Genomic DNA, 127,565 nt, shown 5'->3' on the forward strand with positions numbered 1-127,565 from the left:
GGTGCTGTCCATTTCTTCTGATCATCCTTGAGATGGTTCTACACCTTCATTCGAGTCCAGCTGTGTTTGATTATACTGATTGGACTTGATTAGGAAAGCCACACACCTGTCTATATAAAACCTTACAGCTCACAGTGCATGTCAGAGCAAATGAGAATCATGAGGTCAAAGGAACTGCCTGAAGAGCTCAGAGACAGAATTGTGGCAAGGCACAGATCTGGCCAAGGTTACAAAAAAATGTATGCTGCACATAAGGTTCCTAAGAGCACAGTGGCCTCCATAATCCTTAAATGGAAGACGTTTGGGACGACCAGAACCCTTCCTAGAGCTGGCCGTCCGGCCAAACTGAGCTATCGGGGGAGAAGAGCCTTGGTGAGAGAGGTAAAGAAGAACCCAAAGATCACTGTGGCTGAGCTCCAGAGATGCAGTCGGGAGATGGGAGAAAGTTGTAGAAAGTCAACCATCACTGCAGCCCTCCACCAGTCGGGGCTTTATGGCAGAGTGGCCCGACGGAAGCCTCTCCTCAGTGCAAGACACATGAAAGCCCGCATGGAGGACTCCAAGATGGTGAGAAATAAGATTCTCTGGTCTGATGAGACCAAGATAGAACTTTTTGGCCTTAATTCTAAGTGGTATGTGTGGAGAAAACCAGGCACTGCTCATCACCTGTCCAATACAGTCCCAACAGTGAAGCATGGTGGTGGCAGCATCATGCTGTGGGGGTGTTTTTCAGCTGCAGGGACAGGACGACTGGTTGCAATCGAGGGAAAGATGAATGTGGCCAAGTACAGGGATATCCTGGACGAAAACCTTCTCCAGAGTGCTCAGGACCTCAGACTGGGCCGAAGGTTTACCTTCCAACAAGACAATGACCCTGAGCACACAGCTAAAATAACGAAGGAGTGGCTTCACAACAACTCCGTGACTGTTCTTGAATGGCCCAGCCAGAGCCCTGACCTAAAAATGGCTGTCCACCAACGTTTACCATCCAACCTGACAGAACTGGAGAGGATCTGCAAGGAGGAATGGCAGAGGATCCCCAAATCCAGGTGTGAAAACTTGTTGCATCTTTCCCAAAAAGACTCATGGCTGTATTAGATCAAAAGGGTGCTTCTACTAAATACTGAGCAAAGGGTCTGAATACTTAGGACCATGTGATATTTCAGTTTTTCTTTTTTAATAAATCTGCAAAAATGTCAACAATTCTGTGTTTTTCTGTCAATATGGGGTGCTGTGTGTACATTAATGAGGAAAAAAAATGAACTTAAATGATTTTAGCAAATGGCTGCAATATAACAAAGAGTGAAAAATTTAAGGTGGTCTGAATACTTTCCGTACCCACTGTGTGTGTGTGTATATATATATATATATATATATATTATATCTGGTGTCTGAATAATTTTTGGTTTGACTGTGTCAATATAAGATAATGTAAAAAAAAATAATAATAAAATAAAAAGTTATATAAAGTGTTTTATAAAAATTTAAAATGTTATATATTGACAAAATAGCTAACAATTAAAAAAATAAATAAATAAAGATTTCTCCCAATTCTTATAAGAAACAATGGTAACTGGATTGGTGAAAAAAAAAAAAATCTTACAGGACTTGGAAGCTCATCATCAGAAATTATTTTGTTAATAGCTGAATGTGTGTTGTCTAACATCTTACCGATAGGTGGCATCGTCGAGCTAATACAGCACGCCTTAAAGTTGTTGTCCTTCTTGAAAAATGCCGTTTTCTCCTCCTCAGGAAAAGAAGTTTCACCAGAACGAAAATTAACTAGACGGAGTTCATTTTGGTTTACCTCAGGAGTCAACTGGAGGATACTGACTAGAAACCCGCCAAAATAATGTTTTAAAATAACGTATGTTCATACACTTGTCAGGTTCTCATTGACAGTTATTTTATATATTATTTTTAATGAATTTATTTTTCAAATTATATTAATATACTGTTATATTTATATTTTATGAACAAATAAATGTGACAGACAGTTGTTTTTGTGTTTTTATTTTTTAAATATAATAAAAAAATAAACATGACTGTTGTTTTTTTCCTTTTTAATATCAAAAAATATAATAAACGTGACAGTGAACAGTGCAATTCATAAAGCGAAATAATCACTGATGGGGAGGCGTATGTTAATGATGAAATTGTCCGCGGACTCTGGCGCATGCTATTTACGTCAGCGTCCGAATTCGCTCACTTGTTTTCGTTCACTCTTTGCTGATATAGTCCACTCAACTGCCATACACTATATAGGGATTAGTGAATGAGTGAACGAGTGAGCGATTTTGGACACAGCTCAGGCTTCAGTCTTCACTCCCTCTGCGATCTGCTTTTTGAAACACGTCACTAAAATGAACTGTAACTCAGCAAATACTTCACACAGAGACATGAGAAATATATCTATAGAAAGCTCGACATGTCTACTGTTAAATGAAGTAAACAAACATAAATTAAGTAATCCGTATGAAACCAACGGCAGGTCCAGTTTTTCCGTCTGGTCTCATTATCTCTAATTAGGTCACGCCCACGCGCTGCTCACGCTATTATTATTAAGAAGTTATTACAAATCTCCACGCGAGACACGTGGCATATAAACGCCCACACCATCGTAAACAAAGCAGCAACGCCTTCATCTCGGATACTTTTCAGTTTTGGAAGAACAGGCTGTGAGGAATAAGCCTTGTATTTACCTCAGAAACGCGCTGAGAGGAAAAAGCTTTGTTTACCTCACAAACCGAACGCGAGCGCAGCTGGAGCCGTGGAGGAGATCTTCTATACCGAGTAAGTAATGTTTCTTTTCATTCGATAATGTGTTGTTGTAACAAAGTTTAACGCATTTACTAGTTGAACTTTTCCCAAACTATAACTCCAGAATAAAATGTGTGAACATTTTGAAATATGATAGGCAACGATGTGAGGATAGTTATATGTTCTATAAACAATTATATAAAAGTAATGTCTAAGAAAGTTTAGACCAATCTTTACTGTGAAGTAGCCTACTCTGTTTGCAAATACCTGCTCAAACATGTTTATAATAAGCTTAACAATAATAATTTAGTTTCTCAGTTATAAAATGTTGTTTTTGTATTGTATGATAATACATGCAAAGCATGTGTGCATCTATGTTATAAAATCACGTGGGCAATATTGGTGATTGCTAATGTAATAATATAGTTGCTCCTGATAAGCCTATCAACATGCTCACTAATTTATTTATTAATTTTAGTGTGGGAGTGGGGGCTTTATTTATTTTGAATAGTAACAATATATAGGCCTATATATTATAATAAATATAATGTACTGTTTTTGCTGTACTTTGGATCAAATAAATGCAGGCTTGGTGAGCTGAAGACACTTCTTAAAAAATAAAAACATTACAAATCTTACTGTTTAAATAATTAGACTGGTAGTGTATGTATTGTCACCATGTTTGCTTTGTCTTTGTCCGTTCATTGTGTTGCTCACGTCTGTTTTGTGTTTTCTCATGCAGTTTCTGCTGTCTCCTGTTTTCCTGGGTTCCAGTTTCCTGCCACTGTTTTGGATATTTTGGATATTGCACCCACGATGTCTTGACTCTTCTGTTGTTTATTTGTTTGTTTGTTCCTAATAAACTGTTTAACTGCACTCGCAAATGAATCTCAAGTTATTTTATGTGATAGTTATACGTATACACATTTCTTTTTTCCTCACATTCTTTCTTGTAACTCTTCTCTCTCAGTCACACACCTGACTGAATGGCTCATTATGGAGCTCATTATGCGGTTCTTTGTCTTCTCAGGTGTGAGTCACAGCATTATCCAGGATAGTTCACGTCCTCTCGCATAGACCCTTTCCACTCAAAAAGTGACTTAGAAAATTTAAATCAATATATTGTTTTCTCTGAATGAGTGAGTTAGATTATTTTCAGATCATTTTGAAGCAAATATTCTAGGCTACAAGATCCAGTTCTCAAAAGTCTTGTGAACAAATGTTCTGTATGTGTTTTATGGCTTTATTTCAGTTACTTTAAAATGTTAATTTTTTCTAAACACGCATAAAAGTTGTTTTCTCAAAAACACAATCACGTACGTACAAGCTGCTCACATATTATTGTAGCCCAGTTTGTGCTGAATACAGTGTTTTTAGACTTTAACCATTAAAATATTTATAAGCAACTGAAAAAAGCACAAATGTCAGGGCATGTCAAAACTTCTCCGGGGCCCCAAAACACCCTCAGACCCCAGAGGGTTAAAAGACAGGATCGTATAGATATAAATAGATTTTGATTAAATAATTTAACTGTGCTCTGATTTCGGAGTTGCAGTGAAAGAGCCTTCGTGTCATCTCCCTCAACAGGTGTAATTCACGTTTTGAGAGTTAAAACACTCCACTCTTTACCATGAAACTTATATTTAGGCATTATGATCACTTATACAGTTATACATTCAAAATCAGATACGTTATCGCGCTAAAAACCCGTCACTCATGAATCATCACGTCTCTCTGCTGATCCCTAGTGATTGGCTAAAAGTGCGGCCGCAACGTCAACATCAGCACCAGTTGTCTTTGCAGTGTGCATGTGTGATTAGTAACATCGTGATGACTGACTGGATGCAGGATGCAAAACTTCATCAGCAAAGAAGAATAGAGGGACTGATGATAGGGACTGTCAAACACTAAGAAGGATTGTCCAAACAACAGATCAACTGCAGTAAAGTGACAGAAAACCCCGACATTCACCCTGAACACCATGTTTACACAAAAACTGAAAACTTCACAAAGCCAACATCAATAAAAGAGCTGCATCTGCTAAAAATTTAATTTCAAACACCAATGCTAAAATGTGGAAAAGATGGTGCTATGGTCATAAAACAGTTGGAGTACAAATGGACCGTTGGAGTATCAATATGAATATCATCATCATCATCTGTCCTGGTCAACTTAATCCCCTTACTTGAATATTATTGAACTGCTGTGGTCAGTTTTGGAGAGGAGGTGAGAAGCAGATTTTCTCCTTTAACACCTCTGAAGCAACTGGCAGATGTTTTGATAGAAAACATTCAAATAAAGACTATTCAGAAGTTGTATTAATCTTTTATAATAAGGTTGGAGGCCATATTAAAACTGGCTTGGGACATCCCTAGTTTTGAATACTTCCTTTTTTTTTCGCTTGACCACATATTGCCAAATCCCCATGAAGATTATTTTCCAATACTTTAATGTTCATTTAGGATCTGGAGAGATTTTGAAGTCACTACATCCCATCCAGTCCAGAATGTGAGCATTGTCATCAGACCTGGAAGTTGAAGTTGTTGACTGTTCTTTGCCACAGGCATCAACATGTTTTTTAACTCTAAAATTATCTAAAAATGTGACAACATATGAGAATTTTGAGCGTGACCTGATGGCAAGCATTACTTCCAGTTACTCTGGTTTTGGTCAAATTTAAACACTTCATGCTATAGCAGTTTTAATGTTTTGAGAGTTTACAGGTTGCTTATTACCTTGAGTCAATAGTTCTGATGGCTGACACCACAGTTTGAATTACCTCAGAGCCAAAGTTGATGGCTATGGTTTCCTTTAAAAATTACCTCAAGTTGATGGCTAGCATTTTTGTGTTTTATATTACCAAGAGGCCAAAGTTATGATGACAGAGGTTTGCTTAACATGTTTTTGGTGATTATTTGTAATGAGTTATGATGAAAGTTTTCAAAAATAAAAATTCTAATGTTTTCAATGCTTTGTCTTCCTACTCTTTTATTTAAACATTGTGTTGTTAACTCAGTTAAAATTTCTGGCATTTAAACTTTCATTATATCAGACAATATGGCAACTGTTTCACTGAACACATTTAGCACATTGGAGAAAGAACCATGTGGCTCTGGCAGTCTCTGCACTTCGAAGTCAGTCTGTTGCCTTGGAAGGTGAATTTCAGGGACTGTAACTCCCTCATGATAGTGGCCACTTCAATGCCATGCTCTGGATCAACCTAATGTAAGATAAAATAATGTATTTGGCGATATATACATACTGTGTATACACACACACACACACACACACAGCAATGTTGGTCCTGAGAGCAGCAGTTTAGATAGATATAGTTAGATATAAACTTTATTGTCAGACAAAGTCTGAAATTTTTATTGCATAACAGTATGTTTCTTGCACACAAAACACAATTCACAATAGACAAACACATTAAATACAATAGAATTCCAAAAAAAAAAAAATCCTTGGAGTTTTCATTTTACGTGTACCTTATTCAGCTCTAAGACAGCCTGATGTACAAAAGAGTGTTTTAGTTTCACTCGATTAAATCTTGGAACCTTGAATCGACGATTAGATGGTAGAAGCACAAATTCATTATACAACACATGACTGGGATTAAAAAATTATACTTGGCCAGCCTTAAGAGGTTCTTACGATTAGAAAGTTCATATGATTTTTCAAGAGGCTGTCCTACTATCTTTGAACAGATTTTAATTTGGTTCCTCAACAAGACACTCATAATTACAGACATAAAGAATAATACAAGAATCTGTTTTGTTGATCCAAAAGACCTGAGACAATGAAGAAAATAAATTCTGTTTAACTACTATGTATAAAAATTTATATTAATTTACATTTACACACATGAGCCGCCGGCTAGAAAGGCTTTATAAGAAAACTGGCCTTATTATTCACTCCTTGGCATATACTGAACACATTAATCCGTACAGGAACACTCTTAATGCAGCTTGATCATCTTATTTCTCTACTTTCATTAATATAAAAAAAAACAGAGGAAACTGTATTTAGGTCAACATCTGATGCACATACAAGGCCTGTAGTTATACATAATGAAAATTTTAGACAGGTAGAAAAGTATAAGTATTTAGGTGTAACATTAGACAATAAGGTATCGTGGAAAGATAATATTGACAGTCTGTGTAAAAAGACAAAGCTGAGAATTGCAATTCTAAATATATGCATTTATGCAATGACTTCAGACAAATATTTAATCAATGCATTATTAATATGCAGCACAAATGAAGGAAGATATGTACATGGTGTCATTATTTATTTTAGAGGTAAAATATAAACATAATTAAAAGTACCATTTCTAAAAAGTAGTGAATTAGACAACACACTCTGAAATGCATTACTGCTAAATTAAATTATGTTTTTTGTTGTGTTGTTTTTCCATGCTTATAAAATAAGCTGCTATTGCCCTAATCATGTGTACATACGTAACTCTATGTTGTAATAAGTTGCATATTTTGAATTTTCTCTGAAAAGCAGTCCAGACACTTGAGTTACACTAAGCTATTCTTCATCCAGTGTTTGGTTATTGGAACTTTCCTTTGGAATTATGTTACTGCTTAGGTCAATATTAGCTTTAATTTTTGTCATGCAAAGACCTACATAGACCGTATAATTTTGTCTTTTTGAGATACCATTTAGAAAACACAAATCCTAAATTGCACTATGGTTTTAAATAAGGCAGCTCAAACTCTGAATAGCTTCCTGTTTTGTGTAATTCCTCCATTCATCTGGAATCTTCCCAGACTCCAGAAATCTTTTATTGTACTTATTTTCCAGATCTTTTTGGAATCTGCAGACAACCCACTTCCAGTATGGCAGCTCAGAATGGTCAGGTGTAATGCTCCAGTTAGCATATTTGGGACCTCCTTTTCTGTATTCTCTCCATGGTATTGCTATGGTATCTGAAGCATTTCGGGAAAATGTGTGATCGCTTGCTACTTCTGATGTGCAGATGTCAACGCTCAAGTTAGTTGTTCCACTGAAATACCATCCATTCAGCCCTACGTTACGATGGAACGGAACGCTGTGATCTCCTCCATGATTTTCTATGGTGTTTGTGCAGATGGCTTTACAGAAAGGGCACGTAACCCAACAGCACTGACAAAGGTGATCAATCAGAATCTCATCTGGCCTGTCCTTATAGTCTAGCTTACCTAGAAAATTAACTAACCTAAATGTTCTGCTTGAGTCAAATTTTACAGAAGGGAGTTCTCTTCGGATCACATCTACTAAGAGATTGATGTCAACATCATTATGACTCACTCCGGTGAAGATCTTTTCAGAGAGCATCAGCACATCTGACAGCTGGTTTGTAAAATGATTTAACCATGAATCAACATCGTTCTTTACTTTAACCAGTTTAGATGCTTCATGTGCTGCTTCTATGATCTTCTGCTGGTGCAGTTTAATGCCCTCTTTTATCTTTTGCAGAACACTAACATTGAACTTTTCACTGATGTACTTACTGACTTCATCTCTGATGAAAGTCTTAAAGAGCTCTCTGGGATTATGAATGTATGTCACATACATGTCAAAATTCTCCTTTTCTGCCAGTACCTTCAGGATGTGTTTCTCTAGTTTAGATCGGTTCCCATTCAATGATTCACAGTTTGATCTCATTTCATTTGCCAGGTCTCTGGCAGTCTTTTTGTAGACACTCTGTTGAATGGGCTCTTTTAGTTTATTACAGATGAACTGTCCAAAAATGGCAGATGATGTTGCTCCTTGACAATATTTCTGGAAAATATTGTAGTACTCTTCTTTCTTTTTTTCAAAATAAAGAACAGGATCATTGGCTTCCCTGAATATTCTGTGGAGATCAGTAAATGTCCTGTTTGCTCTCTTGAAAATGTGAAATGTGAGGTCCATGGTGAATTCCTTCTTAAAAACATATGTTACTGGCCCTTCCTCATGTTCTTTTACTTTCTTCTTTATGAAATCTGTGAGTTGTTGGACATAGACAATGTTGTAACCCATTTTTGATATGGGTTTTGACTTAATCATCTCATCTGTCTCCTGTGCAATGCCTGCTACTAATGCTCTAATTTTGTCTTCGTTCTCTTTATCCAGTGACTGACTAGAAAATATTTTTTTGGACCTTTTGAAAACAACATAATCTGCATATCCTGACACTGAGGCAAGATCAATGCATTCACTGCCCTTGATGCGGTCTAGAGGAACACTTTCATGTATGTCACTGAGGATATGCTTCATGTCTCTGAAAACATCGATAGTTTTGATTGGAGGCATTTCTCTCTTAATATCAGCCAACTGCTGATGCCAGAAGAAATTAAATTCCTTTTTCAGAGTTTCTTCATTGTTTGCACTGTCTTTGAACTTTAAGGCGGAATGTTTGCTTTTTTCAAAAAGAGTATTTTCATGATGTGTCCTCTGAGCATCAATCCTTTTCTTCAGGTGTTGTTGTTGAAGAACCTCATGCAACTTTTTCTTTGTTTCTCTCACAATGTTTTCCTGAACATCTTTGATTTTTATCTTAAAAGACGTTCTCCACTGAATCAGAATACAAGCATCATTGTCTTTCTCAAAATATTCTGACATTGATTTATTCACTTCTTCACTTATCTGCCTTAGTTCTGCTTGGAGATTATGTTCTAGAACTTCATGAATTGTTCCATTTTCTATTTTGTTAAGTAGTTTGTTTTCAATCTCTAGCATGGCAAATCGAAGACTCCAGGTCCACTTACTGTATTCTGTTTCAAGTCTTCTGTAAACAGCTATCGCTAAACAATCTCTGAAGCTGAATACAAAGTTTTCATTAAGTAATGCCTCCCAAAGTGCTTCAATACGATATTTAAGGTGTGTCAACCTCATGCTATCAGATTTTGAGGCTTGAGAAATAATTGTGTCCTTTAGATCTTTAACATTTTCACTGTAGTTTGGGTTTGGAGGTGCCATAGGTGGGTTCCCTTCCCAGAGCTCTGAAAAATACTTCACATCATTCAGAGCATCAAATTTAATTACTTCATTGAAGCACTGAACATCACAGACATCATCTTTTGCAGCAAGTTCTGTCATCTCATCCAGTTCCTCTAGCAGATTCATCCTTTCCTGAATGATTTTTTCTTTTGCCATTATGTCAACATTTTGATGCACAAATATACAGCTGGGATTCAGTTTGACATTCTTCATTCTCAGGAAGGCCTGAACAACAATCTGAAGAATTTTTTGCAACCCAGCCGGGTTTTCTCCAAAGATATTGATCAGTGTCACATTTCCTACACCAACAACAAATGTGGCCAGTTCATTGTCATGATGTGTCGTTTCCATTCCAGACAATTCTAGTGAACAAAGACCCTCAGTATCAACAACCAGAATATAGTCAAACTTAAGCTGTGTTTTCATCTCATCTGAGACTTTGACCAGCTGCATGAAAGCTCCTCTGGTGCACCTGCCAGCACTGACTGCAAATTGGAGTCCAAACATGGTATTCAGCAACGTGGACTTCCCAGTGCTCTGGATTCCCAAAACTGACAGCACAAAGACACTCAAGTTTCCCAGTTTCTTGACAAGTTCATCAAAAACAGCAGTAACCCATATCAGAGATACATGAGAAGCATCTCCATCCATCAGTTCCAGTGGAAATCCAGAGATCATTATCTCTGCTGCGAGACTTGGGAGAGAAGAAAAGTGACACTGCAGGCCATGCATGTTCTTCTTTACAGATGAACATGATTCATAGATTTGACCAATCTCTCGTAGGATGTGCACCAAGCCAAAGTTTGCAGAATGTAAATCTTCAGATATTTTCTTTAGTTCTGTTTGCTCAGCTGCCAGCTGTTCAGGTTTAACATTGTTCTTCTTTAGTTTTAAGACCTCTGAACACTTTATATTGTACTTGGAATGCAGAGCAGAAAGAACTTCTGAGGTGCGTTGATCTAGGAGAATTCCAAGCCATTTAAGAAAAAACACCTTTTCATCTGCATTAAGTGTGTTCATTTCTTTCAGAAACAACGTCATGAACTCACTGGTATCTGATGCATGTTGCTGTTTACGGATTTTCTTTAGGTCTGCGTTTTTGACACTTATGTCCATTTCAGTTTCATTTCTTTGAGGTCGATGCAGCTCTTTGTTCTTCTGACACCACTGATGCCACAGTTTTCCCTGACAGGGCAAAAGTAATTCTTTGCTTTGCGTTAGATCTGTCTTCTCCAGTAAGCTCATCATCTGCTGTGCTTTTTCTTTTCCTGTTCTGCAGTCATCATGATCATGCTCATCTACTCTAATCTCTGACAATCTGGCCACATCTTCAAGTCTGAAAACACTACATGATCTAGTAGATGAAAGTGAAAGGCCATCATTTATAGCTCTTACAAGTTCCTCCATTACTTCTGACTGATTTCTGTCTTTCAAGCCAATTTTCATTTTTCCATTTTGTATGTGTGAGAGTGTGACATTATTCTCAGTAAGAAGGAAGATAAGTGGAGTTGTGACCTGGCAGATCATTTGGATTTTCATTGCATTTTTGTCATATCTGTCAAGCTGTGGCAAAAGAACAACATTCACAGAAGCCATTTCAGCCAAGATATTCAGTTGTTTGTCATGGTCTCCTGCATCACCGTGCAGATTGCAGAATGCAACACAGTCAGTAAATGTATCAGTGTCTTTCCCGGAGGGACAGTACCAGGCAATCTCCACCACTCCGTCCATCAGTACTCTAGTTGTGCTGCTGCCTTTGCAGTTCCTGTGAAAGAATGTGTTGTGTTTCTCATTGATCAGTTTGTTCATCAGCTCAGACTTTGATGAGGACACCAGACCAAATCTGAAGAAAGCCACCATTGGAGTTGCTGCCTTGCAGACTGGCTGGGTTTTAGTGATAATTTCATTGTTATTTTTTATATTCCAGTTTTTGTTGATTTGTCTAAAAGTCCAGAGAGGAAACTCAAGCTGTTGTGTGAATGGATCAGGAACAAGCAGGGGCAGAGCATACTGACATTGTGAGAGTTTAGTTACCATCAGCTGCTTCAGGAAACTATCAGCACAATGAAACACAGCCATCTGAACATCCATTGGGTGGATTTTGCCTGATTTGCATCTTTCTTCATTAGACAAATGTAGTTCACTAAAGAGATCATCAAAAAGATCTATCTCATTTCTTCCCAAATCACTGATGCTTTGTGTATAACATTGCTCATTGCTCTCTTCAATGGTCATATGTCTTGTTCTATAGTCCATCATCAGTAGTCTTTGTAGAAACATGTGAACTAAGTCATGCTCTGCACACGTGTTATGGGACTGAATTACACCTGATTGAGCAGTTAGCTGAAGAAAGTCTGCAGCTTTGAGTTTCTGATGATATTTGTCATGAAGATGAAGCTGCCAATAAGATAATAAAATTTCTCTCCATTTGTTGTGGGTACATGTTCAGCATCCTGTAAAATAAATGATGTCATTAAATTTTGTGTTGTGTATACTAACATATACACAATATATATATGTGACCCTGGACCACAAAACCAGTCTTAAGTCAGCTGGGGTATATTTGTAGCAATAGCCAAAAATACAATGTATGGGTCAAAATTATAAATTTTTCTTTTATGCCAAAAATCATTAGGATATTAAGTAAAGATCATGTTCCATGAAGATATTTAGTAAATTTCTTACCAGAAATATATCAAAACTTCATTTTTGGTTAGTAATATGCATTGCTAAGAACTTCATTTGGACAACTTTAAAGGCGATTTTCTCAGTATTTAGATTCTTTTGCACCCTCAGATTCCAGATTTTCAAATAGTTGTATCTCAGCCAAATATTGTCCGATCCTAACAAACCATACATGTATAATCATCTCATTTTCGAAAAATTGACACTTAAGACTGGTTTTGTGGTTTATATGGTTATATGTGTGTGTGTGTGTAAGGGATAATGCACGGTTAGCTGTGCATTAAACGATTTAATTCACTTCGCGGAGGCAACCACATTCCGCTTCATGTCGAGTGATTCTAGGTCTCCATGTCGTGCATTAAAATCATTTAAGCCGTGCATTATCCCGCTTATACCATGGTCATTTGCCAGCATTGACAAGTTGCTGTTAATGATGTTTGCAGCACAATATTTGACCAGAAGGGTAAAAATGACAGTTATTTTCATCAGTTACGGCTCACTAGCGCTAGCATTCTGCCCGCTTCAAATCAGACACAGAAATGAAATAGTGCGGTAAGATCACATTTCTTTGAATGAATTATAGCTTTTTTTAAAATTAATTATCGATCGAAAGAGAGAGAGAGAGAGAAAGAGCTGACAGTAATGTGTGCATTACCTGTGTGCGTGTCTCTCTACAAAAACAATGAAGCTGTGTTTAGTTACTTCAAATACTGTTTTTATCACCTCGTTGCTAAGGAATATAATGTAGCGATCTAGTATCTAGGGTATTTTAATAATAAAAGTCATAGGGCAGTGTTGACAACAAGATTCTGTGTGTGCATAGTGATGCATGTTACTATAAAAGAATAAAACGTCATCAGCATATGCTAGTGGTAAACAAAAAGAGCATGATAAATCACACTTTAGCAGTTGTATTTTTTTATGTGTGCTGAAAAAAAATTTCATGCGTTGATTTCATGTCGCATTTTTATTGGTTGGTCAGTAAACGTGGATTGTATCAGCAAACACACTGTGCGATGATCATGCTGTATCATAGGCTATCTTTGGTCACAAGACCATGACAACGCCCGTCTTTGAACTTCTCTCACTGTATGACATAAGAGCACTGATTAGATTAGATTAGATTAGATTCAACTTTATTGTCATTACACAAGTACAGGTACAGGGCAACGAAATGCAGTTTAGGTCTAACCAGAAGTGCAATAGTAGCAAGTGCAGTATATACAATGGTTGAATAAGTGCAGGACAAGGATATGTACTGAGTATATGTATAAATATATATAGAAGATGGTTATTAATATAAACAGAATTTACAGGTGAATATGTATAGTGAATAAATATACAGAAATTACAAGTGAATATGTATAGTGAATAAATATACAGAATTTACAGGTGAATGTGTATAGTGAATAAATATACAGAATTTACAGGTGAATGTGTATAGTGAATAAATGTACAGAATTTACAGGTGAATATGTATAGTGAATAAATATACAGAAATTACAAGTGAATATGTATAGTGAATAAATATACAGAATTTACAGGTGAATGTGTATAGTGAATAAATATACAGATGGCTATTACTATAGGCAGAATTTACAGGTGATATGTACTATCAATATAATATATATACAGATGACTGTTACTATAAACAAGGTGTAAAAGTGCAGTGGAAGTGATTAACTGTACAAAATATTAATGTAAGCATTGATAATGTAACAACAGTCGGCAGTGCAAATGAGCATAGTCCAATTTAGGTATGGTAGTGCAAGATACAAAAGTAAACAGTTGTTACTGTGATAAATATTTACATTCAGTAGTGCAAATAAGGCAGATGTGAGGTAGGAGAGAAGAGTTAATAATATATGAGGAAGTGGATCAACGGGGTAGAGTTCAGTAAAGAGACAGCTCTGGGGAAGAAACTGTTCTTTAGTCTGCTGGTCCTGGTCCGGAGGCACCTGAAACGCCTGCCGGAGGGCAGGAGAGAAAACAGTCTGTGGGCTGGGTGAGAGGAGTCCTTAAGGATGCTGCGAGCTCGATGCAGACAGCGTTTCCTCTGGATGTGTTCGATGGCAGGTAGTGGAGTCCCTGTGATGCGCTGGGCAGTTTTCACCACCGTTGCAGTGCCTTGCGCTCCGCAACAGAGCAGCTCCCATACCATACTGTGACACAGTTGGTCAGGATGCTTTCTATTGCGCAGCGATAGAAGTTCACCAGGATAGCTGAGGAGAGCTGATTCTTCCTCAGTGTCCTCAGAAAGAAGAGGCGCTGGTGAGCCTTCTTGACCAGGCTGGAGGTGTTGGTTTTCCACAACATGTCCGCCGAGATGTGGATCCCCAGGAACTTGAAACTGGAGACACGCTCAACAGCCATTCCATTGATGTGGATGGTGTCGTGTGTGCCTCTTGACTCCTTCCTGAAGTCCACGATGAGCTCCTTCGTTTTGGTGGTGTTGAGGAGCAGGTTATTTTCAGTGCACCATGTGGCCAGGTGCTGGATCTCCTCCCTATAGGCAGTCTCATCGTTGTTACTGATGAGGCCAATCACCGTGGTGTCGTCTGCAAACTTGACGATGGAATTAGATCCATACACAGGCTTGCAGTCAGAGGTGAAGAGGGAGTAGAGAAACGGGCTTAGCACACAGCCCTGTGGTACACCAGTGTTAAGTGTGATGGATGTGGAGCAGGTGAATCCTGATCGAACATTCTGGGGTCTGTTGGTCAGGAAGTCCAAAATCCAGTTACACATTGAGGTATTGATGCCCAGGTCTCCAAGTTTGGCTATTAACTTGGTTGGGATGACAGTGTTGAATGCTGAGCTGAAGTCAACAAACAGCATACGTGCATAAGTGTTCTTATTGTCCAGGTGAGTGAGCACAGAGTGCAGTGCCATGGAAACTGCATCCTCTGTGCTCCTATTGCTCTGATAGGCAAACTGGTGTGAGTCCAATGTGGATGGTAGAGAGTCTTTTAGGTGTTCCAGGACCAGCCGCTCAAAGCACTTCATGACGATGGGTGTGAGTGCTACAGGGCGGTAGTCATTAGGGCACCTCGGACTAGAGTGTTTTGGCACTGGCACAATGGAAGTGCATTTAAAGCATGTTGGTACGGCTGCTTGGGCAAGAGACAGGTTGAAAATGTCTGTAAAACCCCAGCGAGCTGCTCCGCACATGCCCTGAGAACACGACCAGGGATGTTGTCTGGTCCAGCAGCCTTGTGCGCGCTGATCCGTTCAGTTCCTTGCAGACATCTGTGGAGGAGAGTATGATTGGTGGGTGGTCATCTGAGGATTGAGCTTGGTGGCAGTTTCTCTGTTGTCTCTTTCAAAGCGAGCATAAAAGTAATTTAGCTCGTTCAGGAAGTTGACATCAGTGGCTGCGGGGGTGGAGTGGGTGGGTTTGTAGTCACTGATGGCCTGAATGCCCTGCCACATGCGTCGAGGGTCAGAGTTGGAAAAGTGTCCCTCTATCTTTAGCTTGTAGCAGTGCTTGGCCTTTTGATGCCCCTCTTCAGGTTTGCTCTGGATGTGCTGTAGGCTTGTGCATCTCCTGATCTGAAGGCAGTGTTGCGTGACTTCAACAGGAGTCGCACTTCCTTGTTCATCCAAGGCTTCTGATTTGGATATGTGGTGATCTGTTTCTGGGTTGTAACACTGTCAATGGTGATATTGATATGATCCAATACAGAGGAGGTGTAAGAGTCAATGTCTGTGTGAGCGCCACTGGTGGCTTGAGAAGCAAACATACTCCAGTCTGTGTGTAGAAACCTTTCCTGGAGTGTGGAATCTGCCCCGCAGGCCACACTTTGATGGTCTTCACTGATGGCTTCACACGGTTGATGAGGGGTGCATATTTGGGGTGAGGAACAAAGAAAGGTGATCTGACTGTCCCAGGTGGGGAGGGGTGTCGCAACGTAAGCTCCAGCCATGTTTGTGTAAACATGGTCTAAGGTTTTGTTTCCTCTGGTGTGACAGGAAACATGCTGGTGAAACTTGGGTAGCACTGACTTTAAGTTTGAGTGATTAAAGTCACCTGCAACAATAAAAGCCGCTTCCGGTGATCAGTCTGTTGTTTACTGATGGCTGCGTGAAGTTCTTTCATAGCAAGCTTGGCATCAGCATCCGGGGAATATAGGCTGCAGTTATAATGGTGGAAGTGAACTCCGCGGTAGATAAAACGGTCTACATTTAACCATGAGAAACTCAAGGTTAGCTGAACAATGACTCCCAACAATAGCAGAGTTTGTGCACCAAGCTTTGTTAATGTAAATGCACAATCCACCACCTCTGGTCTTACCGGAGCCATCTAATGTTCTATCCGCCCGAGTGTGTGGCGTCCGCTAGCTCAATAGCGGTGTCCGGTATTCCGCTGTTTAACCAGGTTTCCGTGAAGATTAGGACGTTACAGTTCAAAAGTTTCTTGCTGTGTGTGATGCTGAGTCGAATCTCCTCCATTTTGTTCACTAGCGACCGTACATTGGCAAGGAAAATGCTGGGTAAAGAGAGCCGGTGTGGTGTTAGCCTTAGCTTAGCTCTTAGTCCTCCGCGCTTCCCCCGCCTTTGTTTACGATCTCGACGCCGCCTGCGAGCACTTCCGCCCGGCCGGTTAGGGTGCATAGCCTCGGGTGTCCTAGCGATCTCAGGAAGGAGTCGAAGATTGTCCATAAAAGTGTCGGAAGCACTGTGTAGGAGCACTGATCGCTACGATTGTTTCACGATACCAATCTTTCATCTGGGACAGCCGAAAATCGTGCAGTATGTTTAGGGCTTTATAGCATGGCAGGTCACACTGACATTTGTGTTATTTCAGCTACTTATAACATACTATTGACTAACATGTTTTTTTTTTGTGTTCAGCATAAACTGTGCTACAATAATATGTGAGCAAGACTGATGTATATGTTTGCATTTTTTTCTGCAAACATATACATATACTGCAAACATATACAACAGTCTACCGTGCTGCGTGCAGCTTTGCTTTTCTGTTGAATCTCTATATTACTTTCACTTTCTGTTCTTTAAAGTTAATTCCCACCATATTTCTGATATTATCTATCCAACTAAATTGATCGTTCGCTTTTAATCTAAAACCGTGAATGCAGCGCGTTAGCATTCATTAGCTTGACATTCGCGTTTCTATTCGCGCCTATTATTGTTTTCTTTTTTCTCACTTCGTTTCATTTCTCTCTCACTCCGTTTTTCACGAGTTCATCAAACAACAGTAGTAAGTGAATCATTCATCAATCACAGTGAGTAATGGCTTCTTCTCCTGCTATAGAGTGGTGGAACTATGATGCCACTTTGTAGGCAAAAACCCGGAAGCAAGTGCATTTTATCACTTCCGGTCCCAGAGTCAATGGGTTTTTTTAAATGGGATTTTGGTTAAATCCCTTAAATAAGGTCCGTGGTACACACGGGTTCAAGATACTTTCACGTTTTATTCTACGACATAAAACACACCAGTTACACCCCACTCATGATTTTTTAAAACTGTTATGTTTCTTAAAAAAGACGGTTGCTAACAAGTTGCTAAATGGGACTACAGGCGCTGTCGGAGACATTAAACGTCATCACGCCGAACAGTTTATCAATTTATAGTATTTTCCAGTTGTAGTATAATTTGTAATTCAATTAATTGTAGAATGTAAAATATAAAAATATATATTTTTATTATATTTTATATTAAATAGAAATTTTACAAAACAAGACTACCACCAAATCTTTAAGAAAATCAAAGCCAATAATCTGAACAAGTTTTGTGCCAAGTTGATATCTCAAAAAATGAATTTTTAAGTACGATTTTGTGGATGCAGTACAAAACATTTCCACTAGATGATATACAGGGACTCTTTATTTCCATTTATTGTTCTGAACCATATATTTCCATAATTTCCCAAGTATTTATGAATATTTATGATCCAAATATTTATTTATGAATAGTTTCCCGCATTTTATAATGTTTTTTTGCTTTGCCCCGATATGCGACACAAGTCTTCGGAGGGAAGATGCTCGAGTTTATCGCTCACTGATGCGGAGACTCTGGGTTCGGACCATAAGGTAAACTCATTTTATGATTAATCCATGTAAACACCACATTTACCGGCTTTAGGTGGTAAAAGTGAAACTTTAATGATGCATAGTGCTTAAAGCCAAGTTCAAATTAAATGTTTACGGCCACAAGAAGCTTTTCAGCAAGGATAAAATAACATTTTGTGTACCATTTCTAACAAAACGAGAGCTGAAATGTGATACTTGTTCACTAAAATAAGTTTAATCTTACCGTATCCAAAAACTTGTTCACTCTGCTGTTATTTAATAGATTAAATGCACTAGAATTTTATTGAATAGTATGTGGAGACACATTTTTAATTAAAATATTCATATTAATCAAGGATTTATTGACTTTTAATGCACCTAATTTCGAAATGTACAGAAATACGTGCTTTCAAATGTCCTTTAGTTAAGATTATTTCATTTATTCACTATACTTTATTACTAATGTCTCATTTCAGTTTTATTTTGGCTCTAGTTTTGTATTTATTCCAGTTTATATGAAAAGCTTCATGTAGCTTCATGTAGGATTAAAATTCATATACAGAGTAAATCCTTTTCACTGAACGTGTTAAATAAATAAGTTTGAGAAAGTTGTCGGGAGAGCCGTAGGCGAGCAACCGTGGTGCTGTAGTTCGTTTATAGCCTAAGTTTAGCTTTTTAGTTTTGGCGCTTTTATTTAGGCTTCAAAATTCATCAGTTATATTATTTTGTGAAGATTATCTTGATGGACAAAACGTGACAAAGTTTCATGAACTATGATTGAACACAGAGTTTATTTTTTGCGATTATCCAAAAGCCCATGGAAAAATCCTATTGGCTTTTTGTCGAGGGAACCAGTTTCATGCTAACAGCTGATCCGCCTACAAAGTGACGTCATAATTCCCCCACTCTATTGTTGTTTGCATTGCTTGCCATATGTATATTTTATGTCAGCAATGAGGGATTCACATGTGATAAATGCAGGGAAATAGTTAGGCCAGTGTTTCCCAACCTTTTTTCTGCCGCGGCACAGTTTTGATATGTAAAAAATCACATGGCACACCACCAGTGTTGGGGAAAGTTACTTTTAAAAGTAATGCATTACAATATTGCATTACTCCCTAAAAAAGTAACTAATTACGTTACTTAGTTACTTTTTATGGAAAGCAATGCGTTGCGTTACTTTTGCGTTACTTTCTAAATATGAGCAGGGCTTGATTGTTTTTAATATTAAGAAGTTCTATTTATAGCAAATGTAAAAGCCCTTTCACACCAAAAAGTGTAATGAATAAACCTCAGGCTGAAGGAAAAGTAAATTCACGTCTGTACAGTAGGATGCAGGAGAAGAAGTTTCAACACTCTTCAGCAATAAAAAAACAATGAAGCACAATTGTTAGTTTATCTAAAGTCATTTTTGCTTATTAGTATGATTGAACTGGATCAAAGGTCAGCAGCAAAGACATTGGTTAATAAAATGAGATTAGATATTATCATTTTGATGAATACTAAATCTTTTTGTGAGTGGGATGAATTAATGCACATTCACATTTAATTATATGTTACTGACACTCTATCCTCCAATTTGATACTGTTAAGTGCTTTGACACAATCTGTATTTTTAAAAGCGCTACATAAATAAAGGTGACTTGACTTAATCTAGAACTACAGTAACATCATGTTCACACAGCGCACACAACGCCTCTGCACTTCCGATTTCTCCCAATATGGGGAGACTTGTCAGTCAATAAAATAAAGTTTTTTTCCCCCCCAATAATTAAACACTGCGTCTTCAGAGTTGGTATTTTGGCTTTATATAGGATCAGACATTTGCACTTAATTTCTTAAAATCATACTCAAATGGAGTTAACAAGGTCTTCGACGACCGAATGACAGAGATCTGTGTTTTGTCTATCATTAGAACGGCCGCATCTGAGGTAGTAAATAAATAGCTTCACGTTTTCATTAGTTTGCAGGTTTAAAGTTTATTGTAGCTATATGGGCACTCAGTTTCTCTTGTTGTTTAATACATTTGACCAAAATCTCATGATATAAAAGACGAACCGCTATGCACAGGATATTTAAAACGTACAAAAGTGTATTGCCTACAACTAGCCCCCAAATTCTAAGACAGACTGCTCTTTAAACATACAAAAACATTAGCCTTTATAGACAGCGTTTCCTGAGTAAAGGAAACGCTGCTCTTATTCAAACATCAGTTCTTTATTTAGCTAACCTTGTATTGTGAAGACGTAGACGTCTGTCTTCAAACTGCACGTCACGGCGCTTCATTCTGAATGGAGGCGGGGTGGAGTTATGAGGTTTGACTGACAATTTGAGGATCAAATTACGTTACGAGGTTAAGTCACAAGCTCTTTTGAATGCTTTTCATTGGTTAAATATTTATAAACCCTACAAACAGACATAACGATGACCAATAGCAGTGATTTAAAATAATAATAACGAAATATAATAGAGATATGGAATTTTAGATAATTTTCCACGGCACACCCGACCACTCGAATGGACAAGGATGTGGTGTCCCCTTGAGGCTGTCTTTCTAGAAGTCAGTTCCAATGGGGAGCCTGTCTGATACAGGCGAGAGGCATTCCAAGGGGCCACAGCACTGATGCAGCGGTGGGTCACCTTGAGGCAAAGACATCCCAGGCACTATCTCTGTGTGGAGCACTGGCTGTTGTCAGACTATGTTGTGCATACAAAAATCGCACTGGTTTATTACAATTACTGGCAAAATAAATATTCGGTAATCTGATATTTCCTACTGACACACTAAAGCAAAAGATAGAAATAACTGACTTAAAATAATTTTTTTGTTGGTGAAAATACAAGTGGCCAAAGACTTTTGCATGTTAGTGTAAATATATATATATACAGTATATATACACATTTTGGCCACCATGTATGCCTTTAGGGTAGAGGGAGTCAACCCTGCAAAGAAATGATCTTGCAGGAACTCCAGCACTGAACTGACTGGGCAGTTGACTGGGTCCACCTGTCGCTCTCCACACCATGAAGTGAAAAGCTTCCACTTCAGGGAGTACAGTTTCCTCATGGAAAGAGCTCTGGAATGGAGAATGGTCTTAACCTCACTCGAGAGACTGCAGTCCATGAGATGTGCCCCCTCAGAGGCCACACCTATATCTTCCATAGTCCTGGGCGAGGATGTACAATCGCGCCATCTGCTTGAGTCAGTCTCCCACGGAGAGCCGTCGAGAAGGGACACAATGTCTGAGAACCATACTTGGGCCGGCCAGAAAGGGGCTACAAGCAGTAGACTGACCCCATCCCGGCGGACTCTATCCAGAACTCCTGTGAGCAGAGCAATTGTGGGGAAGGCGTACAGACGCAGCCATGGCCTTTTCTGTACCATGGCATCCCAGAGGAGCTGGATGTGTGAGGGAGAACCAGAGAGTATAATGCAAGGTCTCCCGAGATGCAAACAGGTCTACTTGAGCCTGGTCAAATATACTCCAGATCTGCCACACCACCTCGGGGTGGAGCCTAGACACTGTTCATGGCTGCGAGAATCACATCGATACGAGCAGGAGACAGACCTGCATCGTTGTTGAATCCCAGACCACACCAAGATAGGTGGTCCTGACACACTACAGCAAAAGATAGAAAGACTGAATTTTACTGACTTAAAATTATTTTTTTGTTGGTGAAAATATAAGTGGCCAAAGACTATTGCATGGTAGTGTGTATATGTATATACTGTATATATATATATATATAGGATGACATCTCACTGCTGAACCGCCATCTGTTCTGATTGAGGTAGAATCAACCAATCATCGATGTAATTCAATATGCGGATGCCTTGGAGTCTGAGAGAAGCCAGAGCTGCATTAACACACTTGGTGAAAGTGTGGGGTGACAGTGCTAGGCCAAACGGAAGAATCCGATATTGGTATGCTTTGCCAGCATCTTTAATCTGAACGTCTTGTCAGAGTGGTTGAGTTGGCGAAGATTTATAACCCCCCACCCTTTTTTGGAACAATGAAGTATCGACTGTAAAAGCCGGACTCTCTCTCAAGCAGAGGGATGTGCTCTTTGACCTCCTTTCTCAAAACAGTAGCCACCACTTCCTGTTCCATCACCTGAGCCTGCTCGGTCCGCACCACAGTGTGCTTGACCCCATTGAATCTAGGCGGACGAGAACCGAATTGGATTCTGTAGCCTCTCTCCACAGTCTGCAGGACCCACAGAGACACATTTGGCAGGCGCTTCCATGCTGCCAAAAAGTCTACTTAAGGGAACTAAGACTGGCCTCTGGTGAAGTCTGAGCAGCCAGCTCGGCACCTGAGGTGGATAACCGGCAGAGACAGACCGATCTGACTGCTCTAATAACCCGCCGCTACGTTTCTGGGCGGACACTGAGCACTGCGCTCGCTGGAGACCGCTGTGCCCTGAAGCACCGGAGGTGGCAGAGTTAACAGACCGGTCTTCTGAGGGCACTGAGGAGAGACGGGCACCGTATGATGAGGTGCACACCGCTCTTCCCCAGAGGGGCCTGCCCTCAGAAGCCTAGTACTCACGGCATCAGGACTTCCTCGCCGAAGCCTTCTGAGAAAGAATAACAGTCCTCAGATCCGCCTTCTCCTTAGAAGACTAAGTGCCCTGTATGAGGAGCTGGAAGATGGCTGGACCCCGGTGGGGATTGTACTGCTGGAATTCCACCTGCTTCCTAGATTCTTTGTGAAGCCTCCTTGATTAGCGTACCTCCATCTCTGTTAACAGTGGAAGGTGATTATTGCAGGTTCATTAGTGATTTCCATTTCATTGGACATCTTCTGTGTATTGAGAAAGAGATTATGCCCCTGGCACACAAGTTGTTGGCCAATCCTTTGGCTTCCCTGGGAGTTAGGGGTAGACATGTTAGATTCCCCTAGGTGACAGGTGGGGGTCTGGTAGGTATATAATACCCAGACACCTGGCCATATTCCCTTGAAGGAATCATATTATAAGATATGCCTTTGAGCTCTGCCCAGGGGCCAATCTTCTTTTTACTTGGCCCCTAGCAAGTAACTTACTTTAGGGCTTGCAGCTCAGGCTTTTTGACTGAAGGGGATAGTGTCACTGACAGCCGTTGATGCGTCCGAGGGGCCACTCCAATGGTTTCCTGTGGAGTTGGTTCTTAGTGCTTGCCTTTTAGATAAGATGGCATGCATTCTCAGCACAGCAGAATGGGTATTTTGTTCCCCATAGCAACCTCTAGAGGACACAGTGCAAGTTTCCTTGAAAGGGAATATGCATGTAACCATGGTTCCTTGAGAGGGAACGAGACACTGCGTCCCCTCACCATGCCTCTGGGATGCCTGCTTCGTCTCCTTCAAATTATGTGCTCTTCCAGCACCCTTTTATACTATGGTCATACTGGTAGTGACATCATAGGCTACCATCGGCTAATGTTATTGTTGTGTTTAGACATGTGCTTCAGACACGGTCACACTGATGGCGTTCCCCCATAGCAATCTCTGTATTGTCTCGTTCCCTCTCAAGCAACAATGGTTACTTGCATACCTGAGACGTTTTCTTTGTTACTGTTTTGCCTGATTTCTAGTTCATTGTTGCCATGGTTTCTAATTAGTTTAACACTTGTTCCTTGTTTCTCTTTGTATTTAAGTCCTTAGTTTTCCAAGTACTGCGTTTGTCGTAATTTATAGTAGCGTTGTGTTTTTCGGTCACACTTTATATTAGGTGGCCTTAACTACTATGTACTTGCATCAAAAAATAAGTACAATGTACTTATTGTGTTCATATTGTATTGCAAAACACTTTTGCTGCTTTGAGGTGGGATATGGGTAAGGTTAGGGACAGGTTTGGTGGTTTGGGTAGGTTTAAGGATGGGTTAAGGTGTAAGGGATGGGTCAACAATGTAATTATAAATGTAATTACAGAAATTAATTACGGATGTAACTACATATAGGTATTTGTAAAAAATATAAGTACAATGTAAAAACATGTATGTACACAATAAGTGCATTGTACCAAATAATTAATTTAAATGTAAGTACATAGTAGTTAAGGCCACCTAATATAAAGTGGGACCTGTTTTTCTAGTTCACTGTCTTTTCTAGCTCTCTTTGTATCACTGATGTACATCAAACAACCAACCAACAGTGCAATTTGCTAATTTAAAATAGTTGAGAAAGACGTGAACTCATAGAACTACACTAAAGGCAGAGAATACTCCTCTGAGCCACAGTAGCTCATCTGTAATCGGGTAGCCACCTCTAAAGGTGAAATACTAAAACCACCATTGGCAGCAGTATACTCCATAGTTTGCATGATGGCTGAGATATTTCTACTCTCCAATTCATATTTTGTAGATTTGATTAAGTTTTGTCAATGTACTCAAAATATTTAGACAAATGTTATGCAAAAATGGACAAACAACTTAAGACTGATGGTGATGCTGCACATACGTTGCAAGGTGTCAGTGCAGCAGAAAAAAAAAAGTTACTGAGTGAATCTATTTTTTAATTTCAACTTCGATAAGATCTTGAATCAGTTTAAATTAAATTATAAAGAATTTAGAAAGCACTGCATTTCTCACTGATGTACTTATAGTAAAAAAAAGAACAGCTAAAACAAACTGACCATACATTTGATATAAAGTAAAAGTCACACCTGAGTATTGAATTTTCTTTCTCTTTGACAAGAATCCATCTCCAGCCCAGTCCTAGCAGAAGATGGAAGTTCCCTGTTGAATATGTGTCTCGTTTCTGTCTGTGTGTGAGTGTGTGAGTTCTTATATACACATACCATGTGATGTCAGGCTTTTTCGCATTCTTGAGTTTACCTGACAAAAAGAAAATGAAAGTGTCCTTTAGTATTGTTGGCAGTGAGATTTTTAGTGTAAAGTATGTAGTTTATGCTAAAACTGATTAGCTGTCTACATGGAATTACAGTACTCAAACAAAAGAAAATGTTTTAACAGTCTAACATTTGAGTAATATGTGCAGTGGACTCACACTATTATCATTATGGACATCATTGTTTTTTGCCAAATTACTCTGCTAGTGGTGTAGATCTTAAAATGTAATCTATTGTAATAATTATTTCTTTAATATGGGGAATTAGGTGCAATATATCCTTATTGTGCTATATAAAAACAACTGCATTTATTAACATGAATTATGCTCGCCGCTATACCTTTAGTTGCTAGTTTTGTTTATTGAGGGGGATTACCTGCCTTCGATCCTGCAAAGTCTATGTCCCAAATGTACCAGATAATTTGGGGTAAATACCTGTATAACAATGTAACGGTCTAAACGTTACCTGTTTTTTTATTATTGTATTTTTCACTGGCTATTGCTTAAGAGGTATCTGGTTGAAGGGTAATACCACTAGGAGCCGCTTGAGGGCACTAGTGCATAGTGGTTACCGGGTATAAGCCTGGTCACCGACGAGCAAGTTAGTTCATTTGGTAGAGGGAGGGAAACCTTTTGGTTGAACTAATGCTACCTGCCTGCATATTTTAAGTCCTGTTCTGAGAACTCGTAGAGTTTACACTCAAACATGAGTATTGGCTGACCTTGATAATGACTTGGTGTATTTGTATGCATAATGACTGATGTTAGCTATTTTACTTTCTTTTGTGGAAAGGACTTTTCATCTTGTATATCATCTCATTTATATCACTATTGGATTATACTTCTTTTGTTGTTTTCATTGTGTTCATTATATGAGCACCATTTGGATTCACTGCACGTCTCCGGGAAGCGGAAATATGAATCTGTTAATCTGTGTATCAGCACGCTGTAGTGTGGCTACAGCGCATGGTAGAGGTCTGCGCGGGACTGTTTTTTAAGTCCCGCTCCCGTGAGGTTATATCCCGCACCCACCCGCTCCCGCGATATATTCACTCTTTGTTCACCTGCTGTCCGCTTTGAATAATTTTCTTCCCGACCCGACCGTTCCCGCTAAATTTAGATCCCATTTCCAAAATCACACATTTAAATTTCCTCTACTGAAAGAAAGATTGATAGGCTAACAAATAAAAGTGTAGTCTGCACAAAATTGTATTTGTTATTTTATTCGTCTTGTCAAGAGTCTTTTATTGACAGCAAAATGTTAAACGAATTTTGTGCCAACACAGTAGGAAAAAAAAGTGGGCCCCATACGGGCTGTAAATATGGCCCTACATGGGTTTGTCCATGGGTTCCATGTGGGCCCCATCTGAATCAGCCCACATGAATCTCATATGGGCCTGACTGGGGCTAATGTGGGGCCCAACTGGGCAACACATACAAGACCTATATTGGTCCCACTTATGAAGCACAAGTTGGGTCCAGTATGGGTACTGGAGTGGCCCCACATAGTGTATATGAGTGTTTTGTAGTGCTGGGCATAGATTAATCTAGATTAATCTCATCCAAAATAAAAGTTTTCGTTTATATAATATATCTGTGTGTACTGTGAATATTTATTATGTGTATATAAAGACACACACATACAGTATATATATTGAAAATATTTACATGTATATATTTATATTAATATAATTTATATGATATATAAATATATTTAATATATAAACATAACACATTTTTCTTAAATATATACATACATGGGTGTGTATTCATATATACATAATAAATATACACAATACACACACATATATTATGTACACAAAAACTTTTATTTTGGATGAGATTAATCTAGATTAATCTATGCCCAGCACTAGTGTTTTGATTAGGTTTTTGAGGCATCTCACCTGGACTGTATAATTATAAATAATTATTTGCTATATTGATAAAAGCAACATCAGTATTTCAGTTAGGTAAATGTTAGTTTTCTGCATGAACATTCCATTGTTTATTTATCTACAAAATATGAAAGTGTGCAATTTGAAAAATCATACATTAAAATGTTGTACAAGTTCAAGTTGTACAAGTTCAATATAATACTTTATTATCATTTACTGACAAATTTTCATACTTTTCAAGTTTTTGTAAAATGTTGAACGTCAGCATTAACATTTTGATAAACCAACAAGGTCATACCATCTCAACAACTGGTCTTATGTAAGTAATCTTACATAACAGAAAAATTGACAGTTAACAGTTAAAAGCTTAATTCGCCCAAAAATGAAAATTCTTTCGTCATGTCACTCCAAACACATAAGAAATTAATACATTTTCAGAACACAAATGAAGATCTGTTGCTCCATTGAAAGTTTACTTCCCCAAAACTCTGATGCTTCAAAACATTCATAAAGAGATTGTAAAATAAATCCATATGAATCGAGGGGTTTAATACAAGTTTTCTGAAGAGACATGATCACATTACATGGTAAACAGATTTATATTCAGCTTTTATTTACATAAACATTGATCAGTGAATATATAAAGAAGTTCAATGGTACTTGCATGAGAACAAACTTCATTGGTTCTCATGCTTCAAGCAAGCAGGCTTGACTTTCCGTTTATTAAATCTGAATGCTGTAATCATTGTCCGCTGATCAGTGTTTATGTGCACAAAAGCATAAATTGTATCTGTTCATATAAAGTGACTGTCTCTTCAGAAGACTTGGATTAAACAGCTCAATTCAAATGGATTTTTTGTACGATCTTTTTAAGAACATTTAAAAGTGTCAGTTTTGGGATTAGACTTTTAATGGAGGGCCAGAAACCTCTAAAAATATCTTCATTTGTGTTCCAGAGATGAATGAATGTCTTAAGGGTTTGGAACAAGTAAATGAGGGAGAGTAAATGATGACAGAATATTCACGTTTGGGTGAACTATCCCTTTAAGAAACATCAGTGCTCTTCTAAATTTGACACTGACACAATGAAGAAACACAAAAACAACAAACTCACCTGAACTTACAGTACAATAATAAAATATGTGACCCTGGACCACAAAACCATATAAAGGTAAATTGTTCGAAATTGATATTTTGTACCTGAAATCTGAATAAATAATTAAATAAGCTTTCCATTGATGTATGGTTTGTTAGGATAGGACAATATTTGGCCGAGATACAATTATTTGAAAATCTGGAATCTGTGAGTACAAAAATATATATATATATAAATATTGAGATAATTGCCTTTAAATTTGTTAAAATTAAGTTCTTAGCAATGCATATTACATATCAAAAATGAAGTTTTGATATATTTACAGTAGGAAATTTAAAAATATCTTCATGGAACCTGATCTTTACTTAATGTCCTAATGATTTTTGGCATAAAAGTAAAATCAGTCAATTTGACCCATACAATGTATTTTTGGATATTGCTACAAATATACCCCAGCAACTTAAGACTAGTTTTGTGGTCCAGGGTCACATATTCTGTCTCCAAAACTACATAGTTTAGAAACAAACAAAAAAACAACACAAACTGATAACACTCCTGGAGACAGTCTTTCTCGTGCTGTTCCCTCTTTCCACTCGTCTCTAGTCCCAGTACACCACTTGGAGCCTTTTCTGCCGCCTCCTGCTTCACATCATTAATCTTAGTATTCTTCCTCAGTCCACCTGTAAAAGCATAAGTTTAGATATAAATGTCCAGCTGCATATTTGGGTTACACTTTATTTTACAGTGTCCTTGTTGCAGTGCAATTTTACATTTAAGTACTGAGTAGGCTAATATTTATTAACATCACATACTTCCTATATGGTTGAAGTTTTTATTTTATTTATTTATTTTTACTGGTTTGGGTGTTTTATATATTTATATATTAAGAAATTTACTATGGAAAGATTTTCCAGACTATTTTCAAAAGCAATTGCGTTTTCCACATGTGGACGCATAAATTGGGACATAATCCAAATGCAGTTGCAAATCTTGTATTACCGTTTGCATTTTCGCTTTCGTGAACGCACAGTGATCTGCCACATTTCAAATGAAAACGCAAAGTCCATTTGCAACTGTATTTCCCATGTCTTACGAGATATGAGCCTGTCATATTTAAATAGCAATATTAATTACCACATTTGGTTTTTCACTTTCTCTGCATCGCGCATGTAACCTGCCAAAACTCAAATGAAATCGCAATTGCTTTTGCATTTGAATTTCCGATGTCTACACGGAAAGCTGTCAATCAATGTGAGGGGGCGTGTTTGTATTGGGAGGTGACGTCACTCACAGACGACCGTGCTGAATGCTTTGATTAATGGAGGTAATCAGTGAAGGCTCCACTAAAAGCCAGCTGTCAATCAGTTCGTGCCTGTGTGAATGAACAGACAACCTTCTTGGAACAATACATAATTCTGTCTTTTTTACCCCAAATTCAGCGATTATCCCCTGCTAACAGCGGGAGCAACAACAGTACGCACAATAGGTCAATCACTATTAACGAAATGCTTTTCACCTCTCTCAACAAAGTTTTAAATCTGAAAGTGCACAATGTATAAAGTTATTGTCTTTCAAAAGAAAGAGTCGACTCTGAGTCATGAAAACGAGTCATTTTTTAAGGCAAGGCCAGGCAAGTTTATTTATATAGCACATTTCATACACAGAGGTAATTCAAAGTGGTTTTCATAAAAGGAAGTGAAATAGTCATTAAAAATAATAATCACAAGGAATGAAAAAAATATATAATAATAATAATAATCACAACAATAAAAACAAAATGATATAAAAATTGATTTAAAATAATTTAAAACAGTGAATGAGTATAGAAAATGATTATACATGCTGTGGGCAGCATAATAGCTAAAAGCGGATTCCCCTTGTTTTGTTTGAACCCTTGGTATTTTGAACTGACTCGATTCTAATGATCTGAGTGATCTGTTAGGTTTATATTCAGTGAGCATATCTGCAATGTATTTAGGTCCTAGGCCATTGAATGATTTATAAACGAGTAAAAGTACTTTAAAATCAGTCCTAAATGTAAATGGAAGTCAGTGTAAGGACCTGAGGACTGGTGTGATATGCTCAGATTTTCTGGTTCTAGTCAGAATCCTGGCAGCAGCGTTCTGGATGAGCTGCAGCTGTCTAATGGTCTTCTTAAAGGCATGAACCAGTTTCTCCAAGTCTTGACTGGAAACAAAACATTGAATTCTTGCAATGTTTTTGAGATGATAGTATGCTGATTTAGTTACTGCTTTGACATGACTACTAAAACTAAGGTCTGTCTCCAAAATCACCCCAAGATTTTTGACTTGATTTTTAGTTGTTTGACTCCTAGAGTCAAGGTATGCATTCACCTTGAGAACTTCATCTTTGTTTCCAAATGCAATGACTTCGGTTTTCTCCTTATTTAACTGAAGAAAGTTCTGGCACATCCAACTGTTAATTTCATCAATGCATTGGCAGAGGGAGTCAGTGGGGCTATAGTCATTTGGAGATAAGGCTAGGTAAATCTGGTTATCATCAGCATAGCTGTGATAGGCAATTTGGTTCTTTCTCATTATTTGACTTAGTGGGAGCATATACAGGCAAAACAAGAGCGGTGCAAGAATTGAGCCTTGCCTTGTGGGACTCCGCATGTCATGGACGTCCACTTAGACTTATGCTCTCCTATACTCGCATAATAACCTCTCCCTTCTAAGTATGACCTGAACCATTTGAGTACCATCCCAGAAAGCCCGATCCAGTTTTCCAGTCTCTCTAGAAGTATGTCATGATCGACAGTGTCAAACGCAGCACTAAGATCTAGTAGTACCAGCACTGATATTTTGCCAGAATCAGAATTAAAGCAAATATAATTTATTATCTTAATTAGTGCTGTCTCTGTGCTGTGATGTGCTCCAAAAGCAGATTGAAAATTGTCCAGGTATCCATTTGAGTTTAAGTAGCTGATTAAAAACTACCTTTTCAATAATCTTACCTATGAAAGGAAGATTTGATATTGGTCTATAGTTGCTCAACATGGTTTTATCAAAATTGCGCTTTTTCAGAAGGGGCTTAACAACTGCAGTTTTCAGTTTGGAAAGTCCCAGAAAGAATTGAGGCGTTCACCACTTCTAAGAGATCTGTTTCTAAACAGTCAAGCACACTTTTGAAAAAAGATGTGGGAAGTGTGTCAAGATAGCAGGTTGACGATTTAAGGTGCTGTAATATTTCTTCCAAAATTTTGCTATCAATTGCTTCAAAAACAGACATAGTCTCTTCTTTTTGAAATTGCGGTTGAATCTGTGTGACCTCTGCATAACTTGAGGATATGCCAATCTCCTTTCTGATATTATTGATCTTCTCAGAAAAGAAGGAACCAAACTCATTGCATTTGCTGTCGGAGAGCATTTCACTGGGAATCTGACTTGGGGGGGTTTCTCAAAAGAGTGCAAGTGTTGTTTAAGTTACTGTTTATGAGGTTTGAGAAGAAGGTCTGTCTAGCTGTGGCTAGTTCCACATTGAAACATGAAAGCGGTCTTCATAGATGCTATAGTGAATTTCGAGTTTTGTCTTCCGCCACATCAGCTCAGCTTTTCTGCATTGTCTTTTCATACTCTGAACTGCTGTTGATTTTCTACAAGATGATTTTTCTCTGCCAGTCTTCTTGCTGACCTTTACTGGAGCAATATCATCAATAACATTCTTAACTTTTGCGTTAAATTAATCCAGGAGAAGATCAACAGAGTCTGCAGAAATGCTTGGTATTAAAGATATAGCCTTCATAAATAGCACACTAGTGTTCTTGTTAATGCATCTCTTTCTGACAGAGACTGATCTAGATTCAGTGATCAAAATATCAAATAAAATACAGAAGTGATCAGATAGTGCTACATCCTTAATAACAATGGATGAAATGTTTAGACCTCTACTGATGAGTAAATCTAGAGTGTGTCCACGATTGTGTGTGGGTCCATGCACATGCTGAATCAGGTCAAAAGTGTTTAAAACAGTTATAATTTATTTAATAGTTTTGATTTCTGCATTATCTATGTGAATATTAAAGTCAATAGTAAAACAGTCAAACTCTGAGGAAATCAGGTTGTATTCCAGAAAGCACGGTTAACTTACCTGCAGCTAAACTCTGAACTTTGGATTGATTAACCCCAAACCTTGCTTACTCGAGATATGTGGTTTCAAAAACGCGTTCAGGAGTAAGTTACTTTCCGTTTAGGGAAAGAATGGAGTGTAGAGATGAAGAGATGAGAAGAGAGGCTGCAGCTAGGGAAGAGAGATTCCTAACTTTAATGGCTGTTCTTACCCAATCATTAATTAAAAAAATAATTGTAATGAAGAAAAATACTAATAATAACAGTAATAACAAATAAATAAATAAATAGATACATGCAAAAATAAAAAGTAAATGTACAATAACACAATCTCTTGTGATTTTTTTCCCCCTATTAAAGTGATTATGATTTTAATACTTCCAGGCTTAAATCGTTCCAGGAACACTAATATGTAAGGTAATATGTAATGTAAGGGAAACAGGTCAATTTAGCTCAAAGGGAATCATTTATGATTTTATAGGGAATTTGAACAGAATCACTGTTTTGCGGCTGATCACTGAGTCGGCAGCGATTCACTGAACGAGTCGTATAACATTAACTCTGCACTGGATATTACAATCCAAAATATAGTGAAAACACTATTAATAAGCACAGTAACAAGATCGACAGATTAAGACATTAACTTGTAAGCACAAAACACAAGATACTTCTCTTTTCAATATAGACGGTTTCATCGGGCGCACGCGCCTGGACCTATGTTAACTTCCGGTCTGTGTTTTGTTTATCGGTCTTGTTAGTGGCGCCGGCTACAAACGTAGTTAAAGTTAAAGTGATAAGTAATGAAGTTGGGCTCAGGTTGTTGTGCTGTGGGATGTGTTTCACATACATTTATTTATGTGTGGCGACCCGCCACGATATCAAAATGGACCGATTTTCCAAATGGCTTCGTTGAATAAACATGAGCACGTAACGCACGTTTAAAAATCAAAACGAGGCGCGGGAGTTTTTATATCACTGTATTTCTGAAGGACAACTGTCTTTAGAAAATGTTCGATGTCATTTTCATTTCATCTAGCAAGTTATATGCCTGATAAAGCAGCGTTTGAGAGCTCAGCACTGCTTTGTGTAACGTACAGCCCAACAGCCGTTTCCGGGGAAACCTCTAGTTCTCCCGCTTTAAAGCGCCTCCTGCTGGCAGAGAATGAATTTGCATTTTTAATAAGTACAAGTAGTTAATCGCTGCATCTCAGTCTGTCTGATTTACGCAGCAAACATATTTTGCTTGTTATCAAAACATAATCTACTCTAGAGGGACTGTTGTTACTGATTGTATTTGGATGTCTACCGGAAGTTAAGTTAAGTGGTTAGGGCCACAAAAGCGCGCATGCGCAGTAACGGTTTGTTTGTTGTTGCCGTTGAAACCGTCTATAAATAAGACTTTATTGGATAAATCTAAGACATGTAAACTAATCTAACACATGAACACACACATTCACACATTGCAGAAAGAGAGAGTGAGGAAAGGATGAGTTTAGAGAATGAAAATGTGAAAAACTAAGTTTATAGCAATATGTGCTATTGCACAGACCTGAACAACCATCAGTCACTTAACCTGTTAGCCAGCACCCCCATATTGGGACTCACAGCTGAAAATGACCTACCTAACTTTAAATGATAACAGTTCCTGACTTCAGTCTGCTACACACACAATTTAGCTATCTTTGGAAAGAAGACGCTTTATGCTTTACTATCCATCATCCAGAGTTGATAATGCTCAAAAGATAAAAGTTACAGAGACTCAAGTGCCTTGAAAATGTTTTTATTACCACACTTAATGTTTTTTTTTAAATTTCATATACAAATACATGAAGTCAGTCCTGGAGCAATCCAGAAAAGTAATGGGTTGAAAGTCACATGTCTCATGAGTTTATATTTCAAATCTGAAGATGATACCATGAAAAATCAGATTCTCGGTAATAGTCAGTAATCACACGCTGATTAATGCAGATGATAATCATACAGATATGGGCCATATAGTTCATAATGGCCGATCAGCATTCATTCTGATAGCTGTCATTCAGTCAGAGTAATCACAGGCTGATTATCAGCCACACAGATGCTAATCATACAGATACAGCCACATTACCCACAAAACACAACACATGAAAAATGTTGAAAAAAATTATTTGTCCAAAAAGCCGATCGCTAAGTTACACCCCAATCAGACGACAGGTGCGTCACAGCGTGTGTCACAGCCGTCGCGAGAGAGCGCCAGAATTCAAATATACAATTTTCCGCGTATATGAGTAGCATCTGCCTGCAAAACCGGAGGCTGCATTTTCAGGAACGCAGTCCTAGGACTGCATTTCTAGGACCCTAGGTTTTTAGTGACAACGCCACCTACCGAATACGGCTTATGCGCAACAGACTTCCGTATTCTGCTAACCAGGTCTCGTTGCTTCCGGTTCGCGTTTTGCCCGTTAAATATGAAGCTTTGGTGAAAATCAAGTAAATCAAGATGCCTTCAAAGTAGACACTAAAATATGTCTATCGCCGATGATTGCACAGATTATCGCCGATTTGATTGCACAGATACTATTTAAACTAAACTGAGCTAGACAATGACATCTCTGAATTCAATAATGAAATGCCTTTAACTGAAAATTGAAAATTGAGTGTTTAATCTTATCATTATACATTACTGACACTCTATCCTCCAATTTGATACTGTTAAGTGCTTTGACACAATCTGTATTGTAAAAGCGCTATATAAATAAAGGAGACTTGACTAAAAATAATCATAACCAATGTCCATCACATATGTGGATTGATATGTAAAAGTTTAAAATTCTTATTCTTTTCAATAACATTTATATATAAAAGTTGAATGAAATGTCAACAATAAAAACAGCTAGCTGATTTAACTGATAACATTAAAAGTCCATTGATATCGCCATTTTTTAATACTGCTATTAATACGTTCTCCGACAAGCGGAAGCAATGAGACCTGTTTTCCGGGTTTGGTTAGGTGACGTTCGACATATAGCCAATTAGAGGACCAGCGAAGATGGATGACAGTCAAAGTGTGAGTATCAAATGTGAATCAATTTTTATTTGTTTAACATTAAAAACAATTGTGATGCATTTCATTGGAAAGTTAACTTGGCCGAAGTGATCGTGATTTGCTAAATAGTCTTGAATGCATAGCCGTCATATATTAGCCTCTAATGCTGTAAAATTAATTGTTAGCACATTCATTTAACGAAACTGTTGCATGATAAGCCTGTGTTGAATTATTGGCAGCACAATAAACTGTAGCACATTCGTTGTGAAAGCTTGTTAATTATTCATTGTTTTTCCATTTTAATTAAGTTAAAATAATCTTAATGTTTTAACTCTCACGTGCTCACAGTCAGCCTGTTTAACGTTACCCCACAATACATGTTATGAGTACGTCTCTTCATTTTGACATGGTTTTATAATGTTGGTTGAGACATATGACATTTTAATAGTCAGACATAACAGAGAGGCCACCATAATAATTGACTGTTAAAATACCACGTGTTAGATTGTGTCATTTCCTGTGTACTGTACTCTATATGAAGTGCTTTCAAGGACACAGCTCAGGGCAGGCAATAGTATGACAAAAGATAAATAAATAAATAGTTTTTACACAATGTCCAATGTATCCTTTTTTTAAGCGTTAACAGTATTTCTGTTAACCTAGCAGTGATTATATTCTCCATTTACTATTTCAGAATAGGGTGATAGAGAAACAACTGAGAAAAGGGGGGAGAGCATCCAGGTGGTAGGTAGTGCTGTATACATCACAACGTGTGCTTTAAATATTTAAAGTCATGTCAATAATATGTTATTTCTATTCAGATTTCTTGCATCTCTATTTTTTTTTTTCTCAGTTCAGATTAGCTTTATTGACATGAATATTTCAAGAACCTTTGTTCCCACAACATCAAAATAAATTTTTTCCAAATCTTTGAACAGTATGCAATAATAGTATTATGAACATTAATTGGTATGAAGATCGATATCATTATTTTTGGATCGTATATGTGTGTGCGCTCTGTGGTAACTGATCTTTTAAATATGAAATTTAAAATTAGAGAGTAGAACATGTTCAACTTAATGTTCCTTATTTCATTCACTTCTCTCTCTTTCTCTCTCTTAGGAGTCAGTGACGACGTCGTTTTGATTTTAATAATGTGTTAGTAAATGTTGAAATTAACATTAAGATAAATGCTGCAGAAGTATTGTTCATTCTTATTTCACTCACTCCTAACCCTAACCCTAACTACTGAACCTTATTGTGAAGTGTTACCATTTATATAAATGTATCTGTATACAATAAAGCCACAATATCAACTATCAATAGGAGGTTTCCGGCCGACAGTAAAAATTTGTCACAATTTGAGGTCAGTCCGGCCCTGTATTTGATACTGATTATGTTGCCAAACTGGTTTGGAACAGCTGTTGAATAAACAGTTAAACTGAACGTGCCTGTCTATCTGCTTGACTGACAGTTTTATTGAACACTGAGAGAGCATTGACTTGGTGTGATGTTGGTTCAATAGAATTAAAAAATTTGTTTTTAAATAGCTTGGATGTAGTGAACTACTTTTGCCATGTTGCCGTAGCTTAGCTTGCTAAATTTCCCAGAGCTGTAGCTTTAGTGTAGTTAAGCTTTATTTAAAGAAGAGTAACTGTTAGCTTAGCTCACTACATTTTCCAAGCAGCTCGCCCAACACTGCAAATTTATTTTGTGCAAAATTTACTTTATTTTTTTTTATTATATAAGCAGGCTACTTTTTTTTATTTTTTTATTTTTTTTTATTACTTATTTAAAATAAGTGTTCTTTTAAGTATCCGAAAGTTTACAGACAATAGTTCTGGGTTTTTCTTTTTTCCTCAGCAATTATTGTCTATTTCGATATATCAGATGTTTTGTCCTGCTCTGAAAACATAACTGACTGTGTGTAGCCTACATCAGTTTCGTATAAAAGTATTCGAAAATGCAAGTGCATTTAACCGCAGCCGCAATCGAGCTTCAGGACAAACAAACACAAAGCGCAAAGGAGGGGTTTGGAAAAATGAATCGTTGATCGAATAGTTTGGGAGTCGTTGAGCAAAAAAGGAAAAAACAAATGCATATTATAAGACAATGAAAGTGTTTTTTGACTTTGCATGCATGTCAACCTGTTGGGGACTCCTAAAACCAAAATATGAACTTTTCATAACCCATACTTTAATTTTCATTTCCATTTTTAGCTGAATGACACAAAACTACATTTTTCATGAGTTCATTACAGTCTGCCAACATTTTCTTATAAATGTGCACATATGCATGACATATGACAAAGGTTATTATGATTGGCTGATGCATCTGTTGAACCCAGTCTCCAGTGTGTGATGTGAAAACACCGAAACCTGTTTTACACATTTCTCAAATTGTTCTGAAGCCATAGATGCACAGAATGTTTATTTTTTCATTTGGCTGTCCTTCACATCTAGTCAGTCAGGAAATTCAGGCAAGAGATCAGGTGATCAAGCTGCTTTTTAAAGTGGATTGTTTACGGTTGCTGTCTTAGTTATCATTGTAATTTTAATTACTTTAACATAAATTTCACATCTTTCTCTTTAAAAAAAATAAATAAAAATTATATATAGATTTTTTTTTTTTGTCGTTTTTATGGCTCTATTTTGGATAAGACAGCAAGTTGACAGAAAGCAATGCCTGGGGACCGAGCGCCTGTCTAATATCAACAAATCACCATTTCCATTTTCTGCATTTTATGACAGCCAATCACCATGGCCTAGCTGAAACGTATTTTCGACAGAGAAACAAGCGATTTACATTGTTATAATTAGTAGGCTATAACGTTGGTATATCGTTGGAGCAATACCTGATATCGTGTTCACTTTTAACACCCAAAATGAATGGGTTTTGTGTTGTATTCAGGTGTTGCACCTGTTATAACAGGAGACTTTGTGTTTACCAACTAATAATAAACTTAATATGATTGTACAAAATTACTTATATACTGTATGTGCTACTACAGGGGTTTTCCTGCATATGCGATATATTGAATATTGAATACCAGTTATGTTTATGTGGTACATTTTTCTATGAATCCATTTTTATAAAATTGTTATTTTTCTAATATTGCTAAATAGTGTTTAATTTCCTATTTGTGCTTAAGAAGTGTGATGTGCATTTATTGAATTAATTATTTTTGCTTGGCATACCTGCATCATGACATCATCGCACACTTCAGTAGATGGCGCGCCAGTGATGTGCTTCATTCAGAGTAAATACTAGCCTGACTACGTCAGACTTCGTACTTCCGCTCAATTTCATTTCGCTTCTGTACTCAGTCTGATATAGCAGACCATCTCCCAGTTTATCTCCGGCTCCGCAGCAGCCGGCCAATCAGCGAACAGAGGGCGGGCTGAGAGCCGTGACGTAGACGCTAAGCGCCGAATTTAAGATTGTAGTTTAGGTTCAGGTGAGGGAAATCAAAAACGACAGCGGACATGGAGACACAGGAGACATTCGCTCTGTTGTGGAGAATATTCCCGGCATTTGCCAACCGAAGCCCGATCAAGAAGAGTGTTGGGTTCACATTTTGAATGGAGGTGATGTTGTGGCCCTACTCCCGACAGGTTTTGGGAAAATTTTAATTTATCAACTGTTACCGGTCATCAGCGAGAAACTGGGGAGGCCAAAGTCCGGCAAGGCGATAATTGTGGATGCGTAGATTTACTTCACATAATCTGCAAAAGTCGTTCACAGCCATCTTCACTCCAGTATTTCGCTCGATGGTTTTGTTTTCGCCGCATACCTGTGTTTACAGCGGAAGTTCGAGGCGGCTGAGCCGGCGATTAACATACGTCATAACCAACCGTTATGTGATTGACTTACAGGTACACCAATGATTTTAAACTTCAGACAAGCGCCCGCTCACGAGAAAGTAAACGCTTGTCAATTATGCCCTTCCAGACTCTGTCTACGAAGCAAAGCGAAGTAGCAGAGTTTGGTATTACCAGGCTAAGTAAATAAGCCATCAAGGAAGCCATCACTGCAGCGCTCTCTTTTTCATTTTTCTTTATACATTTCTTTTCAGGAGTACTACACATAGAGAATTATGAGGCGGCTGCCTCCGCCAAATTTTGTGCCGTCTCTGGTTGTCGATAAAACTCAGGCAGGCAGTCACGTGCACATGTCACTGAACAGAGTCCATTAGAGCTTTTAGTTCATATTTGGAAAAGTTTACTTGATATTTCTTTACACAGAATCATATACGCGATCCGATTGGAGCGCTTCGAAACAGTGAATCATTTAGATTGGAGGAGCGCTTTGAAACTGAATCATTTGCGACGCAATGGTACTGATTCGGAATTTCAAAAAGCTCCGTTGTGTTCTTTGCTCGCTTTCTAATTTATTCATTGTTTGAATAACCATGGAAATGAAATCATTACCATTAATAGGTCTAACGTACAATGTTTTTTATTAAACTGTGATCACGTTAAATACAGTTTCCATCGTATCATAAAAAGTTTTCAAAAGCATCCCCCCCTCTGTTTTTTTCACAATTCACACCCTGTATATATATATATATAGGCTATATTTTCCATCGGTGTAAATGTCTGCAGAAAAAAAATAACAAAATGAATAAACATATAGGCCATTAAACATTCGACAAAGCTCGAGTTAAAATGTTTTGTCAGTCATTGTTTTTAAAGCTTTCATCTTCCACTAATATGTAGTGACAGGCGGATAAAATAATTAATAAAAATAAATTTTAGTTACCCGGGTACAGTTACAGGCCTGTTCCACTCTGTGAGAGTGCATGTGCAGATCTCCGATTCCTCTGACCAATTTTCAACCTGTATCAGACGTTATGATTTCGATCAGATGCGTCGGCTGTCGGTTGATAAGCCAACGTGATTTCGACATTGAATCGATGTTTTATTTTCGGCGTAATAACGTTCTGATGTACCGATCAAATAATGAACGTTGATTCAACATCGAAATTTGATTGACAACCAATACTGACCGTTACAACCAAAAATCGATGTTGAATCAATGTCTGCTTGCTATCTGGGTAATTTCTATTCATTTTCCACTGATTTACACGATCTGATGAGCATTAACTCAAATTACGCGATCATCTCTGCATGAATGAATGAATGAATGGCGGAGACGCGTGGTTTCGTTTTCTACACACACAGAGAGAGAAGTGCGCATCGCTCGCGGTCATTTCAGCGTCTACCGTTTCTTGAAATGAGGACATAAACACATGAACAACATCTCCAGAACTGCTCTGAGAGTCACTTCATGAGTATTTTATCATTTCATTTGAGTAAAACTAGCGTCACACGGACAGAACTGTATTCACTTCCAGCCTTATAAATGATTAAATACAAAATCAATAGTAGTTATTAAGATTGATGTGGTTTGGAATCGGTAAAATGTGCTTGGAAAAAAACCCAATTTTATTATACCTTGCTGCAGTAAAGTTCATAGAATTAACCCAAATTTTAAATTTTGTCATGTTTCCGATTCCAGACATGAGTACGTATATTTTGAAGTATGTTGGTAACCAAACGGGAGAAAGTAGCCATTGTTTTCCATAGTATTTTTTCCTACTATGGAAGTCAAATGCTGTCAACTGGCTGACTACCAACATTCTTCAAAGTATCTTCTTTTTTAGTTCAATAGAAGAAAGAAACTCTTACAGGTTTTGAACAAAATGAGTAATGATGACAATTTTAATTTTGGGTGAACTAATAACCCTTTAATGTTTAGCTAATGTGCTACAGTTGAATCATGCAATAATGGGATGGTCTAACTGCAAATCAAGGATCTCCAACAATACCATTTAAATATGGGCTTCAGTATTCTGAAGTGAATACATCAGGCCAACAGAAGAATATTTACTGTAATTATATTAGATTTCTTGAGGGAGTAGCATAAAAAGATAAACATTGGCATACAGTATGTTATAAAATAGATTTATTTGATCTACCTCTGCAATATTCGCTTTTCTCCCTATTTCTTTCGTATCTTCTCTCATTCTCTTAGCTCCACTAATTTTTCTCTGGGAATGCTATCAACAGTAAGAAAATACAAAATTAATAAATAAAAAAGGAAAAAAGACAAGTATAAAGATTTCCGTTCATAAACTTAAAATGCATCTGCTCCTGGTATCTCTCCTATTCTTTCCTTCATTCTTTTCCTCACTTGCTCTTTCACTCATTTTCTTCTCTCTTCCCTACACCTAAAATCTGTCCTCTTCTCAACAATTCTCCATTCCTCTCCTCTTGGCTCATCAGCACACATTTTTCTCCTTTCTTTTTCTCTACTGCTTTTATCTTGCTTCCTCTCCTACTACACAGTTTTCTTCTCTTTCTTCTGTACATCCTTCCTGTTTTTTCTCCTCTTCTCTGTTCGTGGGGAAGAGAACAGAGAAGGCTGTAACGACGTTGCTTCAATTTGGCAAACCGGTCAATAACATCGTCAGGGTTTATGCCCTGCAGATTTTTCTTTTCAATTGTCATGATTGCCAGGTCGTTGAGCCTCTCTTGCCCCATAGTGTTTCTTAGCCATGTGTGCAGACGGCGCACAGCACTGAAATAGCGTTCACTGCTGCAGCTGGAGACTGGAATGGTCAGGGCCACTTCCAAGACAGACTCAAATGTTGGAAACATGTCTGCATCAAGTATTTGGAAGACCGTGGCTGTGTCAGGGACGATCTCTTTTTCCTTTTTTCTTTTTTTTTTGAGGAAACTTTTAGCCATCAGAAGCTCTTCTGGCTTCAGCTGAATTTTATAATGAGTGGCAAGACTCTGAAGAGCTTCTTCAGATAGAAAGGTCTCTGTGCTTGGGTTGCAGGCTTGAATACCTAACATAAGCTTTTCTCCCACACCTGAAAATCAATTGGTGAGCTCCTCTACCATCCTGTCCAAGCACGGATAAAAAAGTTGCTAAGGCAAGACGTTGATCCACAAGCTGACTCCACCACGAAATCATCAAATCTTTTTTGTTTCTGCCTTGGACCAACAGGGAGCTGGATGTTGTTTGCTTCACATAAGGCCATGGCCCTCTTGAACACATCTTCACCACCAGAGACTGTGCGGAGCTCTTTCAACGTTTGAAGGACTTCCATCTTGAACTGAACTGCTTTGCTCAAGTCCAAACTTCCCCCTTGCAGGTACCGGTGTAGCCCTTCAGTTATGCCAAGGAGTTTTGAAAACATCACTAGCATGTAGAGTGTCTTCAGCTTGCAGAGCTTTGACTTGATCCCTAGAGCCATGGATGTGTTCATGGTCCTGAGATATGTTAAAATGGCAGGAAGGTTGTTCAGGACTGCATTAACAGACTTCACTTGGCATGTCCATCTTGTTGTGGAGAGCTGTACAAGTTCAGATGGATTTAATTCAAGTTGTTTCTGGATTTCTACAAACTTGTAGTGATTCACAAGGGAACTGCTGAAAATGTGTACACATTCTCCAGTAATTCAAAGAATGCTGTAGCTTCAGGTATAGCTTTGCATGTATGGCATAGGGTAAGGTTGAGCTCATGTGCATAGCAGTGCACATAAACTGCTTCAGGGTGTCGCCCACTGAAGCGGGCTTGGACACCCCTCACTGCTCCACTCATGACAGACGCACCATCGTAGGCTTGTGCTACACACATAAGATCACCCAAACTGCATCTGTAGCACTTCCTCTATCGCATCTGCAATGGACTATTCATCAAAGCTCTGTAGTTTCTGCAGCCCAAGGAAACACTCTTGCACTGTACCTTCTTGTGTAACAAAACGCACACAGACAGCAAGCTGCTCAATGCGTCTGTCTTTAGCTTCATCTGCCATCACAGAGTACATCTTTGAGGTCTTCATTTGCTTGATAATGTCTTCTGTGATCTCTTGTGAAATGCTATTTATCATTTCATTTTGGGAGAAATGAGAGAGGTATGTGGTACGAGAAGGGGGGAGTATATTTTTGTAAAAATGGGTCAAATTGTTTGAGGAGCTTCATACATTCAATAAAGTTGCCTGCTCATCATGCTTTCCTAAAAAGGTGGTTACTGCCACAATGCGGTGAAGGTATTGGCGCCTCTCTGATATCTCTGCTGCACTAGCCATTTTTAGCTCAATTACATCCCCTTCGGTTTTCGTGCTTTTAAAACTCTGCCAACATGTCATGGTGAACGTATGAAGGGCACACTTCTCATGCTCCCGAAAGGATTCCAAAGCCTTCTTCCAATTTGAAAACCCAGAACCACTGAGGGCAGTCAAGCAAAATTACAGAAGCCAAGAGAAGCAAAATGCAGAGTTTCGCACTACAGAGTACTCCAACCATTTAAACTGCTCAAACCAATTCTTGTTAAAGGTGCCATAGAATGGAAAACTGTATTTACCTTGGCATAGTTGAATAATAAGATTTCTGTACATGGAAATGACATACCGTGAGCCTCAAACACCTTTGTTTCCTCCTTCTTATGTAAATCTTGTGCGTGCAAAAGACCACTGAAAAAGAGGTGAATCCCAACATAACACCGACTGTGACGTTACAGTCGGGATCATTAATGTTTACGCCCCCAACATTTGCATAAAGTATACCAGCACATGTTCTAGGCCAGCCGGACCTGCACAGCCGAATCATTGATGCAGTGTTGCCAGATATTGCTATTAAAACAAACAAAAACCGATAAAAAATAAACCAAAATTATTTCAAATCTTTTGCAATTAATATAAGATAAAGATATATCGCTAACCCTAAACTGCAACGTCCGACTTTATTAAAGATACCTCCACTTTCTCGCCCATATCTTCCCACATCAATCCCACGGCAACCAGGCGAGGAGTACAAAGACAAGTGTGCCTTGTCTACAGTCAAGCATGGTGGTGGGAGTATCATGGTCTGGGGCTGCATTCCCTTCGGAGACTGGGCCGCAGGACAGTATTCCAACATGATGACGACCAAACACACCTCCGACCACTGCCTTGCTAAAGAAGCTGAGGGTAAAGGTGATGGACTGGCCAAGCATGTCTCCAGACATAAACCCTATTGAGCATCTGCGGGGCATCCTCAAACGGAAGGTGGAGGAGCGCAAGGTCTCTAACATCCACCAGCTCCGTGATGTGGTCATGGAGGAGTGGAAGAGGACTCCAGTGGACACCAATGAAGCTCTGGTGAACTCCATGCCCAAGAGGGTTAAGGCAGTGCTGGAAAATAATGGCGTCCACACAAAATATTGACACTTTGGGCCCAATTTGGACATTTTCACTTAGGGGTGTACTCACTTTTGTGGCCAGCGGTTTAGACATTAATGGCTGTGTGTTGAGTTATTTTGAGGGGACAGCAAATTTACCCTGTTATACAAGCTGTACACTCCTGTCTTCAAGTTTCCTGCCTGTTTTGGATATTTTGTGTTGTTGTTTTTGTTTGTTCCTAATAAACTTTTTAAATTAGGACTACCATTTTTTTAATCTAAATAATTTAGGATTTTTTTTTTTAATGCCAAATTGTATATGACATGATTATTTATTATGTATATATTCATGATTGATATAAAGGATAAATTAATAATTAGGGTCTAACATTAATTCTAATCTATTAATTCATCTGTCTTATAATGTCTACAAATAAAATAATTATGTCTATCAAGCTCTGATAATGTATGGAACTGTTATATTAACAGACTACCCACATGAAAAAAATAATATAGTAAATTGTAGTATTTACTGTAGTAAATTATAGTATACTGTAGTATATTATAGTACTTACTACACTTTGTTAACTTATACTACAGCATACTGTAGTACTGACAATAGTAAGTTCATAAACTGTAGTAAATCCTATAGTAAACTGTAGTATTTACTATAGTAAACTATAGTAAATTGTTGTACACTGTAGTGTATTATAGTATTTACTACAGTTTGTTCATTTATACTACAGCATACTCTATTATTAACTACAGTGAGTTCGTAAGTGTAGTAAAATTAAGTTTTTACTATAGTAAACTGTAATACTGAAGTATACTGTAGTATTTATACACTTTATCTCTGTAGTTAATACTACATTATGATATAGTATAAATTAATAATGAGTTACTATAGGATAATATGAAAATACAGTGTGTTCTAGTGTTAAGTAAATGGTGCTCTCTGTACCACTCTACTTTTCGAAAACCGGTACAGATAGATACCACTTGTATCGTCGTCTGACATTTTGTAAGGCAAACAATAATGTAACTTTTATTTATTAATTTATTATTTAGCATTTTAACAATTATTTTAATTCCAACAATTATCAGCACGTGTGCTGTCTTGCGCTACAGATACACGTGGTGTATGTGACGTTTCACGGCGCGCTTCACTCCATTCGCACCGTGGCCGCGGTCTTCAGCAAACAAAGTTTAAGACGACGTTGTAGCAAGAACGTTTAATAATTACCGTCAACTTTATTCTGTTATTTTCCTACTGGTGAGATTGGGGAGCTACGTGTTACGTCCAAGGACGTATTTAATGTGTTTTTGTTTGCTTTCTTTTTTTTTAATCTCTTTTTCTCTCTCATCATGAGATAGGAATTCCAATCAGCTGTGTTCAATCGGTGATGCCTGCAGTGATTGGATGACGATGGGATAGGAAGTGGATATAAGAAGTGGTGGATCTATGAAGGAGTTGAGAGAGATTTCTTTTTGCCAGGGCTATGCTCCCTCCTGGTTGCCCAGACTCATTTGTTGGTTGATTTTTTTTTTTTTTTTTTTACTTCTGAGTAAGTGAACTCAAGAATAACACTAGATCCTAAGGAGAAAGAGAACTGAGGCTGTTTAAAACGGTTTGATTATTATTGTTTTATGTTAACTGGGTTTAATAGTAATTTCTTATGTTTACTTTTACTTAAGGGAACGTAGGGGGAGGGTGCCGTTTTTGTTTGTACTTCTCTTTTCTCCTGGTTATGGGAAGAGAGGGAAGTTTTGTGTACTTATTTTTTGGTTTATTTTCATCTAGGAAATGTATAAAAAATCTTTGGGTTAGTTTGGTTTTGTTTGTTATTTTGGCTTAGCTCTCCCTTAAGGTTTTGTTCCCTATATGTTTGACAACCTTTTTTTTTGTTGTTGAGCTTGTTTTTGTTGATCTATCTTTATTCAAATTGAAAAGAGATTAATTTGAATTGGTGTTTGTGTTGATTCTGGGACAGGAGGTTGGATGCCCTGTTTTTTTCTCCAAGGTTTTTTTATTCGTTTTGTTACTGGCTGCTCAACCCTAGATGGGAAGCATGTAACACAAGGAACACCAAATTGCACTTTCCAAATGTGTGTTCCATCCAAATTTGAATAAAACACAGGCCTATACCCTTAGAAGCACGGATGTGTCTGTCACTTTAAAGGTGTGGTTCACCTAGAAATGAAAATTCTGTCATAATTTACCCAGGTTTTACTAAACCTGCATAAAGTTATTTCTTCTGTTGAGTACAAAATAAGATACTTTGAAGAATGTGGGTAATTAAACAGCTGCTGGTCCTCAGTAACTTCCATAATAGAGAAAAAATGCTAACAGAGTCATTGCGGACTGTTTACTGTTTAAATAAAATAACAAAGAAAGTTTTGTACAGTATTTTATACAGTAACCTACAACAAGGTGTTTGAAAAAGTGTGGGGTGCATCTGGTAATTCAAACACTACTGAAGTATTTATGACAGTTACTGTTTAAATTGAAGAGATTTTGTCAATTTTAAAATTTGCTGTCATAATTAATGCTTAGAGACATACAGATTGGTTATTTTGGGGAATCTGATTTGACTTGTCTTTCACTTTAGGCGGCTGGGCTGTTATAACTTGCCCTTGTGGGGTTGTCTACTCTGTGAAATTTAACATCAGAGCAGAGAGCCCTCGTGATTACACGGACCTCCTGCTTTCATGGAAACATGCCCCCAACGTTACTGTATATGACAATATACACTATCTTTTAAAACATTTAGGGTCAGTGAATTTTTTTGAAATTGTTTCTTTTTAACTGTACTCAAAGAATCCTGAAAAAGTATCACAGGTTCCAAAAAATTTAAAGTATATTAAAATAGAAAACCATTACTTTAAACTGAAATATTTTTTGATCAAATAAATTCAGCCTTGATGCGCAAAAGAGACTTCTTTCAAAACATAAAAAATCTGACTGTTTTTATTTATGTTTATTTATTTAGACAGTTTTTACAAGTATATTTCTCTGTATTTTCTTTTCCACAGAATAGCAGCTCCAACTTCTCCCCCGGTATTTTTAAGGTGCAAGTGCGTGGACACCCGTTGCTAGAAGTTGCTAAAGTGAAAACGGAAATGGTCAGTGCATTAAGTGATGGTACAACTGTGTACCTTAATAAAAAATAAGGGCTCACCCCTGAATTTGAGGAAGGGGTGAGTTACATCCCACAAAATGACACCCTGTCCAACACGTATGGACAAATGTATTTATTCGTCGGGCCTGGAACGCTGAAATTTAAAACCGTGCCACTGGACATCAGCGAAGAGGCACAGAATGCTGCAAAAGAGGCCCTGTGTCCATCTTCAGCGAGTGTGACGGGTGAAGAAGAGGACATATTTTCAAGGGGAGGCTACCTCAGCCTCCAAGAGCAGATCAGAGAAGTGAGTGAATTTACTATTTTCTTTTGATCTAGTAAATTTTGCAGTGTTAAGTTACTTAAGGTTAAACTCTTAAAAGACTGAATTTACCAGTTTAACAGTGTTACCTCTCTATCATCCTGTTCCAAATCCAAGTAGCCTAGAATAGATAATTATTTAATTGTGCAATACCTGTGCCTGCTTAAATTTTATCGTTTTATCAAGATAGATGCTTGAGAGTGAACTGTTCAAATCTCAGAATTACTCAGACTGTAAGAAAGATCAAACATAAAAACAAAAATATCAGAATATATCATTATCATTATTAGTAGTACTAGTAGTGTTTATTATCATTATTAATTTTCATCTACTCCTATTTAATAATGTTACTGGGTTTGTAGAAAGGCGCAATTTAAAAATAAGACCTATGAATATGTATACATTATTGTCATTATTCTATTCAAAATGTCAATCACTCCCAATTAATTTTGCATTTTAATTTCACACCCCTGACAAAAAAATAAAATTGGTTGTAAAAAAATAATAATATTTTGATTACTTTTTCATTATTCTTTTATTTAAACACTAAAGTGGGTGTTAATCGTTTCATAAAAGGTTGTAAATAGAAAAGAACAATTCAAAAATTATGTTTGAATATTTCAGGGATAGCACAGTTTAAAGGCACCAAAAGTTTTGAAAACAACAAGGTTCGGAAATAAAAGTTAGAAACTAAAATGTAAAGACACCTTAAATATTTTATATTTAACATAGTAAAGTTAATGATGCAGAAGGTAAATCTGACAATCTTCACCAAAACTATTTATAAAGATTTAGAATTTAGAATAATTTTAAATAAATGTGCTTGATTAACACCACAAATTTTCTATCCATCTATCTACAGTAACACTATAGATTATGGAACACATTCAATAATAACCAGGAGTTTTCTGCTTATTGCTGCTTACTGATAGTATGGTAGTTGCAGTGGTTATGTTTAGGTGTGGGGATCCAGAATAAAGCATTAATATGTGCTTTATAAGAACTAAAAACGGCCAATATGCTAGTAATATACATGCTAATAAGCAATTAGTTCATAATAAATGTGTTCTCTAATCTAAGAATAATTAACTTTAATTTGGGTGAGGAACAGGACTGTGAAATGCTACACTCACTTGAAATTAAATTTTCCAGCTGCGTGGGGTGAGGATGACACGCACTCACGTCCCCATCCAGGATCTTCACCTCACGTGTGGTGAAAAAGTCTTTGAGGTTTCGTTGTGGAGGGATGAGGCGCTGAGGGACCTGTATGCAGGAGACGAAGTGGTTATCACCCACCTTCGTCCCTGCATCCTCAATGATGGCCAAGGAAAATTTCACTCCTCCACTTACACCTCTGTGAAGGTACATAATGTACAACAAATCCATCTACTGTGGCCATAAAACATGCATTTCGGAGCTGTAACTGTAAATGTCAATTAATGAATATCACATGAACAAACATGACTTTTTATTGTCAAATAATGTTAAATAATGTGCACTTTTATCTTTAACACATTCATATATGATCATAAATTAAATTCAGATATTATCAAAACAAAATATGAACATGTATACTCTTGTTGAAAGAACAAATACTTATAGTGCACAGAATACACTTTGGTTTGCAGAAACATTAACACGTGTAATTTCTAACGTACCATTAAAGCATATTTTTCAAAAACTTGAAACCGTTTTATTTTTTATTACTATTAGCTTCTGTTAACTACTGCCAACATACAAAACATCATTATAAAGTATTATCTTTTCATTTACAAAACAAAACAATATTTGATTATAACTCTGTTTCCCTATATGTTATGTCTGTCACATGTTTATGTAAACAATGAATTTGTTTACCCATCTATAACACAATTTGTCTCCTCGGCATCACAAGTCTCAGCGGCACTAGTTTGGGGCTCCTCTGAATTCAAACTACTGATTAGCGCCACAGGATTTGTGGAGTGGCTGGACCCCCAAATGGATTGACAAAAGTCATAATAGGCCCAGGAAATTCTGCCACTTCCACTTTATGACAGCCGTTTATTTTCAGAAATTTTAGGCACAATTTTTTCAGTTTGCTGATGACCTGACTTTCAGTCCTGTGAATGCCTTGCTCTCGAACACGGTTAGTCATTTTATCATACGTGACTGCATCACTCGTTGTTCCTCTAAGATGACGACAGATCTCTTCATCCGCCCGGATAAGGAGAAGCGATTTAATTTAATTATCGTTCCAGTTGGATGATATATCTTATATCTTACATACATCTTACATACATCTGCGTCAGAATGTTCTGATTGACCCGAAGTAGATGTCTTACATGAGCGCATTCTAACTCATACGTGCTTATACCGGTAATTTTCATTAGGCGTTCACATAAAGGCAAATTTCTGTCAATTTATTGGTAATGTTATAACTTCTCATACCGGTAAATTGCCAGAACGAATTTACCGCTATTTTTAAAAATGTCCTGTAAACACATGATCTCTTTACAGCAATTTACCGGTAATCTTCCAGTAAAGTCTGTATGTATGAAACGGGCTATTGACAGCTAATTCCTGTCACGCAGGCGCAGAACGCATGTGTTAGTTTGCAGTTGGCTGTAGTCTGTGCGGTGTGTTCAAGTGCAGCTTTTTTTTCCCTCTAGCGTGAACTCTCAAGTCAGCTTTATTTCTATTATGCTTTATATAATACAGATTGTGTCAAAGCACATCACAGAGATAAACCGGGAAATTGCAGAATCAATGGAGGCAATTCAGATTCTGCTGTAAAGCAGGTCTAAAAGACAAGAGTGTAATTATTCATCTCAAGTCAGTTCAGATCAATAACTGTGAAGTTCATCAGTTTGAAATAGGTTGTTTGCACATGACGTCATTGCTGTGGCGTGAGTGCAGGAAGTGATTTTTCTCCATAGGAATCAGTAGCAGAAACTCAAGATGCTACAGCAATGTAGTTATTCAATTAGAACCAGTTCAATGTTGAGTGAATTCAGTTAGGTAACAATGTCAATGTTGCAAGTGATTCAGCTGTAAAGCATCTCTAGGGAAGATGGTATGCCATCATCTAGCTTATATGAAACTCAAGATTTGCTTTGTTTCTGGAACTCTTTCCATGGTAATGGCACGTGACAGGCTTCTCTCCGATGTCCCTGCATGATTCCTAGGTTTTTTAGACATTTAAACAGGTCCCTCTTGAGCAAATCTTCATGTGGTATTTAAGGTTACCTTTTCGGTTGAAACTTCTCTCCAGTGTGAGATCTCATGTGCCTGTTAAAGGAACACTCCACTTTTTTTGGAAATAGGCTCATTCTCCAACTCCCCCAGAGTTAATAAGTTGAGTTTTACCGTTTTTGAATCCATTCAGCCGATCTCCGGGTCTGGCGATAGCACTTTAGCATAACAGCATAGATCATTGAATCAGATTAGACCAGTAGCGTCGCGTTCAAAAATGACCAAAGAGTTTCGACAGTTTTCCTATTTAAAACTTGACTCTTCTGTAGTTATATCGTGTACTAAGACCGGCGGAAAATGAAAAGTTGCGATTTTCTAGGATTTTTTCGCAGTGATATTACGCAGCGCCTGAAAGTAGTCCCCAGCCATATTATAACCAGTTACCCAGCTGGGGACTACTTTCAGGCACCGCGCATATCACTGCGCCTGCTGCGCCATGTTACGGCAGCAAAGTTCCTTGATTATTACGCCGGAATGAGAGTATAGTTCCTAGCAAAATCGGACTAGAAAATCGCAACTTTTCATTTTCAGCCGGTCTTAGTACACGATATAACTACAGAAGAGTCAAGTTTTAAATAGGACAAATATCGAAACTCTTTGGTCATTTTTGAACGCGACGCTACTGGTCTAATCGGATTCAATGATCTATGCTAAGCTATGCTAAAAGTGCTATCGCCAGACCCGGAGATCGGCTGAATGGATTCAAAAACGGTAAAACTCAACTTATTAACTCTGGGGGAGTTGGAGAATGAGCCTATTTCCAAAAAAAGTGGAGTGTTCCTTTAAGGTATCCTTTATGAGTGAAACTCTTTCCACACTGTTGGCAGGTAAAAAAATCTCTCCATAGCGTGAATTTTCTACACAGATCTCAGGTGAAGGGTTTCTTTCCAGTGTGAACTCTCATGTGGTAATTAAGGTTTCCTTTTCTGTTGAAACTTTTTCCACACTGTTTGCAGGTGAAAGGCTTCTCTCCAGTATGAATTCTCATGTGGACTTTAAGGTTTCCAGAATTACTGAAACTCTTTCCACACTGACGGCAGGTATAAGGCTTCTCTCCAGTATGAGTTCTCAAGTGCATGTTAAGGCTACCTTTACGAGTGAAACTGCTTCCACACTGTTGGCAGGTGAAAAGGTTCTTCATAGTGTGAATTCGCCTGTGGACGTCAAGGTTTCCACTTTGATTGAAACTCTTTCCAGACTGAGGAGATATTTTAGGCTTCTCTCTATTGTGAATTTCCATGTGCCTGTCAAGGTTTCCTTGTTGATTGAAACTTTTTCCACACTGTTTGCAAATGAAAGGCTTTTCTTCAGTCAAAACTCTCATGTGCCTGTTAAGGTTTCGTTTATGAGTGAAACTGCTTCCACACTGTTGGCAGGTAAAAAGGTTCTTCATAGTGTGAATTCGCCTGTGGACATCAAGGTTTCCACTTTGATTGAAACTCCTTCCACACTGAAGAGATATGTTAGGCTTCTCTCTATTGTGAATTTTCATGTGCCTGTCAAGATTTCCTTGTTGATTGAAACTTTTTCCACACTGATGACAGATGAAAGGCTTCTCTCCAGTGTGAATTGTCATGTGCCTGTTGAGGCTTCTTTTATGAGTGAAACTGCTTCCACATTGTTGGCAGGTAAAAAGGTTCTTCATAGTGTGAATTCGCCTGTGGACATCAAGGTTTCCTTGTTGATTGAAACTCTTTTCAGACTGAAAGCAAGTAAAATAACTTGTAGTTCCTGTCTTTTGAGCTCTTTTTCGTGTGGAAGTCTTTTCAGACTGTAAGGAACAAAAAGATTTTTCTCCAGTTATAAAATCATGAAGATTCTCATACTGATCGGTCTCTTCAGTTTCATTCAGTACTTCTCCCTGCTCTTTCAGTGCCATTAGGTCTAAAGTGGAAAAACAAACAAATAAAAGTTAACCCCAGTTTAATGGCACAAAGCAATTCACATCAAAACATTTAGATATGTAATGCATGTATGCTAGATTCTACACCAGGGTGTCCAAACCTGATCCTGGTCCCACAGACAGAGACGGACGGTAATGAAGTATTTTTACTTTACTGAAATAAATTTAAAATGTATTTGTAGTTTATGAGTTTACTTCTCTACATTCCAAAGCATAATATCATACTTTTTACTGCACTACATTTCATAAATAAAAGTTGTTTGTTTTACCTTAAGAATATTAAAAATGTAGTACTTTCTTGTACTCAAGTAAATATTTGAATTACTTTTACCCGAGTAAAAGAAAGCAATAGATTTTTAATGTAATTAAGTATTAAATGATATTTAATATGAAACGTAGTGCAGTAAAAAGTACAATATTATGATTTGGAATGTTGTGAAGTAAAGTTTTTTTTAAAGAAAAACACTATGATAAAGTACAGACACTTGAAAAGTACTTTTAAAGCAGAGTAAAAAAAACTTCATTACTGTCCGCCTCGGTCTACATAGTCTGAGTTCAGGAAATGTAGATATAGACTGATCTCAATATACCATTTATTATGTCTATTAGGGGATAAAATACAACAAATTTAGAGAGAGAGAGTAAAAAAGAAAAGGGGACAAACCATCAGCCAATAAACCATCAGCTCAACCATCAGATAAAAAAAATAATAAAATCGCACATTAATTCCTTGTAAGGTTTTATTAAAGGGGGCAATAATGTTAGCTAACCATAAAAGTGAGCAGTTACACCGACGACTTAAAGGAACACTCCACTTTTTTTGGAAACAGGCTCAGGCTCATTCTCCAACTCCCCCAGAGTTAATCCCCTGGGGTCGACAAACGCATATATGCGTTTTGAGGCAGATTTTCCTGATAAGGCCGAAATGAGCTTGAATTACTCTGTCGTTTTTGATCGTACAGATAAGAGCAATACACCATTCGAATCTGTAAGGGGTCTACTTTTATTTGTATACACTCATAATAACAACTAAACTTTGTGCTTCTGAAGAATAAAGAAAACAAACAGGGTGCGCGCTCTGTCTTCTCCGTCTCCGCGAACTGCTTTTAGAAACGCGTCACTAAAATGAAGTGTAACTCAGCAAATACTTCACACAGAGACATGAGACATATATCTATAGAAAGCTTGAAGTGTCTACTTTGAAATGAAGCAAGTCTCAGAAACAAACATTCTGTGATGAAGTAATCCGTATAAAACCAACACGATGTTCAGTCTGTCCCGTCTGACTCATTATCGCTAATGTGACCCCGCGCCCGCGCAGCTCGCGCTGTTCATATGTAAATAGCCACGTGGTAAGTGCGCACGTGCAAACGCCCAACAACACAAACAAAGAGGAGGTCCTTCATCGCGGCTACTGTTCGTTTCTGGAAGAAGATGCGCTGAGTAAAGGCAGGATTTCCCTCGAAAGAAGAACACGATTTCATCCAGCAGAGGAGATGAGTAAATAATGTTTCTTTTTTACATTAGTTACCGTGTTATTGTGACATAAACTTGAACAGATTTACTAACAGTTAGCTAGGTTTTCCCCCAAACGACAACATGATGAATGCTACGCGTCTAAGAATGTTTAGACCATGTTTATTATTAATACTCTGTTCACAAATAGATTTTAATAGCGTACTAAACAATAATAATTAGTTTCTCAGATATAAAATATTTTTTTTTATAGTACAAAGTACATCCTTTTATTGTACAAAGCTTGCTTGAGTCTGTGGCTACAGAATCATATCATAGACTACTATAAAATCATACATACTAGACTGTATGACTACAAAATCATAGTTGGGTTTTTCCCAAACTATAATTCCTGACTACAATGTTTGAAATCGTGTAAAACATTTTGAATATGATAGGCAGTTCATTGTATTTAAATTTCTTACAGCGATGATGTTTTCATGCTCCATATAAAACAATAAAAGTAATATGAGTGTACACTGTAACATGATGAATGCTACGAGTCTAAGTATGTTTAGTACATGTTTATTATTAATAGCCTACTCTGTTCAGAAATAGATTTGAATAACGTGCTAAACAATAATAATTAGTTTCTCAGATATAAGATTTCTTTCTCTTTTTTATGATAGTGATATATATGATATTTATGATATATATACAGATGTTCCTGATATTAACATGCTCACAAATGTTTTTTTTGTTTGTATTTTATTGAATCAGATACCAGCACCAGATGAATCCTGATGTCTCTTCAAACTGTTTTCCTCTGAGAGCGCTGTACCAACATCAGATGTTCAACTACACTGATATTCTATGTCAAAACAAGCTCCTTCTCTACTGATTGTTTTTTTTTCTTCTTGAATCCATGGAAAGAAGTAGAAACACTTAAATAACACACGTAAATATCAGGTATCAGGATTTACTTGTTTCACTTGTTGAACAGAATCTGTTGCAGGAATGACTCAAAGTCTGTTCACATCTCTATGGTTAGATCAGTGTGCACAATAATGTGTCTTTGACCTTCATTATGTATGTTTTGATTATACTGTGTTGTAAATAAAATACAAATAATTTAAAAAACCCTTTTTTTCAATCTCCTCACATTCTCTCTTACCTGCCTCAAAGTCACAGTCACACTGATGGGCCATTAGGGGCCATTAGGGGAGGGCCCTTTGTCTCTCAGGTGAGACTCACTTAATATTCATGGCCATTGCCACTCCCTCGCATATAGACCCTCGATCACAAAACATGTCTTGAAAATTTTAAATCAATATATTGTTTTCTGTGAATGAGTAAGCAGAATGATTTTCACATAATTTTGAAGTAAATATTCTAGGCTACAAGACTGATTACTCAAAAGTCTTGTTCAGGACTATTTAGTATGGGTTTTATGGCCTTATTTCAGCTACATTTTCCCCAAAACTTACAAACCACGCATAATATTTTTTCTAAAAATGCAAACATGTACATCCATCTTGGTCACATATTATTGTAGCACAGTTTGTGCTGAATACAAAAAATTACATGTTGGTCAATAGTATGTTTTAAGTAGCTGAAATAAGCACAAATATCAGGGCATGTCAAAACATCTCAAGGGCCCCAAAATGACCTCAGACCCCAGAGGGTTAATAAATTGAGTTTTACCGTTTTTGAATCCATTCAGCCGATCTCGGGTCTGGCGATAGCACTTTAGCATAGATCATTGAATCCCATTAGACCAGTAGCATCGCGTTCAAAAATGACCAAAGAGTTTCGATAGTTTTCCTATTTAAAACTTGACTCCTCTGTAGTTATATCGTGTACTAAGACCGGCGGAAAATGAAAATTTGTGATTTTCAGGCCGATATGATTAGAACTATACTCCCAGTCCGGCGTAATAATCAAGGAACTTTGCTGCAGCAGGCGCAGTGATACGCAGCGCCTGAAAGTAGTCCCCAGCTATATTATAACCAGGTACCTGGCTGGGGACTACTTTCAGGCGCTGCGTATCACCGCGCCTGCTGTGGTCATGTTACGGCAGCAAAGTTTCTTGATTATTACGCCGGAATGAGAGTATAGTTCTAGCAAAATCGGACTAGAAAATCACAACTTTTCATTTTCCGCCGGTCTTAGTAATACCTATATAACCACAGAAGAGTCAAGTTTTAAATAGGACAAATATCGAAACTCTTTGGTCATTTTTGAACGCGATGCTACTGGTCTAATAGGATTCAATGATCTATGCTAAGCTATGCTAGTGCTATCGCCAGATCCGGAGATCGGCTGAATGGATTCAAAAACGGTAAAACTCAACTTATTAACTCTGGAGGAGTTGGAGAATGAGCCTATTTCCAAAAAAAGTGGAGTGTTCCTTTAAAGAGAAAACACCCCAAAACCAACTGTTTGAGTCAGAGAATGATAAACAAGGTGGAAAAAGGTCATAAATTACTCAATTTTGAATGTTTTTCATCCCAAAAAACTTTAATGTTATAATTACATTATGATAAAAAAAGAAGAAAAAAAGTCATGACCCCTTTAAAATCAATCATTTATTTGTCCAAACAAAAAAGTTAGTTGTATGTAAAAAAATAAAATAAATAAATGTATTTGTTATAAATGTAATTTTGTTGGCAGAGGCTATTTACACTAACTCCGCAAACCGATGTGTGATTGGGGTAGTCAACACTACAAAAGACATTGTCAAATATCTGTTCAAGTGGCGTAGATGGTAAAGCATGTGCCTGGTTCCTTTTGACACGATCAACCCGGGTTCAGATCTGCCTTTTGCCGAACTTTTTTTCCCCCTTTTCAAATCTCATATCGCATCGGAAAGGCATTTGTTTTCAATAAAAATGAAGTAAAATAATCAAAAAGTTGAAAAAAGTATTGGGAAGGGGTAGGGTAGGTGTAATGTAAATAGCTTATTGCTAAAAAATACTGCTATTTTCACTAAGTGTAAATAGAATCCATCACTATTTGCAATTAGTGCAAATAGCCGCTGCCAATTATTAAATGTTATCAGTAAATTCATTTAGAATACAAGACACTATAGTGCTTTTACCAATCAAACAAATTGAGTATCAAAACAATCCACTACAGAAGAAACCCAGAGACTGCCATTTAGATGCACTGTTTAATGAAGCGCAGAGATAGTAGCATGAATTTATTCACCTAGCAAAATTACTGCATAATGTTGTGAGATAAATGGTTTATAACTGTTAAAACATTTAGATTAATATTCAAACATGACTTTTTTTTTTTTTTACAATATTGCAATGCAATACTTTTATACATGAAAGTAAACTGCCCAGTAGGTGTCGGCAAGTGACAAAGGGAGTCATTAGCTATGTTTTCATCCACCTATTTTTATGCGCATTTTGGAATATCGCATAAAACACAATGCACAAATTTAAAAAATGTGTATATATAAAAAAAAAAAAAAACTTATGCGCAAATTTGAGTAGGATACACTTTTTATCCGATAAGAAATAATGTGCATAAACTATGATGGAAACACATTTACTGAATAAGTTCCTCCAAGTGCATTGAAAAGTCATGTGACGGGATAACTTGACTAACCAGCGGACCGATCTCGTTCACAACATCTATATGTTGCTAGGGTCATTCTGAAAAGCCTGAGCAAAGTCTGTCATCAAAGTATTTCTGTATAATTGTCTAACACGACTGTTTCCCAAACCGCAGCATCCACCTCTGAAAGCAGTCACAGCATTTACTGTTTCATCTGCTCGCTCTGAGGCGCAAGTAATTTATCATACTTATTATTAATCTTCACAAAATAATATAACTGATGAATTTTGAAGCCTAAATAAAAGCGCCAGAACTAAAAAGCTAAACTTAGGCTATAAACGAACTACAGCACCACGGTTGCTCGCCTACGGCGCTCCCGACAACTTTCTCAAACTTATTTAACACGTTCAGTGAAAAGGATTTACTCTGTATATGAATTTTAATCCACGCTACATGAAGCTTTTCATATAAACTGGAATAAATACAAAACTAGAGCCAAAATAAAACTGAAATGAGACATTAGTAATAAAAAGTATAGTGAATAAATGAAATAATCTTAACTAAAGGACATTTGAAAGCACGTATTTCTGTACATTTCGAAATTAGGTGCATTAAAAGTCAATAAATCCTTGATTAATATGAATATTTTAATTAAAAACGTGTCTCCACATACTATTCAATAAAATTCTTGTGCATTTAATCTATTAAATTATTATTTAATCTATTAAATAACAGTGAGCGAGTTTTTGATACGGTAAGATTAAACTTATTTTAGTGAATAAAGCACCACATTTCAGCTCTCGTTTTGTTAGGGTAGATACACAAAATGTTATTTTATCCTTGCTTCTAGGAAATCCTCAATCTATGCTTTCTAACAGCTTCATGTTGCCGTAAACATTTAATTTTAATGTGACTTTAAGCAGTATGCATCATTAAAGTTTCACTTTAACCACGTAAAGCCGGTAAATTTGGTGTTTACATGTAATAATCGTAATATGAGTTTACCTTATGGTCTGAACCCAGAGTCTCTGTATCAGTAGGAAAGCAAAAGCAAATGTTGTCGAACAACAATATAAAATGCGGAAAACTATTCATTGGTTATTCTACAATTAATTGAATTACAAATTATACTACAACTGCAAAATACTGTAAATTGATATACTGTTTGGCGTGATGACGTTTAATGTCTCCGACAGCGCCTGTAGTCCCATTTAGCAGCTTGTTAGCAACCGTCTTTTTTAAGAAACATAACAGTTTAAAAAAATCACGAGTCGGGTGTAACTGGTGATACAATTTAGTGAGTTCAGCTTTGAGAATGAAAACCAACCTGTTTGTGTCTCAGTATCTTCATGTTTGACTCTGAATGTTTCTTCAATCTTCATGTCTTCACTTTCATCTTTAATAAATGCAATCTTTGTTTGTGTCTCAGTATCTTCATGTTTGACTCTGAATGCTTCTTCAATCTCCACATCTTCACTCTCTTCTTTAATAAACTCCATCTTTATAACCGTGTATCACGTGGATCTCAGTCGCTTCAGCTGTTGTTTGAACACTTTTTGTTTAAGATGAAAATAATTAAAGTTAATTATTCTCAAAAATAAATTGTAACTAAATCTCAGGGTGCGTCTCAATCAGCTCCCTACTTTCAGCAGTTAACACACTTGTGAGCAAGTCAAGAGTGAGAGTTAATGGACTTAAATTATGTGATTTAAATAAAGTTAATAGTAGATATTTATGATTTTTATTTGGTATTCAATTATTTTTACATAATATTTAATAGATTACGCTTTCATGAAAACGTTTTGCAGCTGGTTTGTAAAAGTTGTTCATCACACGTTTGTGTTTGTTCTTTTATCGTCAGCGCGCGCGTTGATTCAAACGCTTCGAATCACTGAATCATTTTACGAATGACTCGGTTCAGATGACTCGGATTCTCAGTTTCTCTCATCTCTTCTTTCTCGTACTTGAACGATGTATTTATTCACGATATAACGGAGCGAAATGAGACGCACCTTTTCTGTTATTAATACGAGGATGCGCTTTACTCACAAATATGACATTATACAAAGTATTACAACGTTATATTTAAGACTGATTCGTTTATTTTACGTAGCTTGTAAAACAGTGCAAATTGATAGAACAGTTTGAATAGATTAAAAAACGTAAAAACCACAAACCTTTCTTCAGGCGAATCACTAATGAATGCAGGAGCGAGGCGCAGCTTTATGACGTCACATCGCCAGAACAAAATAAAAGTCCCGTTTACACATAAGGTCTATTGTATAATAACGCATTTCCACAATTAACATATTAATTATAGATTTACGATATATATGTATATGTATGCATGTACGTTTATAATCTTGCCATTAAATTACATAAATCTATTTGTGTTTCTTTACAAAGGCTGAGGTAGTGACCGCAAATTTGACATCTTTCACTCTTGTGATTAATCAATCTCTATTTATTCATTCATTCATTCTCCTCTTTTGGAAAGTCATTGAAACACTTTAATGAATTTTTTTTTCTTTTGCTATTAGGGCAAATAAGAACACAAAAACATATTTGTTGCAGTTTCCATTCATTACTACAGAAGTTTACACAACTATGATGACTTTTACTTCCCTTCTGTGAGCCCCAGAAATGTGAAAACGTACTATACACACGAGAATAAAAACAAACAGGATGTCCTAAATACATTTTTATCTTTGCCTAAATGAGGCCAGCTAAAGCCTCAGCATGCTTGAACAGTCTGAAGTGTTTCTCCTCGATCATAAACTCACTGGTGAATAGTGAAAAGAGCACAGTGGACAGAAACAAAATATAAAATCCACAAATAAAACCCAGGCATATCCTTTAGGGTGCATAAGGTGTTTGTGTATTAGTCAAGGACAGCACAGCCTGTCTCTACGTGTGAACTGGAGTGGATCTAGCATAGTGACCACAGTGGAGGTCAGATGACTCCATGGTTTTACACAATATCAAGGTTATTGTGAAATGCCAAAAATCATTCATACTTGTGCCAGTTCCCCACCCCACAGGCCTGAATATTGAGAATTTATATAGTCTCGGCACTGTACGTGAAAATTGAAACAACCTTGCAGAAACTCCTTTTAGCTGAAGAGCACAGTCTTGAAGAAGGGACAGTGTTCTTGTTCGACTCGGAAAGTCTTGCAGAAACATTATCCTCATTAACACGTTTCTTGGTGTGTCTTCAGATTCCTTTACACCATCCACAGTATCAAATCTGCAGAAAAAGATCTAATCCAGGGTGTCTACAGAGTTTAACAAGTCAAATGTAAGACCTTTTTAATACCAACTTATATGAAATTTAAGACCACCAAACCTGCGATGAAAATACACACACGCACATAACACAAATCGCAAAATATTATTGCTGTAACAAATGCTATTTATTATTACAATATACAGTGAGCTTTTCACAGACAATATCCAAGAAATCAAAAATACAACAATTTCAGCAGCTGTTTAACTGCAAAGAAGCCACTGTACAACATTAATTACTATTATTAACCAGCTCACAATAACTGGTAGATTTGTGTTCTAGATTGTCTACTTTGTACATATATTTGACTTACAACAATGTGAATGAACAATTTTGATGTGAAATGTGGAACAGAAATTGTCTGAAAGGTAGGGAGGATAAAGATAATGGCTGACTGGATATTATGGAATATGCCGGAGTTCTACTGATTTATTTCTGCTACCTTTTCTTTGAATCGCTTCCTCAGAATATTAGACTTAGTGATTAGCTGGGCCATGAGTGTACCTGATTTACCCTCAGCTTTCTCTGCCAGTGTGTCTGCTTCTGGCTGTTTGCCACCTCAGCTAGTACCATCTCTTTTCTCTTTGTGCATTGCTCTCCTGCTTTCTCTTTTCCTGATCCAGGTGTAGCCGATACTGAGATCTTGCAGAAGCTGCAGCTGCCAGGATCTCCTTTGTCAGAGGAACTTTTAGAACCCCCCCACAGACAGAAACATAGTCACATATCATCCTCTGAGCAACAACTGTGTCCTCCTGTATATTATCAGCCTCTACCTCCTTGTTAACAGAAAAGCCCCTCTCCACTGTTGCTTGGCCATGGGAGAGGAGCAGTAGTTTCTTGCAGAAAGTCCAGAGCTCAGGGTAGGATTGACAGAGGAGACCATGCAGGAAAACATCCAGCCTTGTCTTCATGGGTTGGAAAGAAGACAATGACTCTGATTTTGCCTCCAGAGACAAGAAGTTTCCAAACTGCTGGACAATTATGTCACCTGTTGTAAAACAGATTAAGACTAAATAACATAATTAACATAATGAAAAAGAAAGAATACTGAATCAGATAAACCTATCACTGCTAAATTGTGTGAAAACAAGCTTCAGATAAACGTGACCATGTACATTCCGCTATATTTCTGAAAAATTTATACCAGCAGAGATGCCTCCTGGCAGCTGGTGGTCTTGCAGAAACCTATGAACAAGTCGCTTCATTCTTTCCTGGCACAAGTTAGGGTCTGAGAACATGTTTGTTGGGTCCAAACATGCCACCTGCCTCACAACAGTGTACTTCAGCGGACTCTTATCTTGCATTTTCTGGATGATGTTAGTCAAACAGACCATGCAGTCCCTTCTAAACTCCAACACACTGAGCTCACCTACTCTGCTGCTACTCTGGAGATCCTAACAGGAAGAGTTAAGAACAGACAGTGTTGTTTGATAATTGCCACAATACCTTTATGACTGCTTCTGCTCCTAAGCCAACGTCCACATTCTTTGGTTGTTTTCTTGCTTTTTTGTTAGTTGTGTTCAGTCTGACCATCTGCAGTGCAGTGATGTCATTAAGGATTTCTTCCTTGATGAACCTCTTAAGCAGGCTCTGAGAACATATACATACATACATACACACACACACACACACACATATATATATATATATATATGTAAACTATGTATATATGTGAACTATGTATGTCAATGTAAATAACATGGCTTAATAATATTGAATTCAAATAGAAACATCATACATTACGTCCATGGCATGTTATTTATTACCTTCATGAGCATGACCAGGTCTTTGCTAATGAATGGCAACACAGGCTCATCTGTCTGATATTTAGTCAGAAAGGTGGAGAAGGTCCTGGAGACAGCCATGAAGAAGTGAAACTTGGCCATTATGAAAGGATCATGCCATGCCGTGCCTCTGCAAGGAAGTCATAGGATGATGTTCTCGGATTTGGAAGCTTTTTCTTTGTTACTGCATCCACATACATCACGATCATTGGCCATACTGCAATAGCCCTATCGATGACCGGTAGGTTTTCTATCCAACAATGCCCACAAAATGGCAGGGGAAACACAGATGTCTTGGTCAGAGTGCAGAAATCCTCTCTTCTAGCAGGGCTATTATGGAAGACTGTATGTAGTGCCCTGAGCACTTTCTCCATTTGCCATACACTAAAGCCACTTTTTATGGCATTATGGAGTATGTGGAGACCACAGCTCCCGACCACAGTCAGCTGGGCACCTCCGAACGCCTCTGAATGTTCTTGCTGGAAAATTTCTAAAAACTTCCAGTTTACACTGGGTCCATCCATGGAGACAGATATCATGTCTCTCAGATCAAGCTGCTGCACACACTCCTAGGAATTAAAAAAATATACAGACATTAACCATACAACAGTCAACACATCTCATCTCTGACACTTCAAAAAAATTAAGCAACATGAACCATTTTTATAACCAGACAACCAGGGCAGAGCCTGTATCTACAGAGAGTATAGGAGATACCTGACCATTTTGTATATTTCATTAAGATACTTCGGCAGGTGTACAACACCCAAGCTGTATTCTAAAATGTATTCCATGTATTCCTCAGCACCCAAATTACCTCAGCTCTTAGTGTAGAGCCAAAAACTACATGTAGGTCAGATGATGGCGTTGCAGGCTGGGGATTCTCAACATCCGTGGTGACATCTTTGCTAATGGAAAGAGTGGAACAGAAACCTTCAATTGAACTCTTCTTGCGGGCTCTCGCATACTCCCAGTGCTTCCCACTCTGCGTGTGCGATTCCACCGCTTTGATGCCCATTGTACCCAGTTTAAAACGTCTTCGACATACGGCGCAATTTGCCTTGTACACATTTTCAGGCACCGGCTTCAACCACCATGAGAATTCATCATTCTCGAGCCATTTCTCATTGAACTTTCTCATTGAACTTACATTTACCCATTGCAGCTATTTCAGTTCGACCTGCTACTTTAATTCTCTCTGATGATGCAATAACGACCGCGGGGGGAAAAAAAACTTCCGATTGAAGGTTTTTTTTTTTTTTTTTTGTGGTAAAGTCACCTATCGAATCTGAATTTAAGGCTTTTTAAGACTTTTTATATGGAAAACTTTAAGACATTTTAAGACTTTTATATGGAAAACTTTAAGACATTTTAAGACTTTTATATGGAAAACTTTAAGACATTTTAAGACTTTTTATATGGAAAACTTTAAGACATTTTAAGACTTGTTAAGGACCCGCGGCCACCCTGTAATCATTTATAAAAGTTTGACTGCTACTTACAGAGTTATCATTTGCCCATTCATGTATTTAATCCCTCATATGCCTGTCTTATATATTTTATTTTTAAAATCAAATTTTGCCTTGAGAATTTTCCCACTTAACCTTTTCTTACACAGTAATTCCATATTTCCAGTGCAAAAAGCAAACATACTTTCATTAAGACAAGCTTTTTAGCTGTTTTGGTATCCAAGGCATGTTATTTGGGAAAAGATTCAGTTTTAGTTTCAGCCCTAGGGTCTTCACAGAATTTAAAGGGGTCATCAGATGCTAAATTCACTTTTACATGTTGTTTGAACTGATATGGGTGTTGGCAGTGTTTATATACATCCACCCTAAATCCACCCAGTGCTTTTTTTTTTTTTTGTTGTAAATCCCAAAAAATGATAACCCCTTTCTCAAATCAAGCCGTTCTCAGCTTCTTGTCTGATGTCACACAGATCCAGGCCGTTCCCACGATAGTTGATTGACAAGGCCGTCTTACCTTAGACCCGCCCTGAGTGAGCTGTCATCAGTCGGCCATTGTTTCGATGCTGGAGCAGGGGAAGACAAGATGTCTCAGATTAAGCGATTGAAGTGTTTTGTTGTTGGATGTAATAATGAATATAGCAGTCGTCATTTACTCTTGACATCTGAGCTGCTGAAGACGCAGAGGATTTGTTTGAAGTGAATGCGCCGAATCTGCCTAAATGCGTCTATGTTCACGCGAATCATTTGTGATCCAGCTTCACCTCCAGAAGTGAGTGTAAGGTTTTTTAATGAATCTTTGCAAATCACCTTTCCTAATAATGCGGCTAAAGTTTACAGCATCATGAGAACGGCTCGTCACCCCACGGAAGAGAGTGATGGGGTCAGCAGAGCTCATTAGCATTTAAAGGGACATGCACTGAAATGGGTTGATCTAGCTTGCTAAACTGGTGAGCTCCAGCCAGTGACGCAAATAAATCCTCAATCTGAGGTAACGGGTAATGTTCCACAGAGTGCTGGATTTATAGTTATTTTGAAGTCTCCCCAAATTCTCACATTGCCACGCTTCTTGACTACTGGCACGATGGGAGTTGCCCATTCACTGAACCAAACAGGTGAAATGATTCCTTGTTTCAACAGGCGATCTAACTCCGCTTCCACCTTGGGTCTGATTGGATATGGCACAACTCAAGTTTGGAAGAACTTTGGCTGTTGTCCTGGTTTCAAATTCAAGGTAGCTTCACACCCATTGAATGTTCATAATTCATCACTGAACACTTTGGCATATTTTTTAGGAGGGAGTCCAGAGTTTCTTTTCTTTTGTTTAGTGAACTGCTCTCACAGTTTTGATTTCACGCCAGTTAAGTTGAATTCTGCAAAGCCATTCTCATCCAAACAGTGGATCTGCATCACCTTTCATTACATACAAGGGTGATCGTACATTCTGTTTGTTCAACTTGATGGAACATAAATTAACATTTTTGATGAAATCTGAGTTTTCTGTCCCTTTACAGTCAGCCATTCAATTTACACATTCATTATGTAATCCATGTAATTAAGTACATCATTAAATAATCCAATATTATGAAGCAACGTGAGCCTTCAGTGTCACATTATCTTTCAGAGATAATTCAAATATGCTAATTTATTAATAATGCTGAAAACAGTTGTGCTGCTTAAATATATATTTTTAAAACACTTAATACTATTTGAAGGATTCTGTGATGAATAAAAAGTTAAATAAAATTTTTAAAAAAGCATTTATTTAATTTTTTTTTGTTGTTGTTGTAAGAATATACACTACCGTGTTGGGGTCAGTAATCTTTTCTTTCTTTTTTTCCTGAAAGAAATTAATAAAGACGTATATTGTTAGAAAACAATTTCTATTTTGAATAAATGCTGTTCTTTTTGACTTTATTCATCAATGAATCCTGAAAAAAAGTACCACAGGTTCCAAAAAAATAATAAGCAGCCCAACTGTTTTCAACATCGATAATAACTGAGCATTAAATAATCATATTAGAATGATTTCTGATAGATCACGTGACTCTGAGGACTGGTGTAATAATGATATTGAAAATTCAGCTTTACATTACAGAAATTACTTATATTTGAAATTATGTTAAAATACAAAACAGTTATGTAAAATTTTAATGACATTTCATAATATTTCTGTTTTTTTGATCAAATAAATATAGGCTTGACAAGCATAAGAGACTTTTGACTGTACTGTACCTTGTTCTTTTTGTTTCATACATTTTTCTTCATTTGTTTTACAATCTTCTTCAAAAAGTGCAAATTCTTTCATCTCCCTCATGTTATTCCAAACTGGTATGGCTTTGTTCCTTTTTATATTCTTTCAAAACACAAAAGATATTTTAAATACGACAATATGATTTTAGTTTTGGGGTGAACTGTCTCATACATATTATTTTTTCTTTTCTTTTTCTCCTTCTTTACATTTACATTTATGCATTTAGCAGACGCTTTTATCCAAAGCGACTTACATTGCATTCAAGTTATTGCATTACCACCAGAATGGTTTCTAAATTGATTGACCCATAGAGCCGACCTGAACCAATGCATTTAAAATGTGAGGCTCACCGGACAACAAGCACAACTGTGAGCTTCAGCCTTGTTGACGGTGTTATCACTGGAGTTAAAACTCCAGCTTGAGCATCTTCTCAAATGGTGAAGCAGCCTTTGTTGCACCATGGAGCACAGCTCCTGAGGAGGGTGTAACTTAAATCATTAAGATCTGAACACATCGTCAGATTATGGCCGTGATTGATTATGTCTGGGTCAAAGAACAACCCTGTACTGAACCACTCTGCTTCTCCTGTCTGAAGACGAAGAAAACATGGCCAGACATTCTGCCTTGTATTACAATGACAGGAGAGGAGCCGGACCTCTACTAGAGGAGGATACCTTACTCTGAAAGGGCAGGTAGAGAATGTGAGTATCTTTTATGATTTGATTTAGCAAAAATTTGCATTTGTAATGCATTGTATTTAGATATTTCATAAACCACATATGAACTATCAAAACAAACCTATGCCCTTGTATGCTGATTCAGCAAAAATGTTAAAATAGGCTGTAATTTATGGTTGCAGGTTCCAAGGATGACTACGGTGCAAGACACCCAAGTTCCTATCTTGCCCTCTAAATATGAAAATGTATTTCAACATTCTTCATTACACAGGAAGTTTGTGTGCAAAATGTGACTTTGTGAAATGGACTCTCTTTAATTAAATTGTTTCTACAGTAGCCTAATATTGATTTGTATTTATTCTGTTCCAGCTTACTGAAGAACCATCGTGGAGGAGATAGTCATCATTGGCTTGTCAGGTGTCGATGGGGAGCTGCTCTTCCTCACAAGTGACTTTAATGAATTTACCGGATCATCTCAGCTTTTTTAAGAAACTGAGGAGTTCATCTCTCAACTGCCAATGAATTTAGAACCCACAAAGGTCACAGAATTGTAAAATTCAGGCACTTCTAATGAAAATGAAATATAAATTGCAATATTGATTTTGTAATAATTGTAATGATGGAAATACGTAAGTTTTCTGAAAATCGTGCTATTGATACACAGTTTCATGGGATCGGGTAAGAGCCGTCAAAGGAAGCCCATGTCCATTGGAACCATTGTATGTGGGTGGGACAAAAAAAAAAACACTCCTTAAGACCAATGATATTGGACCCACATGACTGATGACAGACTCAGTAATCTTGGAGTCTTAAACATTGAGGTGAGGAGAGCCAAATGTCTTGATTGTCACCACCGAAACAGAAGAATCCAGCTGTTTTAATTGAGATCTGCCTTCTTTATTTTTCGATTGTCTTCCTCTCTTTATGCTACTGTTTTTATTGTTTCTAAACTAAAAATAAAATATGGAACCACTACATTGTGCTTTACTAATATATTAAAGAACAGTCTTTAAACTGTGGTGTTTTCATTTGAACTGTTACAGTGCTAAAACATTTATTCTGTGTAACTCAGCTTTTTTGTAAATTAATCAAAATAAATTTTGAATTAAACACTGATGTTATGGCCAAACCATTTGAATTATTACAGTGAAAAAAATTCTGTGTGATTTTACTCTGCTCAAATTGGGTGTTTTTTTTTTTTGACGGGTGAGACTTCAGTGGCGTCAGCAGAGGAATTCACATTTAAATGTAAGTATTGTGTTTGAAATCAAAAAAATATCTAGCAAAACGTGCAAAAAAGGTAGAGGTCTTTCTTAAATGGGTCATCAGATGCCCATTTTCCACAAGTTGATATGATTCTTTAGGGTCTTAATGACAAGTCTATAACATACTTTGGTTAAAATTTCTCAATGGTAGTGTAAAAAACACTTTTTACTCTGTCAAAATTAGCTCTGTTTTCAGCAAGCCATTGTAGTCCATGTCGCTTTAAATGCTAATGAGCTCTGTTGACCCTTCTGTTGGGTGACGAGCAGACTGTAAACTACAGCCGCGAAACTGGCTAACTAGCATATTATTTGGAAAGGTGATTTGCAAAGATTCATACTTCAAAACACTTATACTCACTTCTGTAGATGAAGCTGGATCACGAATGATTTGTGAGAACATTTAGGCAGATCGGGATCGGCGCATTCACTTCAGAGCGAAAGTAACGTTAATCCTCTGTGTCTTCAGAGGCTCAGATGTCGGGAGTAAATGACGACTGCTATATTCATTGTTACATCCAACAACAAAACGCATCGATCGCTTAATCGGAGACGTTCATGTTTTCCTCTGCACCGGATTCGACACAATGGTGGACTGCTCTCAGCTCATTCAGGGCGGGTCTAAGGTAAGACGGCCTTGTCAATCAACTATCGTTGGAGGGGCCTGTACAGAACTACGTCAGTCTGACAGGAATCTTAGAACAGCCTGATTTGAGAAAGGGGATTTTAAAATAGGGATTTAAAAAAAAAAACACTGGGTGGATTTTTATAATTATGGGATGGATGTGTACACACACTTCCAACACACTTTTATGTACTTGTAAAAGTGAATTTTGCATCCGATGACCCCTTTAAAAAACGTGAACTTAAGCTAAAAATATTACCACCAAGTGGCTTCATTTGTTAGGTGGTTTGAGGCAAAACTTCTAATATTTCTATTGATTTTAGGGAGCAACGAGCAGACAGCTCAACTGATTAAATTGAGGGGTCAGAACGACCATTTATTCACAGGGGCCAAAAACTAGGCAAGTTTTAACCAAACTTTAGCACTTCAGTATTTTGTATGCATGCGCTGCTGTGTCGTATTTTCAAATGTTAATAAAATTTCACCCTGTCTTTATATTTTTCATAAGGTTTTCTGTTTTGTCTTGTTTTAGGACAATTATGGAGAAAATTGGCCTGCTAGGGAAGGGAGAACATTAAAAAAAAAGAAGATAAAAAAAACTAAATAAGTTGATACACACATCTTTGCTGAAATTCAAGACTTGGTGTTGTGTCCAAACAAAAGGAAATATATCGGTATTGGCCAAAATGAGTTGAAAAATATCGGCGTATCTGCAAAAATCCAATATCGTGCATCCCTAATTTTTATTATTAAAATCTTACATATTGTGCCTTTAATCAACAAGACCATAAAATAAGCACGTTTCATCAATATCAAGATATTTACAGATAGATGAATTAAACCTGCTGCTCATATCTTTTAAGTTGTAACGCTTGTTATTACGTCATATGATAACGTCAACAAGGGAGATGATGTGTGGATCGCATTCATACTTAATGCACTCAGGCTATAGTGTATGTACTCTTTTAGCGCTCATTAAGTAAATACTTATTTAAATTAAGTACCTGCTCAGAAAGTATATGAATGCAGCCAAAGAGTCATAAACTTTACTTCTGAAAGTTACAGTACCCCCTGGAGGTGTGACCTCTGTAGATGTTAAAAGGTATCACTACTTTGTGATCGCCCTCTCTTCTTCTCCTCTAAAAAAAAAAAAAAAAAGTAGTAGTCATAAGAGATAATCAGATGTAGCCTGCGTTCAGCTGTGGTGTGAACGTAGCCTTGATTTCACACAGCATTTTTTCTTGTCATATTCTTTAACCAAAGACATAAGCAGAGTCTCATTTCCTGACTTTTCACATGTATCTTTATTTGTGAAGCCAAAAAGAAAAAGTTTCTTACATTGACCACAATTAAATCGTCTTGTAGAATGAATGCACAAATGATTGTAGAAATCGCTCCTTTTTCTAAACATCTTGTCACTCTGAGGAAAACGGCAATTTCTTCCCAGAATGCGTTTTCAAATGACGTTTCATGCTGCTTTGACGTTTGAAACTCTTCTCACACTGAAGACACTTGTAAGGTCTCTCTCCAGTGTGAATACTTATGTGAGTCTTTAGGCTTCCTTTAGCACTGAAACTCTTTCCACACTGTTCACAGGTGAAAGGTTTCTCTCCAGTGTGAATTCTCAAGTGATCCTTGAGGTGTCCTGCCTTTGAGCAACTCTTCCCACAGTGACGGCACATGAAAGGCTTTTCTCCGATGTGAATTTTAACATGATCCTGAAGGTGATTTGTGTCTGTGAAACTCCTTTCACACTGATGACATTTAAAACTCTTGAGTGTTTTAAAACTCTTGAAATTCTCTCTTGAGTGAATCTTCATGTGATTATTAAGGCTTTCTTTATATCTGAAACTCCTGCCGCACTGATCACATGTGTATGGATTCTCTCCAGTGTGACTTCTTATGTGAGTCTTTAGGTTTCTTTTGATTGCGAAACTCTTTCCACACTGAGGGCAGGTGAAAGGCTTCTCTCCAGTGTGAAGTCTAATGTGGCCTATAAGGAAAATTTTCTGTGTAAAACTCTTTCCACACTGAGCACATATGAATGGTCTCTCTCCAGTGTGAATCCTCATGTGAATCTCAAGGTGTCCTTTACGTGCAAAACTCTTCCCACACAGTTTGCAGGGGAAAGGTTTCTCTCCAGTGTGAATGATCATGTGGGCGTTAAGGAGTTTTTTCTCAGTAAAACTCTTTCCACACTGAGAGCATATTAATGGTTTCTTTTCAGTGTGAATTTTCATGTGAGTATTAAAATATGCGTTTGAGAAACTCTTCCCACACAGTTTGCAGGTGCAAGGTTTCTCTCCAGTGTGACGTTTTATGTGGGCATTAAGGGTACTTTTTTGTGTGAAACTCTTCCCACACAGTTTACAGGTGTAAGGTTTTTCTCCAGTGTGAATTCTCAAGTGGGCATTAAGGAACTGTTTCCGTGTAAAACTCTTTCCACACTGAGGGCATATTATTGGTTTCTTTTCAATGTGAAATTTCATATGCATTGTAAAGCTTCCTTTCTGTTTGAAAATTTGTCCACACTTTTGGCAGGTGAAAGGTCTCTCTCCAGTATGAACTCTAATGTGGGAATTAATGTTTGTAGTTTGTGTTTTTTGAGCGTTTTTGGGTGAGGAAGTCTTTTCAGTCTGTGAGCAACTAATCGATTCCTCTTCAGTTTTGAAATCATGCTGTTCTTCATTTTGATCTTTCTCTTGAGTTTCATTCAGTTCTTGACTCTCTTCTTTCAGTGCCATCAGGTCTGAGGTGAAAAGAGACAAATACAAGTTAACATCAGTTTAACGCAGCAGCTGGAGCACTTACTAGTCACACTGACCACTGTCTGCATCATCTTAGTCTGGAGGACAGAGAATAAGCAGTTACTGGCCACACCATTTGCCAAGTTCAGTCTGAAACGAAAGAAGCACCGGTCCTCACTATACACAAAGTACACAAGTTGCGTACAGCCCTCAAAACCACCAGGGGTCCCCACTGCAGCTGTGCAATTAATAGAATCTTACTTTCATTTTATTATCTCGGCTTCCAAAAATTATGAAAACACAATGCTGCATTCTGTTTCTGTCATTTAAAGCAGCATGGTGGCTTTCCTTGCACGTGATCTGAGATGGTGTGCAACAGACAAGTATAGGCTACTACATAGGGTGTGCACTTAAATGAAGAAACACACTCAAAAATGTCAAAATGCCCTTCTTGGTGATTTTTCACTTAAATGCAGTCAGTTATCTCTTAAGTGAACATAAACAGTAGAAAAGTAATCAAAACTGAGCACTAATGCTTGCAGTGTGAGACATGTAAAATGGAAAAACCATTGGAGTATTCCAGGACATCATTCAACTTTAAATATGAAAAACATCGTCAGGATACTCTATCTGCCATCATATACGCCTGCATATCTTAAATTGTGTTCCGAAGACGAACAAAGCTTTTACAGGTTTGGAACGACATGGGGGTAAGTGATTAACGACAAAATTGAAAACAACTTTTGAGTTGACTACAGTATGTTATTGTTTAATGCATAATAAAGCATACCATTTCAGTTCTGTCAGGACCACTATCGTCAAAAGATAGATACTTAGCATAAAGTTTTGGTTTGGCGGTATGGTTCTGTTCTGTGCAAAAACTCGCTACCCATCCATGCAGCCTGTCATGAATGAGCAGGGAGAGCAACAATAATAACCCCCCTAGGGTAAACAGAACAGAACAAAGCAGATATCATTAATGTACTTAATGATATTTAAGTGTATTTAAGTCTGATTCAGCAAGGAATATCAGAAGACAAGTCCTGACTGCGAAAGGAGGAGTTGGGGATGGAGGAGGGTGATTTGCTCCCGAGCAAGCGGAAAAAGCTGCTGATTGATACGGAAGAGAGCTTATATAGGAATGCCGCAATAGGTGTTGTATTCCTATAGGTAGATACGATCAGCTGATGCAAGCTTGACTCACTTGACCTGCCAGAACTAACGCTAATGCTTCATTTCTGTCAGGACCACTATCGTCAAAAGATAGATACTTAGCATAAAGTTTTGGTTTGGCGGTATGGTTCTGTTCTGTGCAAAAACTCCCTGCCCATCCATGCAGCCTGTCATGAATGAGCAGGGAGAGCAACAATAATAACCCCCCCAACACAAACGATAGGCCCGAACCGCCCGACACAACGATAGGCCAGAACCGCCCAAACCACAACTGATGGCATCCTGAAAGAAGCATATCCTTCTGAAATAGCAGAGACTGGGGCAGCAGCCGCTTACGGAGAAGGCAGTGAAGGGGTTCTCTTCTTTATAAGCAGCTAAGAAGAGCAGCAAGCCCTTTTATGCAATACCTGAAAAAGATGCAGAAAAATTGACAGCTAATTGACTCACTAAAAATGGCAGCCTAATTTGCAGCAAACACACGTACTGCAGCCATAGAAGCGAGCAATGAATGGTTCAGACAGATCGCATATTCTACCTGGCCTAAAAGCTTCAGCATCCATTTAAAAACTCTATAGAAACAGCATATAATAACTCAAATCAACTCAGTTTACAGGTTGTCGTCTCCCATTGACATTGTGCTCGTTATGTTACGCGTCTTCAATCTGACAACCCACGTGCATGAAGTCAGAAATCCTTACCAATGCACTCGACAGCTTTGCAACAAGCATGTAGCAGTAGTCAGAGAAACTTAAGGAAATAGCAGTCCCAATAACTAGATGAGCCATAAGCAGCAAGCGTATTTCGAGAACAATCAGATGGCCTAACAACAGGTTAAATATTAGCTTCTTGCTGTTGCAAATTTACCAAGTACCAGTACTTGCAGTACAACCAATAGCTTTAAAGAAACAAGCAGGTCTAGCAACAAACATGATACCGAGCACTAGATAAGCCCTAAAAGCAAGCAAAATCCCAATACCCTAACAGCTTTAAAGCAAAGACCTTCTGAAATAGCGTAGACTGTGGCAGCATGCCCTTTAAGAAGAGAAGCAGCGAAGGGGTGCTCTTCTTTTATCAGCAGCTGAGAAGAGCAGCATGCCCCTTTAATGCAGTACAGCATATGGTCAATACCCGACGATTAGGCAACAGCATGTTGCCCTTATTCAGATAATCATTAGCATTAATAACCTTTGGTAGCAAAATCTACATACTGCCTGTTAAGTATCAAGCACGTTACAGGTACACTGATTAAAGCAGCATATCAAAATAGAAATAAAATTAGGATAAGTTTAATGAAACAGAATTCCCAATACTAGATGAGTCTTAAGTAGCAACCGGTTTCATATCAGACAGCCTTAAACAACATATTAAAAACAAGCCTCGCTGTGGAAGGTTTACTGGGTAATGTTACCAGCGTGACAAAATACAACCAATGAGCCTAAAGCAACAGCATGCCTAACAAACAAACATGTTATTGAACAACTGCCTTAACAACGAGCAATATTTGACGATAGCATAATTGCCAACATAGCATAAGGCAATGAAAACGAAATAAGAACTTAGCTTAGCTTCGTGAAGACATTCAGAGATGAATAAAGGGTTAAATGTTCAGTTTTTACGTGGATGCTTTAACCTTCCTTGATATCTTTGCTTCTTCCAGTGGGGAAAGCAAGATCTCGTGTAAAAGTGTAGTTGATGCACTCACATTAGTACAACTTCAGCGATGAATTGCGGGCATTGCAGGCAAAGAGTCTATGTCAATGATATATCGTAATGAGAAGCAGCGCTTCCGAGTCTATCAGCTTATATCGATCGCGGCGAATTCGCGTTCAAGTTCACAAACTTGTTGAATCTGGTGAGAACTCCGTGGGAAACGAACCCCTGAAAATTCTGATTGAAAGCGTTCCCATAGAGATGGAATTCGCCGTCTGATTTGCTCCTAAGCAAGCGGAAAAAGCTGCTGATTGATACGGAAGAGAGCTTATATAGGAATGCCGCGATAGGTGTTGTATTCCTATAGGTAGATACGATCAGCTGAGAATCAGCTGATGCAAGCTTGACTCACGTGACCTGCCAGAACTAACGCTAACGCTTCATTTTTATGAATATTTCTGTCATGACAGCTCTCGGAAGATTTTAGCATGGTGATGGATATGACAATGTTACTGTATTTGGTCTTGGCGGAATAGATCTGCTACGCTGCTGCAAACAAGTACAGGAACTTGCTACTGCCAATACATACGGTGATACGGTGCCGCGAGTATTTAAGACATACTGCTGCTGCACAAATAACATAAAATAACCCATAGAAGATCTATACAGGTGGAGCTGGGGAAGGAGGAGAGTTTCAGTGGAACTCTAAAAGCGCGCTGCAGGAATCTCAAGTGAATGCAAACCAGGCATTTAAATGTAGCAGTAAGCTCACTGGCTGCGTATGCAACATGGACCAATCAGCTTGTGCCAAGTCGTTTATCGCGGTGAATATCATAAGTTATATTAAGAACCCATTAGCCTGCGCCATCTAGAGTTTCATGAAAGAACTAGACATTTATCTAGTACCTAACGTATCTAACTCCCTGCAGCACTGACTTTCCTCAGCTGTGACCATGGCCTCACATTTACCACACAAACACTTAATGAAACGAAAACGTGTTTATCTCTCACAATTCAGGTCTTAGTGTTCTTTTTTCAGTTTGTGTCTTAAAAAACATTAACGTTTGAATTCAACTTTAATAATGAAAACCAACCTGTTTGTTCCTCAGTATCTTCATGTTTGACTCTGAATGTTTCCTCAATCTTCATGTCTTCACTCTCCTCTTTAATAAACACCATCTTTATAACAGTGTGTCACGTGGATCTCAGCTGCTTCAGGAGTTTTTTTCTGTGTTTGGACACATTGTCCTGTTTAAGATAATTAAAAGAAATTAACAAATCATGTCTTAGTTCAGTAGTCAGTGCACTGGTTAGTTAGGGAGTGAGTCAGAAATAATGGCCTTAAATCACCTAATAACACACACACACACAAACAAACAAACAAACAACCAACCAACCAAAACTAGCACTCAAATTAATAAGTCATTATAATTAAGTCATATACAGCCTATATACTAAAGTTGACATTTGTATTAAGATTTATATTTGGGATTTTCCGATTTGTAGGTTATATTGGTTCCACTTTAATGTAATCAATTCCAGCTGATCTGTCAAATTCATTTCACGTTTGTGTTTGTTGTGTTTTAATTAGCTTGTGCTGTCAGCGTGCGGCGATTCGAGTGATTCAAAACAGTGATTTTTGTGAATCAATTGATTCAAAAGACTCGGTTTCGAAAAGCTCCGTTTCTCCATCACTGCTCGTGGAAGCGTTTTACTTACAACATATCCTTCATTAATATCAGACAGATAGATAAAGCATTAAAGCAGTAATTCATCTCACAGCTTTATATACATTCTTTAAACGAGTTGTACTGATTTAAACCATTTAAATGATTAACAGCGCTCACCTTTCTTCAGCAGAATCACAGACGCGGGCGCGCGGCGCAGCCTTATGACGTCACATCGACAGACCAAAATAAAAGTCTTTTTCGCCAAAAGCACCGGATTTACATTAGAAAACAAATGTAAATAATAAGGTATATGATGAAATAAAGAGATGAACTATTATTAATAGATTAGCTTTATATCTAGTCTGTGAAGTGAACTGTGAAGTGTTTTCAATTCATGATAAACTACAGAGCATTTGTGATATTTTCAATCATGGACAAACTCTCTTGATATTCAAATTACAGGATTGGAGAGATCTGTCAAACTCATAAATAATTTGTAGATCAAATCTTAATTTATTAAATTAAATTGAATCCTATTGACAATTAATTTTATTTAATCTCAGTTTCTCCCCTGAATGTAAAGGCAATAAATCAAATTTCAGCTTTATTTGCAGTGGATTTTATCAAAGGTCCATGACTGTAAGTTTAAAACAGTTGATTTTGACTGTCTGAATGGAAATTTAGTTTTAATGGAAATGGTTAAAATAATTTATTTGAAATGTTAATGCATTTACATTTCCCCAGATGATCTTTATTAAAATTAGAAAGCAAACTATAATCTGTGCTAAAATGTGTTTATAATATACATAAGTTTAGTATTAAGTTCTCTGATTTCAACTGAAACTGATTTAGGAACATAATTTTACTCCACATATTAGCCCTTTATGAATAACAGATACATACTGAAAATTAATGTCTTTTATAAGTGTGGTGGTAATGTTCTTTTATATGAGCAACTTTGTTTAAAAAACAGTTTTTGTAGTATATAGGAATACGGTTCATTGATTTAAAGCCTTTTACCTTTTAAGTTTCTTTAATTGGCAAAAAATATAAGAACATGAAAATTAAAAAAAATAAAATGAATAAATAAATTTGACATGCAAATAAAAAAATATTTTTATATTTATTTTATTTTTGTATTGAACACAGTGTTCAAGGTAACAGATGTGACACTGAAAATAAAATGTTAGTTTATCGATCGAACCATGTGACACTTCCTGTCTATTTCCTGTGTGTGTAACGTTAGCTGATATTGTGGTCTAAAAAAAGTCTAAAAAAGAAAAATCTCGGATGAAAAGAGAGAAAATTCTGTGTGGCCAGATTTATTCACTTTCACTGTCGGTATGTTTGATATGTGGAAATTGCTAACAAGAAAACGTTGAACAGCATTTCCAAACGAAGCACACATCATTTGCTGAGACGTACGGTGACCGGGAGGGGACATGTTCGGGTCACTTAGTTTTGTCGTGGCCACAAGATATTAATTTGTGGGAATGTCATAACTCGTGGGAACATGAACATGTTATCTTATAAGTCGTTATATTCAACTACTAAATATATTCAGGAAGGGGTTAGCAACATATTAGGTAGATTATAACTTAAGTGTTTAACTGTGTTCGCAAAACAATGGTATTTTGTATGTCACATTGGAGCAAGTAGTTACATTTCTTTCTGCTTTGTACATGTATAGAATGTATAATACACATTAATTTCCCTTTTTTTTTTTGGTTAAAATTCAGACTCAAAAGTACACTTTTAAAACAATAGTAATTACAAACTCGCCCTGAAGGACTTCTTCAAATTGTAATTTTTTCTGACTTTGTTGCAGAATCAGGATACTCATTATTTGAAATGAAGCTAGCTGACAATTTCTTTATACATTTCAGGATCCATTCTCTATTTGAAGTATTTTCACAATTTTCTTCACAAAATTGTAAAAGAAAATCCAGAGATGCTGGACCTGAACTGATTTTTTTTTTATTGTTATTATTATTAATATTAAGGGTTCAGATCTAGGCAAAACTGACTCAGTGGGTAGCACTGTTGCCTCACAGCAAGAAGGTCCTAGGTTTGCATCCCAGCTGAGCCTGAAGGGCTTTATTATTGTCAGTTTTTACTGTAAGATGTTACCCTACTCTTCCTCCAAAGCATGTGAAAGTTCTCCAACATGGTCCTCATGCCTCCTGCAGAAGAACTATCACGATGATCAGAGACCATGGGCATCTTTCTCCTGGTGTTTTTCACAATCAGTAGAAAGTTCTCTTCAGTGTCCTGTTGTACTGTGACCCTTATTACTGAACTACTGCACTACTGAATGTAAATTTTTATTACAGTAACAACTGTTTACTTTTGTATCTTGCACTACCATACCTAAATTGGACTATGCTCATTTGCACTGCCGACTGTTGTTTACATTATCAATGTTTACATTAACATTTTGCACCGTATGTCTAATTGTAATATGCAATCACTTCCACTGCACTTTTACACCTTGTTTATAGTAATAGTCATCTGTATATATATTATATTGATAGTACATATCGCCTGTAAATTCTGTTTATAGTAATAGCCAGCTGTATATTTATTCACTATACATATTCACCTGTAAATTCTGTTTATATTAATAACCATCTTTCTATATATATTTATACATATATTCAGTACATATCCTTGTCCTGCACATATTCAACCATTGTATATACTGCACTTGCTGCTATTGCACTTCTGGTTAGACCTAAACTGCATTTCGTTGCCCTGTACCTGTACTTGTGTAATGACAATGAAGTTGAATCTAATCTAATCTAATCTAATTAACCCTGTAAACCATTTGTGTCATACGGACTCTTTCACTTGTGCATGTGCAATAATTATTTATTGTTCATTAAACAGGCATGAAAATATCCCATCATAAAAGGGACATTTTATTTTTTGCTTAGTTTGCATATAGGCTATATAGATAGAAACACCGTGTTACAATGTAACCGCAATTAACAGTTTACATTCAAAAGCATCCAAGTACGCGTCGTTTTACTGGCATAATACTTTTAATAAATGAATAACATTGAGAAAAAATTAAACCTGGAACAAAAACACAAAAAATGGAAAACGTGTCTAATAACATTTTTTTCTTTATTGAATCTTCTGTCTTCCAGGCACAGTCACAATAATGTGCACAGGCACCAGACGTGTTCTCAAGCAAAGATTTAAGGAACAGCGACCTCTAGTCACAGGTTTCTTTTCAACAGTTCGATCACTGCATTGTTTTCTCATCTGTTATTCCGTAATTTATGGTCATAAGCTGGTTTGTCAAGCAGATGCAAGACATCATTCAAAACTGTAAAGCTTTTGCAAAATAAAGAAAACTGCTTTCAGCCGTCTCGGTTTCCTTTCCGCGAACTTTGGAGCACGTGACATGTCACAATGAAGCGAAACGCAGCACATTTTTTTCTTTTGTTTTGTTCATCTGTTGATGATCCAAGTGAAATATATTTTGTACATAAGCCTATATATTCCTTTTTTATATACAGTTTTATTCTGTTTTCTCCTTTTACAAACGAGCTGCAGATGCGTGATGTGAGGCCGTGTTCTACACTAGGCTATCAAGTTGCATATTAGCCTACCTGCCATTCATTTTCACTTAAATGTAGGCCTAATGCTTGGCAGTTCATGACATACTATCGGATAAACTAACGGCATTGCTATTGCAATTTACCTATGATGGATTTACATCTGAGCGTGGACATTTCACTCATTTGATGCGTCATTGTCACATTTGCATAGGCTGTACTACTCAAATTCGTGATTGGTTGGCTGCAAAATTCAAAATTGAAATGGAACAATAAAATTTAGTTTGAGCAATGAATGGAGCTCAAGCATAGTTCAGACAGACCACGGAGTGCCTGCAGCATCAGCTGACGCTCAGCTGATCGTAACTCCTTCCACCACAATTAATAAGATATATAAGTTCATCCATACTCACACTTGCCATAGTCTGTCACAGAGACATGCGCTTAGTCAACCTTGAGTTCTAGTTCGCTCAAGACAGCTTCAAAACCCTAATCCGTTGCACAGATACTCGCTTAACAGTCTTCTAGTTCGTCACAAACACTCACTCAGGTCAGCTTTCAAACAGATTTAAAGGATGTTGACCTTACAGTTATTGCTTCAAATTCAGGTCGTGTTTTGGACACACGATTCGCCGCATTGACCAGTATAAGCTGCTTCATTCGGAAGTGATTCAAGAACAATTCAGTCGAAATAGGACCTCCCTGCATGAAGGAATTGTACATCATTAAGAAGATCAAACATCCTCAACAGACGTGGATATACTTCACTCTCCATTCATCCGAACGTGTCTTCATGAAGCTAAGCTCATGCTTAAAGTTGTCAGGTATTGGCAACACGCTTGTTGCTAAGTTTTTAATTGCTCAGTACACACTGTTGCTAAAGTCTGATCTCGTTGGCCATAGCTTGTTTGGAAACGGCTGTTGCTTAAAAGCTATTTAGTCACTATTTGGAATCTAACGTACTGTTTACCAGGATTTTGTGTTTATCATTTGGAACATTCTCGTTGTTAAGGCTAGCTGTGTTTTAGCAAATATGCTGTTGAACAAGCTTCTGTTTGTTATTGGAAACATATTGTTGCAGTCGTTTGGTTTTTCGTCAATATGCTTACTCTCTGGTGTTATGGGAAACATATCATTGCAAGTAGAGTGGAATAATGTGAAGTAGCTATATCAAAGACTATAAATACCCAAGACGTGTCACAGTTTTGAATGGGGAAAAATGCAACACTCAGTATGGCCGCTATATCGAAAAGAGCCAGTCGCTAATCAGTAAAGTCAGCGTGTCACTGCAGCTGCCGTTAGAAGCATAGATATATACACAATACATGGTTAGAAGTCCCGGTTGCTATAGAAACAGTCAGCGTTCTGAGACGTGCACTTAGGACTGCGCATGCACACTGGCGTGTCTGGCCTGAATATTATGCTTTTATAACGCTATTTGAGCAAAATAAACAACATTTATGATACAGTTGTTGTCACATTTCATTGGTGATTCAAACATGAAATTTAATCGTAGGCTTGGCGAACAGTTTTGGAGAATTTTATGTTTACCCATTCAAAGAGATAGGAACAGCACTTGCATGCCTGAGAGGCATTTCAAAGATGGCCGCCGAGTGACATGAGACTTTGGCTATTTTCAGTGAGTAGCTAAAGCCAGTTTGAGTCGCTAGATATCTCTAGATGACGTTATATGCCATTTAGCATATTCATTACCTGCATTGCATTCTACCTACACTCTAAAAATGCTGGATTATTTTTTTTAATTCAAATGCTGGGTTCAGCCTTCTGGGTCATTTTATTGGGTAATTTACATTATTTTTTACACGTGCTGGGTCACTCTGAAAAAATGATGGGTTGAGCATTTTGACTATGCTGCTGGGTTATACAACCGATAGCTATACAATGGATGGAGGAGAATCGACCAACTAGTGCAGTGATACGTTCAGACTCTCACTCAGTATTGTCAAGCCTCATTAGTGGGAGATCATCAAGACAAGACATTTTATATGAAATTCTTTCAAGCATTTATAAAGTTGATAAATTAGGATTATATTTGTCTTTTATTTGGTTCCAGCACATGTGGGAGTGGATGGAAATGAAGAAGCTGTTCAGTTGGCAAAGCAGGTGCTGAAACTACCAAATATAGAGATGAATACCCTGGTGAAAAACAAGTACACTTCCATAATGTACTTAAAGGGCTCTATTTTCGCGCACTAATTTTGTACTTAATATACTAAAAATTATTCTTTAGTATTTCTTAAGATAAACTGAAGATAATCTAAGTGTACTCGACTGTGCTATTTTGGAACGCAATGAATATGAACTAAAATGGACTTTTAACCCTCTAAGCGCCAAAGTCGCAAAATTGCGACAAGACGTCATACTTAATGAAATAGACTGTAGTTCCTAATATGGTGTAATATCTAATTTGTATTCCCTACCACTAGACTGCAGACATGTACTTCGATTCTAGACTAAAAGTGTTCAAGGAAATAGCAGAGCAAGTGAGCTATCGTGTCACTGATGCGGAAGCAGTTCAGTTCATAGCGTCCGAGTAAATTGTGAGATTTGTGAGAGAAAATCGCCAAATGGCTAATAAAAAGTTGTACCGTGAGGATGTGTTGCAAACATAGGCGTAAATCCCGGGGGGGACAGGACCCCCCCTAAAAATATCATTACAAGCGACTCGGTGTATTGAAAATAATATAATGGACATATACTTAAAATAACTGTGTGATTAGTAAAACAAAATAAACGCAAAAGTTCAGAAATGTTTTGATTCCCCCCTCCCTTTCCTCACAGTGGTTTGGTCCACCGCCTGCTTTCCTTCTTTACCGATACACACACACACACGAGTCCGGTGAGAGAGAGCAAGTTAGTTATGTGTAAGTAGGCTGTCAAGGCTATTTTATTCTCTTTAAACATCGGCTGAAATGATTCTTTCTCTTTAATACAGATGATGCTGGATCATTAATAATTTAGTCATGACAAAAAAATTATGACATCCGATGTATTTTCTATGAGCGATTATAAGGTTAACAAGCTTAATACCGTAGCTTGTCACCCACTACAACTAACACGGCGATAAGCCTGTGTGTGAACTGATATTAGGCTAATATTGTAGACCTACTTGTTGGGTTTCGTTCAATATGATGTTAAGTGGCAGATCAGTGGGTTTAATGCGGTTGAATTAATGCGAAAAGACATAGTAGGTTTCAGACGAAACCTAAAATACTATGGATGACGCAAAATAATAATTATAATATGACCGCGTGGTGAACCATGAACTCATATTTAAACACGTTCTCCATGCTATGTACACATGCTGTGTACAGATATCTATCATTACATGTACAATTTTGGCTGTATTATTTGAGTCCCCTTCAAAAATTGCTCTTGAGATATTTTATGTTGATTGTCCCCCCCTACTGTCAGATGAAATTTACGCCCCTGGTTGCAAATGTTATTCACCAATTCTGACTCTGAAGGGGAATATTTGCCTTTTGAAAATGACGATATGTCGTCTAATGATCGCGCATCTCCCGGTACATCTTTGCACGCGCACTGGTGCCGCCATAAAAGGCTAGAGTGTTTACGAAGCACTATCAAGTGATCATTTCGAGCCTTTGCCCAACGGGGATGGGGGTGGCAGGGGTGGACGTGGTCTTAGTGTCCATAGGAGAGGCTCCGCGTTGTTGATGATCAGCCAGATTGCATCGTTTGTTCTGATCGCGCACGCTCAAAGGGCCGCCGGCAGGCAGTACAGGTGCAGTCAGTGAGGGGCAGGTCTGTGCACTGCCATGCAATGAGAGGTACCATACTCTCAAGAACTATAAACTGTCACCTAGATACCTGATTGGGCAGATACCTGGTAAACTGATCAAAAAATAGGCACATTTATTTTACTATGGCACAGTTATATAGTAATAGTTTACTACTTTCTCCTGTTTTACTGTTGATTTCCTCTTTTCCTGATCATTTAGGATGCGGATAAAGACAAAAAAAAAAAACTTGCAAATAAGTTCAAACATCCATTCAATATCCTCCTCCTTTGACGCAGGAGGAAGAACACGAATGCCCATGGCCACAATCTAATAAACCCAGCTTAGCTGCTGGATCTGTTGATGGCTGGTTTATGGAATGCTCCAAAACAAGAAGATCCAAATGCAGCATTTATTGAAGAGTAATCCACATCAGGGCAAAAACAGAGCAACAGAAAACGTAATGGTAAACAATAAACCAGCAACCAAAGACAAAGAAAACCGGGTTTATATGTGGATGAGTTAACAAGGTAAATGAGACACAGCTGATTGTAATGAGACTAGATAGTCAAAGAAAAGGGTGATGGGAACTGAAGTTCAGAGAAACAAACAAAACTAAGAAGCATGCCCTCTGGTGGCTATACATGGGCACACCAACTAGACACCGTGACAAAAAGAGTAAGATATCACTAAGAGGTAAAGTAAAATATAATGACTATATAGCCAAGCTCTAATATTTTGCAAAAATGCTCTTTTCTAAACTTCATTTTTCAGGTGACCTAATGAGCTGTGGTCACTGATGACTTGCCAGAGGTAAATCAACAAGCCGTTTTAATCGCATCTTTCAGTGAAACACTGATTGTGCGATTACATGAGGCATGAGATGTTAATTCATGTTTATTTCGTGTTTAAACTAGAAGTAAAGAGAGGAAGATATGATCGCACTCCGCGGTGCCGTCAGAACTGAGGTGTTTATATACGGCAATCTGTCTCGCCTCATCAAAGGGCGACAAAAGGCATTTATTGTCTGAATTTCCTGAAAAGAATTGAACGATTTGTTCGGTACACGTGCGTACCAAACCGAAATTTTCGGTACGAATACGTGTACCTTTAAACCCGTCAGATAATCATAAGTTACGGGTGTGTTCATGCTTAACTGATGCATAATTTGAATAAGTTAATTATTAATTACTAGTTTATTTATGCTCAATTAATGCTTTAATATTGATTAACTAATGCATTATTCTGGACCCTTAAAATAAAGTGTTACCTTTTTATTTGGTAGAAATTACACAACTCTTGTTAAATGCAATGCAACCTGCTTAAGTAAAATTGTGGTTAGTAACACTTTATTGTAGGGTCTTTTAACTAGTTGATTATTTGCATGCATATTACTAGAAATGTTTTGATGTATTAAACAAAACGTTGAATACTGACATTTGAAATTATTTAAATAATAAAAAATATACTTTAAGTGTGAAATTAAATTGCCAGTAGGTGGCAGCAAGTCACTGTTAATAAGTGAGTCGTTGCAATTGAACCTAATCATTTAAACGGTTGATTCATTCAGGTACGAAACACAGCATGTGCAAAACAGTGTTGTGGCTGTGTTTGGAATTATTTTTGTTGTGCAAAAACAGGCAATATGGTGTCTAAAACGTAACTTTGTTTACTGAACTGTTGTAAAAATCAATATAACAATTTGTAATCATGGTAATTTCTGGAGAAAAACAGCACTCTTTGTGTGAAATTGATTAACTATATGAAGTGGTATAAATATATACATTTTCTGCCCCCATGTCTTGAATTTTGTGATAATTCTAAATGTATTTTAATAGACTGAATCATAGTGAAAGAGCGCACGTGCACTAGTCTAGATTTCACTCTGTAGGTGTATTTTCTTTTTTTTTGCGTAGTGAGAATATTCAGCAAAGTATCTCACTTGTCATGGTATGTTACCTAACGATATCATGTTACGAATAAACTAAACATTTTGAATTTTTTCTGAGTTTCTTTGTGCTGTTGCGCTCATTCGTTTTGAAGTCTCTCACAAAGAGACAAGCAGCGAGACCTTGATACCAGAAATACACTTTCTGGTATCAAGGATATTTGTCCGGTTGGTCAAGTAAAAAAAATAAATAAAACAAATTAAACTAGCTAGAAGGCTGACTAGCTATAGCCCCCGCAGGGGAAGAAAACCGGCCACACATGCATGTGTTTTTATGTTGGCAGGGAGCACGACAAGATGGAAGCAAGTAGTGGCTTACCACTACAGTGGCAATTCCACTAATGGGGCAACTTACAAGCCAATCGTCCTTGACATTATTTCCAAAGCAGCTTCCATTGGGCTTCATGTTATTAATGTCACCACCGACATGGGCAGCCCTAATCAGGCAATGTGGAAGGCCTTTGGGGTGGACCACAATAAAACATCTGTCCCACATCCAGCAAGATCAGAGAGGAAACTATACTTCATGCCAGATGTCTGACATCTGTTGAAGAACTTAAAGAGTGCCCTAGTTCATGGACAGATTTTTACAATTCCACCAGACATAGTAGCAAAGAGAATCTCTCCTCTCCAATGAAGTTTGAATTTGTCCACTGAAAGATTTGGTGAATTGTCAAGAGGGAATGTCAATTAAAACTGCTCCAAAATGATCAGAAAAGGAATCCAGTCCCAACTCCGGTAAAGTTTCATCAGGCAACTGAGGTCAATATCAGTTCGGAGTTAAATCAGGAAGCTATCAGGAGGATGACAACAGACTTTTGGCAGACTTTCTGAACTCAAATGAGAAATTTGCCAGTCCTAGCCTCAGATCGGAGAAGCTGCAAGAGCTCAGAGCTATTTCTGACCTCACAAAAACAGAGACCTGTGCTCTCTACCATCTTACGGGCTACACTGTAAATAAAGTAATCCGATTTTCCAACCTTTGTGAAGAATGCAAAAAAGCAATTCAACACAATGATGATAATCCTGAGGGAGAGCACAGTATATTTCTCAAGCTGAAGGAATTCAAATCAGGTGTGCTTTGTAGGCCGTCTCAAGAGGTCTTCGATGTAGTCTGGAAAATCGAGGAGCTGTTCAGAAACAGGACCAGTGCTACCTTCATGGAGCTCCCAAACGCCATGGATTTGCTGGAGAGAGAGGTTAGCACTTTGGACAGCATGCTTCCCTCATGTCATGATGTACAAAAAAAAATAACAACCAGATACATCAGACTGAGGCTAAGAATTGCAGCAAAGCACATCAGGGCTGAAAGAAAAAAAGTTCTGTCAGATGATGGACACCTGGGAAGTAAAAGCAAGACAAAAAGGCAAAGATGAGCCAGAAAAACCAAGCAACAACTAGGCCTACAACAAGCAGGCCACTATCAAACACCTTGATCGATGCCATGGAGGAGCTTGGTCTGACCGTTGCTCCAACAAGTGTCTTACCACCTAATGAGGCAACTGGTATGAATGGTCACTTCTGCCTGTTTATTTTTTTTGGCCCCTTGTTTAAAGGTGCCATAGAATGGAAAACTATATTTACCTTGGCACAGTTTAATAATAACAGCTCTGTACATGGAAATGACACACCGTGAGCCTCAAACACCATTGTTTCCTCCTTCTTATGTAAATCTCGTGAATGCAAAAGACCACTGAAAAATAGGCGAATCAGAACATAACACTGACTGTGACATTACAGTCGGGGTCACTAATAGTTACGCCCCTAACATTTGCATAAACCCGCCCATGTTCTAGGCCAGCCGCCAGCCGAACCATCAGAAGTTCTGCAGGTATTGTGAACAAACAAGTGAGGACAACAGCGAAAATGGCAGATCATGGAAATAAATGTTATGTTCCAGGCTGTGCAGGGGGTGTGAAGTGCAGGGATGGGTTGGTGTCTGTATTCAGAAAGGCATGGAAAGCAAATAACACGTTCTAATAAAATAATGCAAGCCACTAAAGGGACATGGTTAGCTGCTAGCGGTAGCCTGTTACATTACAGTACATAAGATTTAATTTACCACATAAACAGAGTAAGGAGAGATGACTGAGGATGATGGCGAATGATTTACAGATCCTGAGCACCACTGACAAGCATCTGATCTTGTAAAATGTGTGGTAAGTACTGCCGCTCCATAGTATAAACAGAGTTTGTACGATCACAAATCTCGAAAGTGAAAGTGAAACTAAAAAGCAATCGTGCAGTTTCAATTCCCAGCATATTAATAGCGGCTCCCTGATGCCCGTATTTTATTTACAGTATAATTACCCAACGATATAACTGCGCGGGAAAGTATTGAAATATATATTTTCCCTGAGTTTCCATCCTGCTGTGTGAGCTACTGAAATGAACCGCACTGTGAAACAGCCAATCAGAGCACAGCTGAACATTATTATTCATGATCCTTCCAAATAAGCCAATAACAGACCATTTCATTCTAGGGAGAAATCCTAGGGTTGTAAATGGACATGTAAAACCGTTTCTGGAGAATTTTTGCCCTTACCTAAGCCACATACCTTCTATGTAGATATCAAAGAACAATTCAAAATATTGTATCAATGCATTCTATGGCACCTTTAATTAAATAACAGAAAACTTGAAAAATGTGTTGCTTTTTTTTTGTGGTGGCTTTGGCACCTGACGGTGTGTTTCTGAATAATTTTAGAAAATATGCTATTCTTTATTCTTACAGCCTGACCATCACTGCATCAGGTCCAGCACTCTGCCACTCTGCCCCGCTAACCAGCTTCTTCATCACTCCACTGCTTACAGGAATGGCAAGCTCCACCAATCTGGTCATCGCTCCCTCTCCAATCATAATCCATCCTGTTGAAAACAAAGAAACGCATACAGCACAGGGAGACACACAACACTTTTTTTCCAAGAAAAAAAGGACAGTATTAATGAATATTAAAGAAATATTGAAGTATTATTAATAAAATATTATGAATAATCTCTCTTATAACTGTAAAACATTTATGTGCTTGTATTATATGTGTAGTGATAGTGTATTATGAAAATTGAGTTGGGTATTGATGCCAGTACTCCTTTCTTTAGACTTTTCAGTCCTACTAAAACAGAGATTAAAAAAAAGTTCTAAAGACAATACAAAATTAAATGTCACCCAAAAGTACATAAGAAATGATGGTACAATAAACAAATTGTAATGTTATTATCAAATATAATAAAACTTACCTTTAATTAAAATAGAGCTGCAACTCACAACTGCCCTATTTACCAGAACACAGTTTCAGGTGTACACATTTCTTTATGCATAAGGTTAATATTCATATTTAAATAACAATATTAATTACCACTTGCTTTTTCACTTTCTCTGTGTTGTGCATGTAACCTACCAAAACTCAAATGGAATCAAATGCAATTCCTTTTGCATTTAAATTTCCTATGTATTCACGGAAAGCTGTCAATAAATGTGAGGGGGCGGGACTATACTCTGGGCCGTGTTTGTATCGGGAGGTGACGTCACTAACAGACAACTGTGCCGAATGCTTTGATTAATGTAGGTAATCGGTGAAGGCCTCCGCTAAATGCAGCTGCTAATCAGTTCGTGCCTGTGTGAACAAACAGACAGCCTTCTTGGCACAATACACAATTCTGCCACACACTGATTATGTCACAATTTATGTGCCCACATGTGGAAAACTTGGTTGAAAATAAAATTTGCAATTCCTTTTGAAAATAGCCTGGAATATTCTTCCATACTCACTAACTATTATCTAACAACAAACATGATGACATGAAAATACCACTATTAACTATTAAAGTAGATTCAAGAATAGGTCAGCTAAGGCGTTACTTCATCAACTTGCCAGCGAATATTCTCCAAAGACACTGAAATGAATCAAAGTCTATTTAAGATGAGTCATGTCACTCGGCGGCCATCTTTGAAACACCTTTCAGGCATCCAACTGCAGCTCCTATCTCTTTGAACGGGGAAACATCAAATTCTCCAAAACTGTTCACTAAGCTTACGATTAAATTTCATATTTGAAATCATCAAAGAAATCTGACAAAAACTGTATCATAAATGTTGTCTCTTTTGCTCAAATAGAATTATAAAAAGCTTATTTTTCAGGCTAGATCAGTGCGCATGCGCAGTCCTAAACGCATGTCTCAGAACGCTGACTGTTTCTATAGCGACCGGGACTTCTAACAGCAGCTGCAGTGAAGTGATGACTTTCCCGATTAGTGATTGGCTCTTTCATTCAGAAGAAGACTTCCTGCAATTGAGCGGCCATATTGAGCGTTGGATTTTTTCCCCTTTCAAACTATACAAGTGACATATCTTGGGTATTCTATAATCTTTGAATGAATGGGGTTTAGCACAGTGTTTGGAACTATTGGTGGCTCCATGACATGCTTTACTTCCGCATTCCTCAGTTCCTATGGAAGCCTATGGGAGTGTTGCAACTCTGTTTCTCAATGACTCTGACTGTACAGCAGCATTTTTGTCCGTGTGTTGCCATAGTTTCTACAAGCGGAAACCGAGAATAGTGTGGATATTACATCATTGATAGGCGACAATGACCAGGGACGAGCCATTATTTAAAACTGGAATTTCTCTGGATTTACAAATCCTTGGTAACTTTTGGGATAACTTAAGTACACAACTGCATGAAATACATCACACTGATATTTTATTATTAATCTTACATATTGTGCCTTTAATCAACAAGACCACAAAATAAGCAAGTTTCATCAATTTCAAGATATTTACAGATAGATTAATTACAACTGTCGCTCATATCTTTTAAGTTGTTGCACTCATTACATCTTATGATAACGTCAACATGGGAGATGATGTACGGATCGCATTCAGGCTATAGTGTATGTACTCTTTTAGCACTCATTAAGTAAATACTTACTTAAATGAAGTACCTACTCAGAGAGTATGCGAATGCAGCCCAAGAGTCATATACTTTCCTTCTGAAAGTTACAGTACCCCCTGGAGGCGTGACCTTTGTAGAAATTAAAAGGCTTCAGTACTCCATGACCACCCTCTCTTCTTCTGTCATCATCTTCTCCTCTTTTATAAAAATAACAGCAGTAAAAGAAGTAGTCATAAGTGATAATCAGATATAGCCTGCATTCAGCTGTAATGTGAACATAGCCTTGATTTTTTCGGGTCATATTCTTTAACCAAAGACATAAGCAGAGTCTCACATCTGCTGACTTTTCACATGTATCTTTATTTGGGATGGCAAAAAAAGAAAAGAAATAAAGAAAGAAAAAGGTTTTATTATAAAAACCACAATTACATGGTCTTCCAGAAAGAATGTACAAATGATTGTAGAAATCACTCCTTTTTCTAAACATCTTGTCACTCTGAGGAAAACTGCAATTTCTTCCCAGAATGTGTTTTCAAATGACGTTTCATGCTGCTTTGACGTTTGAAACTCTTCTCACACTGAAGACACTTGTAAGGTCTCTCTCCAGTGTGAATACTTATGTGAGTCTTTAGGGTTCCTTTAGTCCTGAAACTCTTCTCACACTGAAGACACTTGTAAGGTCTCTCTCCAGTGTGAATTCTCAAGTGATCCTTGAGGTGTCCTGCTTTTGAGCAACTCTTCCCACAGTGACGGCACATGAAAGGCTTTTCTCCGATGTGAATTTTAACATGATCCTGAAGGTGATTTGTGTCTGTGAAACTCCTTTCACACTGATGACATTTAAATCTGTTTTCTCTTGAATGAATACTGATGTGATAATTAAGGTTTTCTTTATATCTAAAGCTCCTTCCGCACTGATCACATGAGAATGGATTCTCTCCAGTGTGAATTCTTATGTGAGCCTGTAGGTTTCTTTTAATTGTGAAACTCTTTCCACACTGAGGGCAGATGAAAGGCTTCTCTCCAGTGTGAAGTCTAATGTGGCCGATAAGGATAGTTTTCTGTGTAAAACTCTTTCCACACTGAACACATATGTATGGTTTCTCTCCAGTGTGAATCCTTGTGTGAATCTTAAGGCTTCCTTTATGTGCGAAACTCTTCCCACACAGTTTGCAGGGGAAAGGTTTCTCTCCAGTGTGACTTCTCATATGGACATTAAATTGTTTCTGTGTAAAACTCTTTCCACACTGAGGGCATATTATTGGTTTCTTTTCAATGTGAAATTTCATGTGCATTGTAAAGCTTCCTTTCTGTTTGAAAATTTGTCCACACTTTTGGCAGGTGAAAGGTCTCTCTCCAGTATGAACTCTAATGTGGGAATTAATGTTTGTACTTTGTGTTTTTTGAGCGTTTTTGGGTGAGGAAGTCTTTTCAGTCTGTGAGCAACTAATTGATTCTTCTTCAGTTTTGAAATCATGCTGTTCTTCATTTTGATCTTTCTCTTGAGTTTCATTCAGTTCTTGACTCTCTTCTTTCAGTGCCATCAGGTCTGAGGTGAAAAGAGACAAATACAAGTTAACATCAGTTTAACGCAGCAGCTGGAGCACTTACTAGTCACACTGACCACTGTCTGCATCATCTTAGTCTGGAGGACAGAGAATAAGCAGTTACTGGCCACACCATTTGCCAAGTTCAGTCTGAAACGAAAGAAGCACCGGTCCTCACTATACACAAAGTACACAAGTTGCGTACAGCCCTAAAACCACCAGGGGTCCCCACTGCAGCTGTGCAATTAATAGAATCTTACTTTAATTTTATTATTTTGACTTTCAACAAAGATGAAAACACAATGCTGCATTTTGTTTCTGTCATTTAAAGCAGCATGGTGGCTTTCCTTGCACGTGATCTGAGATGGTGTGCAACAGACAAGTATAGGCTACTACATAGGGTGTGCACTTAAATGAAGAAATACACTCAAAAATGTCAAAATGCCATTCTTGGTGAATTTTCAATTAAATGCAGTCAGTTATCTCTTAAGGCCAATTCACACCGCACAGACAAACGCCAACAAACAAGTTGGCTCAAGCTGGCGGTTGGATTTAGAATTCTATGAAAAATATGTTCACACTGCCCCAACAAACTTCGAGTGACAGAGAGTCAAGTAACACCGTGTCAATATCAGTGTAGACAGCGTCACTCATTATAATCAATCAACCTCTGTTGTAATTTTGTCACATCACGCCACGCTGCTCTCGTCCCGTGTAGATGGTGTAAGTCTGATTGGGAATGAAACTGATGATCCTTTAACCACAATCTAAATATTACTTATTTATGAAAGTAACATTAATCCTCTGTGTCTTCAGTGGCTCAGATGTCGGGAGTAAATGACAACTGCTATGTTCATTATTACATCCAAAAACAGAAAGCCTCAAATCGCTTAATCGGAGACATTCCTGTCTTTCCCTGCACCAGAGTCGACAAAAAGGTGAACAGCTCACTCAGGGCGGGTCTAAGGTAAGACGGTCTTGTCAATCAACTATCGTGGGAGTGGCCTGTACAGAACTACGTCATTCTGACAAGAATCTCAGAGCAGCCTGATTTGAGAAAGGGAATTTTAAAATAGGTATTTAAAAAAAAAAAAAACACTGGGTGGATTTTTATCATTATAGGATGGATGTGTACACACACTTCCAACACATTTATGTTCAAAAAACTTGTAAAGAGAATTTTGCATCCGATGATCCCTTTAATGTCTTTGCATGTCATTCTTCGCCTGAAAAGGCGGCGAATAAAACAAGAGGCCGTGGGTGAAGCACACTTTAAGTGAAATATGCACATCATCATGGCAACGGTTCGTGGCCACGTCAGAGTTTGCTGGAAAATAATTTCACACTGCTCAGACATGCCACGACCCAACAAACGCAGATTAAGCATGTTCTGTCGGGTGAAAACAAACTCCAACCAACGCCAACTGACGCCGACAGGGGTAGCACACTGATCCAACAAACTCTAACAGACTAGTTTGTTGGCGTTTGTCTGTGAAGTGTGAATCGGCCTTTAAGCGAACATGAACTGGAAAAGTAATCAAATGATGCTTTTGCACTGCATGGAACGGCTTGGCTCGGTTTGCATTTCCACTGAAGTTTAGTACCGCTTTAGAGGTGTTTTCACACTTGGGTCCTCTTTAAAAGAACCGAACCCAGACCCCTTTAAGTGGACCAAGAGGTGGACCAAGTGAAAAAGGACAGAGTTTTCTTTACGTTCACACTGTCCCCGTTTCTGAAAGAGGACCTTTTGTGGTCCACTTAAGCAGTAATAGTGTCTCAGACCTCTTTGTGTTCACACTGTTGCTTTTTGGATCTAGTCCAGTTCAGTGTTTGATGGCTGACCCTATGGCCTCCAAAATTTGATCCTATTCACTTAAAATGTATGGGCCTCACTAACCAAGAGATTGTTTGTAAAGATTATTGTTGTTGTTGTTGTTAGTATTAAAAATAACTACAATACTGTTGAATGAGCTTACATTTGAACATGGAATATTCCTCAAAAGTTTATCTTTTTCACAAAAATATACGTTTTACACACCTTTGTCAATAATATTTATTATTGAATAGTTTTCCGTGTTTATGTGATCCATGTTTATTTTATAGCACAAGGCATTGATGACATTGAGAAAGAAAAAAATAGGATAAATAGAAGAAAATATAATATAATAAACTCCTTTATATTTTTCAGGTACAGTATGTATCCTTTAACCCTCTGGGTTCTGAGGGTGTTTTGGGGCCCTGAAGAAGTTTTGACATGCCCTGACATTTGTTTCTTTTTCAGTATCTTAAAAACATATTAATGGCTAAAATCAAATAAGACTGTCTTCAGCACAAACTGGGCTACAATAATATGCTAGCACCATAAAAGTACACGTTTGTGTTTTTGAGAAAATGTTTATGCGTGGTTAGTGAAAAACGAAATTTAAGTCGCTGAAATAAGGCCATAAAACACACACAGAACATTTGTTCACAATACTTTTGAGAACTGGATGTGGTAGACTAGAGTTTTTGCTACAAAATGAAGTGAAAATCATCCTGTTCACTCCTTCACAGAAAACAATATATTGATTTAACATTTGTAAAACATGTTTCGTGATCGAAGCCTGTATGCGAGGGAGTGACAATGGCCATGAATATTTAGTGATTCACACCTGAGAGACAAAGGGCCTCCCATAATGGGCCATCAATATGAATGTGACTGAGGCAGGTAAGAAAGAGTGTGAGGAGAGTAAAATAATGTGGGTTTTTGATTATTATTTTAATTTTATTTACAATACAGTATAATAAAAATATACACAGTGAAAGTCAAGGACGTATGATTGAACATACTGATCTGAACACTGAGACTTGAACAGTAACACACCTTTGTGCAAAACATTCATTCATAGTGTTAAAGCTGTGGATTTATATGTTATAAAACATTAAACAAACATCCTGGTGTTGTGAGGCATTTAGACAATGAAATTACACATATTTCAAAATGTTTCACTTGATTTCATACATGTAGTCAGGAATTATAGTTTGGGAAAAGTCTAACTTGTAAAATGTGCACAAGCTGTGTCACAATAACAACAGATGCAAGTAATCTACTCATCAGAGTGATATGCTCCACTGGATCCAGCCGCGCGACGCATCGCGTTGTTTGGTAAATTCTGGATTATTTCTCTTTGCACGTCGTGTTCCAGAAACAAAAAGTAGCCGGGATTAACTTGTTTGTTTACGCTGAGGTGATGTGGGTGTTTACATGCGCGAGTCTCATGTGGATATTTAGAATCTGAAAAGCGTGATCGGTGCGTGGGCATGACCGCATTGGATGTATTGAGTTGAGACGGGAAAACTGGACATCGTGTTGGTTTCATACGGATTACTTTAACAGAGAATATTTGTTTTGGACGTGACTTATTTCATTTAAAAGTAGACATTTCAAGCTTTCTATACATATATTTCTCATGTCTTTGAGGCAAGTATTCGCAGAGATTCGTGTTGTTTTATTTACATGTCTGTGAAGAGAGGTGACGGAGACGGCAGAGAAGGCACCCTGTTTATTTTCCTTATTTTTTAAAAGCACATAGTTTTGTTGTTATTATGACTATAAACAAATAAAAAGTAGACCTTGCAGTTTCAAATGATACCTTATTCTTATCTGTACGATCAAAACTCACTGAGTATTTTTAGTTCTTTTCGCAAGAAATGGAATAATCCAATATAAAAAATAAAACTAAAACAAGATTCTGGATAAACTGAGAATCATTTATTTGGTCTCAAATAGAGATCACGATTCTGAACTAAACAAAATGTGTGACAAAATATTAATTGCTGCAGTCTATTTTAAAGTGTTTAATTTGAATGAATTATTAAACATTTCAATATATATGCATTTAAAATAATATTTAATACACCAATTTCAATATTAAAATAATGAAAAAGTGGTTTGAATGAATGATTCAATGACATAAATACTTAATTACTGGATGAATTTGCATTTTTTAATGAATAGAGTTTTAATTTAATAAAGCGCCAGTTACTTTCAAAAGGTGATTTGCTCTATTTTGATCGCAGCCATAGAAATCAATGTGTATATCCAAATTATAAAATTTCATCCCAGTATTTCTGTGATAATATGAATGATTGTAAGACATACTGTGAAGTTGAAAAGACTGTTTGTGAAGCTGTTTCTTATCTAAACATGCTGTCTGCTCTCTGCGTCAGAGGCAGCGCGAACGCAGATTTGAATGGGTCCCACTTTATATTTGGTGGCCTCAACTACTATGTACTTACATTTAAATTAATCATTTGGTACAATGCATTTATTGTGTACATATGTTTTTACATATGTTTTTAAAAATACATATGTAATTACATTTATAATTACACAGTTGACCCATCCCTTACACCTTAACCCACCCTTAAACTTACCCAGACCACCAAACCTGTCCCTAACCTTACCCCTATCCCACCTCAAAAGCAGCAACTGTGTTTTGCAATACAGTATGAACAAAATAAGTACATTGTACTTATTTTTTGATGTAAGTACATAGTAGTTAAGGCCACCTAATATAAAGTGTGACCTTTGAATGTAAGACCAAGACTTTTTCAAAGGTGACAGGTGAATCGTCATTTAGAAATTAAATTGTGTAGGTGTTTGAATCGAGATCGCGATCTTTTAAATATTAATCATGCAGCTCTAATTCATCGTATGAATAGTATAGATTCTACTTATTCTCATATTAGGCTGCTGTACTAGAACAACAGTAATGCACAGATCAGTATATTGATATACGATTTCTTTCCCAGATGTTTACATTCGATTGAGACAAAACTGTGTTTGTGAACCACTGGTGTTTTTGACAGTTTAAAAACAATAGACGCCAAGGAGTGTAGTTTAGTACCTCCGCTGGGATGTGTGTGCTCGTAATCCATAACGTATATCAAAAACTTGCAAGGCACACAACCGCGTCTCTCTTACACAGTTTGGAAGCGGCTGAAATTAAAATAAATGAGTGTACGTTGTAAGCAAATAATTTGTAGAGATCTGCCAAGAAGCAGCAGCCATGATGAACAGCTGATTTGTACGGAGACATCTGATGATCAAAATACATCGTAATGTGCGAATGGAAAAATCAAGTGAGCCCGGACCGATTTGTGTTCACAATGCACGTTTTTAGCGAACCGTACCTTTAGCTGAAAGCGAACCATACTCAGATCACCTCCCCGAGATGGTCTCAGTTCGCTTCTGATGGGTCTGAGATCATTTCGAGTGTTCACATATGGGCCAAAAATCATGCGAACCGTGCGCAGACTCCTGAAAAGGACCAAGTGTGAAAACACCCTAAGTGGGTGGGATTATACATGTCGCGGCCAAGAGCTGAGCGACCTCCTGAAAAACATTTTCATTCTGCGTCGCCCCATCAAGCTCTTGCTGGATCTGCTTCTCTTTTATCAACAAGAGAAATGTCTGTATTTCCTCAACAGACCAGTTGCGCAAAGAAAGATCTATACAGGTGGAGCTGGTAAAGGTGGAGGGTTTCAGAGAAACTCTGAAAGTGTGCTGCAAAATGCTCAAGTGGAAGTAAACCAGGCATTTAAATGTAAATCAGCAAGCTCATTGGTTGTATATGCATCGGACCAATCAGCTTGTGCCAAGTCGTTTAACGCTGTGAATATCATAAGTTACGTTAAGAACCCATTAGCCTGCGCCATCTAGAGTTTCATGAAAGAACTAGGCATTTATTTGATGGACTTTTAAAATTTTTATAACACGCTATTTCAGTTTTATACATTTTGTTTACTTAATGCACTTTATAATATAAATTTCATGGCATCTGTATTTTTAGTTGAAAGTGTTCAGTTTGTATCTGATCTCCGACCTAAAATGAGTTTGACACCCCTGAGTTATTACCAATAAACAGAGTTCACTAGCAGAATCAAAAGCTGGTCTCAGTCTCTCTGTACAAATCCACCTGTTACTAAAGTTTAATTCAGAGTTTGTTCCTCACATTTCTGTCCTGAGTCTTAATGTGAAGAAGATCCCACACGTGTGCTGCTACAGGAGTTCAGGAGAAACTCTCATCCTAGATCAACTTCTGAAGGTTTATTTACAGCTGATGCTGTTAGAACGTGAAAATCACAACAGAGGTTTCCTTTAGTGCACAATTCATGTCTTTGTGCTCTTTTTTTCAGTTTGTGTCTTAAAAAAACATCAGCATTTGAGTTCAGCTTTAAAAATGAAAACCAACCTGTTTGTTCCTCAGTATCTTCATGTTTGACTCTGAATGTTTCTTCAATCTTCATGTCTTCACTCTCCTCTTTAATAAACACCATCTTTATAACAGTATGTCGCGTGGATCTCAGCTGCTTTGGGAGTTTTTTTCTGTGTTTGGACACATTGTCCTGTTTAAGATAATTAAAAGAAATTGACAGAAATCATTTCTTAGTTCAGTAGTCAGTGCACTGGTTAGTTAGGGAGTGAGTCAGAAATAATGGCCTTAAATCACCTAATAACACACACACACACAACCAAAACTAGCACTCAAATTAATAAGTCATATACATTATAATTAAGTCATATAAAGCCTATATACAAAGCCTATATATAAAGTTCACATTTGTATTAAGATTTATATTTGGTATTTTCTGATTTGTAGGTTATATAGGTTCCAGTTTAATGTAATAAATTCATTTCACATGTTTGTGTTTGTTGTGTTTTAATTAGCTTGTGCTGTCAGCGTGCGGCGATTCGAGTGATTCAAAACAGTGATTTTTGTGAATCAATTGATTCAAAAGACTCGGTTTCGAAAAGCTCCGTTTCTCCATCACTGCTCGTGGAAGCGTTTTTACTTACAACATATCCTTCATTAATATCAGACAGATAGATAAAGCATTAATGTAATTCATCTCACAGCTTTATATACATTCTTTAAACCATTTAAATGATTAACAGCGCTCACCTTTCTTCAGCAGAATCACAGACGCGGGCGCGCGGCGCAACCTTATGACGTCACCTCGACAGACCAAAATAAAAGTCTTTTTCGCCAAAAGCACCGGATTTACATTAGAAAACAAATGTAAATAATAAGGTATATGATGAAATAAAGAGACGAACTATTATTAATAGATTAGCTTTCTATCAAGTCTGTGAAGTGAACTGTGAAAATATCACAAATGCTCTGTAGTTTATCACGAATTGAAAACACTTCAATCAAGGACAAACTCTCTTGATATTCAAATTACAGGATTGGAAAGATCTGTCAAACTATATAAATAATTTGTAGATCAAATAGTGATTTAACCATTTAATTTATTAAATTAAATTGAATCCTAATGACAATTAATTTTATTTCATCTCAGTTTCTCCCCTGAATGTAAAGGCAATAAATCAAATTTCAGCTTTATTTGCAGTGGATTTTATCAAAGGTCCATGACTGTAAAGGATTACATTGACGGTAAATTTAAAATAGTTGATTTTGACCGCCTGAATGGAAATTTAGTTTTAATGGAAATGGTTAAAATAATTTATTTGAAATGTTAATAAATTGTGATTTACATTTCCCCAGATGATCTTTATTAAAATTAGAAAGCAATATATAATCTGTGCTAAAATGTGTTAATACTAAACTTATTTATATTATAAAGTTCTCTGATTTCAATTATTTGAAATCGATTTAGAAACATAATTTTACTCCACATATTAGCCCTTTATGAATAACAGATACAAACTTTGTTTAAAAAACAGTTTTTGCAGTATATAGGAATACGGTTCATTGATTTAAAGCCTTTTACCCTTTCAGTTTCTTTAATTGGCAAAAAAAAAAAAAAAAGAACAGAACATTTTTTTCCTGCACGTGTAACGTTAGCTGATATTGTGGTCAGCTAACTATGGACAAGTGTAAAAAATAAAATTTGATATGTGGAAATTGCTAACAACAAAACGTCAAACAGCATTTCCAAACAAAGCACACAGCATTTGCTGAGATGTACGGTGACCGGGAGGGGACATGTTCGGTTCAATTAATTTGTGGGAACGTCATGATAACTCGTGGGAACATGATATTATGTTGTGGCCGCGAGATCATTTTGCCGAGGTAATGACATCCTTATGTCGTGGCCATGAGATGTGAAGTTCTTATCGTATCAGTAAGGAATAATTGACTCCGGACCATTGAATTATTAGAAAATAATGCACACCCGAGGTGGTGATGAGGCCAATACACCTCGGGTGTGCATTATTTTCTAATAATTCAACGGTCTGGAGTCAATCATGCCGCTTATACTACGGTTGCCACACCTCAAGACATCAATCAGATGATATATTTCAAGGTATTTGTCTGGTTTTTGTCCTTAAAATGCTATTGTGAGTAGGATTATTTCTTCCGCATCTCATCCAACGCCTCCGTTGCTAATTCTAAAACGTCATTTTAAACCTAGTAACGGAGGCTTGAGCCGTTGATAGCAGACTAATAGTGCAGTTATGAGAGAGAGAGAGCACATATGAATTATCTCTGTGCATCTCTCAGAAGTGTTCGGCTAATGTCTCTAACGTTACTAATAATGAAACTTTAAGTTCATTTTCTTCATGAACAGCGCCATTGTTACCTCGCTTGTGAGAAGTCAATTTGTTTTTAAGTTGATGTTACGGATAAAATCGTCAGAGTAGCGCTAACAACATTAGCGCGTATATTAATGTGTGTGCAAACTGTGTGCGTGTCTGTGAGGGAGAGAGAGTGGGAGAAATAGAGTATGTGCTTTCCGTACATAATAAAATGTAATTTTGTGGCAAAAACATGGACACGATCTGTCATTTTTATCCTTTTGTTTACTATATTTATTTGTTTGGCCTGTGTCGTTGTGGGTTTTGGTTATTTTGCTGTTGTAAGACCTTTGAAATAACAGAAATCATTTGGCGAAGTGATATGGTCATGTAATGCGGTCAAGAGCTGCCTGGAACTACATTCGCAGTGCGTTTAATAATTGAAAATAATTGCACACCTTAGAACGTTCATCTGCCAATCAGATTCAAGCATTCAACGGCCCCGTAGTATAATGCTGCCATCATGTGCTATTGGAATTATCGTAAATACGGGTTTTCTAATCGGAAATTGACGTGAACGGCCTCTCAAGTTGTATTTACTACTGGGAAATTCTGAAATAATTTTGATACCCGAGTTTCCGAGTTGGGCGGGTGAATTCTAAGTAGTGTGGAATCATGTGAAGTAGTTATTTCAAAGACTATAAATACCCAAGACGTGTCAACACTCAGTATGGCTGCTGTACCGAAAAGAGCCAATCACGATCAATAAAGTCTGCGCGTCACTGCAGCGGCCGTTAGAAGTCCCGGTTGCTACAGAAACCTAGGACTGCGCATGCGCACTGGCTGATCTAACCTGAATAATACGCTTTTTATAACGCTATTTGAGCAAAATAAACAACATTTATGATACAGTTGTTGTCAGATTTCATTGGTGATTCAAATATGAAATTTAATCGTAAGCTTAGTGAACAGTTTTGGAGAATCTGATGTTTCCCCATTCAAAGAGATAGCAGCTGCACTTGCATGCCCAAGAGGCGTTTCAAAGATGGCCGCCGAGTGATGAGACTTTGGCCATTTTCAGTGAGTAGCTAAAGAATTAAAAAATTATGCTTATTTACAGTCTGTCATCAGCCTTTGTTAACTCGGATTTGTGAACTCGGACACCATTACACCGTGCATGCGCCATAGTTGAATTGCCCATTAAGCAGCGCTGCAGAAAACAAATGAGGTCCAACTCACGCCCGTTTCACACCGCAAGCGTGAGCGGCGCGTCAGCGTTACTACAGCGTCACTGCAGCTGCAAATTCGCCAGAGTATTCACACTGGAAGCGTTTTTGGAAGCGTCACATCAGCGGCTCCAAAGCGACATATTTCTTTACAAAGACAACTATAAATTTGTTTTTAGAAGTTGGTCAGTTATAAACTTGAAAGTTTTGAAGTCTTGGGGATTAGCGTGTAAATGGTCAACAACAAAAACATCTCCTATCATGTTGTTTCAGTCATACTCAAATATAGAAAGTGCTGTTTATACTGTTTTTTTTTTTTTTGTTTTTTTTAAATTATTATTTTTAATAATATATACTTTTACCCATATCTCCATTTCTTATAGAAGCTGTCAATAATGAATGAATAATGAATTTATTATGAAGGCCTACTGTATATACTCCATTGTAACTTAATATCCTGAGCAAGATGAATTGTTCGTTGTGAGTTTGATAAAATGCTTTAAGTTATAATTTGCTTATGGCAATTCAAAATGAAAAAAGTTAAAATGGGTAAATATTCTATACATATTTTTAATTGTTCATTTTCTTTCCTGACATACTTCAATTCGTCTTAAAACACACTAGACATGCTTATTCTGTGCATTTTTAGCACGTTTTGTGTGAAATATTTATTTTGTCCATCAAAAGTGTGCTGTCACTTTAATTGAGCGTGAGCGGCGCAGCAAAAATAGACTCGGCGCCGAAACCATTGCTGCAGCACTGCTCACGCGACGCTCACGTGCTGCTCCTGCTCCCGGTGTGAATGCACTCATTTGTTAACATGGGCGCCGGAAAAAATACGCGCTGCTCACGCGCCGCTCACGCTTGCGGTGTGAAATGGGCGTCAGTACGATTCTCATTAAAAAACAAAACAAAAAAAAACTCGTTAAACAGTTCCGTGTCCAACCCGAACTCCATCAGGTGACAGAAATGGAGTATAAACCATTGGGAAACCAGGCTCAGTTGGTTTTTAATGCTGCTAAGAGGGCCAACAGCCAATTACATGCTGCAGAGTATCAGAAATGTAGGCATTAACTCTCTAAATTGCAAAGATTGCCATAGTGATAGCTATAGCATGGGACAAAATGTCAAAATATACACATTAAGCAATGTAAATGGACACTAATAAAATAATAAGGACTAACATTTAATTGCTTATTGTTGTACAATATGACCTACCTCACTGCAATGTTTGCAGACTCGGCAAATGCTGCACACATTGTCGGTTGCACTATGTTGTTAGTATTGTGCTACTGTTAGATATGTCCCTATTTTTGTACTATGATCTCGGAGATACTGTGTTAATAAAAAGCACTTAAACTTGAATAGAAACCTATTCAAATTTTTGAAATTTGTATTAATACCATCTATTATTCTGGTTCAGGCGACCGTTATATGAATAGACAAATACATTGGAATTAATTAAATAAATAAAAAAATCTATAAAAGATCTACAGGTGATTTTATCTAATATTTTTTAATTATCCACCAAATTATCATTTCTTCTGTTTATAGTCTTATAAATTAACTGCAGTTAACTATAGTCGAAGAAAAGAAGAAAAAAACTTGGCATTAAGCTGATTTTAATAATTCAGTTTTTGAAAGAAAACAAGAAAAAAAAACTGAATTATTATTAAAAACCAAATTATATTAGCGATCTCTTAGGGCAGGGGTGCCCAATCCTGCTCCTGGCGATCGGCTGTCCTGCAAAATTCAGCTCCAACTCTAATCAAACACACCTGCCTTTAATTTTCAAGCGATCCTGAAGACCTTAATTAGTTGCTTCAGGTGTTTTGATTAGAGTCGGAGCTGTACTTTGCAGAAAGTCGATCGCCAGGAGCTGGATTGAGCACCCCTGTCTTAGGGTCTCACACACCTGCTAGGTCACTTAGATCAGTAAATCAGTCGTTGTTGACTGTCCCTCGTTTCAAAAAGAAGTCAATAGGTGACCGTGCATTTTCAGTAGTAGGTCCACAATTATGGAACGGTCTTCCGCACAGCCTCCGTCTATAGAGGTTTTTAGGTCCCAGTTCAAGACACATTTTAGTCTGGCCTTTGAAGTAGGGAAAGTATGATTTGGGAAGCTTTTATAAATGTTTATTTTACTCGTGTGTGTATTTTATTTTTATACTTAATTTTTGTGAAGGACTTTGGGCAACGAAGTTGCATTTAAATGTGCTATATAAATAAATAAATTTGAAGTTATTAGTACTGTATTAACGGCTGTATTAATTATGATAATTAATCATCGCGCAGTGAATGCTTTTGGACTCTCAAGACGTGTTTTTCCCCTCAAAGTTGGATAATGTCAGCTCTCCTACAGTCACACATAGCTACATTATGTCAGGAGAATGTCTTTAAATTCTAATCAAGGAAAAATCAAAAGTTGCGCTTGAACCACTTTGCGAGGAAAAATTAAGAAATTGCTTCTGCGCAGCTTGTTACAGTACCAAGTTCCGATTGGCCAATCACAATTATTTAGTTCATAAATGATCGTAAGTAGAGAATTTTAACATTTCATGTGCATGATATGTTTTACGTAATACACAAAATTAATAACCCAAAAGGAGATGGTAAGGGAGGGATGGTGGTTTTAGAGAGGGGATGCTTTTTGTCATTTTTTTCCACCAGGGGGATCCCGCTTCCCCCCTCAATTCGAGCCCTGACTAAGGGTGCATTCACACCAGGAAAGTCCGATAGTTCACTTGCTTTGGTCCGGACCAAATAGAATGTTTTTTTTTTGTTTGTTTGGTGCGGTTCGCTTTCACACTGCCCTTTTTGTAAGTGAACCAGAAATTGTAAACACAACCACACATGTGCTAAGGTCATCCTGTTTTTCCCTGCTTGAGAATTTCTGTCCAATGAACGGAAGTGCAAAAACAGGCTAATCAAGGAGATCTTTCGTAGTGCAATTTTTATTCTTTTACTGATTTGCTGTCATGAGATAAAACGCAATATGAAGAAACTTATGAGCATCATATATGAGACAATGTCATACAATGTTCTAATTACGACTTGCCAAAAATAAAATCTATAGATATGAAATACTCAAAGCATATCAAAATGTTAGTTTAAACATTTAACCTAGATAAATGCGCTCTAGGGGCATATCCAATCGTTTGTGCGGAGAGTTGAAGCTGAAGCGCGCTTCAGAACATCATACAAATATGCCGTAATTGTTGCTCATAAAGGTAATAATAATACATCGTTCGGAACTGTAAAGGGTATATTTTTATTTGAGTGCACTCACAATATCGAGAAAACATGCTTTTCTAAAATAAAGAAAACTAATAGGATGCGCTTCCCGTCAAAAATACCGTAACTCAGTGAATGTTTTCCTTACAGACATGATTAATATATCTATAGAAAGCTTTGAATTTCTACAAAAGGAAATAAATCATATCCAAAACAAAAACTCTTTCATTATAATCCGTAAAGATGCATTTATTTTTAAAGGCTCGTCCAATAAGAAGATGGCAAGTCAGGATTTTTAACTTCATCTTTGTGACACTAACTCAGAAAACACTAGTTTATTAATAAATAATTCAAATATATCCTTACTATTTTCCCCAGACACATTCATTGTAACTTTTGCCGGGGCTTTGCGGCAAGCTTTAGCCTATTTAGTGCGCTCATGTCACGTTGCTGTGGGCGCTATGGTCATGAAAACTCATAATTTGCATGCATTTTTGAAAACGAGTGATTTAAGCGATTGAAATGCAAACAACAGCAATATATGCGCGAGCTGTGTGTTTTCTGAGCGTGCTTTCTGCAATTGGGTCGGATCAAGGCCGGTTCATATTCTCACCTTAAACGAACCGTACCAAAGTTCCGCTTTTGGTGCGCACCCGCTGCATTCTCACCTGCCCAAACGAACCACACCAAGAGGGAAAACGGACTCTAGTACAATTCAACCGAACTAAATGAGGCAGGTGTGAAAGCACCCTAAGAGGTAAAGTAAAATATAATGAATATATAGCCTAGCTCTAATATTTCGCGAAATGCTTGTATAAACTTAATTTCTCATGTGAACTAACAAATGCTACGTGACATGTTGTCTACAAGCCGCTTTAATCGCATCTTTCTGCGAGTGAAACACTGATTGTGCGATTACATGAGGCATTAGATGTTAATTCATGTTTATTTCACGTAAAAACTAGTTGTAAATAGAGGAAGGGATGATTGCGCTCCGCGTACCATCAGAACGGTACCATCAGGACTGAGACGTTTATACAGCAATCTGTCTTGCCTCATCAAACAGCGTCAAAACGGCATTTATTGTCTGAATTTCCTGAAAAAATCCTGTAATGATTTGTTCGGTACACGTACGTACCGAACCGAAAGACCCATACCGAAAATTATTTTCGGAACGAATACGTGTACCGTTACACCCCATCAGAAAATCATTAGTTATGTGTGTGTTCATGCTTAATTGATGCATAATTGTGAACAAGCTAATCATTAATTACAAGTTTATTTATGCTTAACTAATGCATTATTCTTGACCTTTAAAATAAAGTGTTACCTTTTTATTTTGTAGAAGTTCATTACACAACTTTTGTTAAATGTAATACAACTTGCTTTAGTAAAAGTGTGGTTACTACAGTTACGGTTATTACAGTTTTACTATAGTAAAAGCATGGTTCATTTTCATAACGGATAGGACAAGCACTGAGCATGTCCACCTCTGGCTCAAAACCAGCCAAAGCATGAAAGCATATTTGAATTTAGCAGTTAATCACATGACACACTGAACAATAATCACTCCGGTGTGATTGTAAAGAGCTACTTTACTTTCGAAACTCATGTAAACGGCTTCTCTCCAGTGTGACTCTTCATGTGTTTGTTAAGGTTTCCTTTTTGAATGAAACTCTTCCCACATTGTTGGCAGGTGAAAGGTTTCTCTCCAGTGTGAATTCTCATGTGGTCAACAAGGTGTTGTTTATATGTAAAACTTTTTCCACATTGAGAACACGTGTAAGGTTTCTCTCCAGTATGAATTCTCATGTGGTTTTTAAGGTTTGATTTACTAATGAAGCTCTTTCCACACAGTCTGCAGGTGTAAGGCTTCTCTCCGGTGTGAACTCTCATGTGGTCTTTAAGGTGTCCTTTTTGAGCAAAATTCTTTCCACATTGTTGGCAGGTGAAAGGTTTCTCTCCAGTATGAATCCTCTGGTGGTCATCGAGGTGTTGTTTATGTTTAAAACTTTTTCCACATTGAGAACACGTGTAAGGTTTTTCTCCACTGTGAATTCTCATGTGGTTTTTAAGGTTTGATTTACTAACGAAGCTCTTTCCACACAGTTTGCAGGTGTAAGGCTTCTCTCCGGTGTGAACTCTCATGTGGTCTGTAAGGGTTCCTTTTTTAGTGAAACTCTTTCCACATTGTTGGCAGGTGAAAGGTTTCTCTCCAGTATGAATCCTCTGGTGGTCATCGAGGTGTTGTTTCTGTTTAAAACTTTTTCTACATTGAGAACATGTGTAAGGTTTCTCTCCACTGTGACTTATCATGTGGTATTTAAGGTTTGGTTTTCGAATGAACTTCTTTCCACACAGTTTGCAGGTGTAAGGTTTCTCTCCAGTGTGAACTCTCATGTGGTCTTCAAGGATTCCTTTTTTATTGAAGCTCTTTCCACATTGTTGGCAGGTGAAATAACTTCTATTTGCCGTCATTTGAGTCTTTTCAGTATGTGAGCAACTAAATGATTTTTCTCCAGTCATGAAATCATATTTCTCATGCTGAACATTATCTTCCTTTTCATTGAGTTCTTGACTCTCCTCTTTCAGTGTCTTCAGGTCTAATGCAAAAAAGACAAATCCAGATTAACAATTTTTAATGGCACAAACAAACATCAAAACCAACAACATGTAGATCTTATACACACTAAGCTATTAAAGAAGGTGTTAAATATGATCTTCGAATAATGGGATGAAATTTTAAGTGTTGAATGGGTGTCCCTTATTTTGCCTCGCTGAAGGTGGCATCCCTAACCTGATGCGACCCGCTCCATGTCAAATAAAACTTTAATTACAAAACTCATATGACATTCTTCAAAAATATCATTTATTTCTGTAGAGTTGGGCATTTTAATGAGGATCAAATGAGTGAGTTCAGCTTTGAGAATGAAAACCAACCTGTTTGTTCCTCAGTATCTTCAAGTTTGATTCTGAATGTTTCTTCAATCTTCATGTCTTTACTCTCCTCTTTAATAATCTCCATCTTTGTTTGTTCCTCAGTATCTTCATGTTTGATTCTGAATGTTTCTTCTATCTTCATGTCTTCACTCTCCACTTTAATAAATGCCATCTTTATAATAGTGTGTCATATAGATCTGTAAGAGATGAATCACAAATTCCTTAAGTTATCAACAGCACAGATCTTATATAAGCAAGTGTGAAGTGCTCTCAATTCCCTATACACTGCGTTCCAAATTATTATGCAAATTATATCCTTCTCTGATTTTCCTAATTAGGCGATACAAATGACAGTCAGTACAGGTGCTGGTCATATAATTAGAATATCATCAAAAAGTTGATTCATTTCACTAATTCCATTCAAAAAGTGAAACTTGTATATTATATTCATTCATTACACACAGACTGATATATTTCAAATGTTTATGTCTTTTAATTTGGATGATTAGAGCTTACAGCTCATGAAAGTCAAAAATCAGTATCTTTTTGAATGGAATTAGTGAAATAAATCAACTTTTTGATGATATTCTAATTATATGACCAGCACCTGTATAATTTTCAAGTCATCAACCGTTAGGGTATAATTCAAATTTTATTGAACAAACCTCCCAATGATAACAGTATTTATTTCAAAAATGAAAAACTCAAAAATGCACTGTTCCAAATTATGCACAACAGAGTTTGAAAACATTTTATAGGTTGTAAAGAACTGAAAATGGTTATTTGTTGAATTTGCAGCATTAGGAGGTCATATTTACTGAAATCAAAAGCTATTTCAATCAAAAACATCCTAACAGGGCAAGTTACATGTTAACATAGGTCCCCTTCTTTGATATCACCTTCACAATTCTTGCATCCATTGAACTTGTGAGTTTTTGGAGAGTTTCTGCTTGAATTTCTTTGCAGGATGTCAGAATAGCCTCCCAGAGCTGCTGTTTTGATGCTAACTGCCTCCCACCCTCAGATCTTTCACTTGAAGATGCTCTAAAGGTTCTCAATATGCCCATAGCAGCCAATAACACCGAGGTATTCTTTGCAGCATGAGATGGTGCATTGCATTACATGAAGATGATTTTGCTACGGAAGGCATGGTTCTTCTTTTTGTACCATGGAAGAAAGTGGTCAGTCAGAAACTCTATATACTTTGCCGAGGTCATTTTCACACCGTCAGGGACCCTAAAGGGGCCTACCAGCTCTCTCCCCATGATTCCGGCCCAAAACATGACTGCAACCTCCTTGCTGACGTCACAGCCTTGTTGGGACATGGTGGCCATCCACCAACCATCCACTACTCCATCCATCTGGACCATCCAGGGTTGCACGGCACTCATCAGTAAACAAGACTGTTTGAAAATTTGTCTTCATGTATGTGTGGGCCCACTGCAACCATTTCTGCTTGTGAGCATTGGTTAGGGGTGACCGAATAGTAGGTTTATGCACAACTGCAAGCCTCTGGAGGATCCTACACCTTGAGGTTTTCAGGACTCCAGAGGCACCAGCAGCTTCAAATACCTGTTTGCTGCTTTGTAACGGCATTTTAGCAGCTACTCTCTTAATCCGATTAATTTTTCTGGCAGAAACCTTCCTCATTCTGCCATTATCTGCACGAACCCGTCTGTGCTCTGAATCAGCCAGAAATCTCTTCACAGTACAATGATCACGCTTAAGTTTTCGTGAAATATCTAATGTTTTCATACCTTGTCCAAGGCATTGCACTATTTGACGCTTTTCGGCAGCAGAGAGATCCTTTTTCTTTCCCATATTGCTTGAAACCTGTGGCCTGCTTAATAATGTGGAACGTCCTTCTTAAGTAGTTTTGCTTTAATTGGGCTCACCTCGCAAACTAATTATCACAGGTGTCTTGAGATTGATTTCAGTGATCCAAAGAGCACTGAGACACAATAACATCCATGACTTTAATTGAAAAATAAAAAATTAAATGTTTATGACACTTAAATCCAATTTGCATAATAATTTGGAATGCAGTGGGGTGGGGGTGGGGGGGTAATGCGAGAAGACAAAAGAGCTACTTTTGTTAAAACTTTAATTTCTTCATTTGATATAAGGGAGTGTCTTCAGAACTTTTTTATTTGGGTTACAACGCAAGGCAATTGCTTATCCATTTTGTTAATAAAAGTTAGATGTTTAATATAGCCTATGCGAATTTACCATTGTACTATTTTATGGCTGATGTGTTTTAATTAATAAGATAATAAACCACAAACTATGATCGTTTTTAGATAGCCTAAGGGGAAATCCATATTTCTGTTAAATGAGGGTAAAACTGAACTTTATTAACAAAATGAATAAAGATATAAGATTAATATAGGTAAATTTGTCATTGTACTATTTTATTGTAGACTATAAACAGTTTTTTTCCCATTAATAATAATGAGCAATAAGCATTCGGTTAAAGTAAGGGGAAAATCCAAAAAAGTTTTATGTATGTGCAAGACTGATGTGCCCACGGTGTTCCAACGTGGGCACATCAGTCTTATTTTGTTCATAAAAGTTTTATGTTTAACATAAGCAACTTTGTCATTGCAGCATTGCTGATGTTGTGTTTTTTTATTTATTAAGAGTAATATTGAATCAACCTTAAGCATTAATTGTGTTTCAAGAATAGGAAAGACCTAACGTTAAAGATCAAAAAGTGCTACAGATGTGAGAATGCGAGATTTGTTGCTGCTGAGGAAAATGGACTCTCTCGCTCTTTCTCTACTGCGTCTTTGCTATGTCTGTAGAAATGGCTGTTAATTCTTAATGTGGGTACGGCACAGATATGTTACAGGTAATAACATAATTAAAAAACCATGTCAACAAATGATTTTTAAGTCAGTTTAATAAGTTGAAACGACTTTCACAGACAATTTTATTCAACTCATGTTTAACCATTGCTTGTCATTGTAGGCTTAGGCTACTTTTCTCAATGACTTTTAATGAATAAACAAATTAATAAAATTAATTTTATTTATTTTTTGTTATATATTGTTCATTCATTTATTTTTTATCACCGCACCACCAGCACCCCTATTTTTTCGTGGGCTACACTCCAGGGGGTGTATGTAATGTATTTATATGAGCATTTCCCTTTTTAGAAGAAATAAATATGGTTCAATAATTAAAGCTGTACATGTTTGGTTTCATCAACCAGCAAAAAAATGACAACATACTCAGGAGTTTCTCCTCATCTATCATTATCACGTTTACATGTACACTTTTATGTCATTCCGATTGAAATATTCGGTGGACTGTTTACATGAGACGTTATCTAATCCAATATGGTGTTTACATGTGCCGGTGCTTTCATTTTGCGATGGGAAAAAACGCCCGTATTTGCGTTAATATAAGTCCACATGAAATCAAAATTGACTTTATTTACTTTACTAGCGCACATCGCTAGTCTTGATGTTAATAATTAATCCATGCAAGTTATTCTGCTGAAAAAATTGTTTGTCTTGGTAATCTTTAATCAAAATCTGAACATTTGCTTCCGCTCTGGAATGGCATTCCTTCTCTGATGACGTCAGTTTGACGGCTTGGGTAGAATATCCTTAACCACTCCCCTCCAACCATTAGGTTGCTATGAGTGAGAGACAGAGAGGAGGAGCGCAAAAATAAAACCCCGCCCTCTACTCAATATTCTGTTTCTGCTGGAAATACGTCACTACACTGAAATAAAGTCGCAGCAACTTCCGGTTCACGTGGACCTCCGGAGCAGGTTATATTCCAGGGTTAGTTCACTTCAGCGCTATCAGCGCCTGCAAGATCTACTGCCAAGCCTTAAGTGGGCATGACAGATAGCGCACAACAGTATATATTATTACAATACAGTTATGTATATAGCCTTATATATATACACACACATATAATATATATATTAGGGGTAGCATGGTACACAGTTGTCACGGTTCGGTATGTACCTCGGTTCGGGGGTCACGGTTCAATACGATTTCGGTACAACAGGGGGAAAAAAAATCAGTTCCAGCATTGCTAACTTGACAGCGCAGTTGGTACTTTATCAAAATAAAATACAGTGAGCTAAACATCAGCACGCCTGCCTCTGTGTCACCGTTGGAACGCGACTGAAGTACAAAGCCTATCATTTACATAATAAATAATAGTTTAGCATTCAGATACATTACATCGCAAATATGGAAATATTATGGAATATTTGGATTTGTGCCAAATGAAAGAAGTAGGATACACGAGCACAAAGCTCCATTTCGCAAACAGTTGAGTGCGCAAGCCTTTAAAGTATACTCCCTTGTCAGTCTATGTGAGAGACGCGATCAGAATCAGCACATGGTCACTGTCTAGTGGGCTTTGTTTTCAAGTGCGCAACTCATGGCATTCGCTGTTCTTCTGCTGGCGGTTATCAAACCGCATTACTGTGGGTGCCCCCTTCTGGATTGGGGGTGAATTGCCTGAATTCGTCGTAAGGCCTCATGCACCGAACCGTGATGTGACACTCCTTTTTTTGTGCCCATTTGGTTTAATTAAATTTAAAAGGGTTAAAATTAAAAAAAAAATTTGCAAATTACTTGCATACATTCTCTTTTTTGAGGACCAAGACTAAAATTTCTAGTTTTAATTCATTTTGAGAGAATATTTGGTGGATTTTTGCAAAAAATGTCAATGTGGTGTAACCGTAAAACTTTGTACCAAACAATTGATCTTGTTTAAAAAAGGTGAAATTCTAAATAAAACACCATATCAGCTAGTTTGGCATAACCTTACATTAAACATATTTAATAGTAAATAAAGGTAAATGGAACACCATTGTTCTGAATATTATAATTCATTTGGGGAATTATGTGACAAGTCAAATTTCTGAAGTGTCAAGGTGGTGTAACCACCATTCAAGGAGCCATTTTGTTAATATTGTGCAGAAGACCACGTGACAGGAAATTGTATTACAGAGAAGGACCCCTGATGAGACTAACTGCTGCATGCAAAGGTTAGTAACTCTCTTAGGTATACGTCAAATGGTAAGACCCCAGGAATACATTGATAATTGATCATTTTTATAAAAATGAGTATTAACTTGAAAAATTACATTTGAAATATTCCCACCAAGGCCATGTGCTTACATAGGTGTCCATGATAATGCCTGTCAAAATTGAAAATTTAATTAAATTGAAATTGACTCCTATGACTTTCTGTTAGGGGCCAATTTCAGGGTGAGGTGGTAAAAAAAAAAGAATATACTGTAATTGTTTTTAGAAGCTCTGTAGGCTAATTGTTTTGACTTTTCTATTGTATTTGTAGCTATCAAAAGAGAGGGAAAGACGAAGCATATTCCAGTAGCCAAGCTATCCAAAACAAAGCAGGAGAAGATGAGGGAAAATAGAGAGTACCAGAGAAACTACAGAAAAAACAATAGGGCGCTTGATGTTCTCAACTTAACTCCACCATCTATGAACACATCAGCAAATGAGCAAATTCAGCATCTTGACAATCCTGAGCCCATGCAGAATCACCGTTGCGCTTCGGGCGTCCCGTGTTCGAGTCCCGGCTCGCGGACCTTTCCTGATCCCCTCCCCTCTCTCTCTCCAACTTCGTTTCCCGTCTACCCACTGTCCTATCAAATAAAAGGCAAAAAATGGTATCCCATAGCAAAAAAAAAAAAAAAAAAAACCCAAGGTAGCAGCAGCTAAAAATGAACTATAAAAACAATTCAATCAAGGTAAAGCTTTAAGCATGAAAGGTTCATGGGTGTGGGCTAAATTACTTTACAAACATTTGACATTAAATATCATTCAGTGTCTATTTCAATGCACTGCAGCTTTTTCCTCTTTGTGAAAACACTCTTTTCACAAATGAAATATTCTCTAATCCAACCAGTTACTTTTCTTAGAGTAATAAAATTAACTACTGACTTGTACTCAGTCGACAGCAAGGTGGCAGAGGCTCGCAAAAAGCGGGGGAGAACCTGCACCAGCACCACTGACAGATGAAGAGGAGATGGTCAAGTATGGGAAGAATTTTAAAATCCAAAAGGAAAAAGAATAACTGTTGTTTTTGTAGGAAATAAAGATGACCAAATAAAATGTGAATAATTTGTGTTTATTTAACAGCTGTGGTGGTGGTTATGGCATCTTGTAGCTACATCCTTCCAGTCCACACAGTAATCCGATTCATTTTCAGAAGTGCAATGGTGGAGATATGCTTGTCAATGCATCAACCACAACTGGAAATCCTGAAGGAAATTCTGATTACTTCCAGAGGTCTCAGCAAGATGTTATCAAGTGAACATCATCAGATTAGCCTCATTTAAACCTATTGCTACACCACTGATTTACAGTCGTGTTAAATTCCTCTTTGACGGACTTGTTCCCAGGAAAAAAATCCTCAGAATGAGTGAGAGAGGGACACACACTTTCCTTAAAATCTGCATACAGCGGACTTATAATCAAAGCACAGAAACGTTTCAAGAACATCGGTAAAATAGTCCATGTGACATCAGGGGTTGAACCGTAATTTTACAAAACTAAGAGAATACTTTTTGTGCGTTGATTTATTGATTATTTATCATTAAAAAAAACTTTATCTGCCTGCCCGTTAGTCTCGCATATCCGCCATGTTTGTAGTTTTTGAACACTTTTTATGCGTGTTTGTAGTTCTAATCGAATCCTCATCCACCGCGCAATGTGTTGTGGGCAATATTAGCCGTTAGATTAGAGTGTGCATCGATCTGCACTTTGAATTTTAATTTCGAGTAGCAGACCATCCGGGAATCTTTGGCATACTTATCAACATACTATGATTTGGGACATACTAATAATTCTATTTCCGAATACTATTTAGGACGAATAAAATGCGAATTGAACGCAGCAAAAGTAACCAGCCTTGTTTACATTCAGCACGCGCGCGCTTTCTACTGAACGTAAACGAGTTGTATTGATTTAAACACTTTAAACATTTGAATAAAAGCGCTCACCTTTCTTCAGCCTAATCACAGCGCGCGGCGCAGCCTTATGACGTCACATCACCACACCAAAATAAAAGTCTTTTTTCCCCGCTTTATTAAACTTTCGAATAACCAACAGGCATTGTCATCTTTCCATTGTTAAACACATTAACAATAAATCCAAGCAGCATATAACAATATGATACTAAAAAAATAGTAAACATTAAAATAATACTAAAAGCTAATTCTAACAACAATAAGTTTAGAGTTTTGAGTCACTCTTCACTTTTAAATGTTGTATGGATTGAAATAAAGTTCTAAAATAATTTTTAAATGCCATAAAACAAGGAGAAACTTTAACAAATCTACATTTGTGTTTACAAAACTTTGCTACAATCAACACATTATTGCACCGAAATTCAATCTCTTTGTTTTGCGTAAAGACACCAAATTTAATAATGTGATTTTACATTTTTCGTCTTCAACCACTCATACAATCTGACCCAAAAGGATCTAACAATAGTACAGCTGTAAAAAAAAAAAAAGATGTTCCTGAGATTCGATAACTTTCAAGCAGAAAGTACATAAATTACTGTACAAATTAAATCTCATTCTAACAAATTCCTTCATTTTAAGTATGCAGGGAAATGACAGATATCTACTTCTAACTTTAATAGTGTCAGCTTTTCAAATCAAATGTTGCTTATTATTCCAAATAAAATCGTAATGAATTCAGTTCATTTGCTTAATACACCTGTCTGGTACCACTAATGAATATGCTGGGTAAATTCATCTTGATATCCCCTCCATTTCTGTTAATAATATTCTCCCAAAAACTGAAATATTTCTTTGTAACCAGCTATTCAATATTTTTATTTATTTATTTATTAATTATTTATTTGTACAACAGCTATGTGATTTCATTTTTGACTGGAATATTATAAATTACATTTTTCGTGTTATCATGAATAGTCAAAATCTCAAATTTCTTCAAGTGTAAATGTAACCCTGTGGCATCTGAACAAAAAATAAATAAAAAATACAGCTTTTAAGGCATTAGATATTTGATTAAAGTCATTGAAAATAATGTTGTATCATCAGCTAGTTGTGTAATCACCAAGGATCAACCCAAAACATTTAATGGTTTTATGCTTTCATTATACTTAATATACAGTGATAATATTGCAAAACCAAAATATTGCAGAGACTGTAAAATAACTGTGTTGTAAGGGAAAATAGGTCAATTTAGCTCAAAGGGAATCATTTATGATTTTATAGGGAATTTGAACAGAATCACTGTTTTGCGGCTGATCACTGAGTCGGCAGCGATTCACTGAACGAGCCGTATAACATCAACTCTGCACTGGATATTAACATCCAAAATATAGTGAAAACACTATTAATAAGCACAGTAACAAGTTTGGCAGTTTAAGACATTAACTTGTAAGCACAAAACACAAGATACTTCTCTTTTCAATATAAATAAGACTTTATTTGATCAATCTAAGACATGTAAACTAATCTAACACATAAACACAAGCACTCATACATTCACACACGTTGCAGGAAGAGAGAAAGTGAGAAAAGAATGAGTTTAAGAGAATGAAAATGTGAAATCCCAAGCTTACAGCAATATGTGCTATTGCATAGACCTGAACAACCATTAACCCTTGCACTGAGTTCCTCAATGAGGCTAAAATTTATATTAAATGCACCAGTTCAGCTAGAATCTGGAGGTTGTACTTGCATTGCGTGTTCAAGGGGTTTCCTTGTTGTAGTTGCAGAAAGGGGTTTCCCAAAGTTGTTGATTGGCTCGAAGTTCAGTAGTCATTGAAGTGACGTCTTGGGAAGCCAATGGTTGGGCGTTGGCTGAAGAGTTGTGGGCTGGTTGAAGTTTTGAGGCGGTCATAGACTCGAGGTGAATTCGGAGACACGGTGTTGCGGCAAAAACTTAACTCAGAACTAGGGTTGGGCGCTATACCGGTATTAACGTGACTACCGGTATTATGTTGTGCCATGATATGGATTTTGCTATACCATGGATACCGTTAAATATTCATGAATTTCATTGGATGGACAGACAAAGATATAAATATATATAAAATATAAATAATGAATTGGGGGCAGGGGGTTAATATAGGGTGACCACCTGGCAATAGATCTGTTGCGGGACAGTAGATGTGATTTTGTGGGACATCTTATATCTCTTATTTCAGTCCTAACACAATATTACCATAATAATAATAATACCCCAACAAATAAACCAAAACAATGGAGCCGTGACTGGACTGCCCTGTAATATCCTGAGTGAGAGGAGGTATTGGTGTGTATGTTGGAGGATGAACGGGTTGCCAACCAGCTGCATGTTGTGGGGGAACAGTTTGCTGGTGTTGGGCTTTTTCTAGGTTGTGTAAAGTGTTGGAGATCTCTATTTTGGCTTGTTGCCTCCTGTCCTTATCCAATCTGTGCAACATTGGCACAAAGCTGAGAGCAAAGTGGTAAGCTTCATCTAGTTCAGTATCTGGCATGTGTGGTTTTGGAACAGGCTCTTGAAGTAAAGACATCAGCCGCTTCCCAATGTCTGTGGTTTCTGGCTCCGCCTTTTTTCTTGAGGAGCACGTTCCACTACAGCTGTGGACATCCACGGGACCTAGAGGGCCTTTCCCTCTCCTCCGAGGTTGTGGGCATAGTAAGTGATGGGGCCGGAGATACAGATGTGGACCTCTGTAAGGCAATTCCAGGGGTACTGTATCTTTCATCTGTACCCAATGATGAGAGTGGGGAAGCAGAACTTACACTGTGTTCCACATGAACTGCTTGTAGGGTCAAGTTACTTTTTGAACTGCATAAAAAATAACAGAATGAATGAATAAATAAATAAATAGTGCTTACAATGTCTTTATGGTCTGTAAACAATTTATATAGGAACATTATCATTTTAATTTATACTTTCTTACCACCTTTGTAATACATTATGAACAATTACACTGTTGCTGTAGTCATCAATATTGTTATCACTGTTAAAATTTATGTAAATTACATGTTTGATTTTCTTACACACTTTCTTGGCTGTATATCAGGCAAAAGAAAGTACATTATCTCAGAATACTTCCAGTATTCCAGTCCTTCCAGTCCAAGTACTTGTTGCATTGGTGAAAAGGCGTTTTGGAGAAAATACAAAATAAATACACTTTTTTGTTTGAGAACTTTGCTGTTAGACGGGGTTTAGTGTCCCGCAGCAGCAGAGAGCGCACCGTCAGCGTAGCTGAAGAGTTCTGCGTTCAAATGCACGCAATAGGCTGAAGCTTGCCGCAAAGCCCCAGCAAAAGTAATTACCATGAATGTGTCCGGGGGAAATGGTAAGGAGATATTTGAATTATTTACTAATAAACTAGTGTTTTCTGTGTCAGTGTCGCAAAGATTAAGATGATGATCCTGACTCACCGTCTCGTTAGACGCGCCTTTAGAGAGAAGTGCATCTTCACGGATTATAATGAAAGAGTTTTTGTTTTCGATTTGATTTATTTCTTTAAGTAGTAATTTAAAGCTTTCTATAGATATATTTATCATGTCTGTGAGGCATGTATTCGCTGGCTTTCGGTTCATTTTTGTGAAGCGCTCCTGTTCAAGACGAGACGGCAGAAAGCGCATCATTGTTTTCTTAAAAGCACAACGGTTTGTTGATATTGTGAGTGCACACATAAAAGTAGACTCTTTACAGTTCCGAATGATGTATTACTCTTACCTTTATGAGCAAAAATTACGGCGTATTTTAAGGTGTTTCCATTGAAAAAAATGCAATTGTTTGCGCTGGTGCCTCCACGTCCTCCACTTTAGCTTTGACTCTCCGCACAAACTATTGGATGCAGCGCACATTTATTTAGGTTTAACATTTAAACATTATTGTTATATGCTTGAACTGTTTTAGTATATCTATAGATTTTATTAAAGACAAGTCGTGATGATTTGAGAAGGCTAAATTGATCAAACATAGGCTATGATCAGCCTGCCGGTCTGCCGATTGCCGCTTGGTCGTTACTTTAAAAAGGAAAAAAAGTATTTAACGAACAAAATGCATAATTGTGAACAAGAAAATCATTAAAGGGTTAGTTCACCCCAAAATGAAAATTTTGTCATTAATTAATCTAATTACACTAATTATGTCGTTCCAAACCCGTAAGACCTCCGTTCATCTACGAAACACAAATTAAGATATTTTTGATGCATTCTGATGGCTGTCTGACCCTCCCATAGACAGCAATGTAATGAACACGATCCAGAAATGTAGCAAGGACATTGGTAAAATAATCCATGTGACATCAGGGGTTCAAACATAATTTTACGAAGCTACGAGAATACATTTTGTATGCAAACAAAACAAAAATAAAAACTTTTTTCTCCTCTGCGTCACTGTAGTGCCATTTTGGAGAGTATCCACTGCACACAAACAGCATACGGAAAACCACTATTGGTCAGGAGAGCAGAACTTTATTTTGCGTATGCATTGTTATGTTGAGCGCTGATAGCGCGACTTTCTGTTGGGAAGAAAAGCTAAATAAAACCCCAGTGACAGCCCAGTCGACCTCGTCCTCTTCCTTCCTACACATCGACTTTGTTACATGGTTATTACAGTTTTACTATAGTAGAAGCATGGTTAATTTTCATAAGGAATATGACAAGCACTGAGCATGTCTATCTCTGGCTCAAATTTGAATTTAGCAGTTAATCACATGACACACTGAACAATAATCACTCCAGTGTGATTGTACACGTTAAAGAGATACACGTGTAAAGGGCTTCTCTCCAGTGTGAATCTTCATGTGTTTGTTAAGGTTTCCTTTTTGAATTAAACTCTTCCCACATTGTTGGCAGGTGAAAGGTTTCTCTCCAGTGTGTGTCCTCATGTGGTCAACAAGGTGTTGTTTATGTTTAAAACTTTTTCCACATTGAGAACACGTGTAAGGTTTGTTTTTTTTAATGAAACTTTTTCCACACTGTTGGCAGGTGTAAGGCTTCACTCCAGTGTGAACTCTCATATGGTCTTTAAGGGTTCCTTTTTGAGTGAAGCTCTTTCCACATTGTTGGCAGGTGAAATAGCTTCTATTTGCTGTCTTTTGAGCTCTTTTTTGTGAAGTCTTTTCAGTATGTGAGCAACTAAATGACTCTCCTCTTTCAGTGTCATCAGGTCTAATGCAAAAAAGACAAATTCAGATTAACATTATTTTTAATGGCACAAAGAACAAACATCAAAACCAACAACATGTAGATCTTATACACACTAAGCTATTAAAAGGAGGTGTTAAATGGTGAGCATTTTTCAAATATCTGCATCGGCCGATGCGTTCGTGGCCACTTTTATTTTGACAGCACGCCAGACTTTTTTATTTCGACTTTTATTCAAATGTATACAAAAAAGTATTATAACGATTGCTTTTATATTGTTAGTATTAGAAAAGCAAACATTATAATACTTTCTCGTTTGCCGTCAGCATTCAGCAAATACGCATTTATATCATTTAAACAAATCTTTGAATAACTAATAAACATCTAATTTCAAAAACCTTGCAAACTTAGTCGAATCCAGTTGTGAGATCTTGTGAAGTGTGCATTTGCTCTGCGTAACGGTCGATCCGTGCGAATTGAATGCGGACAGTAGAGTTCTGCTTTACTGGAAACGCTATCGACAAACTTAAAGGGGTCATATAATGCCATTTTTGTACAAGCTAATATGATTCTTTAGGGTCTAAATTGAAAGTTTGTAATATACTTTAATTAAAAATTCTCATTAGTATTGTAAGAAAACACTCATTTTACCTGCTCAAAAACAGCTCTGTTTTCAGCACACCGTTTTAGTGCGTGTGTTTTAAATGCTAATGAGCTTTGCTCGCCCGCCCTCTGTTCTGTGGGGCGTTTTGACACAACACACGTGGAGTGTTGCCTTGACAACAGTTGAGGGTATATTTTGAAGAATGGCAGCGGAGTCTCTGAGGATACTGTGCAACCGTAACGTTTTGTTCATTATAAACGTGGGATTATTAATTATATTGAGAACGTCAGAATAGAAAACATGCATGTACCCTGAATGTAAACATTAGCCACATACATCGTGAAGCGTGCTAGTGATTTGCAAAGATTAATATAAAGATTAATATAAAGGTTAATTAAACGTTACACTCACTTCTTCTGGAGGTTCAGCAGGAACACGAATAGTTGGTACCGATTCTTTTTCAGGAGCAGCTTCTTAGCAAAACCAGCTTTATACTGACCTTCATTTATAAAGCAGTCTGGTGAAAAATGATTCGCGCAAACATGAAAACATTGACGTTGCTCGTGGGGAATATTCCCTTCAAAAGCAAAACTCAGCCACTGTGTCTTCAGCGGTTCGGACTTAGGAACATCAAAATGACTGCTGTGTTCATTATTGCACCCGAGAACAGAACACCACAATCGCTTAGACGCCATTCTGCTCATAGACAGCTCCAGCGTATATCAACAATGACGCGCGGACTATGATTGACAGCTCGCTCACGAGCAAGGGCGGGTCTGTGTTGAAACACTGCTGTCAATCAACCATCGTGGGAGGGGCGTCCGACCGTGTGGCGTCACACGGTCGAACGGCTTGATTTGAGACAGGGTAAAACAAATAAGGAGATTAAAAAAAAAACACTGGATGGATTTTTATCATTTTATGATGGTTGTGTACAGGCACTGCTAACACACATTTCAGTACAATCAACTTGTAAAAGTGCATGTACCATTATATGACCCCTTTAAAACTCGTGAATTCAAATTATGCTGCGCTTCATGCTTTTGCCCACTGTCATATTCATGTCATTTTCACTGTGTGCTGTCTGTAAAATGAGTGTTACCTTGGCCTTATTTGAAAAAAATATGATTCCCAATGCACACAAACTTCCCAGAATACTGAGTGTCCTGTTGGTTACAGTGTTTACTTCCTTTTTAATTATATTTTTATTAATAGCCTCGTTCACTCTGCTAGCATTTCGCATTCTTGCAAACAGTCTAAACTGAATTATACATGTCATGGAGACGTTCATATGAGGATTTTAACAGCAAATCAGTCATTCAGAGAACAAATTTTATTTTTGAACATGAAAAATTTACCGAGGTCTGGACTATGGCTATGGGCCTGCCCGTATCAAATCAATACGTGACACAATTTGTCCTGTATTTTACTAAGGCCAAAGTTGAGTCAACAAATAAGTATTTTGCACTGTTTATAATACTAATAGCAATTATAATGAAATTTCATATGAAGTGTTAGAGAAGCCCATTTCCGCATGATTGCATTTTGGTGTATTTGTCTCCATAGCGATGGAGTCTCCTGATCACATGCCGTTAAAGCAGCATGCGCTAAACCTGCGCGGTTGAAAACATCTAGAGCTCACATCCACCCTTTGAACAGATGTAGGGCTGAATGGGAAAGTTATCAAAGGATCTGTCCAGTAACTAATGATGAATGCGCAGTTTGCAGAGAAGCATTTGAGTTGCACACAGTGGACTGTCTGACTTAGGGATAGTTCACCAAAAAATTGTGTCATCGTTTACACACCCACAAGTTGTTCCAAACCTGTAATAATTTCTTTCTTCTGTTTGACATAAAAGAAGATATTTTGAAGAACCGTTTCTGGTCCCAATGACTCTGATGGTATTTTTTCTCTACTATGGAAGTTACTGAGGACCAGAAGCTGTTTAGTTACCCACATTCTTCAAAGTATCTTCTTTTGTGTTCAACAGAAGAAATACCTTTATGTTATATTTATAACAACCTGGGTAACCATACCTTTAGAGTGACATCGGCCTATTTTTTTTTATTAAAATGTGGACAGTCTGTTAATATAATATTCCATACATTATCAGAGCTTGGTAGACATAATTATTATATGTTTAGACATTATTAGACAGATGAATTAATAGATTATAATTACTGTTAGACCATATTTATTATTCATAAATATATAAACATATGTTGTATACAATTAAAAGTTTAAAAATGCTAAATTATTTAGATATAAAAGGTGGGGGTTCAAATGAGTGAGTTCAGCTTTGAGCTTTGAGAATGAAAACCAACCTGTTTGTTCCTCAGTATCTTCATGTTTGACTCTGAATGTTTCTTCTATCTTCACTCTCCAGTATAATAAATGCCATCTTTATAACAGTGTGTCATATAGATCTGTAAGAGATTAATCACAGATTCCTTAAGTTATCAAAAACATTCTTTGTGCCAAAAATAACTCCAGGGCCCGTATTCATGAACAATCTTAGTGCTAAGAGTTGCTCCTAGTAACAAAATTCTAAGAAAATTCTGGGACAACCAACCAATCACAGTCTTCAAAAGACCGTGTCATAGATAGCAACGGGGTCAGCCCCGCCTCCTCACTAAGATAAACGTTTTTGTCTTTTCCTCGCTCAGAGTTGCTCTCAGATTGGTTCTGAATCCCTTTTAAAGGGGTCATATGATGTGATTTCTTGTTTTCCTTTTCTTTAGTGTGTTATGTAGCTGTTTGTGCATGTATATGATCTGCAAAGTTACAAAGCTCAAAGTCTCCCACAAAAGGATTTATTCTATCTAAAAGAGAAGGCCGATCCAGATCGGGCTAAAACGCCTCATTCAAACACTTCATTGTTCATTCAAATATTTGCCGCCCAAATGTTCATGCAAAGAAAGTAGGCGTGGTTTCAGTGACCGCAGTAGTGTTGATGCAGCCATGTCAGGGAGACGCTGTGTGTCTCTGTGCGAAAGCAAAAGCACTTTATTTGGCCTTCAGAAAGTAGATGCAATTAGGAATCATTGTTAAGATTTGTTTACAACAGAACCCAGATGTTCGAATTTGTGCAACGCATTTTATGGATGACAGTTTCTTGAACCTAGGAGAGTACAAGGCTGGCTGCACGAAGGCTATTTCTAAAAAAAAAAAACAGGTAAATTCCAAATTTGCTATGACAATCTTGACGCTTTTGAATCAGCGACTGTAAGTATGTTTTGTTATTAGTTTAAGTATTTGCTATTGACTGTTCAAATACGGAATTATGCGTAGTGTAGAGTAACGCGTTGTGTGTGTGTGTGAGAGAGAGAGAGAGAGAGGGTCACATCACAGTGGAGTCAGCTTTCTTAACCGCGGCTTGTGTACTGCAAATATATACGAGCATCATCACTGACTCTGTTCCCCTCTCTGGCTTGAATTGATGGTAAAACTAAGGACATTATTAACTGTCTTTATATTTACTTTGAAAGCTGAAGCTCGCAATTATGGTAAGGGGCGTTACATTTCCGACACGTACTTGTGGTGTTTGTCCAATCACAATGCACTGTGTCAGCTGGCCAATCAGAGCAGACTGCGCTTGTCGGAAGAAAAAACAGGCATTTTTAGTGGTGTCCGAAACCATAGTGGACGTTCTCGAGTGCACTCATTCAATCCCACAATGCACCGCAAAAACGAGTGTACAACCGATGTACACTCCACGGCTAGAGGTAACCCATAATGCACTGTGAGAATAACGCACTGTCGTGCGCCGAGTAAATTCCCGCGTCTCACCAGAAGATGGCGCCCGCAGCTGAATCATCCATTCATTCATTTTAGAAGCGCTCGTCCATGACGTAATACAACACAGGTACAAATAAATTACAAATTGACTATTAGGGTTTATACATAGTTTCCATGACAGAGTTCAACATAAATCCTTCAATCTTGCAATACTGTTGTTGTGTCTGTTCTGCCCTGCTCTCAGCGCAGCCTACATTATTGCTGACCAGATATGCAAATTTCATATACCTGGGGTTTAGACGCTCATCGGCTTACCTCCACCTATCAGCTGCGAGCCCGCCTAACAAGCGTCGCTATTGGTGGGAATTATGTGTTTGTGTGTTCTCTCTTCGCCGAGCATTAACTGGTACAGACTGCTCGTAGCCTCTCTCACGGCGGGATTGAATATCGTTCCCATAACGGAGAAATTCTCTGTGATGTCTCGTGAAGCTCAAGAGGGAACGTCTCCGGTTACTATCGTAACCTTGGTTCCCTGAAAGCGGGAACGAGACATCACGGTGTTCACCGTGCTCGCCAGCTAAGTGGCGTTCAGTATCCGATTCTGACGTAATTGTCGCGGGCACTGCATTTTATACTGCCTCTCGAGCTTGTCAGTATTTGCATGTGATTGCATGCTTTGCGACAGTTGGCCAGTCATCTAACCCTAATCCCAGACCAAAATAAAAGTCTTGTTTGCTAAAGATATGTTGTTCTTAGTCTTCTTTTTCTTCCTTTTTTAGGTGCTTTAACGCAACCTACTGATTAGGAGTGTGGGTCAGAATCATAATCTATCCTTAAATTCACTGTATTCTATTATATAAACCAGTGTCCTTCAAATACCGCATTAAAGGTGCCATAGAATGGAAAGTTGTATTTACCTTGGCATAGTTGAATAATATAATATCAGAAACTCGTTTACGTTCAGTAGAAAGCATGCGCGTGCTGAACGTAAACAACGCTGATTACTTTTGCTGTGTCCAATTCGCATTCTATCCGTCCTAAATAGTATTCGAAAATAGAATTATTAGTATGTCCAACGGGCAAGCAGGGAAAGAACAGAAAGGAGTTTGAGTAATAAATAATCAATGTCTAGCTTGAACTTTTATAATAATACGTTTGGTCGTTAGCTTTTAAATGCATCATTATGCAAACATATGAAGAGATATCGGCGTGATAGGCCTCTTCATTTCTCTCCAATATGGTAGGAAATTAAACGAACTGTGGATTTTATTAACTGTGGCGATGATTGACAGTGCAGTGTAACTAAGCAACAGAGCGTCCGTTAAATTCACAGTTATGACGAAGTAGTATGTGCCAAAGTTTGCCTACTCTTCTGCTACGTACTCATAAGTATGTACTTTTTCTTCACAAAAAGAATACATAGGCTGTATCAGAAATCGCCCCCTTTACCCTCATTCCCTACATTAGTCCACTCATACAGTTCACTTGAAGGAGTGAATGAAAACGAGTGAGTGAATTCGGACACTGAGTGCACTCCTTTCCTGAAGTCCTATCAGTCCTTATCCTGAAAGTATAAAACCATTAAATGGTGATTACACAACTAGCTGATGATATGTTATTTTTCAATGACTCAGATATCAAATGTCTTAAAAGCTGTATCTTTGTGACATTTAAATTTGAAAAAAAAATTGAGATTTTGATTATTCGTGATAACACACAAAATTTAATTTATGATATTCCAGTCAAAAATTAAATAACATACTTGGGAACTATTACGAAAAAATTCAGGATTGATGGACAAACCAGTCTTAAGTGTCAATTTTTTGAAATTGAGATTTATATACATCACATGAAATCTGAATAAATAATCTTTCCATTGATGGTTTGTTAGGATATGACAACATTTGGCTGAGATACAACTATTTGAAAATCTGGAATCTGAGGGTGCAAAAAAATCTAAATATTGAGAAAAACTCCTTTAAAGTTGTCCAAATGAAGTTCTTAGCAATGCATATAACTAATCAAAAATTAAGTTTTGATATATTTAGGGTAAGAAATTTACTAAATATCTTCATGGAACATGATCTTTACTTAATATCCTAATGATTTTTGGTATAAAATAAAAATCGATAATTTTGAACCATACAATGTATTTTTGGCTATTGCTACAAATATACCCCAGTGACTTAAGACTGGTTTTGTGGTCCAGGATCACATCTGGTAAAGTTAACGCAGGAAGCAGGGTTGAATATTATTGATATTGGAGTAATGAACGGAGTTATTAAGTTAAGACAGTTACAGATGTTTGTAAGAGATGAACAATCTTTATGGTTTAGTATTCCTTTTCATCTTTTCCAAAGAGTTGGAGAAATTTCTTTTATTTTAAGATGTGATTTTGACCCATTTAAGTCTGATTTTCATGTGCAGGTGTTATTATATTGGAAAATGCTGTACAAGCATAATTTTACTCCACATTATGTTATAATTTGGAATAACAGGTGTTTTTTACATAAGAGGAAATCTTTATTTTCTAAAGACTGGTTTGACAAACGAGTTTGGAATGTAATCCATTTAATGGATGAAGATGGTAGTACATTAAATTATGATCATTTCAAGAGAATTTAATTATGATTGTTCATATAGACAATTATCTTAAGTTGTCAAAGCTGTTCCTGTAGCTTTGATGAATTTAATTA

The 127,565-nt window shown here is 37.4% G+C and overlaps 6 protein-coding genes across 19 annotated transcripts in view; all 6 read right to left on the reverse strand.

Moving 5' to 3' along the window:
* Positions 1–1,684, reverse strand: part of LOC131538475 (putative nuclease HARBI1) — a 3,546-nt gene extending 1,862 nt beyond the window's left edge. Inside the window, exon 1 of the mRNA XM_058772348.1 lies at positions 1,604–1,684. Within this exon, the coding sequence (XP_058628331.1) occupies positions 1,604–1,684 (81 nt within the window). The remainder of the gene's footprint in view (positions 1–1,603) is intronic.
* A 4,951-nt stretch (positions 1,685–6,635) lies between these two features.
* On the reverse strand, positions 6,636–21,835 carry LOC131538476 (interferon-induced very large GTPase 1-like). Its single transcript, XM_058772349.1, has 2 exons — positions 21,437–21,835; positions 6,636–12,129 (listed from the first exon to the last, which is right to left on the reverse strand). The coding sequence occupies exons 1-2, from the start codon at positions 21,833–21,835 to the stop codon at positions 7,465–7,467; spliced, it is 5,064 nt and encodes a 1,687-aa protein (XP_058628332.1). The 3' UTR covers positions 6,636–7,464.
* Positions 21,836–51,978: 30,143 nt separating this feature from the next.
* Positions 51,979–59,705, reverse strand: LOC131538757 (gastrula zinc finger protein XlCGF57.1-like). The gene is made up of 2 exons (XM_058772849.1): positions 59,483–59,705; positions 51,979–53,114 (listed from the first exon to the last, which is right to left on the reverse strand). Exons 1-2 carry the CDS (start codon positions 59,652–59,654, stop codon positions 52,099–52,101), a joined length of 1,188 nt encoding a protein of 395 aa, XP_058628832.1. The 5' UTR covers positions 59,655–59,705; the 3' UTR covers positions 51,979–52,098.
* A 1,523-nt stretch (positions 59,706–61,228) lies between these two features.
* LOC131538809 (uncharacterized) lies at positions 61,229–64,457 on the reverse strand. 2 transcript variants are annotated; one of them, XR_009270676.1, is made up of 4 exons: positions 64,043–64,457; positions 63,208–63,794; positions 62,888–63,029; positions 61,229–62,835 (listed from the first exon to the last, which is right to left on the reverse strand). XR_009270676.1 is itself a non-coding variant. In XM_058772944.1 (2 exons), the coding sequence occupies exons 1-2, from the start codon at positions 64,364–64,366 to the stop codon at positions 63,327–63,329; spliced, it is 792 nt and encodes a 263-aa protein (XP_058628927.1). In that variant the 5' UTR covers positions 64,367–64,457; the 3' UTR covers positions 63,160–63,326. The 2 variants fall into 2 exon arrangements, 1 of the variants encoding a protein (XP_058628927.1); XM_058772944.1 differs by lacking the exons at positions 61,229–62,835; positions 62,888–63,029 and having other exon boundaries at positions 63,160–63,794.
* Positions 64,458–70,416: 5,959 nt separating this feature from the next.
* On the reverse strand, positions 70,417–88,868 carry LOC131538734 (gastrula zinc finger protein XlCGF57.1-like). 3 transcript variants are annotated; one of them, XR_009270657.1, is made up of 4 exons: positions 88,765–88,868; positions 76,174–76,327; positions 70,848–72,258; positions 70,417–70,648 (listed from the first exon to the last, which is right to left on the reverse strand). XR_009270657.1 is itself a non-coding variant. In XM_058772805.1 (3 exons), the coding sequence occupies exons 2-3, from the start codon at positions 76,256–76,258 to the stop codon at positions 70,925–70,927; spliced, it is 1,419 nt and encodes a 472-aa protein (XP_058628788.1). In that variant the 5' UTR covers positions 76,259–76,327; positions 76,927–77,130; the 3' UTR covers positions 70,721–70,924. The 3 variants fall into 3 exon arrangements, 1 of the variants encoding a protein (XP_058628788.1); XR_009270656.1 differs by lacking the exon at positions 88,765–88,868 and adding an exon at positions 76,927–77,130; XM_058772805.1 differs by lacking the exons at positions 70,417–70,648; positions 88,765–88,868 and adding an exon at positions 76,927–77,130 and having other exon boundaries at positions 70,721–72,258.
* A 2,276-nt stretch (positions 88,869–91,144) lies between these two features.
* Positions 91,145–115,594, reverse strand: LOC131538759 (gastrula zinc finger protein XlCGF8.2DB-like). Of its 11 annotated transcripts, none has more exons than XR_009270666.1 (6): positions 115,394–115,594; positions 113,934–114,034; positions 108,391–108,587; positions 107,050–108,053; positions 98,700–98,853; positions 98,454–98,570 (listed from the first exon to the last, which is right to left on the reverse strand). XR_009270666.1 is itself a non-coding variant. In XM_058772855.1 (4 exons), exons 2-4 carry the CDS (start codon positions 108,560–108,562, stop codon positions 91,408–91,410), a joined length of 2,013 nt encoding a protein of 670 aa, XP_058628838.1. In that variant the 5' UTR covers positions 108,563–108,587; positions 109,290–110,409; the 3' UTR covers positions 91,145–91,407. The 11 variants fall into 11 exon arrangements, 4 of the variants coding, with proteins under 4 accessions (XP_058628838.1, XP_058628837.1, XP_058628836.1 ...); XR_009270665.1 differs by having other exon boundaries at positions 113,861–114,034; XR_009270667.1 differs by having other exon boundaries at positions 113,861–114,029; positions 115,394–115,413.
* Positions 115,595–127,565: the final 11,971 nt, after the last annotated feature.

This window comes from Onychostoma macrolepis, chromosome 04 (genome assembly GCF_012432095.1).
Source record: "Onychostoma macrolepis isolate SWU-2019 chromosome 04, ASM1243209v1, whole genome shotgun sequence".
NCBI lineage: Eukaryota > Metazoa > Chordata > Actinopteri > Cypriniformes > Cyprinidae > Onychostoma > Onychostoma macrolepis.

Excerpts from the sequence above, each read along its gene's own strand:
- LOC131538809 (XM_058772944.1), bottom strand. The coding sequence starts at position 64,366 with ATGAGAAAGTTCAATGAGAAATGGCTCGAGAATGATGAATTCTCATGG. Across the intron at positions 63,795-64,042 it reads GCTCTACACTAAGAGCTGAG|GAGTGTGTGCAGCAGCTTGA; the intron begins GTAATTTGGGTG and ends TTTAATTCCTAG.
- LOC131538759 (XM_058772855.1), bottom strand. The coding sequence starts at position 108,562 with ATGGCATTTATTAAAGTGGAGAGTGAAGACATGAAGATAGAAGAAACA. Across the intron at positions 108,054-108,390 it reads AGATACTGAGGAACAAACAG|ACCTGAAGACACTGAAAGAG; the intron begins GTTGGTTTTCAT and ends TTTTTGCATTAG. Across the intron at positions 92,283-107,087 it reads CCTTAACAAACACATGAAGA|TTCATACTGGAGAGAGACCT; the intron begins GTCACACTGGAG and ends CCCACATTAGAG.
- LOC131538476 (XM_058772349.1), bottom strand. The coding sequence starts at position 21,835 with ATGGTACAGAAAAGGCCATGGCTGCGTCTGTACGCCTTCCCCACAATT. Across the intron at positions 12,130-21,436 it reads TGGACCCAGTCAACTGCCCA|CTTCATCTTCATGACAAATA; the intron begins GTCAGTTCAGTG and ends TCTTATTGGCAG.
- LOC131538757 (XM_058772849.1), bottom strand. The coding sequence starts at position 59,654 with ATGGAGTTTATTAAAGAAGAGAGTGAAGATGTGGAGATTGAAGAAGCA. Across the intron at positions 53,115-59,482 it reads AGATACTGAGACACAAACAG|ACCTAATGGCACTGAAAGAG; the intron begins GTTGGTTTTCAT and ends TTTCCACTTTAG.
- LOC131538734 (XM_058772805.1), bottom strand. The coding sequence starts at position 76,258 with ATGGTGTTTATTAAAGAGGAGAGTGAAGACATGAAGATTGAGGAAACA. Across the intron at positions 72,259-76,173 it reads AGATACTGAGGAACAAACAG|ACCTGATGGCACTGAAAGAA; the intron begins GTTGGTTTTCAT and ends TTTTCACCTCAG.